The sequence below is a fragment of the Calypte anna genome, chromosome 4B (genome assembly GCF_003957555.1).
Source record: "Calypte anna isolate BGI_N300 chromosome 4B, bCalAnn1_v1.p, whole genome shotgun sequence".
NCBI lineage: Eukaryota > Metazoa > Chordata > Aves > Apodiformes > Trochilidae > Calypte > Calypte anna.
Genome location: NC_044249.1, coordinates 6,633,836 through 6,772,011, shown reverse-complemented (window position 1 = coordinate 6,772,011; position 138,176 = coordinate 6,633,836). Strand labels below are relative to the sequence as shown.

Below are 138,176 nucleotides of genomic sequence, written 5' to 3'. Positions count from 1 at the left end.
GAATGGTAAAGGCAAAGCTGGAAAGTCAGCAGAAGGCTTTACCAGACTGCAAAGCCTCTGCTGGAACCGGGCTGGGCTCTTCTCTGTTGTGGAACTTATTCCTGTGCTCCACTAGGTGGCACGTTTTAGGAGACCTGGGGGCATGGTGCTGTCAATACATCAATAAAATTGTATGCTTTTTTTTTTTTTTCAATCATTGTATAGTCCATCTTGTATGCTTTCCCAAGCCATAAATTTTACTTTGGGAGCCAGTGTTATGAATCCTGCATTTCCTTCTGTGCAATGGAGGTTACATTTTCACAGCAGTGATACATAAAGTGTTTCAAAGCTTCAGACTGTTGTACACAATCCAAATTGAAGTGTCATCTATTTTCATATCTGATCTTTAATGTGAACTCCTTTTCTTTACAATCTCCTGAGGCTCTATATAACTTTATCAGGGCTCCACTTTAGCTTTTCTTCATTTGGAATTCACTTGAAACAAATAGCATGTGCAATGTGGGATAAAGAGATGCAACGCTTGTTATTGGGGTGGTCTTCCCTTAGAATATAAAAAAAAATAAAATCATAGAATCATTGAGATTGGAAAAAACCCCTAAGATCATGAAATTCAACCATTAACCTAACACTACCAAGTCCAACACAAATAGTCCCCTCACTTTCCTTTAGCTTTAGGTAATTCAGTAAATCTTCCATATTTCATAGGAATTTTTAAAATTTAATCATGTTAACTTTTTGAAGTCTGGAAAGGATTTTTTTTATTAGTTCTAAAGTTAAGAAATTTTAAGTTTACAATTGGCAAATTAATCTGAATAGATCTACTTGGTCTTAAGTATCTTGTTGAACCAATTCTCAATGCTAAAGTGTCACACCATCTTGAACTTAAATCAACTATATTGTTTTGAGTATTTATATAAAAAGTCAGATATAATTGTCCATGATATAAGAATGTAATTAAATAATAACCTTAAAGTGCATGCATCTTTTTCTGAAGTTAATACCTCACTGCAATTGTTGATCAGATAACTGGGGAGTAAGCTTTGTTAATCAGGTTGGCTGATGGGTGGTCTTAGAGAATATTAATATTAAAAGATAAAATCAAAGAATAGGAGCAGATAGAATGAATTGGTTAACCTCCCACTCTGCTTAGAGAAGGGTTCTGTTTCATTAGAAGGTTGCTTTTTTTAAGCCAGTGTTAGCTTTTGATATCTCAACAGGCAAATAGTTTGTGGGCATCGGTATGACAAACTTCCACAGATGTTTAGGAAAGCCTTCTGGTTCAAATGAGGTTTCATATTAAACTTATGGTGAAGAGCAGTGAGGAGTGCAAGCATAAATGAATACCTTTTTCCATAAGTTGTGCAGCTGTGCTCTGGGGAACCTGCAGAGTGGAGTGGGACAGGTTTCTGCAGAGAAAACAGATTCTTTTGAGATAAAGAAGGGTTGTCCCACAAAATCTGTCTGTGAGTGGTGGAAGTTCATACAGAACTGAGTGTAAAGTAATGATTAAGATTACACAGAGAAAGAAAAAGTTATTGTTTTGTTTTGTTTTTTTAAAATCCATTTAGCATCATTTTAGTGGGTATTTTTCAGACTTAGAGGTTGTAATTCAGTCTCTATATTCATATTCCAGTAACAGAAGTGGTATCTTCTCAGGGGTTAGAATAGTCAGCACCAAAAACCAGGTTCAAAGTTATTTTCAAAGTTATTTTGCCAGCTTCCTTTCTCGTTCCTTTTCTGTAAGATGTGCCAAATATTTATTAGATATTTAGGGGATAAATTAGCCTTTTGAAGATTAAATGGAAGTACAAATTATGAGTGTGAATATATAATTTTAGAACATAAAAATTGGCCCAGACCTTTTCTGGTATCCAAGTGCAAAGTAGAAATAGAAGAGACACAGACTGGTTATGATGGCCAAACTTTTGAGTAACATTGTTTATTTCTGGTATGAACAGCAGGTTTTATATGCAGTAGGCAATGTTAACTTACTATTAATTTACCTTAATAAAGCATCTGTACAATTGCTGTATTGAGAGGTAATTAGTTAAATCTTAATTTCCATGCGAGGCTGAGATTTGGGTTTGTTGGCCAACTGTAGTGAAAACACTGGAGCCTTGAAAAGATTTTTGGCAGAGCTCCATCAGTCAAATTTACAAGAGAACCTGGAATTCTTATATTTTTGGGCTTTTTCTCTCTGGGATCTGGGTAGCAGTCACTTTTTTTAAGAGATGAAGGGTCTCCAAGACCATCAAGAGTGAATCCCTTTCCCGACTACTGGCATGGATTGTTACAGTAGTCTGTTGTAGGCTGAGTTATTGCCTAGTGCTTTATTTTTAGCTAGTTAATGTTAAATACACAGTTATCAGAATATCATTTTGCTGCAGGAGAACCATAAAGACTGTGGAAATGCATACCTAATACAAGAATACAAGATTTAGATTTCACTCACCATAAATCAGTGAAGTTTTGAGTGCAAGGCCTGGCTCATGACTCCTCTTGCATTACTTCTAATGTGTGTAACTTGGTATTTGGTTAACATCTCAAAACCCACATAAATCTTAATGTTTTAAAAATATTGATCCTGCTCATTGCAAATAAGGCTATAGCCAGTTTCTATAATTTTCTCTCTTATTGACAAGATTTTCAGATTAATATTTTCCTGCTGATAAGTACATATCCTTGAATGTAAGGATTTTTTCCTACCTGTTATTTTATGCTGAATCCAAGTTTCTGCAGAGCTTGGAATTGATTAACTAATTCACTAATGGCTTTGGGTCCACCTTTACCTGATATTATTGACCACCTATATACTGTCATGCTTTGGTCTAATTATTTTTTTCTAAATGAATGTAGCATTAGTATAGAAAAGGGCCTACAAGGTTCAGTAGTTAGATTAAGATTGTTGGCTAGACATTTAAGCAAGTTTAAATTTCCCCCCAAGTCTAGTGTAATAAATCTGGCTAGTGCTACAAAAAAAAAAAAAAAAGATGTCAAAATATGGTGAATATTGTGTCAGTTCTGGAGTACTTTCATTTCACAATTATTGCTTTCTGAAATATTTAGCTAAAAAGAAATGTTTCTTTCTTAGCCAAATGCCTTTTCTCTAATAGAAAACACTCTGGTGAAAGACCAAGATGGCTCTGCATAAAGTACTGTGGTCTAACTGCACATGAAGAGTGAAAAAGCAAGCAAAACTTTGTACCAAATTATATTACAAGGCAGAAACTTGTACAGCATGGATATGTTGACTTAGGGCAAGAATATAATGCTAATCAGGAAGTTTCAACTGTACTTTGACCATTGCTGAGTGAATTTTGAGATATTTTATTATCTGTACATTACCTTTCCATTTCTTTTTGAGTAATTTCAAAGTAATTATCAAGATTTAAGATTTTCTTAAGCTTAGTGGCTGAAGCAGGTTGTTTATTTTTTATGCGTTTAATTCAATTAATGTTAAATAAGAGATATATAGTTAAATTTAATTAACCAACAAATCAGTGCAGTACTTATCTGATACCAAGTTTGAACATAGTTCTGACAGATGACATAGCAGAGAAGACTTGGGAATCCCTGGAGCACCTTCCAGTACCTGAAGGGGACTACAGGAAAGCTGTAGGGTTTTTTTTGCAAGGGTTTGTGGCAATAGCACTTGCTATTCTGTGTTCCAAACCTGCCATTGCTTTGTCCCCTAGTTGAGTCTTCAGTACTTAAAACATTTCCTTTTTTTTCCTGCATAAAAACGTTATCTCCAGCCCATCAAACTATTTCCTTGGGAAGCTGTGGTTCACTACAGTACAACCAAGTACAACCTGGAAAGGAAAGGAAAGCAGAAGCTGAGCTGTATGAGAAGCATTGGCATGGCAAGGGATTACCTTGTCTCATTTTCCCCAAACCACATTCTTCTGCAATGACTCTTCCAGAGCCAGTCCCCACCCAGGCAGTCCTGCTCCCAGATGAGGCAAAGGAAGCCACCAGCACACTGAGCTAGGAACTGTCTTAGGCTGCTCTGAGTTGGAAGCCTCTCTTCATTACATCACACCTGGCTGTATTTCAGAGATTAATGAACAGCCTCTTGTCACTTTTAATATATCGCAGTGCTTTGGTTTACACTGATGATGTAATCATAAATTCCCTGAGCTGTGAACTCCTTAAGGACTCGCATGGAGTTCTAAGAAGGCAAGAAAAAGAAATTACTCCAAAGTGGAGCATGTGCCAGTTTGGAGAGAAACCTGCAGATTTTCTAGGACATTAGGTTTCAAAAGAAGGATTACACACAGACTAAACAGAGTAGAAGTCATAAAAATTTAAAGACATCACAAAAATAAGATCCTTTTTAAGTATGACAGAATACTAAAGGAAATTTACACTGAATTGTACCACCCAAGCAGACCCATCAATTAATGTAATGAGAAAATATGTTCCATTTCCATGGACCTGGGCATGTCAGGAAGCATTTGACACTTTTAAAAGGGGGAGAGGTGAAAGTGTGCACTTCACCACTCCTGAAATTCTTAGATTGGACCTTATCTTTTCATATGCATGTTTGAGCATTTGGATAAATACTAACCAAGAGAGAGAGAGAGAGAGAGAGAAATTACTTTAAGTGACCAGTATGTCTAGAAAAAAATAATGAAAACACCTTTTGTGCTGTGTAACTTTTGAAGTTACCTTTTGCATCTTGAGTATTGGAACAGTTATCATATTAAACCAGGAAATCGTGAGTGACAAGTAGCTTTTTCTTGTTATGATTCTGAAAATTCTATATATGTGAAAATTTAGAATGAATAAGAAGATACTATGAACTCATTCCAACTGCTTATACTTCTAAAGCTGGTGATTTGCAGGGTGAAGAAATAAAAGTCAGACTTTCAAGGTTGTTTAGACATGAATTTTCCATGCAAATGATTTGAAAAATCAGTTTCTAATTCAGTTTTTCACTTCTATTCCATTCCTGTTATTAAAATATTCCCCTGCATATTGCTTGGAAATCCTTAAGGTCATACTTGAAACAAACAACAAATTGGTTTTATCCTAATTTTTTTATGATGGGGAAAAAAAGGATATGTTCTTTAATTTCATATCTGTGATGTAATAGCCATTTGATCTTAGGAATGGGATGTTGTAGGTAGCCTTTTCTGCAGAGTGTCATGTAATTTTGGATAGCACCTCCCAGATGTTTCCATCCTTGTTGATTTGAAGAGTTTAGATAGATGTGACAACCCTCTGCAGCTACAGACTTAACATGTCGTTCATTCCATCTCTTCAGTGTTTTAGATGTGTATAACTGGTGCTGGAGGATTTTCTAGGTTAAAAATCAATACAATTTTTATGCATTCAAAATTGTAAGCTTTGATTACACTTGTGTACACAAGTGTGCACATCTAATGCAGGTCAGTTAATTCTTTGATTTGTTTGAATTACACTTTAATGGTTTTTATTTTTCATTTGTATTCATTTGTTAGGGAGCTGAAGCTCAAAACTCACCATGAGAGCCACAAGCTCCACTGTAGCCCATGACAGTCTGAATGTGCCTTCCTAAAGACACTATTAAATTTCTTCTCTCTGTGGGATGTTGTGCTGGCACCACTGAAATCACAGGCAGAGCTCCAATGGACATCAACAGACCTGGGTTTACTCTGTGATCATTTTTGGCAGATGGATTTTGAAAACCAAAAAACCCCAAACTTCTATCTGTCAAGTGGTAATTTTTATTTTGGGGCTGTTTTCTAAGCAGCTCATGTGATGGCTTTTTGCTTTTTCTGTTTAGTTTGATTTTCTTTGTAAAACTATGCTTGTGATGTGAACTGGGGCTATCAATTATAGAAGAACATGTAAAAAAAATCACTGATCATTCTCTATAAGCTACCACTTGGGACTTGTTCCTAAATTAGCTAAAAAAAAAAAAAATATTGGAGTTTTTGGAGATGTTCTGCCATAGGAAGGGGTAAGTGAAAAAGTGCAGAAGAGGCATTCTGAGTGCTGCCTGTTGAAAACAGAGCAGTAGGAAAAGCAGAGCTTAGATGCAGAAAAGGGAGTTTGATTTTTTCTCAGAGGGAGGATGAACATGGGGTCTTGCTTCCTGAAACGTGAATAAGTAAATTCTTAAGCAGAACTAATTTAGTGGTCCTTTCCATACTCAAATAAGCTTTATTGGCCAGAAGATTCTGACTCCATTCTTCTCTCTCTTCTTTTGACTCACTGATTTTTATCATTTCTGGCTGCATCATAGCTTGGATTCAACCAGGACTGCAGTCAGAACAATGGATGCACCCAGAAGAGTCAGATTCACCTCCTTCTGAATTTAGTAGTGTTCTTATCATTAAACTGGCACCACCACCCATGAAGTTAACTGAGGTGCTGGCTATGACTAACTTTTTAGGATTCTCCAAGGTCTCAAGCAAGCTTTGGCAGTTGTATGTCTCATTCTGGACTGCTTTTAGAAAGAGATAAATCTCTGTCTCCACACTGTTTGGGTACCTCTGAAGAAGTATGCCAGCCAGAAACATTTCTAGCCTGACATGATGAGTCCAGGTGCCAGGAAATTTAAGTAGTGCTGTTAATTGGGTAGATAGCATTGTTATCTGGGACTCAGAAGCATTTAAGTGCCTAGCACACACTTTGGGTAGACATCAACAAGACTTGGTTTGAAACCTCCTGTCTTCTTGGAAGAAAATGTGGTCATAAACAAAACAAAAAAAGCCCAGTCCAATCTGTGTATGACAGACACTTAAGATATTAGGTGTATTCTATCAGGGGTAAGTTTGGCTGAGGTGATTCTGCAGTCTCAGTACTCACTGCCACCTTGACTGTTATGTGATGTATTTTATTTCCAGGCTAATAAAATAAGGGAAGATTTGCAAGACAATAAGATGTTTAGAAAATATTAAAGTGACAGTTTGTCTGCATATTGAAAACTTGATCATTTATGACAGAAGTTCTGCCATAAAGGAAAAGCTCCAATTAAAAATGCAAAGTAAATAGGATTCTGGTAAATCACAGAGGGCCTCTAAGGCACAAATTCATCTCACTACACTGGGCCGGCAATTAAACCGAATAACAGACGCTCTCTATTAATCTCTCTCTCTCCTTGATAGAGAAAGGAGAGAGAATAAGGGAGAGAGACTTATGGGTTGGAAACTAAACTACACAACTTTAATGAAACAGTAGTGATAAATAGGAAAAATTACTAAATATATACAAATATACAGGAAAATGGATACCACATTCCTCCCTCCTTTCCCCCAATAACTCTCACGTCACCACCGAGGCTGTAGGGCAGCCCTGGGAAAGTCCAGGCTGGACTCCTGGAGTCGGCAGCAGTCGGGAACCGGAGGCAGGAACACACAGATATGGGCTGGGATGGATCAGGACCACAGGCAGATGAACAGACAGGATCCTTCCAGGATGCCGGGTGAAGGAAGGGAAGCAGGAAATCAGGAAAAGATCTGGCTCGGCCCTCGTGATGCCTCAAATTTATACTGAGTGTGACGTATATGGGATGGAATACTCTGTTTGGTCAATTCTGGCATCTATCTTGTCTGTTCCTCCCCAAAGGAGGGCTCAGGTGGGGCCTCTGTGTCCTCCTGGACGGTAAAATGTTTTCCTCAGAGCTGAGCAGTGTCCTTGGCTCTGCATACCAGTCTCTAGCAGTAACTATAAACATCAAGTGTTATCAGTCCTAGAAGCACATACACTGCATGAGAAACTTGCTGTTAATTTCAGCAAATGCAACTACTTACAAGGGACTTAGCTAAAAGCAAAAGTACAGAAACAGAAAACCACCTTTATCCTGGCCCAAACCAGGACAACCCAGAAAATGTCAGCAAGCTCTGTCTTTTGGAATAATTTTTAATAAGCTAACATGGTAATCAGTTTTCTGGTTACATGCTATTGCCTCTGTTAAAGTCTCTGCAACTCAGTCACTTCACTACAATTTTTTTCTGGCATAACTATTTTAAAAACTATCCAGTCTTTTGTGTACCCTTTCATTCCATGTTTGCATTGATCTAGAAACAAATAGCTTTGCATAAGCACAGAAGTGATGCATAGGGTATTAAACATCTGTGTGTAGCCACAGGTTTCTGGTACAGATCTAATCAGCAACAGGTATTTGTAGACTGTAGTTATACATCTTGGAAATCTAAGCCTAAACCAAGGTTAGGCTGACCTAAGTGCCTTCTGATGGCTTGCTAGGTAAGATCTAGCACAAGATTCCTCTCTAGGGATTAATTTCTTAAAAAAATAAAAGTGGAATTGACCACATATATTTGATATTACATGTATAGGTGTAAAATAGCAGTTTATAGCTTCACTTGTGCATTTCCTTGCTCTGGATCTGCCTCTCCAGTCAAGAAATTCAATAGCTATTAAAAGCTGCAGCTGTACTAACAGTCTTGGGCTTTATAGGAGGAATTTTGCAGCTATTACTTTAGAACAGGCATTCCTTGCCAGTACAGATGTTGTGTCCACCTTTTTCATAAGCGATTTAGCTGCACCATGGGCATTGCATTTCTAACTTTTGCTTAAAATTGCTAAACACACTCCATAGCTGTAATTTATTTGGGCTGGTGTCGTTTAAAGACCTGAAAGCTAGATCTGCACCTGCTCTATTCATCTGACCAGGAAAACACTAATTCCACTGCATGAGAGTTTGTAGAGTTTGGGTCTCTTCTTTTGAAATCTCCTGAACTAAATGCAGCCCATTGATTCACGTGTACTTTCCCCTTTCCTGAAGTAGAAATAGCTTGCATATATATCACCAAATTTAATTTTTTTCTAATATTCAAAGGAGAACATACCACTTGATTTCATGGGGAACTGACATAAACCTCCAGCATCCCCTCCCTCAGTCAATCCGTCTCTGAGTAATCGAATGTACGTGGTGAAAGCTGCAACCTGTGTAACTGTGTCTAACTGGAACAAACTCTGCTAGTATCATGACACTGGTGTCATTCTGGCACAACATGACAAACACTTCTGAGTGCAATGTATTTAAAGTGGCATAAAATGAGTGAGAAGGAAAAGCAACTACTTCTCATAGCCTGATCCACCCCTTGGCAGCACTGCTATCGGTGACTTTGTTCCAATATAAAATAAACAATAGTTGGAGAACATTGGCAATACCTTAAGTAATAAGGGATGAATTTTAAATATTGAGTGTTGAACCAGTGTAAAAGCCATTAATTTGACTGTTTCAGCCCAGTATTTTGGAATTTAGACAAAATTCAGGAGCAGTCATAGCTTTCAAAAACAAACAAAAAAAAACTCAACACCCCGCCCACCATCAACCTGAGAAACCACCCCAAACCAAGCAAAACAAGAAAGCCACTGTTCAGTGAGGTTTTTCAAAACCAAAGCTATGTCCCACTTTGCCCAATTCTGCCAGACATGGATGTCATCTGTCGACATCTCATCAGATATGACTCAAACTAACCCTTCCCCCAAAAGAAATAAATGTAACCACATAGGCCACATAGACTTTGGCATTTTAAGGATTTAACCCTACTTGCTTGTTGTGCGTTTTTAGTTTAGAGCTAAACAAGGAGCTGATCCCTTCCGTAGTGTTTTTGTTAAAATAAAATAAAAAAAAAGCACTTGTGCCATAATCAGTCTTGTTAAAAACTTATAAATGTGTAGTAAATTTAGTCCAATAGAATGGAGAAGCAGCATCTCTATAAGGAAACAAAGAACAAGTGACAAGACAGAACTGTACACGGAAGCAAAGAGAAGGCAACAAAAGGACAGAAGCTTATTGAAAGTATGTATTTTAGGTATAGGATTAAATACTGAAGCAAAGACATTATTAGTAACCATATTACTGAAGTGCTCCAGAATTTTGCATTTAGGCTTTGAATTCCTTTTGAAAGTTCTGATGACTTTGACAAACCCCACAAATCTGATTCAAGAGACTGAGTTTACCTCCCTTGAGTCCTCTAAAGGCAGAGCAGAATTTGGCCCCTAAGGTTCAGGATGCCCTCAGAAGCTCTAGATAGAATTCCAGGCTTGCTATACACAGCTGAGTGTTTATAATTCTTTAAGTAACATTCATGTCCTATGTGTTGTAAAAGAAATGAAAGGTAGCTGTTAATTCCAAGGCTATAAATATGTCAGTGGGTTTTCATAATGGCTTAATAAATTACTAGAACAAACTCAATGACTCATGACATCACCAGCACAACATTCTGCACTGTATTTATAGTGATTATGTACTATACCTCACAGAATTCTTTTACTTTCTACATTAATATATAGGTCCCACTAAAAAATTGAAACAATCCTCACTGATGTCTTAATACTTTTTTATTTGTTCTCTTTCAGCTGCTTTCTTGTTCTGAGCCCTTTTTCAAATGAAGACAATTTAAAAGAAAATGTGTTTAAAAGAGCATTGCTGCACCTACTGTATCGATTCATTGAAAAACTGAAGTAAAAGACAGCTTTCAAAAATCCTCCAATTTGGTTGACGTTCAGATTTTCTTTGGAACCTTGTTCTCTGGCTGGCCACCAGCCCATATCACTAATGGTATAACTAGCTGAAAAATGGAAAAACAATTCCATGAAAATTTCATGGTTATTTTGGCTTAGATCTGTAATGTACAGATAGCATCAATATTGTAGTGTCAGTAATGCTTCATTCTTTAGTCTTAAAAATAAATGCAGGATGGGCTAAACACTTCAGGTAAGTTAGATGTGTAAGACTAATTTAACAGCATTTCAAAACCACTCAGGTAAACTTTGTGTGTGAAGAAACCCTTGGCTCATTAGTGCTCCCTGTCCAAACTGATTTTTAGTCTCACAGATGTAAGCTGGAAGTGTAGTTTGCATAAAAGTGTCGTGATTAAATGTTCCTTTGTATCCAAAAATATAGTGAGTTGAAATACTGAGTTGGCCCTCCTCCCACATGTATGCTTAGGTGTTAATTTCAATGGAACAGAACCTCTTGCTTCAGATGGGGAGAAATGGAAAGAATTCCACACTGCATCCGTTTTTTATGGCCCTGATTTAAATTACTGGAAATGGTACATCTGAATTTCACATACGTTAATTTGATTACATGCTTCTCTGAAGAAATTAAATAAACAAAACAAAGAAGTGACCCCCAACATTTCTCCCATCATTATTGAACTCATTCTCCTAATTAGCTGTACTTGGAAAGCCTGTACATGAAATCCCTGAGCTCAAGCAATATTCACGTATTGCTTGCAATGAAACAGGCATCTTGCAATATGGAGGTCTTAATTTTCACTCTCATTTATCTACAAGCAATCCCCAACTCAAACTTCTCATTCCAAAAATAATAGCAGTGTTCAGTCATATATTATGAAAGCAACTTAGTTTATAGAAATAATACTAGTGCACATTTCAAAGAATATGTAAAATGCTGGTGTTTTCCTTTTACTGAAAAGATCAAAGAACTGATTAAAATTAAAATGTCATTAATTTTAAATTATGCATTTAGCCATAACAAAAATATTAAACAAAAATAAAATTTAAAGCAGCAGGTGTATCTTATATAGTAAGATAAAGTTTAATATATTTTATTAGCTTAAGGGACAGAGAATAACTATCTATCCAGAACTTCAGGCATGCATTTACATAAATATATTAAATTAAGAAAAGCAATTATACACTTAAACATCCTTTTGTCTAAAAAAATCATTAAATCCACAGATTAACAATAAATCCAACTCTATGCATTTATCACTTCCAGATACAACTGTTCCATTTCTCAGATATTACACAAATACATTTGTTAGAATTTATATGCATTATACATATATTATATATTACATAATAGTGTGTATACATACATGGTGTTCAATAATATAATAATAATTTGCACTTTTTTTAGCACTTTTCATTCGAAGAGCTCAAAGCGCTTTACATGGATTGATTTCACTAATTTTCAGATGGAAGGTGAAGACAACACAAAGATGCAATTATTTCAGGTTATATAGAATTTGTCACAGGCAGCAGGTGAATTCTTTTGTGAACTTCAGCCATGTTGTCTCCCTAAAAGAGGATACACATATAGCACGTGTAGTCTGCCTAGGGCAGTCTTGCACAGACTTGTAGGGTCTCACACCAGGGAAGCACATACTTCCATCAGTCAGCTTAAGCACATGGCTTCAATGAGATTCATATGCTTAAAATTACTTGTGTGCTCCAGTGCTCTGCTAGATTGGTGCCTGGATATGCTTAGTATTATAATACAGTTTATAGAAGATACTTAAACATAGTTTGAATGGTATTTTCTAAGCTATTTTCCCACATCTCAAATGTACATACAGTACCTGACAGCTACTACAAAATAGAATTAGTTGAACAGAGGAATATCACAATAGTAATGTTCTCAAGTGACAGAATGTTGTTATTTCCTTTTCCTTTTCTCCGTGGCTCCCATTACAATCTAATTATTCTCAAAAGGGAATTGATGTTTTCATTCTGCAGTATTTTTTGTGGGAGACAGCTGATAGCATTTCTGGGTAATTCACAGGGTGGGGTCTCTCCCTCTGCTATTAATGGAGAACTCTACAAGATACATCTGGTGGCATCAGACCAGATGGTTTCTGGTCTCAGGATATCCTGGTATGAATTAAGTAAATTCTGCTCACCAGTTTGACTCTGCCAAGAACACTTTCCTTTTAGCAGCTCCTCCGATGAACATTGATGGGGTTTGTTTGTTACTGCCTTGTGATGCAAACCACCCTTTTGTCCTACAGCAAAATGCATCCTATGTTAAAAATCTCCAAAACAGCCACCTGTCTCTGCCTTCTTCCCACCCAAGTATATTCTGAACACAGCCACTGTGTATATTCACGTGCATTAGCTGGCACCTTCTTTGTGAAATTTCCTGGGAATTTAAACTATTTTTCATTTAATTTGTTTTTTCACTCCCGTTCTCATTGCAAAATGAAAATAAATGGGAAAATCTCATAGACTGTAAAATGAACTTAACTACATGATACATGGAACCCTGTTGATCACTTATAACAGAAAGTTGGTTTTTATCAGCAGAAATAAAACTCCTCTCCAATAATGCAGCTTGCTGGTCTTGCACATTCATAGCAATAGTTTCCAACATTTTTGATTGTGGGAGCCAGTGTGTGTGTACAGTAGCCAATAGGTATAGACAAACCTTAAATGATGTACATGACACAGGATATTATCTTTTGTGAACTCCTATAGCATGAAATGGTCCCTAGAATTTTCATTTTCAGTACTGAGAGCTCTGGTAGGCAGGTGTGTATCACATGGCTGGCAAATCCAACTCTATGGTGTAACATGAAACATTTCCTAGGGAAGCCTCTGGGAGTTTTCTTTGGGTTATGGAACAACATGATAATCCTTTGCTAATATGTAGACCAAATTAGTAATAATTAATAACTCATGAGTAAACTGAAGGAAAACAGCTGATGTGGCAGTTGAACCACTTATACAGTGCTATAAAATAGGAATATTTCTCTTTTCCCAGGTAAGTCTTCAGCAGTGCTGTCTGATTGGTCAGCCTGGCCATTGTAAATCTATGCAGAATTAATTGCTGTGCTAAGACTGTTTGGATGTTGTGCATTGTATAGCATGATAAATTTTATATGCAGAGCCCTAGCTGAAATCAGTGAGTGCAAAGGGAAGCCCTTTCTTTGCCCAGCTCATGTCTGCAGAAGAGCTGCTGGTGTCCCAGCCTCCCATTGCTCTCTCATTTCTGTCCTGGGGAGTCTGATCACTTTGACACAACTCTTACTCATCTTATTAGTAAGGAGGGCACTGTTTTGGGTTAGGAGAAAGTCCTGGCTGAAATATTACACCATCTCTTAAATGAAGGAAGAAAGGTAGGAAAATGTGCCCAGTGCTGCTGAGTTCAGTCTTTGTAATACTGGACTCCAGACTCTTCAGCAAATGTCTGTGAGCATCTGTGGGAGCAACTTTGTGCCCTTACTCTGGCTAGTTCATAAAATGAAACAGTATTTTGTTTTGATATTTATGAATATAATACATGCTGGTATTTTAATTACTTCCTGTCTTAGAGGCCCATGCTTACCTATTTGAAATAAGCAGTTATAGGTATGAAAGAGAAAAAATGTGAATTAATTGCTCAACATTTTTGGAAAAGTATCAAGAAGTCTAGCACATTATTAGGCTCCTTATGTAAACTCTAAGGCAACCCAAGAGGATTGGATATGCTCAGCTTTATGCAGGGCTGAATCTACAATCCAGAAAATCTTCCTGTGTCTAATGACTGCAGATGCAGACACAGAGAGGTTGTGTGCACTGATGTCTGAAGTTAAGATCTTCTGCCAGCTAAGTGGATATCTTGTAAAGACTTAATCCTATAACTAATGAAGTCAATAGGAGGTTTTCAGTTGACATCAATGGACACGGAGTCAGACCCTCAAAGATTAAAGTAATCCTGGGCTAAGCTTTCAGGTGGCTTGTGCTGTTTCATACCTATATCCTGAAAAGCACACGTCATATACCACTGAGTCACTCTGTTGCTGAAAAAACAAACATTTTAGTAAAATGGGCTTATTTTTTTCAGTGTTTTTACAACATTTTGTCCTGGAACTACTTATGGAAATGCTGATTGATTTTTTTTTTGTACCAGAGTTATTTTTTACATACTTTGCGAATTTGGATTAGAATAAATTTAAAGGGTTGGTTGCCTTTTGGACAAGTTTTTTTAGTCAAATTTTTAAATGACAGAAAAACCCTGCATATTGGTGAACTTCAAACACTGCAAAATGGAAAAAAATTGTTTGTATTAACTTCATGACTACTTTCTGTTTTTTCTGAGATGAAGATCACCTTTAAGTTGAACAAAGATCAAAATGGTCTAATTCTTCATTAAGAAACATTTAGTTAAGCTAAAGGATAGTAAATTAAAATGCTTGAATGTCTTTTAGAGGGTTTACATAATTGAGAAAAAATAAGCAGAGCAGAATGTCCTCAGAGTTGATATTTCCATGTAGGCCAAATCTTATAAATACCTATTTCATGAATACAAGTAGAATTACATGCACAAATATTTATTCTCACCTTAATGGGATTTTACACCTGTGCAAAATTACTTGTTTGTGTTTTCATAATCTCCATGTTACATATTTGTACATGAAATGGTTCTCATTTCTAGCCCCAGCTTCATGAAAGTGTATGCTGAAAAACAATATGTCATCATCCTGGCAATATTCTTCTGCTTTTTCATTGATGCATCTGATTATTGAACTGAAATTGGAAACTTTCTGCTAAGCTTAGCAACTCAATAGTGACCAAGGGCTTTTTCCAGTCTCCCTGTCACTGAGCCTCACAGCTCGAGGCTGAGCTGCTTGCAGCTGGTACTCCTAAACTGTAAATGTCCAGCATTAGAAACCACTAAGAAATAATACATTTCTGTGGAATGATCAAAAGAGAAAAACCTCAGCCTGCTGGGAAGCCTCTTTGATGCACATGGCTGTGACTCTAGAAGGGAAGGAGATGCAAAGCCAAAATGTGAGAGGAATGAGTGAGAGGAGATAGAGAGAGGTGTCATGTTGGCCATATAGAATTTATATTCTTATCTATACCTAAATTATACTTTGTTTGCATGAAATCGAATAACCTGTGAAAATTTAAAGATGAGAATAGTTTGCATCTGAAGCCCTGAATGTTGACAGAAGAACTTTATTTTCTTGAGGGGGAGGGTTTGAGTTAGCATTTCTTATTGGATGCATTGGGAAAATTAGTTTACTGTTTTTCTGAAATTGAGTTAAACAATTTGGAGCTGGTTTTACATAAAATCTTTTTGTGTCCCTGCTTATCTATGGAGTAAAGACATTTCTCCTTTTATTCCAATAATACACCTTTCTCATGCTCAGTGGCATTTAAAAAGAGAAAGATTAAGGTTTTCTGTTCCAAACTAATAACATGAGAGTTGAAAATTAGCAGACAACAGGAACAGAGATATGTTTCTTGCAACAGGTATGTTTGTTCTCTTTTATCAGTAGAAAGCCTCAAAGAGTGCTTGAAATGTACAACGTGTTTGGAACAGAGAGGCAGCATCTCTGAATAAAGGAAGAAATGAAAGGAATAAAAGATGAGGAGAGTGAGAGACAGAGACAGACAACTTGAACACACACATAAAATCCCATCTGGAGGCCCTTATCTAATTGCCTCATTTATCTAGTTTCATTTATAAGCTCAGTTTTATTCTGGGACACTCTTGGAGGTTGTGTGAGAATGGCTGCAGAATGACCTAACTGGCTACAGGCTTTCTACAGACTCTTTTTTTTTTTTTTGTATGCCAATTCTCAGGGCAATTACTGCAGTTGCCCTTTTTATATTAGCATCTTGGGTGGCTAGGCCTGGGGTTTACTCACTCTTTTAAACAGTGTAATTTCTTTTGATAAATAAGAAGCTAGGACTTTCTGTGTCTTTCTTTTTTCTTTTTTTTCTTTTTTTTTTTTCCTTCCTTTTTTTTTTTTTTTGAGAATAGTTTTTCCACTGGGATTTCCTGTGTACCCATGTGGGCTTAATGCAGATGCTTGCTCCTTCACATGACATAAAAGATTATTTTAAAATGCAGCAAAACTCCCACAAGCAATCTCCCCTCTGCCTCTAATTTTTACTGAGATCACTTCTTAGTTTTGGTGGAATGACTAAAAAACTATTTTTTAAAAATAAAATAAATTCTTTTGTTTAAATTTTGAAAGCACAGCTGATACGAGTTTTTTACCATAGAGTTGAATGAGACCTGTATTCAATTATTCATGCAGCTTTTACTGGAGTTTTATTTTCTGATTTCACTAGTAAACTAAATTGTCTTTATTATAAAGAACAAAACTTTAAGATCATTCCTATCCCTTCTCTACATATCCTTGGCATATACTGGGGATCTTCAGTTTATATACCATCCTTGGTATATTTAAAGTCTTTTTAGTCAGTGAGGAAAAAAAAACTATCACATCTCCCCAGCTGGTTGTTGAAAATAATGCATCACAGTGGAGTTAAAGTTGGTTTTGCTTTAAAATATATATAATTAAAGAAAGTGTTAAAGACGTTATCTCTGTCAGATATTTAAATGCTGCTAAAATACTTCATCGACTTTTCTTGCTTTGCCAGTTATGAAGAGTGTAATAAAACTGTGCTATGTGACAGATTTAGCCAGCTGGCTCATTCATGAGAAGTTCACATTTTTGTCACCCATGTTGAATAAGGGAAGATTAGATGCTAAGGTCAATTTACAAAACTGGTTGTCAGGACATTTTTTTAATTGTAAAACTTTTTGTGATGGAATTCAGGGAAAAGACGAAAGGCAGAAAGCAGCAGAGACAAAGAGCTGCTATTAACCTACAGATGCTACCGTAGGGTTCATTTTCAGATTGGTCACACTGCTGAGCCAATGGAGTGTTCGTGTGACCAGAAGGGACCACCCTTTTCTGGGGTGAGAGGGCAATTTGGTCTTCATGCTCATTTAATCCTGAGACGTCTTTCAATGGACTGGCACTTGAATCTACTTTGTGCAAAATTATGCATGCACTTTTTAATGCAGAGCATTGTTCACCGAGCACTTAACCAAGGCTTCTCAACCAATTTCCATTTGGCGTGAGGTCAGTCAGAAGACAGGCAAACATATATGGAAGGCAAATGTCATTTTCTATCCCCTCTGAGCTGGAATGCGTAAGACAGAGAAATGGAAGTATCAGCCATGTTGTACTTTCAGATTTAATACTTACTAACTCAAGACTGACAACTTTATAGAAAGGAAAATCTGTTGCGTGTCACTGCCCTGGAGAGGTGATTTTGCTACTGGAGAGTAATATAGCCAAAGTCTTTTAGATCTTATTGCCAAAAAGTGTTGTAAAACATTGAAGCATGAGCAGCTGCTTCTAAGAACCATAGGATGTGCACACTGTGGCTGTTCTTCTTTCTTTTCATAGCCAAGATTTTATAAAAGCCAGGTAGTGCAAAGAAAATCCGATAGTCAGTAGGTAGTAAGCAAAGAAACTGCCAGTAACACCCTAGAGATAAGGGGGCATCAGTTCTGAAGATGTATCTAATTAGACTATTAATACTTTAGAGAACCTGACTATAGCATGTACACCATATTTATTGATACATTTACATAAGACTCAATCTTATGTTAGCTCTTCAAGGAACATTGACGTTTAGAACCACCTTTGGTGAGAATCTTTTTATGTTTTGTACAAGTGACATCTTGTACAGCCAACACGTGCTCACGTGAGCTCTCGTCCAGGGAGGTTCTGTTCAGTGTGAAATCAGCAGCAGTCTACTTGTGTCTTATCTGGCCCGCCCTGTTACAGTGAAAATCACTTTATGAACACTTTTAACATACGCTGGAATTTTATTATGATTGGTTGGCAGTTGTGTTTTTTCATCCATTGTAAATTAATACAAGCTGACACAAGGATACATTTCTAGATTAGATCCACAACACATTAAAGAGTGTGTTTGCTCTCTCTTTCTCCGTCTTTCCAATAAAGATGGTGAAAAATGTAACTAGTATTTTACAGGACATGGTAAAGCTGTCTCATCTAGGTGATGTCTATATTATAAAAATAAAATAATATAAATATGTAACATGAACCCAGTGCCCATTGTTAAATAAAATATATGATAAAAAGCAGACCTTCTAGGATGACTGGTTTTGAAATATGTGAATATAATTTAATTATTAAACACTTGAAACAATCTTGATATTAAGCTGCGATAACCAGATTTTTGCATCTATGCTAGATAAAGAAATGCTTAACATTCTGTAATAGAGTTACATTGACAAAGGTGAAGGTTACAGTCTTACAATGAATTGCCTAGATAGGAATGCATTAAGGAGTTGTCAAATATTGTCTCATGATGTAGTTCAATTCACCTTAGGATCTGTTACAACTGGATTTTATAAAGTCCAGCAGTTTATTCAGCCATGTTTAAAATCTGCTCTCTTGTTGCTATGATCAGATAGGTACAGGCAGGAGATTTCTGGGGTGTCAAAGAATCCATTAAGACATCAGAAAAGTCCTTTGACGAAAATGTGTTTTACAGTGGAATTGCTTTGTAAACTATTTCTCATGAAGAAATAAATAGAAAAAAAAAATTCCACTAGCTGTAAAACCATGTTTGTGATAAGTGCGTGCGAGGGTATGTGTGCACGTATGGGGTATCTCTACGTCTGTGGAGACAGACAGAAATATTTACACACATAGAGAGAATTTGTCTGGACATTTATGGATTTTGTACTTAAATTAATAAAGCAAATCAAATCACTGGTATTTGTTGCAGGATAACAGTCTTCTAAAAATGACAGGGTTCAAAACAAATGCCCGTTGAAAGTGTAGCTTCCAAATAGTCCCAGAAACTATACAATATAGCTGGTTAGATCCAGCAAATAGGATGTCATGTCTAGGATCTGATCAAGAATACCTGCCCTTGTCACTCTTCGGATGTTTCTATCCACTTGTTCACACTGGGGGCCAAGATAGCCTTTTTTACATAAGCATTTATTAGGCCTTACACAGACACCTCCATGTCGACAGGCTGGGTCACATTTTGCTGTGGGTAAAAAAAGAGTGATTTTCTAATTTGTTTCAAGCATCACAAACCAAAATGATACAGAACATGTTCATTAAGAGCTTCACTAAACTTATAAAGCACGTGAATCAAAAGCAAAATAGAAAGGCTTAAATATTAGAAGCTTAGAAAGCATATTTTTCAAAGTTCTAGAATATTAGGGAGAGGAAATAATTTTCTGTGTCTGACAGGATGTTACCCAGGACTGACTGAAACTCAAATAGCAAATTCCTGAAAATGTCCCATTCCCATATTCATGCTTGATTTTGGATTGCATAGAACACCCATCTCAAAAGGCTTAGGCTCCAAATGCCTTCTCATTTGAGGACAAGGCATGCAGCACACTTAGATCTTTAAGCAGTGCTGATCTGTCTCATCTCATTTCTTATATTGGCAACCCAAAAAAGTCCTGAAGTTGGAGAGACATTTTAGCACCTGGCCATCCACAAGCTAACAAGTAGTGAACCCCTTTGTGTGTGCAGAGTTCTGCACTACACACTTCCCTTAGCAGAACAGACTACAATTTGCCACAAAGATGCACTCCTTTGGCTCTTGAATTACTTCACTTGGAAAAAAAATTAATTCCCTTTAGAAAAAAACCCCAACCAAACAAAAACAACAACAAACAAACAAAAACCCAGAGTATTTTATTGACAGCTTTTATCAGTTCAGTTTCTCTCACTCTTTAATAAATCTCTGAAAACTTACCTGTAGAGTTCTAGGTTAATCATCTTGCTTAAGTTTTACAAAAAAAAAAGCTATTTTGTGTTAGCAAAATTAATGATCAATAACTTTAGTTGTAGAAGTATTTTTTTTCAGGGCCATATTCATAGCACTGTGATATGTATGTTCTTTCTTTTTGTTGTTTAATGTTCTCTCTTAAAATAAAGCTATACTACTGATTTTCAGATATTTATAGTACACTATATAAGAACATGTTTCTTGATTTTATTCAGGAGTTTCTTAATAGCTCTCGGAGAAAAGTGATGCCTTGTAAGGTAATTTTTCTTATTTAAATTATAACAGTGTGAGGCCCAACCAAGCACATCCCTGTTAAGTGCTCTGTGGGATTGAATCTATCAGATTATCTATCAGAGAGCTGTAATTTTGCCCTACAATTCGTGAGATCAGTATTTCTTTAGTGTTGTCCTAGAACTGATGGTCAATGACATCTATTGAAAATTTCTCTCAGCAAATAACTAAAAGCAGATTATGACATGTCACTGGTTTTTGCAGTTGTTGCTATGAATCTGTATACAAACCAGTTCTGCAGAACTCTCCTTCCCAGCCTTGGTTACAGCAGCATTTTCCTGTGGGAGTGCAGTGCCCATTCCGACAGTGCCTTGAGCATTCAGATGTCAGTATCTGTGCAGGTTGAGCTGTTCTTTTGCATTCTTCAGGGATTAAAGGCCTGAATAAATACATGTGAACCAAGCAGATAGTCAGGGTCAAGGAGAAAAACTTTGGTTTTGTTTTGTTTTTATTATTATTAAAGGCCTGATTCTCTTTCATGGTGTTATCAGTGGGAGAAATCTGTGTTGTAAGGGGATTGGTCTTTTTTTCTCAGAAACAGGTAAACGTAGAAAGGATATATAACAGTGTGATTTGCTATTCTTTTATATAACAGCCTTCAGAGATCTTCTAGAAGATTAAATTATAGCCACTGACAGTTCTTGAAGCTTGAACCTAGCAAAACCAACTTACTAAAGAGCCTATCACTATCTCTAGATAATACCATTATTAGATGGGCTAAATTCTACTGATTGGGTGGCTTATTTCTCTAGAGAGCACAGATAGTCATATAATTCAGTCCAGAACTGGATGGGATCTTTTTGCTTTTGTAGGTGATTTATATTTCCAGTTGTATGATGGGAAGAGTGATCTGAACAGCAAGTTTTGTGTCATGTATCATGACATGCATAATAATTTTTCAAGACTATTACCTCTGTCTATGAACTCAGTTTGAAATTGCAGATCTTTTATTTCTATAGTTTCATGAAATCATATTTGGATTATGCATTCCAGGTGCTTATTTAAGCACCAGGAAAGACTTTTTCACTATGAAGGTGACTAAGCACAGTTTTCCCAGAGAGGGTCTGGAGTCTCCATCTTTGGACATATGGAGAATCTGCCTGGATATGATCCTGGGCAGCAGTCTGTAAGTGCCCACCCTTGAGCAGAGGGCTGGAGCAGGTGCCCTCCAGAGATCCCACCTCAGCCATTCTTTGGGTGATTCTGTGAAATATATGCATGAAGAAAATCCTAGTTCAGCTGACTTAAAATATTTCTGACAGTTTTTTTATTGGAAAACTCGATGCCAAATCTTACATAATGCAATCTTTTTCTGTCAGCCTCTACAAAATATTTTGGTTGTCCAGTAGCTTTTTTTATTTACAAAAGCAAACCATTAACATTGTTAACAAAGAATGTAGTGCTACAAGTTCCCAGTAGAAGTACAATAAGTTGAGGAAATAATACCAGGATCTCCCAAGAGATCTAAACAAGTAATTGAGTGGAAGCATAATGGCAAATTAAGTTAGTGACAGTACAAAATTATTCATTTTCAAGGAATAATTTGAACTACTGCCATACATTCCTAAGCTTGATTTTTTTCAGGACAAAGATTCTAGTAGTTTTGTAGAGAGCTCAGAGAAACTTTGGCTAAATGTCCATCTTAAATCCAAAGAAAGCAAAACAAAATTGTACGAGAAAGAATTAGTAAAAAATAACATTGTTCATTAGACTGATACCGGCACTAAAAAACCAGTTTTATGCAAAGAGCTGGACCAGCAACTTTTACACTGATTACCCTGTCAAATATTAGAATCTTGAATTGATGCTTCCATGTGAAGAAAAGGATAGTCATTGGAGTTTGAGAAAGAAGGGGTATGATGGAGGTACAGGAAACAGTGGCAGAAGAAGAGAGGAGGAACATAAGGCATTCTTGTTGATCTCCCATGTAAATATCAGAATAAATATCAAGGGCAAAATAAGCTAAAGAAAATAAAATTAACTAGTAGAGCTCATGGCTTCTAAGATATCTATGAAGCTCATGTTCTAGCAGGATTTTAAAAAGCTATTTCCATGCACAATGGGACCATTCAGAGTAATATGAAATAGGTGTCCTGGTTCAGGGCAGTGGTGTTCGGGAAGCAGGGGGGTTACAGGGGTGGCTCCTGTGAGAAGCTGCTGAAGCTCCCCCGGTTCCAGTCCCTCAAGGCCGAGCAGATCTGGGAAGCTGGATGTGCCTCTGCCACTGACATGTTCAAGAAAGGGAAAAGGAAATGACAAAAAATATAGAAAAAGAGACCTGGAGAGGAGGAGAAGGAGAAGAAGGAGAGGAGAAGGAGAAGGAGAAGGAGAAGGAGAAGGAGAAGGAGAAGGAGAAGGAGAAGGAGAAGGAGAAGGAGAAGGAGAAGGAGAAGGAGAAGGAGAAGGAGAAGGAGAAGGAGAAGGAGAAGGAGAAGGAGAAGGAGAAGGAGAAGGAGAAGGAGAAGGAGAAGGAGAAGGAGAAGGAGAAGGAGAAGGAGAAGGAGAAGAGAGGAGAGGAGAGGAGAGGAGAGGAGAGGAGAGGAGAGGAGAGGAGAGGAGAGGAGAGGAGAGGAGAGGAGAGGAGAGGAGAGGAGAGGAGAGGAGAGGAGAGGAGAGGAGAGGAGAGGAGAGGAGAGGAGAAGAGAGGAGAGGAGAAGAGAGGAGAAGAGAGGAGAAGGTAATGCCAGAGGCCTGGGGAAAAGGGGGTGGGTGAAGATATTAAGATCTGGCCCTGTTTTCTCTTTCTCCTTGTCCATTAAATTAATTCTTTTCCTTCCCAAGCTGAACCTCTCAGGTTTTTGTAACAGGGGAATGCAAAGCTCCCTGTCCTTGTCTCGATCAAGGAGCCTTTGGGTGGATTTTCATCTCCCTGTCCCACAGTGGGGTGGGGGCTGAGGGAGTGGAGCCCTGGTTGGTACCGGCTGGGCCCAAACCCTGACATAGGGTAAAAATATTTATTAGTACTCATACCTAAGAGTATAGAGGTATACCTAAGTATATATATAGGTATATATATACCTAAGTATATATATTAGGTATACCTAAGAGTATACCTAAGTATAGAAGGCCCTTAGTAGCTGACTGGGCTTACATTTTCCCTCCATTTTGGCATGAAGCTCGTTATGGGTACATTAGAGGGACTCTTGCATTTTCTTTAGAAGCAGAGTAATAGTGTCCAGGCTCACTGGTTTGTTCCACCACAGCACTTTGTCTGCTCAGTCTTAATTGCTACCGTGGCTATTTAAACACTCACACAGAAGAAGCAGTTCCCCAAAGGTGTCTAGGACAGAAAGAATGTGTGTATGCATCTTTATTGTAACACCAAGTTCTAATTTCAAAAGCACTCCGAGAAGCAGACTTCAGGTTCTGTATTATTTAAGGGCTTTGAAACATGTTTTGACACCTTTCGTGCAGCACATTTGAAACCCTTTCTTTCAGGTTTTGTGCTTACTTATTTCCACAGCTGTCTTTTAAATATAATGCATTATTTTTCTGACCTGTAAAGAATTCCAGTTCTGTAGTAATGAGTGCATTACATATGATCTAGTTACGACTATTCCTGCACTTAAAAATTACATGTGACATTCACAGGCAATGCTGCTTTGGAAGGAGTTCTACAAAACTGTATGATTTTTAGTGAATATTTGCTCAGATTTAAAGTAAAAAGATCTGTGTTCTAATCCCTGCCTCTGGAAACAGAACCCTAAATTTGAGTTGCTTACTTTATAGCCAGCTACATATGAGGCAACATTCTTTCTTCATCTGTCTCTGTTAAAGCCCATTTATTTCAAGTTACTTTAAATGGGAGTCTTCTCTTTTTCTTGTTTAAACAGAAGTAGAGTACTCTGTTTAGCAGGAAGCATAACCTCAGGCTTCTGGAGCACCACTTGGAATGAGCTCCAGGGGCATATCTTTAGCAAAGAATGACCTCATAAGTCACAGATATATTTTATTTGTGAAGATAATTATTTATTTTATTAATAGATATAAAATACTAGTCTGTGATAATCCTGGTATAAATGTTGTTTTTTTAAATATTATCTTATTTGTATTTAATTAAAGAGGCAGAAATTGCACTTTTTGGTATCTAGCCAAGCATGGCTGGTCAGTTTTATGATTTAAAGTTTTCTAGTGCTTTTGGTAATTGTGAATCTAACCTTGCCTTCTATTCTACCATCAATCAATAACTTGCACTCATCAGACTCGGATAACATTTATTAATGGTGGGGTGGAGTAGAAACAAAGATGGAAAAAATTCTCTTTGGCAGAGTGCCTTAGGAGAAGAGGAATACAAATGCAGCTGCAGCAGAATCCTTCTTGTGTGTAAGAAGAATTACTGGTTTTCCTTAGCTGTACTGTGGGAAAAGCCATGCTTCTTTCTCAGGATTTGATTGCTGTTATGGTACCGACACGTATCAAGAGAAAGTCTCTGCCCCTCAATACTTACACTTTGCATTCTTAAGGCTCTGGAGGGTGGAAATTTTCAGGCTCTGGATAAGTTGAACTGAATCTCAGAAAGATAACAGAAGTCTTGAAACTGACAGTCAGGACTTGATCTTTCCAGCACTTAGACAGGCCTATGATTTTGTTTACATAACTAATGCTTCACTGTGTCTCTTGACGTGGAAAATAGGGGGGGAATAGATGAATCCACACTGTGGGCTGAAGAGAATTTTTTCCTGCTCTCCCTCAATCTATAAAACTCTAAAGGGTACAGCTTGATTACTCTTACAGTAAGCACTAGTTGGTGTGCAGAAAGTCAGCCAAAAATGTGGCTGATAATGAGTATTTATACGGTCTGTACAATTCTAGTTATCTTAAAGAGCTGTTCATATATACAGTACAGTACACTATATCTTGCTTGTTAAAACATGCTTTCATGAAACTGTGTAACAACTCCAAATGTATGGAACATGGAGGAAAAGCTATACTGGGGGCTGGGGCCCTTGCTGGGTCCCTTCACTGGAGTGTGCAGTGAGCTGGGAATTTTTGACTTTGCAACGTGTAAAATAATTTTTGCTGCATTACTGTAGCTATGATAAGAAAGTAGCCTCTACTGTTATGGAAGTCTAATATGCTTTAACAGATCAAAACTCATCCCTGAAATGCTTAGGATCTCATGGTTTTTTCAATACTTCTCTTCACAGTTTCTCTAAATGCACAAGAGTGATTTAGTTGCTGGCTTTCTAGCCTGTAATTCAGACATAACTAAATCAATGCAAATGGAGGGTCAAATTCAGCAGTAATACAATGGTACTGAACAGAAAAGAATTTGTCCATCATGACTTTGACACAATATCAGAATTCTCTTCTTTCCCATTAAAGTGAAAAAAAAACAAAACCAAAAGAAACTAAACAAAAACCCAAGCAAAAAACAAACCACCAAAACCAAAAAACCAAACAAACACCAGACAAAATTCCTGATGTTTAAATCTGAACAACGTACACAGCCATAGAAATCCTGATTGTGGTACAAAATTAATGGAAAGAATGTTATGCTTCAATTAACTGCACACAAGATATTAGGTATTTGAGTGATACTTAAGTATATCACCAGAATTTGTGCATCAGTTGTTTGTCTTTTTTCCTTTATAAGGGAAAATGTCAAGAAAAAAAAATTTTGTTTTACTACTTGTCATAGACTAAATTTACTACTTGTCATAGAATAAATATAGCATCTCTGCAGGTACAACTTCTAAAATTAAAAAGTATACCTTCAGTCCTGGGAGACATGCCAAAAGCTCATTACTTGTCTCCAGATTTACTACACGGGAATAATGTGGAAAAAACCTCACGGCTTTTAAGATTTAAACTCAGCAGCATATCAAATTTATTCTTATATGGTATACTTGTTCATGACCTCTAGTCTTAAGAAATTCTGGCCTGTTTGAAAACTAGTCCCTGGTGAAGGCTGTATCAATGTTAAGAGCTAAGAGGTCAGTGCAACTGCTAAACAGTTTGTATTACTGTCAGGGTGGTCATGAAAACAACACCTGCTGCATGAGCACTTGGCAGCTGGGTCAACAGGCACTGTGGGAATTTATCAATTTAGGGGGCCACTTGCAGAACACTTTGACTGATGAATTGGGAAAGACTGGCTTACTGGGCTAAAGCTGCTCTATTATGTATGACTTTCATTAGGATGGCTGAGGCTTCCTGCAGGCTCCAGAAAAGAAGCAAAAGATAAACTGAGCTGGTTTTTTTCCTTATAAAGTGATAAAAAGTGAGAACTCCTTAATACCCAATGGTAGAAAGGCTAAAAAAAAAAGGGGGAAAAAAAGCAAACCAATAACAACCCAAAACAAACCAAAAATTTTTACAGTCAGTGAGCTGTGATGTGATTAAAAAAAATCCTTAGGTTTTTCCATCGTGGTTACAAAGGAGTTTTTGTGAAGTACTTCTGTAAAGTGAAACTCTCTGGACTGGTATTCACAAAAAGCTCTAATTTCTCTTTAGTGTCTCTTATGGGAGCAGTAACCACGTGTGGGTTGGTAAATGAGATAAGAATTTTGCATGCTCTGGCTAAACTAAACATAATTACACATTAATTCTGGCTTTCCATTGCCTCAAATGACTTAAGGGATAGTAACTTTCTGAAGAGAAAGAAATCATATGGCCCACCTGGGTTGGTGAGAGCATTCACCAACAAAATAGGTTCATTCTACCCAGAGTTACCAGTAGTAGCTTCAGAGTACATCTATAACCCAACCAAAACTGAGTAGCTTGATGCAGATTTGTCTAACACTCTGTGTTTCCCAGTTTCTGTTTCCATAGTAATGGAAGTCTTCAAGATGGCTGCACTTTCATAAAAGCTGTTCTGCTATCATACCATCAAACACGTTTGACTCACGCTAAAAAAATAAAATCACCAGTGTTTTTGTCAAGAGCCTGAACAATGTCAAAACTAGGTATGACCTCGATATTGTCCTGTAGTGTTTGAAATGAATGTGCTTGGAAATATGCTCCGACAGCGGAAATCCCAGAAGGTGGTGATGGAAAGGATGATAAGTGGAATTATGTATTCTGGAAGGGCATGAAAGACGAGGAAGGTGGTTTGAATCAAGTTCAAGTTTCAATCCAAGGGAAAGCAGCTATTCTGGCTGTTGACACGAAACACATTGAAATCCAGATCTATAAGGTGTTATAAGGAGAGGAAGAGGAAACTTTGTGTGTAAGGGCGCTTACTTAAGCTCTGCTTGCTTTTGTGAACATCATCTGCTGCCTCCAGTGAGCCATCCTGGTCAATATAATTATTCAATAATTATTCATTCCCTATGGAATAATGTTGTCAACAGTGGCAATCACTTAAAAATTTACAGGGGACAGAGCACCAAGTGGCAGCCATCTCAGTTTTTCTGGGTTTTGCTTCAACTTTGAAATAGAAATCTTTTTCATTGTCCATCAGTTTGAGTACGCTTCTCTGAATCTCCATAATGTTATCTGTAATTTACTTAGAGATAAAAGTGTTCATAACAGAAATATCTAAAAGAAGACTCGCAAATCCACATCATGGCTGTCCTGTCACCTGCCATGCCTCATTTTCTTATTTCTTGGTTTGTCCCTCTCTGTCATTTTCAAAGAACATCTAGTAAAGTTTAAACTACAGCTGATATGAGCCTATCAACAGACACTTCTTAAATAAATATGCATTTTAGTATTCCCTTCAGCTGCTTTTCTGCTCTCATTATGCTAGAAAATTATTACGTTTTTTGATGGTTTTTGTCTCCTTTTTTCTCTTTTATTGATTAACAGGGATATTTGTACCTGTACACATGTTCTGTGTCATTGTTTACCAAGTAATTTTTTATACATTCATCCTTTTTTTCCTAATTGATATTGGTATGTATTTGCAGTCATAGAAAGACCAAAAAATTACAAAACAGAATGTAGAAAAAAATGTTTTTTCCTCTTTTGGTCAGAAAGACAGTTTATGAAATTAATTTAGGTTATGAATTTAGTCTATTTGCACTGGCCTTCAGGACATCTGACTAATCCTACCTTTTAGTTAGTTGAGAAGTACCTGCATTTTTTCCCTATGTTTTCTCAATAGGTCCTAACCCTGGAAAGCAGTTTCCTTGTGATAGCAGTTTATAACCATCAAAGAATTGCTGTTTTTCAAAGACAGTCTTAGGAAATTCTTTTTCTGTCTGCTGTTCTATCTAATTCACCTACTGCTGGTTTTACATGTTTGTAATTCTTAGGATTTCCCACATGTACTCCCATCTCAAAACTGAATATGCTATTTTCTATACTCTTAACCCTACAGGTAACAGGTAGTATATGTGTACATTAGGAAGAAATCCTTTAGTGTCAGTGTGGTGAGACTGGCACAGGTTGCCAAGGTAGGCTAAGGATGCCTCATCTCTGGAAGTCTTCAAGGCCAGGTTGGATGGGGCTTTGAGCAGCCTGGTCTAGTTGGAGGTGTCCCTGCTCATGCATCAGGGCTAGAACTGAATGATTATTTAGGTCCCTCCCAACCAGAACTATTCTATGGTATTCTGTGGTATTCTATGATTTTGCAGCAGCTCACATACTTTGTCTTTACACTCATTTGTAACTTTTCTGTTTCTGATTATTGCTTTGTTGTCTTAAGAGCTCCCGAGTGCTACTGTACTGTTGTAAGTACCTTGTTACAAATATAGGGATTATTTAATTCTGTGCTTTTGATGTGAGGCCCTTTAGTTATTGACAAGAAGAATTTGGAGGAACTGAAGTAAAGGTTCCTGTGATACCTTGAATTCTATGCTTTGAACAGTGCCTTGACACTGTGCCTTGAACAGTGCCTTGACACTTGACACATCCTCTAACAGGGATTCAGAACCTCTGTGTTGCAGCATTTATCAGTTTGTTTAACACCTCATTTTTATCCCATGTGATGGACTGTTCTAGGATAGGACTTTTCCATTGCTAATTATTGGAGGCCAATGCAAAAGATACTTTGGATTATCCTTATCCTCTGATCTAATGTTTCAGCCTGCCCACTTTGTTTGAATTTTTTGCTATGGCTAGCAGTATCCAAGAAGTGGATTTCCTCCTTAAACCACATTTTAGACAAGGAAATGAGGGTCATGGTTATGTTTGTGATAACTTTGATCATGCAGTAGTTTTCTACGAAGATCAAAAGAAACGAAATTGCTCATCATCATGTAACATTACTTAAAATAAAAGAATAATTCCACAAGCCTGTAGCAGCATATTAATGACCATTGGCAGAACACTGGGTTTTGCAGGAAGTTATTAATTTCCAGCAAGAGGCTACCACAAGGAATAATGATGATTTTGTTCTTTTGCAGTGCTTTATCTATGGAAGGTGCTTCCTGTTAATTGATGAGTCTTCCAAGTAAGTAATTAATTCCTAAGACATGACAAATCAGTACTGTGATGACTTTGTTTATGCCTGATGCTCATAGCCTACGTGTCACATCTTGATTTTGTGTCCTAGAAAGCTTACTTCACTAGGGTTTACTCCTGTATTTGATGTATTTGTATGGCCTATACCATGGGGAAGACTTGAAAAGGAACAACACAATATTAACAGGAAACAAAAATGAGCATGTGCAAAAAAATCAATATTTTGTTCATAAATCTTTACATGAACATTGCCAAAGCCATGGAAGTTTAAAAATCATTTACATGTGTAATTTGAAATCATCATGAAATGGTAAATAGAGCTGCAATGTTGTTTTGTGGAAGTTAGTCATTATCTTTCAGTTAAAAGCCTGCAATGGTGTGAGACTGAAAAACAACAAAACTCAAGAATTTGCCTGAATGAAAATTATCCTGTTTCCAAAAAGTGTTACCAAAATCTATATCCCTTTGTCACAGTCTGTTTAATTTCAACTGTGTGCCAATTTGCTGAAGTATTTTATATTTTTCTGGTTACTTTCACCAGTAACTAGACACAGTCTTGACCCTTTTCCATACATGAAAACAGCCAACCATGAGTGCAGCAATGGGAGGTCTGGCCTTTCAGGTATGTCAGCTGAAGACCACCCTACTGGAAGAGGTAACAAGAACAAAAAGCTGAGGTCAAACAAGGCAGCCCCGTGTAATTAGATACTAATAGTGGATTTAGGGTGTAAAATTCACTTTAAAAATACACCAACAGACTAAACAATCCCAGTAAGAATGGCAGGTTTTGTTCTAAAAAAATGTTTTTAATACCAGAAAGCATAAATAAAACATATGTAATAACTTCACTGGCAGATTGCACTAACCTGCAGTAACATCTGCTTCCAAATTATTTGGCATAGGTTTGGGATAGTATAATTATAAAAACATTGAAACTCTACTGTAACTTACAGTACAGTGTGGATCCACTTTAATGAATTTATGGTTGAATTAAGTTGTTGTACCAATAACAATTTTCAGAAATTAAATTCTGACAAGAAAGTTAATTCCTCTCTTCAACAGTCAATAGCAAAACCAAAAATGCAAGGCTAACCATGTGTGATGCTAATAGAGAAACATGCTGAAGTAGCTGCTGAGCAAATAGCCAGTTGCTTTTGCAGGGTAGGAGGGAGTCAGAGAAATTAATATGAAAAAATTCATTTCTGATGGCTGCTCATTTTGTGCTCACTGCTTTTGGTTTTGCAGGATGGATTTGGTACCTTGACATGGCACTGCCTTGGTCTATTAGAGCATCAAGATTGGTCATCAAGGAAATGGTATTCCTCAGCTAAAGTGAGTATCTGCTAATCATCTTCTCTTACTGTTCCTGGGGTCCCTGGCTCACACTGGTGTCTGGCTTTTTGCATTCTTCCAGATTCCCTAATATTTTCATAGCTCTAGCTGTTTTCCAAAAAACCTGAAAGTTATCATCTCAAGAAACGAAACTCTGGTTTGATAATTTTCATTTATCCTCATTTTACAACTGGGAAATTAGTCTAACTAATTAAACCAAGTATCTTAGTTCTGTTTCTCAGAAATAATTTGAGTGGAATTTATAAGCCTTTTGGAAATAAGGCTTTAAGGACTGTCCCAGGACAGGTTTCCCTTGGTGTTTCAAACCTCCCCAGGGACAGGCAGGTAAATCCAGGGGCATGGAAGGATATTGAAAACTAGTGGGAAGTGGCAAGTCACACCCACTGAGGATTCAGCCCACTGTACTCTTCTCTGTTTGTGGTATCTCCTGTACAACAAAAGAGATGTTTGGGAAGGACAGAATTTGTTCCCCTGAGATTATGGCTAAACTGAAATTGAGGAAGTGAGGCTGGAACTGACCAGGTATGGCTTGTCTGCTGGCTAGAGCTCACATTATTTTCTGTAGTAGCTTTTCAGTATCCAGAGCAAGTGTTGTAAGGCAGTACCAGCCTTGTGAGCCAACTTCTCTGTGCACTGTCCCACCTCAGTGGCAGGGAAGGGAGCAGTAACACTGGGGAGAATTTCAGCACCTGCCTTCCACTGCTATGTAACCTCTGGTGTATCCACCCACAAGTCATTTGGCTTCAGAACTAGCAGTAGGATGTTTTACCTGTACTGATCCATGGGTTTCCATGTTAAATATGTCTACACTTGTATGAAAACATGCAAAGAATGTGAATCTAGGTGGAAAAGTGGGCAGCATTTAGCATTAGTTAAAGAGTGAAAAATTCCAGAAGTTAGTGTTTACACCTCTGTTGTTCTGACATTCACTTTGCATGAGACAGAGACTACTTTTAGTGAATCTATTCTACTTGCTGCTGCTTGTATATTTGCTCTTAGGAAGTCCCCCACACTGAGAATGTCCTTTCTTTTTGAATGTCAATATTGTGTAATCCAGCTATTTGGAAAGTGCTACATTTACCTTTTGTTGTTAAACTGTTGAAAGAAAGAGTGGTTCTAGTGAGAAATGTGATGCTCACCTTTTTGGGTCAATGATCTTGTAGAGTTTCCCGCTGTGAGGCTGTGTCATAGTTTTGCTGCTTGATAATATGTAAATCTCACCTGTGAAAAATGCAATGCCATAAATTAGTTCTCCTTTCTTGAGATGTCAAATACATGACTTTTGTGATCTAGCTGTATTTGCAAGATGAGATTAAAAAAACACTACAAGAAAAACTCACTGAAATATACAACAGAATCATTGTTATCTGAAAATTAAAATTAGTACTTTCCCCAAATTTGTTGCTACAGTGTGAGAGATTATCATGAACATTTTTTGTTTCATAATATATAGAATTAGTTAAAAAATAAAACTGGAGAGGAAGGGAGAAGAGGGAGATCATTGTGATCATGCAGTATCTTTGCCCCTTAAGTCTGTAATGTTCGGAATAAAAACAAACATAGGACACTTGGTGTCACAGTGGGTGACACAGTTCACTGAATGTGTGAGACAGTAAGGACCTGTGCCCCTTCCAACAACCCATTCTCTCCTCATTTCTTACATGGCTGATAAGGTGTAGTTTATATCAGTGTAGCCACCTTTTGCAAAGGAAAGAGAGCCTTTAGATGTTTTCCTTTCAAACATTTACTATAATTTTGAAGGGTTCACTAGGCATTACTGATACAGGTTATGAATGAATAACATTTTTTTCTACTTACCTAATTCATCTTCACCAAATCCCAAGACAGGGCCTGAAAAGAAACCTCTACATGAACCAGTGTTGCCAAGACAGAGGGGTTTTTCTTGCCACTGTTTGGTTGCAGGATTCTGTTGCAGTGTTAAAAAATTTCTATATTCAAAAACACATAAAGCAAATTGTTACATTACATTTTGAATAGAAAAGTTTTCACTGCCCAGACATACAAGAAAACATTTGCTGCAGGTGGTTCCATAGATAAATCTCTGCATTTCATCATCATATGGTTTCCTGCTTGTTGTTTTCCCATGCTTAAAAAGCACAGCATTTCCCTTCCTGTCATCCAAAGATTTCAAAACTGGGTTCAAGCTCTACTAACAGCCTTTGGAATACTGAGCTGTTGGGCGTGGGCAGACTGCCCATTGATTTTGCTCCATCAGTGGTGTTTGCATAAAACCCCAAAAGTTGTCAATGTTATACTAGTTGGACCTGTTTGGGAAACAGTTCCACGATGAACCCATCATATCAATGAACCCTTCATAATGTAAACAATGCACAGAAACATTTGTGGAACTAAAATCTTAAGAGTGCTCCAATGTGTCTTTTTACTTTTTCCCCAGGATCATATATGTTACGTATGTAGCCATTAATTAGAATGCTGTGCTGTTTTATTTCCAAATGTAGAATTTAATCTGCATTGTTACACTGCTAACTGGGAAAATAGACAAGACTGTCGGTGTTCCTTTATAAAGGAAGCTCAATAACTAAATATACCTTACATGAATTTATAAGTAATAATCAGTTAGAAGAAACGTACCCATTGCGGTCTCCAAAGACATAACTTCCATAGAGCCTTTCAGACTGGCAGCCTCGATAGACAAATCCACCAACCAGGGATCCACTGCTGAATGGTTTAAATTCTAAAAGTGATGGCTCGCTTTCTAAAAAGGAACTACCGTAGCATTAGATCATATGCAGCTTCATATTCTCATTCCCATGTAAGAAAATGTTGCTTCAATAGCAAATGTTGCTTCAATGATTCCATTTAACCATTCATCAAGATTCAAGGTGTTTTGCAGGACATGAAACATGTAAGGCAGAAAATTTTAACAAGGGCTCTTCGTGAAACAATCAGGGATTTAGATAGGAGAGGCTGTAATTGCTTTCTTCCATGTGCACAGGCTGGGAGAATAAAACTATGTAAGGATTAGGTCAGACTTTCATTGAAGTTGATGTGATTACTGCTATTAACTTTAAAGAGTCAATACAGTCTGCAGAATGGATCTCTTGAACTTCAGGAGCACAATTAAAGCCCCTTCACTGTTAAGTCCTCCCAGCATCTAAAAGCAGAAATTCCAGTAACTTTCAGCAGATTTTGTTTTCAAAGCAATTCAATGGTTTGAGAAACTCCTTTAAAAAAACAGGTTTAAACATGGTATGTGTGTTGTGTCCCATAAATGAGTAGTATTGCTGGTTGTAGCTTTTAGTAGTAATTTATTTTATGCTACTGTTGTAGCTGCAGTCCCTAAACATACTCTTTTCTCCTTTTTTACAAAAATGCAGAGTTCAGTCATAACGATCAAATCCTAAATAGGGTAAAAGTAGGCTCAACTTGATATGCTAACTGCATAATTTTAAATTAAAGCCACTGCCAGCAGACCTTTTTGCTATATATGAATTTTTTTTTTAGTCAGAGGGCTATATGCAAGTCTTTGATAAATGAGTTTCCCAGATTATACTACAGGGGCAAGAGCTAAACTTTTATGTGGAAGAAAGAATGATGAGCTCTTTTTGTTGAAGCAAGTGACCAACAGCATAGTATTAATATTGGCAAACTGTTCTGGATAGACACAATATTGCTTAGTTTACTCTCCAGTCAGAATTCCATAGGAGCAGTGGTTTACCAAATATTATTCTTTAGTTTGGCTTTTCTAAAATGAACACAGAACATACAGGCAATAACTGAAGAGAACAATTGCATTTCACTGTTGTGTACTGCTCTGCCAGCCAGCACAGCTTCTTTGCTTTTAAGTAAAGTGCAGGTGGGAGAACAGGGATGTGAGTGAAATCAGAACATGCTGAGTTCCAGGCGATAGACCAGTTCTTGTTGTTTTTAAGCATCTTTGGTATTTGTCACCTTTTGCCACCATCAATTTACAAGCTGTTAAATGGTTGTCCAAGGCAGATGATAGCTCAGAGGAACTGCCACCTGACTTGCCTGAACTAGCAAGCAATCTGAGTGAGTATCAGAGTTAAACATTAAACTAAAACTGGGACTGATGATCATACCAATCCAGAGAGTACAAGAAACACTTCAACATTTAAATCCCTAAGTATGTTTATCTTTTTGTAATCTAATCTAAACTCATTGTTTATTATGAAGTAGTAGTGTAGTACATTTTTCTAAGTTGTTTTTATTTTTAGCAACTTTAAACAGAGTTTAGTCATTCCCCTGTTTGGTTGTGATCTGTTGTTGTCTCTCTCACTTTTTCCTTTATAGGATGCACATTGCATGAGGTTTCCATTCTGAGACTTAAAAGGTATTTCTGAAGGGCTAAGAACACATTTTCATCACTTCCTGATATTCCAAAATCTTTTCTTTATGAGCCACCATAGGCTGTAGCAGTGAAATCTTTGGCAGAGTAGCTACTGGCATATCTCTTAAATCTTATTTACACAATGTTCTACACCAGCAGAAACATAGTTGAGTTGAGTTTTGTTTTTCCTTACATCTTTTATCTGCTTGTACCATGCATTTTTTTAAAGTTCTACCTTTTGTAGGTTACCTAATCTGTCTATGCTGGAAGTCACCTGTTGTACCATGGCTATACAGTCCTTTATCTATTATTTCTCTGCTTTATTTTTCTTATTCCATGGGCACAGAAACCAACTTTTCCCAGTAGCTTTGCCCTGGCTGGAACTTACCATAGTCTTTACCCTTTATTATTTGTAAGATTCTTGCTGAAGATCTGTTCTTTCCATTTGAATCTGAGCAAAGTATAGTTAAATTGATATTTACATCTGTTGGGTGTCGGTCCACAGCACATCTGTAAAAGAAAATATATAGGAAAATCCACAAGATAGGTGAGGTCATACTATATGAATCTCTATCAATAGGATGAAGTATCTCATTTTGAAGGATTGTTTCTTTGTGGTGCCTATTCATTTGAGGGACCTATTTCTCACTGAGTCAAAAGCATCTGCTCATCAGGTTTCTACACAAGAGATAATATACCTTTCCCATCCCTGCACCACTTTTTATATCAAAAGAAGTAAAATTATTTTTTCATAGTGATAAAATCTAGTCTGCTTAACAGCACCTGAAACAAATAGTGCTCCAACCAAATGAAATGAGTTGACTTGTATGGTGAAGGAATTCTGGACTGTTAAATAGTCCAACAATCAACTCCTTATTCTGAACAACTTGATTTACTGATTTTTTTCCAAACCATGACTTTAAATGTCACTTCAGTATTACCACCCACCTAATTTGCTGAATTATGTGTTGTTTAGTTAAAGCCTTGTTCTACTCCTTGTTATTGTTTAGATATCTCCGGATGTTCTCATTTGTTTTCCATCTGCCTTTTTTCCTCCAGATTCTGCAGCTCTAATTTCTCAGATTCCCATCTCAGCTGTTCTTTACCAAGTCTCTGATTTAAGTTCTTTTATTTCATCAAGTAAATCATTTTACTATTCATTAAAAATAAAAATCCTTTACTTTGTTTCTGTCATTCCAGTTTTCACTTGTAAGAGTAGCTCATACTTTTCTTCCCCTCTGCCTATGCACATTTGTTTGTAACTGTGACATAGATGTGGCAGTGGAGGAGTGGATGATTTAAAAAGCTCACAAGTGCCTTTATTGTTAAACTTTTTTTACCCTGATGTATAAAACATTTCTGGTTGAAACCAGGATCTGCTCTGGAGTGATTCAGTTTAACTGCAACTTACTTACCGGCCTGGATTGTGAAGTCCATGTGCAAATATCTCAGGAGGTTGGTTTGTGCTATTAAAATGTGGGTTGCTCCATGGTATGGAGTAAGGGACATTGCACAGGTCAGTATTTACATCAAGGCGCAATACAGAACCTGTAAAATCACTGAGAAAGTTGGAGGATAAAATAATTGTTTTTAAAAAGTATTTTATTGTTAGATCTAATCAATATAATACTATGGTGAACCAGCAAAATAAACCATCTGCTTCACTGAACAATAACACCTGGAGTGGTTTTATGGTACATGCAAATCCAAAGAATTTTAGCAGAACCCATCAAAAATTCAGTTTGGCCAATATGTTGCCTTGATATGTTAACACTTGGAACTACTCTGACCCTGCTGTTGGGGAGCTACTGGGTAATAAGAGCAACTTTCAATACATCATCATTGTGTGATGACTTAAAACTGAAAGCTGTTAACTCTTTTATACTGTATCTCCTCCAAAGTCACTATGGATATAATCACTATAGCATGACATAATGCTTTTTGCTAACACTTTGAATCCTTCTTTTGTATTCAATGATTTCTGATTTCTAGTCACATTGCAACCCGAAGTTTATTTATACACGAATTAAAAGAAAAAAAAAAGAAAAAAAAAAAAGAAAAAAAAAAAGTAATTTTATCACTTGAATGGAGGTGTTGGTTGGTATTCTTGGTAAAGAATCAGAACTTTCTTGTCATGTGAAACAGGACTGAGGTAAATGTTTTGCCTTACAGTCACTGTTGTGACGAAGGAAGGGAGAAGGACAAGAATGCAGATGGCATATTAATGCATCATAAGTCCTACTGCAAACACGAATAGATGTGATATTTAAATTGATTCCTTTCTGTCTTCCTTTACAATGAATTTGTTTCAGTCTCCCCTGGTTTTACAGTAATTTAAAAATCAAGCATTGCAATTGCTCTCTGGCTTTGGTTTTAAGTATATCCTCACTGCAAAGGGCAGGAGCATCTGCTATTCTGCTGAGCCAAACAGGCCTCTGAGAACAGCAACTCCTTTTAGGCCTGTGAAGGCTCAATACCTCACTTGCTCTAAATTAAGGAAAACATTGCAACACTAACAGAGCAAAATGAAACAGAGGGGAAAAGCAAGTTGAGAAAATTGCATAGGTAGAACCAAAGTAGGATTTCTTCATATGTTCTCTAGACATCTTACTGAGTGATGCAGAGTTGTTACTGGCTCTGGTATGTGTTCATAGCCACTTTGTTAGAATGTTTCCTCAATACAGTTGTCCTGTTCAGAGAATAATAGTTTGGAAAAAAGAAATCTAACCTGTGCTTAAATTGCATGGACTGGTGAGTATTTAAACAATATTTACTGGTGGTAAAATATTTACTGGTGGACTGGTGGTATTTAAACAATATTTAAATTGTTTGATAGCACACAGCTACAAGATGTATTTAAGCAGTAAAACCACTCTGCAAATCAACAGTTTGCTAAAACCAGACACTGAAAATTGTGGCATTTAGTAGTAAAGCAAGAGGGAGTAATATTTATCTGGAACTGATGATTGCTTTTGAATCTGACCCTAAATACTGTACAAAATCAGAGGACAATAAGAGAAGTCCATCCATTGATAGCTTTTGTACCTTAAACCATCCATCTCCTCCATATCATCTAGAGTGATCATGCCATCTCCAAGAAAAATGTATAGGAAACCATCTGGGCCAAATAGAAGCTGTCCTCCTAGGTGTTTTCGATGCAGTTCTGCTACTTCTAAAAACACCCTTGCTGTTCTCATATCAACTTGGTGTGGATTTTTCCTGCAACATAAAGATACAAACACAGTTTGCACAGTTCACTATCATTGTTCTTTCTAAAAATATACTTGAGTTATTCAAACTCTGCTTCAAGATGTCGATGTTGTAACTTGGTGGAGAAATGTCCAACAATTAGTTCTTAGAAATTCAAATTTTCCAGCATTCCCAAAAATACATTTTGCTACCTATAAGCAGTAAGTAGGAAAAAGCTGTGATTAAAAGATGACAGAATAACAAACAAATAAACAAAATTCTTTTAATAGAGTAAATCAGTGTTCTTACTGGTGTTCCAAAACTATGGTTTGAAATAAAATCAGCAATAATTTTTCCTCAAGTGCACAAGTATGCCCATTGTAAATCTGATAGTTCATTTTAGAAATGGGAAATAATAAAATGAAAAGGTTGCTGAGATGTACAGCATCTGTGAACTTTAGACTGTGAGTCATACCTGGATACTGTGTATTCTACAACCCTAAGGATGTGGTCATGAGGTCCAATAGCCCACCGTTCTTGGTTGGTGGTATAAGACACATACAGCTTTCCATTTTTCTTGTAATTGGGATGGAATGCAAGGCTTAACAGTCCTCTTTCATCTCCTCCCTGCAGTCAAATGAAAAACACAAAGAATTGTGAAGTTAATTATGTTCTTTATTGTGTTTCAGCTGGAACCAAAAAGAAAAAAAAGAAAAGAAAAAAAAGGAAAAAAAAAAAGTTTCTTTCTTGTGGATAATCTTTGCCCAAACTCTTTTATTTCTTTCCTGACTACTGCATAAAAAGGATTATAAAACATTTCACTTTGGGGAAGTCTGTTAGAGTTAGAACAAGACAATTGTCTTATGTAGTTATCTATGCACAAATCTCTTATGCCACTTTTGTGGAGTGATTTGTGTACGTAATCTTTGGGAAGCCATGAGGACAAGTTTAAGTGTTGTGAAGGATTCTTTGCTGGGTTACTAGGTGCTTGTAATTTGTGGAAGACAAATAAAAAGATCTATAATCAGCAGTCACTTCTAATCCAAGTATCCAAAACCTAAAACACAGTGCTGGCTGCCAACTCCCACTGTCTTGGCAATATGTTTAGAAAACAGTTAAATTGCTTGTGTAATATGTAAACCTTTGTTTTACCCTGGAGGCAGCAACATCAGTTGTCACAACTATGGTGGTCTGTTCATCATAGCCAGTATACTGTAGGTAATAAGCAGTCTTGGTCTCTCTGCAGAGAAACCATAGTTCTACATGTGGTCCTTCCATGGAAAGGTTTCTGTTATTTTTAAAAATAAAAAGAGTCAAATCTCCGAACAACTTTCTTTTGTTACTATGTTTGCCACAAAGATTAGTAGACTTATATGTTAAGCATCAAATCCATGTAATGTACTGTGACAATGCAAACACCCCCTGAACTTAAATAGAAGGCAATTTTCCCTTTGGCTTCTAAAAACATATGGAATATTACCATGCCTAAAATCGTATAAAGGAGAATAAAACTGCAGTTCTTTTGCTGCTCTTGAGGTAATACAGAGAGGGCAAGGCATAGAAATAGGCAGAGGACATAATTAACAATTCAAATTCAATTCACATATCTGATTATTCACAATCTGATAGTTGTTCTGCTGTTTAACTCAGGGTTTCCCAGCCTCTCAAAACCAGTAGCTCTGTTGTAGATCAGAGTGCTCCAGTTCTGCACCCATAAGGAGACAGCATTTTGCAACTCCAACCACACCCATGATAACTAATTATGAAATTTTAAATTATAAGAGAGAATGAAACTTTTTAAGTGTGTTTGTAATTCAGAGTGATGGATGGGCCTGTCTTCCTGTTGAAAGACGTTCCGCAAAAGGCCTAATTGGGAAAGTGCACAGCTTTAATTTATTTTAATTCAACATGATTGCCATACTTCCTTTTTAATCACAACCATCAAAGAGAAACCTGAGTCAGAAATGGAGATGTAAATAGGTGGAGAGATTTCCATACAAAGAGAGCTGTACAATGAAATCTGGATCCTGCTAATTTAGAGGCAGCCAACGTTTGCTAGTTTGTTTGCTAGAAAAATTTAGTTTCAGGGGGTTATCAGAGAGGTTAGTTTTGAAAGTCTACTTACAGCTGCCAAATCAGTTGCAGTCATCATGGATGAAGGGACTGGTAATGTAGCTCTTTCTTCTTTACAAGCCAAAAATAATTCTGCAGCTGACTCTGAACTGATTGTAGATATTATTGTATGAGTTTCTAAGAGTTTTGACCAAGTTTGTCTGATAGAGTCTGAAGCAAAGGGAGGCAAATCTGTTGCTTTGGGAACAGTAAGGCATATTTCTAAGATTCCTGACAAATGATTCTATCTGCTGTGCCCAGACAAAGACAATCTTTTTTTCTTCTCCTGAGAGATGAGTTCATCTCATTTAAGGGCCCAGGAATGAGAGTGAGTCACACTGGGCCTGCCATTCAAGGTGAGTTTTTGGAAGTATTAGTAAGAAAAGATCTTTCTGTTACTAAGCTGAAAAAATTTTATTTCACACTTGATGTCATGGGAACAGTCTCAGTGTGAAAGTGAAGTTGTTGAAAGCATAAACAGGTGAAAATTAAATTAAGAGCTTTTAAAGAAGTACACATGAAGCAACAATTTGACAAATGACTGAAACCTGGGGCCTGCAATGTATGTATGAATGCAATGCAAGGAGTGGTGAGTTGTATTCAAGGGATCAGGCCAGTGTTTCTACTAGTTCCTATCTTGCATGTTTCTATTGGGCTGCAATATATTACCTTGTTTGTAGAATGTAACTGTTGCCCTATGGAAAATCAAGCTGTTTTCTGTTTTTTCAAACTGAGCCAGACACACCATGTTCTAAAAAGTCCATTTACTCTTGCATTTAATAGAAACTCTGGAAATGTCCCTCTAAGATGATTGAATCAGTGCAAGATCAAACCATTAGCTGGCTTATGGTCAGCTAGAAATCCAGCTGAGTTTTTCCATGCTCATTTTTCTGGTTTTGGAAAACAATTGCTCATGTGTACTTTCAGCTTTATCATTAGGAAGCAAACCTGTTGATTCCTTTCAAATCACTGCCACAGCTTCCACACCTTTTGAAATAATCTCTATGGTGCCAGAAAGCAAATAGTTTTCTGTAGTGTTTTGTCTGTTATATTGTGTAGTAAACTGAGAGGTTTCTAGCAGAATCCCTTACACACAGTCATTTTGGTACTGTCAAACTGAGTAATTCTGTACCAAATTTTGAAAGTTCAAATTTTCCCAATAGAATAATCCACACTTCTATTTTTTATCAATGGACTTTTGATGTCTGCAGTGAAACCAGCATCCCAAGCTTTATGACTATGTCTTACAGATACCATGTGTCAAATATCTCTATCTTTCTTTTGGCAGCATAAGAACTTCTTACCATCCATTTCTTTTCAAGTTTCTCCTTAGATGGAGCCATCACCAACAAACTGTACATGACATAGCAGCTTGTATGAGATTCTGCACAACACAATTTAATGGAATAGCCATTAACATTTGTCAGTTATATAAGGAAAGGCAAGAGAATGGAATCTTTGTATTCCATTGGGATGTCTGTTGCAGACAAAGAATGATGGTTGGCTGAAATGAGTGTTAATTACCTAAACATACTATGGACTGGGGCCAGGATGAAATCTCTGTTGTAACAGAGCCTGGAAGCTCATGCTTCCCATCTCTGCCTATGCTGCTCTTCAGCTGGACTGCTCCTATCTTCCACTTGCAGTAGTTGGTGAGTTGCACCAATACTACAACAGTTTCAAAATCAATTTTCCTTGAGCCAGATCAGCTGAGTTCTGTGAAAGGCAAAAACATTCCCTTAAAATCCAGTTTGGTCTAGTTTAGGACTAGAAGCATGAGAGTAATTTAATCTGAATCATATTATCTTAAGTAAGTGCAAAGCCAAGTAAAGATTAATTGTATGCATTAAACTTTAGTAGTTTTTATTTATTTTTATTTTTATTTTTTAAACAGTTGGTTAGGTACATTATGTCAGTTCTAAAAGTTTATTACACCAGTATGTATTCTCAGCTGAAGTGTATTTTTAACATGACTTTTTGCATTGTAATTTCTGTTGTAATATACTGACACTTGTAAAAGTCTGAAACAACACTTTGTATTTTTACTAACACTAAGAGGAGTAATTGTTGCCCATGAATACTGGGTTTTTATAGAAAGGCATCATTTTCACATAAGCAATCTTTAGAATTGGGCTCTACTTTCAATCTATATTTTTCCAAATGTATTCCAGTATATCTCTGTTATTATATTTATGGAAGTATTATTATATTATTAAGGTATTATACTTTTTCTATAACACAGAAACATATGCTGCAATTATTTTTAAGGCTTGCTGCCATTTCACTACATCAATATATGTATTATTTCCTGTAGTAAATATTAATACATGGGAATGCCCTAACTGGTATTGTTAACTATTTCATTAAAAACAGATGATATTGTAAGCATTACCCTTCATTACATAAGTCTAATAGTAATTAATTTTAGTACATGAAACCAGACATGACCACTTATTTCCATGACTCTGTTGGGCTCAACAGTAAATAACCGAGGTAGCAGATTCCAAGTGTTGCCTTTAAAATTGATTTCATAGCTTTTTCATCTGTACAATCCAATCTTATGGTAAAAATGAGTATCAACCTTTTTAAAAATGGGTTGTGCTAAAAATATGTATATTCAATTGTCATTTCATCTATTATTATAGAGCAAATGCTGGGTAACTTGCTGTAGTGTAATCACCCTTAATTTAGTTTACTTCCTATTTAATAAATACCATAACTAATATGGATTAGCATGTGTTGGATCTTAGGGAGGTTTTTTTAATAAAAAAATATAGGTGAGGGGGTCATGGAACATCTAAAATCTCTTATCAGGCAGTACCATATGAATTCCTAGAGATTTCTAATTAGGAGATCCCAAAAGAATCACTGCTTATCTGAACTTTCCTTTACTGGATCTTGCTGTAGGAATGAAGATCAATGCCAGGTATTTTTCTCAGCAGGAACTGTTTTCTTAAGCTACGTGTTTTGGAAATTTGGTCCCAGCACAGGATAGAAACTTGACTATAGCAGCAGCAGAGACCAGCAAAAAGTCTGCTTGCAAGGGCACATCTTGCATTCCAAAGCTGCATTGACTATTTTTGAGAAACACAAGGGGGAAGCATCTCTGACAAGTGGAAGGGGACAACAAATACTGAATGAGAAAAACAAAATTGATTGGGTAGGAGGTACGGAATAGGAATGTAATTCCTATCGACCTCTTGGGTGTTAAGAACTCAAGTGCTTCTCTATCTGAACATCTGTGGGGCCTGAGGCCTCTGGCAAGGGAAGAATTTGTAACATAAGTCATTTACCTTAGGGAAAAATAATTACACTGATGTCATGGCTCAGTATAGCATGAATACTAGACCCTATCTCCAAAGCATTTCCTTTTTGCTGTAGTGCTGCAAAGCTTCTTTTTTTTCCCCACTTATAAAGGACTTTACCATTATCTAATGATTTTTTAAAGGTTTTAAATATTTTTACTGATTTTAACAAATGCCCTATTTTAATACTTTGCTTCAAAATAACTTTGGATACAAGAATGCTTTAGAATTAAATTTATACAGGAAAAACATGTATAGGGTCATACTCTTCCTTGAATTTAAACATGAATCCTCCTGATAGAGGTGGGCTTTTTTCAGCTAGGTGCAGGACAGGAATTGGCAGAAAATCATTAGTGGCCAAAGTGCAGCCAGCACAAAGTCGCTCTATTTAAATTCTCATTTTTTACAGGACAGTGTAATTAACAGTAGAGTAATGACATCCCACTCCTTTAGTACTCAGTGGCTCCACAAGTCAGAGCTATCAAAAGACAGGAAGAAAGTCATTCATAGGACCAGTTCTCTATGGCTGTTGAATGGGCCTTCTCTGCACTTGAGAAAAAGTCAAAGTACCTATTCACACACACATATCTACTATGTATATTTTATGCAGTATATTTTTACAGCAAAAGAATTCTGGAATTGCCATAATTTGAAAGAAAAAAAATACCAGATTGTTTGGGGATCTAAAGATAACACTTGAACTTACAACCTAATTCTTTTTTCTTCTCACTCCTGTTGCAGCAAAGACAAAATTCTGACACGGCCTCGATCATTTGTCTTTTCCTTACCTTCACAGTCCTTTGAAGATACCAGTCACTAAATGCAGGACCTTTCACTTCTAGTCCTAGTCCTCTGTACTTATTTTTTTAATCCTCAACTCCAGATTTTGCTGTTCTGCTGGGCAAGTCTTTAGTTTAATCCAAATGCCAATCCTCGTCCCCTGATAATACAATTCTTTCTTCCCGTCCTCCTAAAGAAAGTATATGAAACTTATAAATGCAGATGCCAACCCAACACAAACTCACAGCTTGCCTCCTTCACACTCTTCTAGTAAGACATGAATCCTGCTTTGACAACTCTCCCAGTTATTGGTTAGAAGCAGCTAAAAGCTTTGAGACTGCCAAGAGCCAGCCAATAATTGAGAGGTTTTGGGCAGAGTGACATACGGCTGTGAGTGTGCTTGCTAGGAGGTGGCCATGAGCCCATGTGAGGTCTGCATCTGGACTGAGAAACTTTATGTACTGCACTACTTTAGGAGAATTGGAATAACAGAAGACAGTGGAAATCAGTCCCAGAAGAGGGAGATTCAAATAAAGACCAGATGATTATTACATTCAGTAAAGCTGGCTCAAGAAGGTGTGAATTACACACTTCCCTGCACCACAGAGGCCTCTTGAGCTGTAAGCAGCATTCATCCTCTGGGAACATAGGTGGTGATTCCACCTCTGTCCCCAGCTGGATTTATTTTCAAGGAAGCTTTACATTCCACCAGAAATTCAGTGAGTAGTTGACCAGCGGAGGCCGCTGAGGGAAGGTAAAAAATAAGCATAGTCCTTCTTATTTCCCTGGCAAGCCTTCACTTTCTGCTCTTTATTTACTTATTTATTTATTGGCCCTATCTGCTCTCCTGTACTTTTCTTCCTCAGTGTTCTGCCACTATAGACTGTCTCCTCCAGACAGCTTTTCAGCTGCATTGGTTTGAGGTCTATTGTGTTGTAGAATTAACCTTCTAGGAAAGCAAGAAAGCTTCCTTCAAGTGAACAGGAATGCAGCAAGTGCAAAGAAATTTACTGACCATGAAAACCCTTCAGTAAGGAAGAGAATAGACTTCATGACCTTTGTATTTTTTTCTCCTTCCTTCTGTTGCTTTTAAGCTTCACTCACCTTTCCATGCTACTTCTGTGGTAAAAGAAAATTTTGCAACTCTCTTTCAGTGAGCAGTCCAATAACATTGGCTCAGATGGTAGCCCAAAGAGAATAAACTACATTAAATTAACACTCAGAAATACATGACAAGATGACAGGTTACTAGTGATCCCTTTTTCATTCACCAAAACCATGGCTTTACCTCTTCCAATTTTTTTATTTTTTGTTTAAACTTAGAACCTATTTAAAAGCTATCTAACATTATTCTTCTCTAAAGACACAAGCAATATAAAATAATCTTATTAGTGATTTACTGTTCTACCAATGCTCTGATTTGACAGTGGCCCTCACAGACAGCTTCTCTGGTTTTCTCCTGCTTTGATTCCTTGGCTACATATATAAAACTTACATTTATTTTTCAGTAGCATGTTTCATAAAATTTTCCTTTTTCTTTAAAATATAGATCTAGTGACAGAGAGTTGTCAAAAGAGTTAAAGAGTTATAATTCAGTCTGTAAGTTAATTTTATATGGCATGATATTTAAGCCAATCACTGCTGCTTTTGTCATTGTTAAAAATAACAATATGCCATGGATAAACAAAAACCTTACTATGCTGCAGAGATCTTCTTGGGCTGCTAAATTAAGACTATTCATAAATGTCCACCAAAAAAAAAGTCTGCAGCACTTTAAAATGAGCTGTAAGATTTTTCTTTTTGTGCTGAGAGAGGGAAAAAAAAAAGAGGATGTATGGTGACACATAGCAAATTTGACAGGGCTTATGTAAAATGAACCAACCTACAACAAATTCTATACTCCGATAATTGAAAACAAATTCATGCTGTTTTACCGTGACCACTTTATATGGAAATTTAGGGATATAATTCAGAACACAATAACAGTAATTATCATACTCTCTGCATTAAATTAAAACCAGAAATGTTGATCTGTCTAATTGCAGGCATTAAAAAATAACTACTTTCAAAAAAGAAAGATGCAAATGGAAAGATGCCCTGATGACATTACTCTGTCTCACCCACAATTCTGCCTTTCTCCTTTGGCTCTCAGTCTTGAGCTGCTGCCTATAAAACAAATGCTTGCTGCTTTCTAGCTTCAGTCATTAATGCTCTGAAGGTCCTTGGCCAAGTTTGTGAGTGTTTTCTGCAAGGTATTTCAGATTGACTTTTCTTATTATTTTAAAAACTGGAAAATCATATATCTGAATGGTTTTGGTAGGGGAGTAGGAGACAATATGAAGGATAGAAGTTCAGGTGGCATAAAAACAGAGGACAGAGACAGGAAGCATATGAAGAGTTAACTCTAATTGATCCTTATGTTCCCTCTATTATCTTGCCTGGGATTCTCTCCTGAAGGCAGAGCCCCCATGTAGAATGTGGGGCTTGCCTCCACACACCAAAAAACAGGAATATGTCAGCATTTTTCAGTTGTCAAAGAATGTGTGTGCAAATTCTAGGGAGAGAGCAAATGCTGTTCTGTTCCCTAATATCTGGAGAACCTTTGGACTCTGAAATCTGGAGGCATGAGGAGGCATATTTCAGCCTATATTTAGCATCAGCATAGTTTTGATAGTGATGTATCCTATCTTCAAAGCAAGTGCTGGTTCCATATGTTGCTGGTTTTCTCAGTAGTTGATTATGCAAAATGTAATAGTCAAAATTGAAATTTGTATCCTTAGAAGTTCTGCAACGTTTTACCAGTAGACATACAACAGGTCTGTTGGATGAAGGCTAGACAATTATGTTATGTCTGTTTATACAAGTTTTAAAATTGTTTAGACCTATGTTCCTTGTCCTGTCAATTGTTCCAAGTAGTAAACCATCTTCTTGCACTGGCACAAATGCAAATAGAAAATCAATTTAGAGGTCCAGCATCTGCCACTGAGTTTTAAGCTTCCACATGAGCATTGGAAGTGAATTTCTTATCCAAAATCAAACTGTTTGAAATATAAGGGCTGCACTTGTTGGCGTCCTGATGCAATGGCAGCTGGAAAAATAGAAAATGCTATTATTGCATTTTTTTCAACAAAGCTGCACATGTGAGTCAAGTTTTGTACCTGGGTCAGAAAGATACTTTAGGCACCAGCACCCTCTCATTACTGAGAAACCTCTGAATAAGAGCTGGGATTAAAAAACTTTTGAATCCTCGGGTAGTTTTTCTCACTGATACTTTGCCAAATCCTTCAGCCCCACAGTGCCCCAGGAGCTGTGCAGCCCCAGGGCAGGAGGGCAGGCGTGCATCTTACCTGCACTGCTGCTGTTAAGCAACAGCTTGGATTTCAAACACCAACTCAAGTGATCAAATAATTTGAGCTCTTTCAGTAAGTCTTAAAAAAAAAAAGTATGTAATTCACCAGCTACCTGAAAACAAGGAGTAAACAAATCCAGAAAAATCCAGATTTTTCCGTAGACATTTTTCAAACGCCAGAGGAAGGTAAAATAACGAAGCATTTTTGTGCTTGATCTCGTCTTTACCTCTCAACTAAAACAGTGAAAAAATATTAATAATTTGAAGAGAGACGTGAACATTTTTATGGAATGTGCCAAGTGGAAAAACCAGGGTGGTGGAGGATATACGGTTTGCTCTTCATGACTAGAATCTGTATATGAGAGGAGAATGATGGCAATCCACAGCCGTGTTGACAATTCAGACATACAGGAAATACCCTTGTAGGAAACTAATACCATCTGGGTTTGGCCCAAGATGTGTGAATGAGAAATATGTTTCTTGTTGAGAATGCAAAGATAGTTTTGGACATTGCATAGAAGGAATGTGTTAAGCATGCACAGTTATAAAAATGAAATAGGGTGAGACATTGCATGCATATGGAATCATTAGAGGAATATGTTTGTGTGCGTCAATAGCTGATGTAGACTTAGAACTTCAGGATTCATTTGTCCTGAAACAACCACTAAATTACTATGAAAAATGTCTTCAGTATATATAGCCAGGAACATTACGAATAAAGGTAGTATTTAAAAATGCTGATTTGTCTAATCCACTGTGTTACCTGATAGAACGGGAGGTTTGCTTGTGTCACATGTCACACTTTGGGGAAAAAAAGTAAAATAGTTTTGAGATTTTTAAAACCTGACATTGTAATATTTGTAAAATTGGGAATTTGGACTATTTCAGTGAGTTGTTTTCCATTTAGAAATTTAGTTTTAGTTAAAAAAATGTCAACACTGAAATGGAATATTTCATTTGGCCCTTCCTGAGAACCTTTCAGTCCACACTTGGTTAAGAGTATGTTTTCAAAATCTCAGAATATTCTCACTCCTCTCTATCCTGTTCTTGCATTAACTGTCTGAGATTTTAGTGTCTGTTGTTGGCATAGGAAGGCTCCCTGGTTTCTAATGAAGCCATTGCCAGCATTCTGAGGTTCCTGAGACTCGCTGCCTGCGGGATGGATTTTTGCCTCTCCCTTGACACCCTCATCTGCTTGTGAAAGCCCCAGCAGTGCTGATTTTTCTGTTATTTGTGAGGCTAATGAATGCCTTGCATGGACAGAAAACAGTTCCAGGCTCTCTCTGTGCTGCACATTTGACTTATTCTCCAGACTAGCCCTTAGTATTACCATTCTTTCTCTAAATTCAGGTTGTAAATTGTCTTTTTAAAAAAAATTATTGACAAGATAAAAGGATTGCTAGTCTTTCATGTCTGTCAGGATCCTGGATTAACCTCGTTCCAGGTTCAAAGACACTCATTATACAAACAACCTGTTCCTTAACTGAGCAAATCTCACACCATGACAATAAACTGTCTTGTTTTAGATTGGCTTAATTTGTTTTTCAGCATATTTTTGACATACCTGAACAGGATTATTCCTCTCATTGCTTAACACTGCTACAGACATTTATTTAATATGCATCAATTGTTTTAGTGCTTACCCAGGAGGAACAATGCAAAAAAAAAAGAAGAAGATGGAAAATTGAGGAGGCTATTGTGATTTTGTTTTCCATTCTGTTCTGTTGTTTTGGTTTTTTTAAAGTGTGCATTGAACATGCATAACACCTGAGGTCTTTCTGCAAGTCTCATGAATCAAGTGTTGTTAATGCACTAGCTGCACACCATCACATACTTTTGATTGATGGGTTGCAATCAGGTTGACTCGGGCTATCTGAAGAAGCAAGCAGGCTGGAGGTGTGACCAGCAGGACAGCATTGCAGCTGCCATGGGGATTGAGTTCTGTGCTTGCTCACCAAGAGTCTATTTTATGATTCTACAATACATGACATGGTAAATCCACTCCCTGTTCTTTGAAAACTAATTAATAGTAGCTCCTTCAGCTTCATTATCAGTGTGCTATATTAGTCCCTCGTTTGCTAGGCAGTACACAAAGCATGGCTTTCATTTGTATTTACTGTGGTATGTGCACATCTGCCTTTCAGGTGAGAACTTAGGACTGTGCAAGGCTTGAATTTTTCCAGCTGTTTATTCTTATGTGTAATACACACACTCACTGTATATAAATCTAAACATACACAGGCATCCAGATTTCCTTGTCCCTGTGTTTTAAATTCTCAACTCATTCTGGTTCTCAGCCCCCAGAGCAGAACACAGGTGGACATAAACAATGTACATATTTGATTTGCTCATCTTAATGCTTAAATGGTGTTTGAACGACCTACAAGAATTCATTTTATATTGTACACTGAGGTAATATTGTTGTGCCTACAATGTTCACTTCCAATGTGGGCAAAAAGGTTTTGAAAAATGTACATTTCTGTGTTTTTTAAAGATCTCATTAAATTATGGTTGTACTACGTATTTTAAATATTGACATTTCTGAGTGGGATTTTATTTTTACTCTGCCAAGTGTTGTAAATTCCTGTTTTGGATCCTGAGGATTTTGGTGGAGGTGGAAAACCACTAATAATTTCTTCTTGTTCATGCAACTTGTTTTCCCTTTGCAGATTTTGAAGCAGACCTTTTCTGCTGATGCTGATAACCCTGTTCTGAGATAAACCAAACTCCTCCAGAATGGGAAAGAGTAAGATTTCCTCTAATGGCAATGATAATTACCTTAATATAAAGTTTTCTTTTATAAGGCTCTAATTCGGCGAGTATTTTGGCATGTGCCCAAACTCCACTGATTTTTTTCTCTAGTGCAAAAAGGGGATACCATGAGGCAGTTGATTCTCTCCACTTCATAGTTTACTTGATTTGGTGTCAGTAAATTATATCTGATACAGTGGTGATGAGGGAATTTAGCAATCCAAAATGCTGCTGATGGGGGGGGAGGAATAACAGGGAAAAATGGAGACTTTTCTCATAATGAATCTGACCCTGAGATTTCATAAAGATTTTTTTATGGTCTGCAGCTAATGTGGTGGTTATGCAGCTAAAGGCATTATCTTCACATCATTAGAATGAAACGTAACACCAGTACCCTTGACTTTATTATCCAGGCCTCATTCGTATCTGATGTTATATATTTCCTATTATAAATCTAAATAAGAACTTACATTGACCTGCATTAGACCAAACATTAAACAATTTACTAAGATTACGACTTTGAAAGGGAACTTTAAAAAAAAAAAAAAAAGTCTTTTAGACCACCAAGAAACAACCATAAATTTAAGGAAATATGAGGTTTCCACCATGTGACTTCCCCTGCAGAGTTATGCAACAGACTCCTGTTACTTAAAGGTCATACATGAAAAATTTATGGTACATTTTTAGGAGATTTATAGTGTTTCTATTTATACTACTTATATATCAACAATTTAAAGATATAGTATGCTAAAATAACAAATTTAAATCTAATTCCTCTAGATCCTTGATAAAATATAAAGCTCTAATATGTCATATATAAAGGAGGTTTAATACATATCTGTACCAATTGATTTGCTAACTAATCAATGATTAGCTGTTTATTATCTATTACAGATCATTTGTTCATTTTTATCCTGAAAATCATTTGCAAATGGGGTTGATTAAAGAAGCATCTTTGTCATGTAGGGCCATTACCTGGTGGTGTTACTCTCTTTAGATGAGCTCTGCAAATCAGTCTCAGAACTAACATTGAGATGAACGATGCCATTCATGCTATCTTAGTTTGGAGTATCTATGACCTGAAGTACTCATCATTTACCCAAGATGTTGGATTCTGTGGAAGTAAAAATTTGTAGTGCTATGGGAAGGTACCACCCCTTAATTATTTGCTGAATTTTATTTGCTTTCCTCTGTAATGAAGTGTCAGAAGTTACAGAGTTAGATGGTCTTAGCTGAGGCAAGACAATGACAAAGGCAGCTTGAGGGGGTAATTTCTCAAATCACTAGAGAAAGTAGAAGAGTTTGAATTCAGCCATAGGAATCCCATTTTCAACCTTGCCTTTGCACAGTTAACCTGTATATTTATGTATATTTACGTGGGATTTGATACCCCAAATGCATTATTTTACACCAGGAGTTGGAGCTGTATGTGCAGGTCTAGCAATGGTTATTGGTGCTAAATCCACCCCTGAATTCTGCAAATTAAAATAATGCAATTTAAAAATTAAAATAAGTCTCCATTAAGACATAGTATTTAAGTGCCCTAGTGTGAATAAGCACTTTGACATCATAAATTTCCATTTCTCATGAAAACAGAGTCTTTGCAGATAAACACAAGTCCCTGTACATGAAACACCTATAAGCATGCTCACCCATAAACACTTTGCTGATCTCATTGACTTTGAGGTCACAACACTGAACAGGACAATAGCATTAAAAGAAAGATACAGATATGGTCATGGAGATTTGTTTCTGCCTGGTGTTGTGGCCTCATCTTGTCCTCAGTGAAGAACCTCAGAATGCAGTCTGCTGTTGGTAGTTTCCTAAAAACAGGGAGGGGAGTTCTCCACAAGAGAGGTTGCTGTGCCACCCACCAGGTTTTAGCTACAGAGTCTCTGCTGATTTGAATCATCATACCCAGTCCCTTGATGACTCTCACAGTAGTTCTGTTGGGATGCCTTTTGTCTGGGCTCGAAAAATGTGTCTTGCTTTGCTGTGGGAGATTGTTTTGTTGGTCTCCTTGGCTACTGCTATCTGCAGCTTTGAGGATAATATACAGTGCCTGAGTGACCCTTCAGAGCTGGAGCTGATACAGTACTTCTTGGTAAGACATCCTCAGAAAAATTACCTAATAAGCCTTTTCAAGAGGTATTTGTGCAATCCTAGATTACTGTGGGTTTTTTTTTTTTTGCTGTAAATAGAGTTCTACTGCTTCTGCAGATCTTAGATATTTCTAAAGTTGTGGCACCCTGAGATTTGCCTTTGCTGACTCTAGAAACATATCACAATTCCTAAGCTGGTCATCACCCCTTCCTGAACATAATTCATTTCCATAGTAAGAAGCTGCAAAGAAATTTGGCTACAAATGTTCCAGCAGAGTTTATAGGTTCATAGCCCAGCCCAAGCAGCAATTAATTTAAAAGAAGATGTGATCATTTCCTATATTTTATGAGGTTTAAATAATAGTGTTGGGCTGGTTTTTTCTTTTGGACAAAAAATATTTGACATGTTAAATGACTGCAATCAGAGCTGATAGTATCTGTGGTGTTTTTAAATATAAATACTTTTTACAAATAAGAAAGCTGCAAAACATTAGAAAAGAATAACAGGTATGGCACTTTAAAAGCTGTTTTTTGATGGTTTTTTTTTGCTTTTCGTGGGTTTGTTGTTGGATTTTTTTTTTATAGCTAAGTCTGGAGTTTCAGAGAGAAAACACTAATAAAAATTAGTCAGTCATCATTATGATGTAATTCTCATAATTTCCCTTGAAGTAAACTAGAAAGTACAAATAATATTTGTAATGTCTGACATAATCTATGTAGCTTTCCATTGCTTAGACTTTGAGTTAAATTTGATGATGTTTCCCATTTGTTAGAGAGAACAACTTCTGGGTGGAATGGATTAAGAAAATCTCTATGAAGTTAAGCTATCTTTGTCTTTTATTTGGAAAAAACAAAACAAAGCACAAAAAACCCAAAAAAACAAACCAAAAACCTGAACAGGCCAGGAGTGGTAGTAGTACAGCAATAGCAATTTGTAAATAATGTGGTCATCTCAAAGAACCAACTTTTCAGTCCTTAGTCTGAGTGCTCACATGAAAAAAGGAACCATGCTTTTCATTGATGCTGTTAGAAAAGAAAAGAGCTTTGAGCTGGTAAGCATTAAAGGACATTTCTACAAGTGGTTCCTTGGTTTTAAGGTTTAAATTTAAACAGCTAAGAAGAATATTGAAATCCCAGAAAGAGTGATCACTGTTTCCTCAAAACTAGTCCCAGGTTGTCCTGGGACAAGCAATAACTCCCATTTAGTTAGTGACTCACAATTAAACTTATGTTTACAATAATTCATAGAATCATAGAATCAGCCAGGTTGTAAAGGACCTCTGAGATCATCAAATCCAACCCTTGATCTACCCCCACCGTGGAATGAGAATTCTGTCTATTAGGGGATAATTTATGTATGTAGAATGGTGAGCCACTGCCTCTCACCTTCCTTTTTCTTCTCATCCTGAAGTTTTCTACAGTGGTTTAAGTGGTAATTTCTTTTTATTATTGCTCTCTACTAGTGACAGGAGGTATGCCAGTACCAGAATATTTTTGCACTTCTATTCAATAGCATATGCTAATAGCATCCATAGCAAATAAGAAAGGTGCATTTCACATCCAACAAGTCTTGTTCCACTTGTGGAATTCACAGTCTTGTTTTTTCTGTCTCTTGCCCACTGTGCCCTTTCCCAGGTGTAGGTTAATGATGTCTGAGCCACCTCTGCTCCCAGAAAGGAGCAAAGGTGCAGGAGAGATGGGGGAGAGATGTGATCCCCACTGCCTTCCCCAAACCATCCGTCCTGTTCTGCTCCACACCATGGCTGGTTTATCAGTATCTTTGCCCTTAATATACTTTCTTGAGAAATGTGCACCATTTGAGTTAATTTTTAATAAAATTATCAGCTGGAATGGTATCGTTCAAAGATACAGAGTACAGGGATGATTTGGACCAATTTAATCCTAAAACCACTGATAACTTTTTCAGATAATAGATTACTTAATATATACTCGAAATATAAGTAAATATTGTTCATTATTTCTGAATTTTTTGCTTGGTTTTGGAAGACTTGAGCATCTGTTTTAAATTCTGTCATTATTTACACATGGTGACTTCTACATTTGAATGGACATGAGCTAAATGTGACAGTTACTTTTAGCTCAAAGTAGAAAAAAAAATCACTAGAGTTGGCAGAATCTTGTTATACACTGATTCATTATTCTTTGATAAATGACAAAATTTTCTCTTTACAATATATACTTAAGTACTGAATGGAACATTTCCTGAGAGAAAAATAGCTAACATAAACACAGTCTCTTCTTTAGAAATATGAGGTATGTAATAATTAGCAGAGCCTCACTGAGCTACGAAAACCACATTCCCTTAAGAGAAAAAGAACAATAACTACTGAAAAAAGTGACAGCCTATACACAACTCACTGTATCTGAATAATACAAATGTATTAATAAATATGCTTAAACATGTTTTAAAAGTGGTAATTTTACTTCCTGTGCAAATTATAAACTCACAACTGTTTCCTTGCAATTGTTCTTGGAACTGATAGAGGAAAATCTCCCAGGGACACACGGAATGTAATAAATGTAATAGGAAAACTGCCTTTTCTCAGATGAAGATTAAAACAAAACAGATACTCTCCAAAAAACCAGCAGGTTCTCCTGTTTTCTGCTCAGATGGGCTCTTCCCACAGTCTCACTGTATGAAGGACTTAGGAACTTGGTCAGAGCTGACTGTATGGAAGGAATGTAGACTGAAACATGGGAAGGCATGCCACAGAACCTCAGCAATCCAGTCTCTTGTTAATTACAATGGATATTTCATTATGTCGTGGAATTCTCAGCTACACAGATGTGTGTACACATCTCAGTGTGTAGTGTAGCCAGTGCTTGTGATTATATTACAAGCCTTGCAAAGAGATGTATTGAAAGCTGAAATTAGTAAAATAAAACATTGCAGTAGGTTTTCAGCTTTTTAATTTGAAACATTTAGACTTCATGATTGCAGGAAGAAGTTTGAGAACACAAATCAAGCTAAAGAGCAAGGCAGCAGTGAATTTCCACTCCCCCTGTTTCCAACTGGATTTTTTAAGCACATGGCTTTTTAAGCTAATTTCATGATTTTGGAGTCTGCCTCACGAGTGTCTGAATGGACAGGATTGAAGGTACTTTATATGGCTTATTTTAAAATAACATCCTAACCCAAGCTATAAATCACAATAAGTATTTAATGCCTTATGTATGTAATAAATATTCAAGTCTAAGTATCTGGTTACAGCAGTGATTAAGAGCCCTGAAAATCAACCCCTTAAAAGATGCTCTTGAGTGGAAATGCTGTTAGTTGTGAGGCTTCTTTCATGCCCTTCTGTGCACACATACAGTTCACAGCCACCAAGGCAGTGGTGTAACAGCATGTGTTTTCTCTGAGGTGTTGTGTATGTCAAAACACTTGCAAATCTCAAATCAGATTTGAATACTTTTTTGCAAAATTAAAAAAAAAAAAAATTGTTAAGAAATAGAGGAAGGAGCCAGCATGATACGAAGCTCTAAACCTTACACTGGTTAAAGCAACTGAATGGGTTTTATGGCTGGGAGAGGGACAGAAGTATAGGAATGACATCTCAGGGAAGGCTTTAGATTTTGGTTTTGATGAGAAAACTTCATCTTCATTGAGCTAGGGAAAAGCTATGTCTGGCTGGATAGCCACACTCAGAAAGAATGAATTGGAACTACAGCTATAGAATACTGCAGACTTTTTCCATCTTAAGTCCCATTACATTTGCCACAATCCATGCAGGGGACTGGCAAGCTGGGATAGCTCTGCTGGAAGCGGCTTTGGGCTGAAGATAAGGCAGCAGTGTGCCCAGCTGCAGAGAAAACCAACAGCATCCTGGGCTGAGTTAATAAGAGCAAAGGCAGCAGAGGAAGGGGTTGTTCTCCCTGTGCTCTGCACTTACCAGGCTGCATATAGAATACAGAATATTGTGCCTGGTTTTATAGTAGGAGGATGGGACTGATACAGCCAAGTGAGCTTAGTGAAGGGTGGTTGGGGACTGGAGCATGTTCTCTGCCCACAGTTTTATTGCCATCTGACCTGATTCTCTATCAGGAAAGTTACATGACTGCTGTAATCTTTGTAGAAAAATAGATAGTAAATTATTCATTAATTGGTGTTGAGTCAAACTACCAAAGCAGAAGCATGTAACAGACAAGTGATTATGTTTCTCAAATGTCAGTCCTTTTATATGATGATTCAATTAGTGAAACTTCTTCATTAAAGAAAAAAGCAAATGAAAAGGCAAATTGCCTTCCCTGAAAATTAATACTTTACCTATTTCTGCTAGTAATTTGTTTGCTTGGTTGGTTGTTTTTTCCCCAGTTTAAATATATATTTATATCACACCAAGTAAAACCCCTGTTCAACACTATTTGCTCAAGTTGTGTCTTGCTGGACTCCTGAGGGTGCTGCTGGGTTATATAGTGACAGTGCTGGTTCACTGAAGTACTTCAAAATCTCTTTTAATATTGATTATTACCTATTTTGTTTTGGTTTGTTTTGTTGTATTTGGATAGCTACTTGGAGTTGTTATAGATGCTCCTTTAATATCTTTCAGGGCAGAACAGAGTAAGTCGAGAGCTCTGTGTTTAAAGATTCTTCCAGAGGTCCCTTATATTGAATTTAGTGTTCCATTTCATTATCTAGATTTAGAAAATAGATTTTTAAATTTTTTTTCTATAGATTTCTAACCAATGAACTCTAATCTTGTACCACCAGCTAATTCTGCTCCTTAGTTATCATGAATTCTTCAAATAACCATTGATTTTTTAGAAGCAATACAGGATTTTACATTTAAAAATTCCTTTAAAGATACTTAAAGAAGTTCTTCCCTGAGTGTAGTTTAACCACAATGGGATTTTTTTATCTTATGACTGGCCAGCTCCCATGCTACTTTTTTCAGAGGCACTGCATAAAAACCTCTAGAAATTTATCTATTTTTTTCTTCCTTATCTTACCAATTCTTGGACAGAATTCTGTTTGTGGCAGCAAATTAACACTTACACAAGATACTTTTTTGACCTAGTGTTACAATTCTCTTGATTTTTCTCACTTAGGATTTTTCTAGGTTCTTACTTCTGTGTAAACTTGCAAAATGACCTTCAGAGTCCTTTCCTAAACAGCCTCACAGATAAACGTTACATTTTGCAAAATAAATAGCACAACTTCAACTGCTCCAATTTTCAGTTCCTCTAGAGCACTTATTTGTAGGACAATTTATGCTGGTGCTTTCCATCATTTCTTTTCTCCCTCTCTTTTTTTTTTTTTTCTCAGCATAAAAGTAGAGAAGCAGGAAAGAAATTAAACACCAACTCTAGGGTGTGCCTTTCCCAGTCTCTCTTTTAAAAAAGAAGCAAGCTCCATCTTTTGCTTTTATACTCCAGCAGTCCAGCTGATTGGGTCTGCTTACAACCATCACCTAGCTTGAGGAAGTTCTTTATCACAATGTATTAAAATTTTTGCTGCATTTTTCCCTGTTTGTTCTTTAAATTTCCTCTCAAAGCTCAGAATCATCATAGAATCATAGAATCGACTGGGTTGGAAGGGACCTCAGAGATCATCAAGTCCAACCCTTGATCCACTCCCGCTGCAGTTCCCAGCCCATGGCACTGAGTGCCACATCCAGGCTCTTTTGAAATATCTCCAGACACGGAGAATCCACTACTTCCCTGGGCAGCCCATTCCAATGCCTGATCACCCTCTCCATAAAGAAATTCCTTCTAATCTCCAACCTAAACCTCCCCTGGCACAACTTGAGACCCTGCCCTCTTGTCTTGCTGAGAGTTGCCTGGGAAAAGAGCCCAACCCCCCCCTGGCTCCAACCTCCTTTCAGGGAGTTGTAGAGAGTGATGAGGTCTCCCCTGAGCCTCCTCTTCTCCAGCCTGAACACCCCCAGCTCCCTCAGCCTCTCCTCATGGGGTCTGTGCTCGAGTCCCTTCACCAGCCCAGTTGCCCTATGTTGGTCTACCATTAAATGTTTATGGGAACCTCCTATTCTGCCAGTGAAGTACTTGCAGGATATAACCCTTACTCTGTTGTTCTGAATTTGTATTCTTCTGTATTAGTGTCACTTGGATTTCCTATTTGGTTATAGGATTATTATATTTGGGAGCCGGAACATTCCTTTGTTCCTTGCTGCATTTCTCACCTTCTTGATTCCTAATTGTTCCAATATATTTATCATTTCTCTGAGTCTCATAAGGTACTTTTAAAGAACCTCCATACTGCTTCTGTAGATTTTAATTTCCTAAGTTTCCCCTTCAGGTTACTTCTAACCTCCTCAACATAAAAATCTTCTTTTTTTTTGAAAAGTGCTGTAATATTATTAAGTCATGGTAGGATCCCATGAGAGGATGTTGAACTTAATTATATTATGGCCACTTTTATTTAGTGGCTTAGCCACTTTAACTTCCTGAATCAACTCATGTATGTCACTCAGGACCTGCATCAAGTTTAGATTCACCCTGTCACTATTCCAGAATTCTTATAACAAATTATTATCTTTGGTGTCTACACACCAGTATTATGTTGAGGGCTTAAAAATACAAGCCCCTGACATCCATGAAAAAGTCACCAGGAATTACTTGCTTTTCAATGCACTTTTAGGTGCCTGCAGTCTAAGAGGCTTAATTGTCACTGAAACCACATGGAGTTTTCTAAATTCAAATATTACTTCTGTGTCCATGAATCAAGCTGTACATTTGGGAGGTCAGTTACACATCTAATTCTGCATGTGTTGAAATCCACGTTTGTGTGGCATGAATTCTTGCAGGTTAAAGGTTAGTTAAAAATCAGCAAATGAAACTACTGGTTCTACCATGGCTTCAAAGCCCAAGCCCATCGAAACAGTAGTTGGTTCCTTACATTATAAAAAACTCCTGAAACCCAAACTGTAAGTTAATGGTTTTGTAGCCTCCAGCAAATAGAAATTGTGACACCTTTCAAGTGAAAGCACATTATGACCTTCAGGAATGTATCTCAAGTAATCAGTTGTTGTTAGGCTGAGATTCAGCTGAAAACAAACTTTATTAGTGTAACTGTATGGTAGTTTTGAAAAGCAGATTGGAATATGTTTTTCTGTGAACTAGATCCACTGCTTCTTTGAACTTACAAACATGACTTTGAAAGAATGTACACTGTTTTTCTGATTAGAACTTTCTTTCCTTTTCTTTTTTTCTTTTTTTCCATTACTCACTTATTTCAATCCCAATTTTTAAAATGTAGCTCATTAGAAAAGCATTCTCAGTAACAGAATTTTAAACAAATGTAGGCATTTGTATCCTCATACAGCACAGTGCAAGACAACTACTGCTATTACTATTACAGCTATAAGAACACTAATACTTGTCTGTACTAGACTAAATTTCTTCATTATTTTAAAACCCAAAGTGATTTATCTTAAACCTAACTTTTTCTTAAATTTCTCTTTATTAAGAAATGTTTGCCTTAGTAATGTTATAAATTGTGGTTCACATTTCAAAAGAAAGCTAAAATTAATCTCTAAAATGTGGTCTCTTGCTGACATAAACACAGTTAACTTAAATTTTTTCAGCTTCCAGGATTTTTTCACTTATATAAAGTATTAAATATATTCTCTCTTTCCATTTTTCTTGTGCTATAAGAACCAAGAGTGCAGGAATTTGTTTAGCAGATTGGCTCCATTTATCCTGAACCAAGACCATGATCTTGGAAACCCTTTAACTTGGCTGAATAAAGTACCAAGTTCTTTTCCAAAAGCCAGTGCAACCAGAACAACACAGTGTATGTTTAGTCTGAAAATGAAGATGATGAAGTTTCAGACAACTAGAACTGAAACACAAAGCATCACAGGCTCAGACCTTTAATCAGTTAAACTCAAATCCTAATTCCACCAGTTTTTTAATCAAATGAAGGGTGTGTAGTTAAGGGCAGCATTAAGAAAAGACTTTAATTAAGAAAAGACTATTCTACTTTTTTGCAAATGGGTAGAACAATTAACACAGAAAACAAGGAAACATCATGGAAGAAGTGTAAGTTTTATGCAGTCCACCCTCAGGAGCTTCTCTAAATACTCCAAACAGAATGATAATGTAACACAAGCAGTACAATACAATTGCCTTTTGCACTCTTATCACTGGTGACTGCTAAGTGATAATACACATTTTCTAATGAAATTGGCACATTGTGGAGTCTATTTTGAAATTTGGTGTTTCTTTTTTGGAGCTGTTTTTTTCCAAAAACCTCTCCTTTGCTGCATATCCACATTAATAAGATACTCTAGATTTTCCATGAAAAAATCTGTAATTGTTTTTTTTTAATGAATTACAACACTTGAGACAAATCAAAGAAAACTTATTCAGTAGTAAGGATTCTAGTTCCTTACATTTCAATTTTCACCTTCTGAATTGCTCACTGGTTATTGAAGTTAGTTTTGTGTTCTATGGAAAATAAAAGACAGGAATTCTCAGGCCTTATTTAAAGATACTCTTAGCAATACTAAGAGTGAGAGTACAGTAGAAGTTCCTTTCATACATTTTCTTTGGCACTATTTTTGAGCATTCATCTAAAGTGATTTCAGAAATTACTAGTTATTAAGTAACTAATTCAGTTCATTTCCCTGTCTTTGGCCACTGTTTTTTTCCTTAGAGTTCTTACTCCTGGAAGTTGAAATATTTATGCAGATAGTCAAATATAATAAAATTTATAACACGTTGACAAAATGTATATAAATTTTATAAAACAAGGAGGATTACATTAATTGTATTGAGCTGTGTTCTTTCTGTGCATGTACATATTTAATGTACTGTTGCCATATTAAAATTATTAAATGGCCATGTTATTGGTAAGGAGAACGTGTCTCTAAGAGAAGTACAAAATGTTTCTAGTTGCAAAATACTGACTCATAAAACTACAGCAAAACCACATTTTTGAATGTTTCTGCTTCAAGAGCTAAAATCACTTTTAAATCAAGTAATTGATTACAAGTTTTTTAAAATTAACAAAATTAAATTGAGGGTTTAATACAATTTTATTTCCCAGCCTCATAGACCTCTGGAGAAACATGGGTACTGGTTGTGAAAAAGTTCTGATTTGTCCTGGTGAGGGGCAACCTACAGAGGGGACAAACCCTGACAGAGGCTGATTTCTATTAGGCTATTACCTAATATTCTCTACTTTTGGCTTTGTCTGTGGCTTCAAACATTCTACATGAGATGTGGAATATCACTGTATTTGGCAGGGTTGTGATCTGTAAGTAACTGTAGGGGTAAATTTGAGTAATGTCATGGGTGGCAGGTAAAATTTTATTTAATATTACTGATTTATTTACACATGCTCACACGTGCTTGTCACATGAGACCACTGACTTCTTCCTCTTTCTCTCAAAAAATGGCAATAGCATCCTGATAATATTGTCCTGTCATATGCTGCAAGGCAGGTATGGGGGAGGAAAATAGCAGCCAACATTTTGCACTGCCCTTCTTCTAATCTGAAATTCTGGTTTTTGACTGGATCTTCAAAGTGTGGAAGGCTTTGTGGGTGCATTAATACACCTAAACATTGTCTGATACTTGGTTGAGGAGAGTCTGTAGTGCTTAGTCACATCTTCAAGTAGACTCCTGTGAGATGGATATCATTATTTATATTAATTAGTTACAATTAAGCTTTCAATTTGTAATGTGAAGGTATGTGTTTTCTTTAAGGAAGAGATGGAAATGATGTCCTGAGAGGATTAACTTCCTTCTAGTGTGATTCCTCAGGAAAACTGACCACAGTTCCCCGAAAATGGTACAGATACTTCAAGTTCAAGTAAGTAATTTTCTTATATTAATAAAAATTTCTCTTCTCCTTCACACTACAGTCTGGTTCTGATCCATTAATCTACTAGCACTTACGGTGTGTTGTCTCCAGGGTGTTCCAGTGACTGAGAATCTGGCTGACTGATACTCACAGAATTTTTTTCAATGTTAAAAATATAAAAGTTTTGGTGATTTACTAACTCATTTATTCTCAAGACATTCGGTTAGTGAAAAAATGATTATTACATAAATTCGAGTTGTTGCAATTCAGCTGTAGGGATTGCAATTCAATGCCAGTGAAGATAGATCAAGGTTTTAAAAAGTATCTGCTGTAAATTAAAAACAAATGCTCAGAAGTATTTTGCAGACCTCTCTCCCACAGATTGTATATTCCATTTTCCAAATTAAATCTAAGAGAGAATATTACTTTATTGAGATTTATGGAATAATTTCTTTAAAAATTCCAGCAATATGAGAATGCAGAAACACACTGGCAGTGAAAAAAATAAGTGTCAGCTACTAAGTGGTTTCATCTTTTGGAAGAGGATTTTTTTTTTCAGTAATGGGAAAAATTAGTTCTGACTGTTTTTTAAAACCAAAATTATATATAAACCATAAAATTACAGACAGATCATTTGTCCAAATTTACTGCAAAGGGGATAAAATGGGTGGAAAACATTATAATATACCAGTGCTCCATTAGAGGAAGTGTTCCTCCCTCAACTCGCTAATCCTAAGGAACAGGAGTTAAAGAGCTTGTGAGAAAATGTGTGTAAGAGGATATAAAGGGAAATAGTTCTGTGGCATCTGTATGAAGTATACGTAGGAATAACACATGGGCTATATTAACTAGGAAAGTATACATGTTTTCAGTTTTTAATCTCTTTTAAGACAATGACATGGCCCATTTCCTGTATGGCATAGAACAAGGGATGTAACAGCAGTGGAAATCATATAGCTTGGATGGACAGGAATGTACACAGAAGAAGTGTCAGGGACACAGTACCATGTTTGAGAGCTACAGTACTTCCTGGGCTCCCTGAAGTATTCTAGGACCTCATTAAAAATTTTGGGGTGTCCAAAAGCTTGAAGGGATGATGAATCTTGGAGCCTTAGTAGACTGTTAAACCTCCTCCCATTAAAGAAAAACATGTGGTTGAAACTGTGTTGGCTAAAAATCATGGAATTTTCTGCGTAACTTTATTCCTTCTTTGCCATTTTGTGTTGGATATCATGATCTGCCTGTTATATTTCAGCAAACGCAATAATTTCCTTTTAATTAGATAATTACCATGTTATTCATTGGCTTTGATCGCTTCTAAATTCAGCTTTTTGGTTTTCACAAATGCAGTTTCAGAGGATGATGGATTTTTACATTTCTAAACCAGCTAAATGTTCAAAAAGGATTTGTACACGTTACAAAATTAAAGTAGGGATTATCTAGCACTGTGTGTGGGATATAGCTATAATCTATAGAGTGCATGGAAAAGAAACTGGCATTCTCAATTGCACTGCACACATCTCAGTAATAACAGGGTATGAGGCATACAATTTCATGGAACACCCACAATGAAAATTATTCTTTCCAAACAGAGAATTGTTTTGGAATAAGTTAGGTTAATTGGCACCATGGGATTCCTCTCAAGGAAACACAGAACATTAAAATCTACACATGTGCATGTAAAATGATAAAGTATTATCTTCTTTCCCCTCTCAGCTCCTCAAATCTAAGACAGGCTACCCAAAATCAACAGAAACCATTCTGTTTTGTTGATTTAAATTTCCTTAGAATAAACTGGCAATTCTTCATCTGGTCAGCTTACAACCTGAGAGTCACTGCACTGCTCCACAATTGCCTGGGCATGGTTATCTACTGCAGTCTCTCACACAAAAATAGAGGTCTCCAGAGCTTTTGGCACATGCTTTTCAGAATTGGAAGAGTCATTATTTTCTGTGCATGCAACAGAGCCATATGATGGTAAGAAACAGCCTCTTTCAAAGGGCTGTTGTGCTCCTTTTAGGATTAGAACCAAAATCTGAAAATTGTTAATGGGAAATCCAGGCCCATTTAACTGTCGTTATATAGTCCTCTGTTAAAACACTGTATTTTACAGTTTCTGAATACAGTTCAAGTGTACTAAGTCTTCACAAAAGCATCATCACCTCTCAAAAGAGGTGACAAATAGAGAAAAAAATCGCTATTACTAATAAAGAAAAAATCTTCCTTTCACAAAGAAGGCAGAATTCTCATGCAGGATGCTGTGCTGTGTGCATAATGTTGATTTCATTAATGTTTAAGGTCATTATAAATAAGGACATTCAATGGTTTATCTTTAAAATGTCCTGCACTTTCCCATTTGGCCATTTGCATAGTTTAACCATAATTTCTTCCCTATTTCTCTGCCCCAGTTATATCAAGACATTTAAAACCAATTGGGATTTCAAGTGGTGACACCACAGGTGAGGTGTGGCCTCAGAAATGACATCAGTTGTTCTACAAGCCTGACTGAAGCTCTTCTGACCTCTTGAATGAGTGAGAAACCTCCATATGACCTCACATGACTTCAGCTCTGAGTCCTCTGCTGAAGGGAAGTCTCCATCACTTCCCTCTCAGCAGTCTCCAGTGGGCAGCTGAGGTGTACACCAATTGCCTTGTCCTTTTTGCAACAGCACAGACAACATAGCATTTCAGCTCTCACCAATTCATCCTAGAATGTCCTCTTTTACACTCTGAAAGAGGAGTTCCAGGACACCAAAGAATATTCCAAAATACATCACTGTTTACACCAGTAATTTTATTTCCCTTGCCTCTCTGCCTGGCCCTAAGCACATATCTTAAATGAACTTACCATTTGATTAGTCTTAGTTAGAAGTACAGGAGCAAGACAGCAAATAGAATTTGCACTCAGCATCAGTGGAATTAATTGTAGAATGACATTAAAATACTGTTCATATTAGGATATATGTCATATTTATATTCTAACACTGAAAATATTTTAAGGGTCAGAAATGACAAGGAGCTGAACATGAAGCCCAACTGCAATTTCATACCTAAAGAGATAATATAGTCAGTGGATTTACAAGTAGAAAACTACCACATAGGTACAGGGACTTGATTTTACCTCATGTAGCTCTGAGGTCCTTCATTTTTGAAGGATGTTGGGAAGCCAAATGAGTGTAGGGAAGGACATAAAAATGCTTATGGACTAATAGTTCTAGCTTTTCAGAAAGCATTTTGAAAAGTAGTTATAGCATTTAACCCCCAAGAGAACTGGTAGGCTCTTCATTTTTCCTTGTTGACAAATCATACCTTGATGCCTTTCCTTCTGAACAATACATTTTAGACCAATATATATAGTATTGGTATATTTTAGACCAATAGCTTTTAAACCAATACATGTTATTATCCTCAGGAGACAGGAGAGCAACTGAAAAGTGATGTAAGAGGCTGTGCTACATTTTATGGTGGCTGCTATTAATCTAAAGGTTTCAAATATTAGAAATAATCCAATTAATAAGGTAAAATAGAGCCACAGGAGTAAGTAAACTGCTAAAGCAGTCATCTTGAGCAGTCAGGTGACTGATCTTGTATTAATAACATATTTGGCAAAACCACATCTCAAGAAATCATTAGATTCAATTCTTGAGAATATGTGATCCTCTTTCTGTGGCGTGCATTATGGCATAAAAATATTTGTCTCATACTTTTAAAGCATTTAATTCTTTTGTCTAAATTTTTGACACTAGATTCAGATAGATCGGGACTATTTTTTCTTGAGAATTAATTAAGGTCTACTTAAATACCAGTTACACCAAAATATTACCAGTATTAGTACAATAGCTTCTTATTCAGACTTTCAGCCTTCCTTCTACTTGGGAATGGCTCTGAAGAAGCAACTGTAAAATGTTGCTCTGTAACTCTCTTCACAACATCATAATGGAGCAGTAAATCACCAGAACAGGGAGTCAAACTTCTAGGGTTTTTTTCTGGTAAATGCTTATTATTTCATCCTAAATACATGCCACATACTCTGGACACTTGGTAATATTAAAGGGCACAGGTGATGGAAGCAGGATTTTCTTCCCTACACTGAGCTGTATATTCCTAAATAGCTGAGCCTAGAAGCATGTCCTAGACTGGGCATACAGGTGTTTTCCTCACTTGTGTCCTTAGACAACTTTGGAGCAAAACTGAGGTGCATAGTTTCCTTCTTTTCACCACATTCTTGAAATAAGGAAGAAAAAGCTACACGTGACAGGAGGGACATGGCCCACAGCCCAGTCCATCCACACATACTGAGAGTCAGAGAACCATAGAATGTCAGGTTGGAAGGGACCTCCAGGATCATCTGGTCCAACACTGATGTTATTATTTATGTCAGATGTCTCAGCACCACATAGAGCCAAGACTTAAAACTTTCCAAAGTGGGGGAATCTTCCCCTGGGAGACCATTCCAGTGTCTGCCTGTCCTCACAGTGAAAAATTTTCCTCTTGTGTTCAATTGGAAACTCTCCAGGAACAAATTCTGCCCATTGCCCCTTGGCTTGTCCATGGGACTCCTTGTAAACAGGGAGTCTCCATCTGCCTTGTAGCTGCCCTGTAAGTGCTGGAACATCATAATAAGGTCTCCCCTAAGCCTTCTCTTCTCAAGGCTGACCAAACTCAGATTTCTCAGCTTCTCCTTGTATGACAGGTGCTCCAGTCCTCTGATCATCCTCGTGGCTCTTCTCTAGACCCTCTCCAGCCTGTCCACATCCTTTTGGTAGAGGGGACCAAAACTGAGCACAATACTTCAGGTATGGCCTGACAAGTGCTGAGTAGAGGATGCTGACTTCTTTATCTCTGCTGGTGATGCTCTTGTTGATGCAGCCCAGCATCCTGTTGGCTTTCTTTGCTGCTGCAGCACACTACAATACTTATGTGGCCAATGTGACATAAAATACATTGGAGAGAGCCACAGATGTTGAATTTGTAACTTCTTAATGAAGGTCCAGTTGTGGCTTCCAACATCAAAGTTGAAAAACAGAAGATCAGAAAAGTATTCCTCCTAACCCTGCTGTCAAAGAGGATTAGAAACTGGGAGATGTGCAAAGAAAAATTGTTTCTTAACTCTTCAGAGTTTGTTTGTTTGTTTGTTTTTTAAATCTTCAGGAATCCTGCATCTGGTTTTTCCTTGAGTAGGGCCTTGAGAAAGCCTAAGCTACCATCACCCATTCATGGCATCTCTCTTTGTTAGTAAACACTTCCACAACCTTGTACTGATTTCTGAGATACTAGCAGCATATAACATTACCATTTCTTCTCTTTCATTTGCACTCCTTAAAATTAAATTACATAACTGTCACTAGATTTTACTGCAGCAACAATTTTCAAGCGAGACCTCAGTTACTTCAATGGATATTAAAAGCCATTGGACCAGTAACACATATGCATCAGGTTGTGCCACTCTTCTTACTTAATTATCATTTATATCCACAGACCTCCACAGAAGTGACTGCAAAGTAGTGACTCCAGATAATCCTATTTATGTGCTTCAGTTAGCAGGACCAATGAAGAAACCCTACAAGCTCACTCACAGCAATGTTAAGGGCTACAAATGAATTTCATCAGCATAGAGACCATTAATTCCATTAGAGGAACAAAGCAGCATCTTTTTAGGAGGTTATCATGGCTGATTGCTATACAATGCAGTCACCTCTCTTCCTAGATCTTTGTGTATTGTTTTCCTCTTTATCTGAGTGCCAGTGCTTTGATGAGCAAAATGATAGTGAGATCAGAACTGAAGGCCAGGATTATTTTTATGAAGAAAATATGTAATTTCTGTTTCTTAGCTGTATCAGCCTCAAGTATATTCTTTGGTAGTTTTAAGTATATTCTTTGGAAAACCAGCATGCAACAGATTTGCTGCTTTGTGACAATATAGTGAATTTACCACTCCTACATTTCCTCTTCACATTAGAAAAATAAGATAAAATCAACCACCACCATTTTACTCCATCTGTCAACATAAAAAATACCTTACTGGGAAAGCTGTCCAAAGTGCTTTTCAGAGGAATCTGTTTAAATCAATTTTCATTGAACCACAGCTGCATAATAATCATTATTATTTACTGGATACAATATATATCTATAAAAGTTTGAAAAAACAATTCTACCATTGTAACTAGAGTTAATTATTTGTTTGCATTTGAGATACAGACCAAAAATTAACAGAAACTTTTTCCAGAAACTTGGGTATAGGTGAGAAAATGTTCACACTTATTTCTAGGAAAAAAGGATCATTTCCCTTTTCCTATTACAATTGCTCCAAGGTTGGAAGAGAGGTGAACAGTTTTTGTTTACTAGAATGAAGAGTACCTATGTTAGTTCCAGATAACATTGTATGGATGTTTACAGGAGCTGACTAGACATTTGGGGTTACATCTATGAATCTGTGTAAATGAAATCAAAAAAGGAAACACGTTCCTTGGAAAAACACTTCACTGGGATGTATGGACCTAAGTTTGATCAGGGACAACTTAAAAGTCATTAATTTCATTTACATGTTCACTTACACTACTATATGAGCAGAGTTAGGCACGTGGAGCAAAGTGTACCTATGCAAATCCATCTTCTTTACAATAAGCACTTCCTGGGTAGGCACAGAGGACACGTTCTCTGGATCTCCCACTTTCAAGGTGAATGCAGTGTTTTATTTAGTTGGGTTTTTTAAACTGATGATTGTACACTCTCTGCACTGCCTGCTGGGAAACTGCCTAGCCATGTAGTAATGCCCAGTACTGACTTCTAGTTTCAAAGTGTATACCAGGTAAGTAAAATCAAACACCCTTCAAGTAGTATTTTGATAGAAAAGGTGATACTGTTGTCACAGGGATCTTGCATCCTTGTAGGAAAAGGACTGTGGACGTCATGGAATGGTTTTGATTGGAAGGGACCTTAAAGATCATCTAGTTCCAACCCCCATGATTATAAGAGTCATCAGAGAATAAACATAAAAACGTTTAAGAACCCTTGTTTTAAAACAACCATTTGGATTATGTGTGTTTTGTTTTCTTCTATTTATTATTTTATATAATGTACTCATTCCTTGAATTCTTGTACTTTTCCCTTGCCATTTAAGAGCTGGAAAATTGCTTCTAGGCACATTCCCTTTCTTCTTACCTGTGAAGTACATAAAGCCTCTGTTCTTGCCAGCTTGCATTGAACACTAATACAAATATCCTCAGTCACTGAACTGTTATCTCAGGAAATTGAATTAGGCTTTCTATCTTAGAGAGCATCAAATTATTTACATGAAATGTTATAGTTGAAACAGAGTTGAGCATCAGATGATGGTTAGGGTAGTAAAGACTACAAAGATCAAGTCATTGATTTAAAACAGAACTAAAAGCTGGATCTGAAGCTGAGAGTAGCTGTTGAGAGTTGTGTCAGGCTGTTGCTTATTCAGAAGCAACAGAAAATCAGTTTTCCATTTAGCCATGCCTCTAAGTTGCAGCTCTGGCACCTTCCTTGGGGAAGGTTTGTCTGTGATCAACAGCAGTTCTGAGAAACTATCTGTTCTGCACAAGTACATACTATCACAGTCTTTGGTTAAGAAATATGAAATAGCATTATATGGAAAAACCTATTCAATAAATATATTATTGTTGTTATTTAGTATTAGTATTATAATATTTTTTAAATACCCCTGATAAGTCTCTTATTTCTTGGTATCTTGAATATAATGGTTACATACAGAGACAGAAAGAGAAGTGCTCAGGAAGCCACAGAATCATCTAAGTTGGTTCTTTTCCTGAAAAATGTGTCATATATTTAACTTTTCTCTCTCTTTCAACACAAGGCAAAACCGTCTGAGATATCATTTGAGAAACAAATTAAAAAAGCTTTTAAAAAAAATCTTAAATTGGCTTGTTGCCCTTATAGCTGAAACAAAATGATCAGTAGGAATGTGCTATGCATTTTAAATCAATAGTTTGTTGCAATTATTATTTAAGAGTACTCTGTCAAGAGTATGTCAATGAACCTTCCATCCATGAAGGCTTTATGAGATACTGTTCTAGGCAAGACCTGATTACAATTGAAATTTGCTTTATATACCTGGATTTTACTTGTATTACCACTCTAAAATGTGACAAGGAACACTTATATTTCCAAAGTAAAATATCCCCTTACAAGTTACTTACAAGTTTCCCAGTATTACTTATCCCATACCTAGATGCAGTTTCCATCCTCCACCCTCCTGTAATCCCATCACTGCCCACCCAACACTCACTGCCCTGACTATGAAAACCTGCCCATTAAACACCATGAAAACTCTTTCCCTAAACCACCCACATGTCTGAATTTAGAGGGTCAGTCACCCTTCAGGTGCATCTCAAATACACTCTGGTTTAAAGCATCCTCCCCCCCAGGGCAGCTTGTGCCACCTTTGAGGGTGATCCAGGCAGGAGATGAGCACCCCAGCACCTGGGGCATTGCTGAGCACCCATGGGTCCCTGAGACAGTGTGGCTTCCACCAGAATAACTGCAAAACTCAGCTGAATTCAGTGAGATGGAAATGAACCCATGGGATGAAAATACAAAGATAATAATGTGGGGTGCTGCTGTTGAATAATTTCTTCTGAATTTCAAGTGTGGAATAAATGAAGGGAAACAGAAAAATATGGGGACCATTACAAGATGTTGTGTTTTCTCTTCCTGACACAAGGAATTTTTCAGTTCCCTGCCAGACAGAACTGTAATGTCTGTTGTCATTCCTTTTCTTTTTTATTATTTAAATTCAAATAATTTCTGAAAAACATTTATCCCCTTTTTTCCCCATATGCAGGCTGAGCTATAAACAGAAAGAGATAAGTAAAAAAAAAAAACCAACCTTTATTCCACTTTGAACAAGCTTGTGTATATCCAAAAAAGGTTCCTTGAGTATGTCTCCTTCAGGGCTGAAAATCTTCACATATCCTTCTTTCTCAAGGATAAAGAGGCGATGGGATCCATCCCCACAATGTACAGCTCCCACAGGCTGCCTTAGGCCACTCACAACCTCTTGAATACAGAAGCAGCTGTGCTTGTGTTTTCTAAAAAATTTTAAAAAATAGTGAGAAATTTCTCATAACCATCACAGAACAATGTCCCTAAAATATAAAATTATCATTCCACAGTGATATTAAAAGCAATTATACAATCTAGAATAAATAATTCCCTTGAATGTCTGTAAGCAGGTAATGGTGATCATCAGTTTGAAATTAATTTGAGCAATGTTAGGTTTTTATAAAAGCAAGAGAAAACTAATTTATCTTAGATCTGAAATATAAAGGAACAGGAGATTAAAAAGTTGGTAATAAAAGAGAAATTCATTTATAAATACAAAACTTGGGCTGTACAATAAACAATGCAAATTCCAGCAATTTGACAAAATCTAGCTTCAAAAACCCACTTAAAAATAATGGCTTATGATGGGACAACCCAAATTTAATTATTTTCACAATGAAAAATAACAGGAATGCAATAATTTTATAATCATGAAATAATTATTTTGCTCAAAAAGTTATTGTAATTGTTTAGTAATACTAAATTCTGGTAGAACTGACCTCCTAGGACTAAGTATGATACACAGGGTGGATCAGACCAGGATTCTAACACCTTTCCTGCAATGCAAATATCAAATGGTACTGAAATATTGAAGAAAATGTAACTTTCTCTTTTGACATACTCCAGCAGCAGCAAAAAGAAAGTAACATCTGGAAACCACAGCTGCTGAGCATAAGCACACAGGGAGCTGTTTCACTGTGAAAACCACAGACTTTGCTAGGCTTTGGCTTTGGGTTTTTTGGGGGCTTTGGGAGGTGGGTTTTTTTTGTTTGTTTTTTTGGTTTTTCTTTGGTTTCTTTGTCAGATTAAACAGCATTTATCTTTATGAACCTGCTGATCTCTTCCTCTTTGTCATATTCTTCCACGTGATCCAGGGAGTTAGAAGCTGGCCCTCGCACTTGTTTCCTTGGAAAATCTGGAAAGCATACACCACCATCTTTTCTTGCATAGTAAAAGCAAAACTCATCAGCTGTAGTTTGGAGAAAACCTTAAAAAATGCAAAAGAGCATACAAACATTTAGTGTGTTGTCATGTCTGCAGTTTAGTGTCAACAAAATAATTTTTAAATAGATGATTAACTAGTGAGTGGAAAAAGAAATCACTTTAAATGAAGTGCTATCTGCAAAAGAAGACCCACTCTGAATAAATATAAATTGGGTATTACCTTTTCATAGGCTATTCATCTGTGTTTTTATTAAACCATATGCTTAAATAAAAATACTAATTAATTAAAAACGACATTACAGTTCACTCAGTAAAAAATGAAGAGACAAAGCTCAGAGTTGATGCATTGACACACTTTTCCCTGATTGTAACCCTATTAATCAAGTGTAGCATCTGCTGTAAAATAAGTTAAGTGGCTTTCCTTTTACTTTTTTCTTTTATTTCTTTTTTTAAAGTGGCTTGTTGGAAGAACTTCAGGAAGGACCAATAAAGACTTCGTGGAATGCTGGCAGCAAAGGAGATCAGGTGGAGAGGTGAATAAGTGTCTCACACAGTGAGCAGCACTGCTGAAACCCACTGTGCTGACAGGCAGTGCCTCTGGGTGACTCCTGGTCCTGAGTGGGGGACCTCAGTGTCCCATTCTGAGCTCTCCTTCCCCATCCCCATCCCCTGGGAAGGGAGACACATCCCATGCTTCCCAGGAGCTGGCTTTAGGTTGTTGTGGATGCCTTAAGGTTTTAGGTTAAAATGAGAAGGTATCCAAGACTCAGGGAAACAAGAAGTTGGCAAAAGGAGAGCCTTTGAGGAAAAACCCTCTTACTACTGGTATTACACTATGTTTAATGACAGCAGGAGTATCTATTTCTGTTCACATACCTATTTCTAGTAATTTTTATCCAGTTTGTAATCACTAGTATTAAATCTAAGCAGATAGAGTTTGGCTAGTTATACATGTATTTTAGTATTTTACTAAAGCAGATAGTAAGATAATATATCTTAACTCATCTTCTTTCCTCTTTGCATTGGTTGCATACTGTGTTAGGAGGTACTATGGTTCAGGACATAACTCACAGGATAAGCACTTAATTGGAATTAGAGACCTAATTTATGCATGGCTTTACCACTTGTGAATAATGCAGTAATGCATAGATCTTGGCCATGAAACCTCTCTTTGGCTTACAACATACAGAAAGAGCTGATGAGGGACAGCTGTGTCTCATTGGGAAATGCCAATTTCTTAAGAGTGAAGCTTTTTCTGAAACATTATCAGTTTTGACAATCCTGGTGCAAACTCAGCCTTCTGGTCTAAATGAAAAAGAGAGAAATTGACAGCAAACCTCACCTCACTGTAGGATTTCAACGTCTTCTAATTAGGATATTTCATTATGAAGAGGAATATTCAGGTCAGTGCCCCTCATCTCTCAGGAAGAGTTTGACCCTCAGTCTTCCATTCCCCAAGTAAATGTCCTAACAACGACTTTATTAGCTATCCTGGGGTGGTCTCTCTGTGGCTTTCTTCATGGAAAATTTCGAAAGAGTTCAATTTCTTCCTTATGTGGAATAGGAAAATTTTTTAGATCCCAGAGTTTTTGTGGAGTGGAAAGCTTTTCCCACCCAACTATACTTCTTTTCATATGCATCTTCCTTTAAAAATATTGGGAAAATAACAAAGGCTGCCTTTGGTTTCTAGGAAATAATATCTGGAAACACATGGTAGTGTGTTGTGGTATAAAAGTTTAATTACCATGATTTGGAGCTTCAGTAAATATCAACTCTGAGAAGCTGGTTTTAATTTATAGTAGTTATTTGGAGAAAATGGGAGATATAATTTCAAGTGGAACAACTGAAGAGAAGCTCTGATATAATCATGGAGTAGAATTCCAAGACATGTAACTATAACGCCAAAATCAAAAGTAATCTAAAATCTTGCTGTTGAATTATTTAAGATCACTGTTTTATCTTTAATAATTTATTTCTCTAGGCACATTGGGTCATTCATGAAAATGCAATACCAAATCAGAGGTGTATTTTTGAAGAATTTCTAGAATTTTTGAAATATACCATCTAGTATTTACCAAAGATAAACTACTCTTGGCTTAAATGTTAACTTTCATTGGAAAAAAAATGAGAGCATATTATGATCATACTGTTTACTTGTTAATTTCAAATAACAATCAGATGCAAATTCACTTGACTTCTGCAGTGCCTTTTCTAATATGTAAAACTTATCCCTTTTCCTTATGGAATATTTTATCATGCACTTAGGTACATGTTGCACTGCAATAGCCTTTTGCTATGTAGCAAACTCATCAGCAGGTTCCAACTAAAGAAAGGCTTCTGTTCCACTTTCCTTAGAAATGCTCATAAAAAATGGGGTTTGAAATAAACTACGAAAATCAGTCAGTAAATTGCTCAGATGTTGCATTACTGAAAGGAATGTAACCTCTGTAAATACCTGTGTATTACTAGGGATGGAATCCTGTTCTATAAAATATGCAGTAATTTAAAAAGTAAAAAATATGTTTGTGTTTCATGTGCTAGATTGAACGTACTAATAGGTTCACTAGAGACAGAAAAACATTTGTTTCCACTCTCCTATCTACTTATAGACTTTTAATGTTTTCTTTATCATGCTTAGATTGTGAGGTCTTAGTGTAGAGTTTGCCATTTTGTTCAGTGTTTGTACAATGTCCAGAGGAATGGTCCCTGACAAGTCCCCCTAGGCACTAAAATTGTTTGGAGAGAAAAAAAAAAAAAAGAAAAAAGAAGATAATTTTGCTCAGCCTGAGTTTATTCAAATGTAGCTCTGTCACTGTGTCCTCTGTGAGAACGATGCCTAATAAGGAGTGTAACACTTGGTCCTGTGTAAATTCCTGTCCTTATTACCTTATTTTAAAAGACTCATACATCGTGTTACAGATTTCCCACCAGCTGTGTATATGTTGACAGAGCAATGACTGTCTTAGCAAAGGAAACTGAAATCACAAAGGAAGATTTAAACATAATGTTTGAATGTTGTACATGCCAGCTTTTGCACATGCTTGAATTTCTAGGCTTTTAAAACTTTCTCTCTTGCAAACTGCAGATGTCATTAAGGCAGCTACAGTGAAGGCTTTCTGTGTTTGCCTTTATAAAAAACTGTGGGAATAGCTGCATGATTTCAAGCCTTCTCAAAAACTTCTGCTCTCAGCTGATCTCACCTCCTCTCTCCACTGGTATTTACAGTCAGTTATGCCTCAACCTGTATCATCCTTCTTATCCTACCCTCACCAAATTCCACTTCACTGGATTCCCTGCTTACCCATCCCCTGCCACGTCTCTTTGATACACAGCTCTGTGGTAGCATTTGTCCAGGTCTTTTCAGCAAGTCCAGTTCCTATTCACTTCCTTCCTTATTTGCACTACACACAGGACTGATTATGATCCTCTCATCTGAGCAGACTGCTTTACAGAGCACCTGCTTTATTCCTACTTCTGTTGACTTTAAACATACAGTTCTGTATTGCATACAAGAAGCATTTTCCTGTGTTTTTTTCTTTCTGGTTTGTACCTTTGACAGCTAGATGTGAATTTGTCATAAAAACCACATTTCCCTCTCTCTTCTCAACTTTCAGTAAAAACTAAATCAAAGAGAGGGTTCCACATTGATTCTTTCCAACTGTAATAAGTGGTAGCTCACATCACTTCAAGTGACCAGTGACCCCTTCTCATACTCACACACTGCATACACCTGCACACCAGCAGTGCCATGGTCACTGCCTTGGATGCTCTTGATAGCAGTAGCAACAGTATGAGCCACTACTGTTTTTCTGTAGATTGACAGTGTTGAATGTGATTAGCTGACTTTAATCTGGAATTGATTGAATGATTTCTTAGATTTCCAGCATTTTGAGCTGGGGTGCCTTTTTTGGAGTTAAAAAATTGATTTAAAGGATCCCTTTTGGTAATGCCTGCATTGCGATTTGGGCCTGGATCTGAATTCACCTACAGTCATCTGGAAACTATTTCTTCAAATGAAAAGAATGGAGAGCGTGTAGTTCAAAATCCATCTGATGTCCTTGGCTGGAAGAATGTACCATGGCTGTGGCACAGGTGTGTTCTTTAGGTGTGTCACTTTGACTGGCATGGATCAAGTTTCTGCTTATGCCTAAAGGGAGCCTCAGCTTTTCTTTACTAGCTGTATTAACAATTAATATTAGACAGTCTTCTCTACCACCCCTGGGACAGGCCTAACAGGCAGACAGGACACATGATACAGAGGATTCCCTACCCTCTCTCCACCTGGCTGAACTCACTGATTTGAGGGATAGGGGAATGGTGACAAGTTCCTGCCTGTCACAGCAGGCATCTCTCCTCTGTGACTCCCCCAGCTTCCCAGGTGCCCTGCTATAACGGGTATCAAGCTCTACAGGTGGCACTGAAAAATAAGGAGGATGAGGGTTCATCAGCTTGGAGGTGTTGCTGAGGTTAGATTGCCCTATGCCCTGCATCAAAATCGCTTCCATAAAGACAAAAAGCTGTGCCATTGTCACAGGTGACTGCCTTCTGAATGAAGGGAACAGAAGGCACAATATGCAGGCTGGACCCCCTTAGGGTAGGAAGATTGCTGTCTCCCTGGGGCCTGGGTTAAAGATGTGAAGAGAAAGCTTCCTACCCTGGTACAGCCCTCTGGTTATTATCCCTTGTTGATTTTTCAGGCAGGCAGCAATGAAGTTTTTACAAGTCCAAGGGCAAATGAGAGATTTCAGGGCTGTAGGACAACTGGTTAAGGGATCAGAAGCACAACTGGTGTTCTTCTCTATCCTTCCAGTTGAAGGGATGATGAGGGAATGGGAACAGACAGCAGCTCAATACCTGGCTCTAACCTTAGTGTCACTGGTAGGATTTTGAGATTTTTTGATGGTTAGTTCACACATCAGGCCTCCTGGTGACAGACAGGGTACATCTGACTCAAAAAGAGGAAAAGGGTCTTGGCACAGAAGTTAGCAGGGCTCACTCAAACAACTTTAAACTCTATTTGAAGGGGGAAAGGGATAAAATCAAACTTGCTAGAGTTAAGCCTGAGGGTGGCATGCCAATGTCTGAGGGATGGTATGCTAGTGAGATCCTTCAGTCTGCTGTCCCTATGGAAGCAGGGGATGGAGAGCAGGGAAAGAATGTGAGGAGGAAGGAGAGGCAAAATCAGTGTGGGGTGCACTGATCCTAAACCCCCATTCCTCAGCCCCCTGTGCTGCTGAGAGGGTGGTAGGAGTGAAATAATCTGTGCCCGAGAAGAAGGGAGGGGTGGGGGTAAAGTATTTAAGATCTGGTTGTGTTTTGTCTTTCTCCTGTTTTGATAGATGAATTTTTAATTTGGGTTGGTTATTTTTTTTTGCCCAAGTAAAAAAAAGAAGTTTGTTCTTTTCCAGTCTAAACTATCATAGAAATGACCTTGTAAAACTTAAAATTCATATTATAAGGGACACTTCAAGTCCCTTAACTTGAATGTTGCCATTACTAATTACTTCAACTGAGGCTCATAGTAAAGATCAGATAATGAGAACAATCACCTGGGATGAAGTAGCTCATATACTCTGTGAAACATTACAGCATCCTGTGGTGACATATCCATACAAAGCCAACACTTTATTGTTGCATACTGTTATTAAACTGCTTGAATAAAGAACCAGTTCCACTCTTTCTGTGGATACACATAAAGGAAGTCAATGGAAGTTCTGACACAGCCATAACTGGTGGGCAAACTGGTGTCTTCAAAAGAGTTAACAAACAATCTGCTAGAATGTTTGCTAGAATCTTTGCACAGAGAGACAGAAAAACAAAAATAGATGTATAATTTCTGTGACTTCTTGGTTAATATGTGCCACTAAAATTTCAATTCCAGAATAGATGATTGCTACCTTAAATAGCTAATAATAATTTTTATTCATGAAGGGCTTAAGGGATAAATTATTTTTGTAGTTAGCAATATCCTTAAACTCCTTTGTATTGGTGTTCAGAAACAATTAGCACTCTCTAATGGAGGACGAGTAATTATTTGACTTTTTAACAAATGTGCAGTGAATCACTGCCAGAGACCTTGGGTTTGGGGGCCTGTAATTTCCAACTCTTTGTTTAATTCTCCAGGCTAAACTGAAAACGTATCTTACATGTTTTCTATTTTTTTCCCTTCTGTTGCAAGAATTATGATTATGGATATACAAGTTTCACAAGTAAAATAGAAACCTCAAATAAGTTCTTATTTTAATTAGTTATATTTTAGAATGTATAGACTATTAAATTATATTAAAATGCTATAGGTCATCTTCTCAAAAGAGGGACCTGAGTATACTTTTCAACAACTGTATGTACAGTAAAATCACCAAATTAACCCTGTTGGTGGATAGAAGTATGCAACAACTTCTTCGTAAGTACAGCTCACTTCCAGAACAAGTATTTTGAATAATTATTAGCATATGATTGATGCAGGAAAAATCTTATTTTAACTGATGCTAAAGTCTCTGTTCCTGCAAAGCACAGTGCTCTGTCCAATGCTAAAGTTATGCTTTCATCTGGTTATCTTTCAAGGCAACCTGGGTGGCCACAAAAAGCACTTGACATCTTGATGCACTTCAGCAGTTTTACATATACACAAACTTTGTAGAAAAATAAATTTGTCATTCGTCACCACATATGTTGATCTGAGGAGTGAGGCTCCTGTGACTATTGCTCCTGTGCTGCTCAGCTCTTTCTCTTTCCTTCCCTCCCTCTACCTTCTCTTTCTTTCCCCTCTTTTTTCTCTTTCACTTTTTTCAATTAAATAAACTGTTTCCTCAGAAACATAGAATTCACAGAACAACTGTGAGGGACTTGCTTTGTAGAATGTGCTAATTATTTGCACCAGCTACAAACTCATGTTAAAAAAAAAAAAAAAAAAAAAAGACATTGTGCTGACTTCTTATATGGGTCAGACATTTAGAGTATCTAATCTGTTATCACTGTTCAGCAGGCAGTCTTGGCAACTGTGATCCATTCTGCTTTGCTTTGGGGAATGTGATAAAGAGCAAGAAACAGCTGGTTTAACAAAGTCCTAGAAACATCTCTTAGTTTATAAAGACAGTAATAATATTTTCATATTTGAATGGGTTGAGCTACATGTTAAACCACAGCAAAGGGACAAAGTAAGTAAATTCAAACTGTTTTCTCAAGTCAATAAGTGAACACTGCAAAAAAACCCCACACTCTTGGGATTTCAGAGAAAACACATGAGATTTAAAAACCCTCCCCCAAATATCACCCACTTAAACTATACCCTCTACTCAAATCTGTATATATTATATTACAAAGCTGTGTTCATATGTCAAAAATGACTATACACAAACTAATTTTTCATATCATTATCAACTCTTTTTTCCAGCCTGTGTTTCTAGTAAAAAAAAAAAAAAATTGTAACCAATTTAATTATTTCCTCCTGTGTGGCATTATTTGTAAGTAGTGTTTGGACAAGGAAAAAAGCATAGTTTAAAAATAATAGTCTTAAACATATAAATAATGTACTATTGAGAATAGCAAAGAAGTTATTTAATATAATAGTGTATTAAGACAGTATTTCTAGAGTAACAATCTTCTGTAGTTATTTTCTTGATATAGTTACAAGTAATGGCACACATTTGGTGGCTGCCTAGACAACACAGGTCAAATTCTGATTTTGGCTATGCCCAGCTAGCTCTAATGACTGTCCTAAGAAAGTGTAAGATTGTTAAGAATATGGTCAGAAGGGATTTAAAGTTCACAGAAATCTGTCGAAAGCTCCCTTTGACTTCAGTGGGCTTTAGATACTGTGGAAAAAAATTCAGTTTCAAGGGTATCAGCACAAGAAAACACACTTTACTCATCACCTTTTAGAGTCTACAGCAAACAGCCAACATCCTTTAATACTTGCATTTTAACACTATCTTTATGCCTTTTGGATAGCAAACCTCTTGTTTACTTGATTTGAATGAACACACTAATGTTTCAGCAAAGGTAGTAGTTTCACAACAAAGAATCCCTTGTTTCACAGAGAGTTTCATAGGAACCTGGCAAGAAGGACTCAAAATATTTACTTCACTACGTAAGATCTGCTGTGAAGACTCTGAGGTATTCTGTCTTTGCTTTGGCAAAATCCCCTGGATATTGATGGGAATTTCACCTAGCAAAGAGCTGGGTCTCTGACCACTCAGGCAATATCAACATTTCAAAACAGACATCCTTTAAGCCCATGTTTTGTTATATGTTTTACCTGGTATGTGACTTCTGCAAGTATAATAGAATTCTTTACAATAGTCTTTGCACAGGTAGGGAAGAGTTAGTTCTCTTTCAGGTGTTTCCCCTTTCTCAGTTGAGTGGAATAGATGCTGAGCATGAGGTGAGCAGTGTGCACATTTGATTTCCTCCAGTAGCTTCGCACATTCTGTGTTGTTGGTAACAGAAAGTATCTGCAAGCCACAAACCAGAGACAAATAAACACATGACCTGCTTCCCCATCTTACACAAAGATCTAATGGAATAAATAATGTGAATGGAACCAATACAATTAATATAAATGCATCGTGGTTTGTGTCGCCACTTCGGAAATGCAAAAATGATTAGGATGAAACGTGCAACATGTCATCAGAGGTGAGATTTTAAACACTTGCTTCTCTTTCTCAGCTAAGAGTAATAGTTCTCAAGTTATTTTACATACTTAGCCCACAACCTCTTAATCACATGGGCAATCTGGAGGGATCATTGGTATAATGAGGAGGAATAGCAGCAGGCCTTCTATGTACTTCTCTTACAAGAAATACTTAACAACCCAACTTGTAAGGTGGTCATTTCAAGTGTTTAGATACTAAAAATTAAAACTCTACCATCGAAACACATGAGGAAACTCACACCTAGGTGTTTGTTAAATAGGTGTGTCTTGAATGATACTGCAGTCTGGCTACTGAAATGTCTGCTGTGGAGTTCAGCAGGTGCCCTGGACTTTTTTATACTTTAAATGCTGCTCTTTTTGCTGTCTCCAGTGTAAACTGCTTGGAGGTGGGACAAGCTGAATCCTTTCAGGTACTTCTTTCTATAAGTGAAAAAGTAGAATTTGTTCATAGCATCTTGTTTGTCTCAATATTGAAACTGTAACTTTGTCCTGAAAAAAAACCCCAACCATACATAATATATAGTACTTGAAGAAGCAGGAAACCAAGACTGATGATGTGTTTAAGTAAACACAGGAGCCTAAGGAGCAGAATGTCATCAAATTATGAAAATAATAGAAAATAGCATAGCCATCTTTATGAGTTGTTGAATGCAGTGCACTTTGCTAATCTGTTGTTAACCACATGGATTGTTTTTTGATCATCCATCTCAATGGTGGGCAGTGGGAAATGTGTTCTCAGCTGAGAGGGACTGAATCTGATCCAACACAAAAGCAAAGCTCAGGTTCTTCCTGCTATTCATTTAATGCAGTTATAAACAAACACTGTAACACATTTATATTAAGACATATCAAGCCAGCAGCTACTTGCATTCTGTAAAATTTGTAACTATTTGTAAATAGTATATTTGACAATACTGACACAGTTTTGCTATAGTTTACCTCTCTGCATTGATTTGTAGGACTGTCCAATACCTTGCAACATAATATTAATGGGTATTATCTAAATTACTTTTGATAAAATAAGCTATTCAGTGTGTAAAGACTCTTGGTACGTTTAAGTATGTGGTCTCATAGGTCAGTTCTCTTCTAGAATGCAGTGCTTCTATAACACTGTTAGAAACTCAGCATTTTACTTACAGGTCATAGTTGAAAAAACCCCAAACACTTCAGAGAAATGCAGCCTCCATTGTTTTAAGCTTATGTGTTAAAAATGTTAAAAATTTTACATAATATATGGTCTGTTCAGTTACACAAAATCCTATTTAAAGGAACCTTAATTTAGAAGACAGATTCTTCCCAGAAACACAGAATTACCATACATTTATTGTCAAAAGACCATCTGAAATGTGTACTTAGGTCTAGTGGCAGGAGCTGGATCACTGATTGGAAGAACATACTTTGGCATCTACCCTTATTCTGGAAGAGCTCTCACTGGCTTCATAAAGAATTAAAGACCATCAAAAGGCATTCAATGTTCTCTTCTTAAGAGTATCTGTTCTCAGACTACCCTCAGCTTCATAGCACCTGCAATTAAATCATGGGATTAACATCTGCTACGTATGGTTTATCATCTCTCTTCAGACCCTTCTTGGAAATATAATTGTCTTACATCTTGTATTGGAAAGAGTTTGGGGTTTCAGTTGGGATTTTTTGGGGGAGGCAGGGGGTTCGTGGAGTTTTTGTTTTGTTTTGTTTTACGGGGTTTTAAATCTTGAATATGGTAATAAATTAACTGCATGTTGCATGCATGGCAAAAGGTTTGCATTGGTCCTGAATTCTTTGGAAAATTCTTTCCATAGCCCACTCCCCTTTTCTTCTGAAAATGTCTAGATTGTTTTTGCTAGCTTGCTCATTTTGGACATAGCAGCAAGACTGTTAACCTTATTCTTCTTTCTTGAGTTTCAGATGCTGTTCCAGGTATGATAGATCTGGGGGAAAATGCCTTGAAGACAAGAACTAAAGATATATTGATAACTACAAAAACCTGTAACAAAAAATATGGTAACTAAAAATATGAACTTGACTTGATACTGGCTAGGATCATGATACAGATAGAGAGCAGACTTTACATCCTTGCCATAATCCACACTGCTGGGGGAATCTTCTGCATTAGCTGGACCTAAGGGATGAAGGCATCCTGACCTTGGTACCTTGAGCTGCTCTGGGTCTGATGGGAAGTGGCCTGTATGGTTCAGCCAAGTAATTGTCTCCCAAATAGACCAAAATCAGAAGCCAATAGGAGGTGATTGAAAGCACTGTCCATAAATGCCATTTTTAAAGAACGTTATGCCACCAAGAAGCTGGGAGCTTCTCCTAAAGTAAGGAAGAAATCACTATTTTGGTGTTTCCAATGAAAGGAAGTGCACCATGGCTACAGACTCTTCAAAATACCTGCCTACATCCAGTAGGATCACCTGCTTTGTGGAAGTCTCAGATGTTTTCATCAGGGAGTTGATCTCAGGCAGTAAGCTTTCTTGTGGTGGCTGTGTGATGGTGTGTTTACAAGTATAAGCAAACATGAGGTATTACTAGGTAAATATTCAGCATGTATATTAACTGTGCAGTGATGCAGATAGAAAACAGTGCTTCTGCTGGAAGTCTCCAGAACTCATTGTAAAGAGGGGAAAAAATTAAAAATTACAGCATAGCAAAGCTAATTTACTGTTTCTTGTGGAAAACGTAATTGACGTTGCCTGGTGATGCAGGAGAAGTAATGCTTGGCAACATTTCAGTCCTCAAAGTTAAGACAAAAGGATCCTAATCCCCCTGAGCAGCTGCTATCCAGGAATTAACCACAGGAATTCACCCCCTCTTGTAATTTCTGGAATGAATCTTGGTCATATAATAGCTAATCAGAAGATTAAGGAATGAGAGTCAATCAATTATCTGAAAATCAAGTAAAATGTTATTTAACTTTATGAACGCTCGAGAAAAAATAGGGTGGTAACATTTGCTCTGTGTGAGGTCTGATATTAAACTCTGTCCTGGTTCTGAGATAGGACAACTGTTCTGTTCTGAGGTTCAGTAAATTGATAATGTATTTATCCTGGAGTATATTGAAAGAGTTTTAAGTGAAAGCTAAAATACTTATTTGAATGAAGTTCTTTTTTTTTTCTCTTGGATCTCTGCTTTGAAAATGACCTTAAAGTTGACGGTGGCTTTGGTCTTTTGAAGAAATGTAAACTAATTTCCTGCCTCAATTTTTAAAGTCCTATATGAAACCATCAAACTGCAGTGGTTTAAGCCAACTGTGCTCTGGAAAATATGCAGAACTTTCAAACATTTATTGCAACATGCCTAATAACAAGTATGCCTGCTGCTGCCTAATTTACAGCATCTGTAAGATCATCATTGAATCTCTAACCACGTGAAGTAAAACGATTAAACCAAAGGTAAGAGAAATCCTGGAATGCACAGGAAAGCACAGCATACTAAATTGGTTTATCAACAAAAAGAATAGCACAGAGAAGAAGAAACAGAAGATGACACAATAGACAGAGAATCTTTATGGTGAATATTGTTATCTATTTTGTGTACTCCATCATATGTACTTGGAGAAAGGCAGTAGAATTTTGGTCATAACAGAAAAACCCCCACAGTGAGATAAGTCATTGCATTAAGCCTTATTTGATATACAAGCATTTATGTCTAAAAATCATATGCTTAGGAGATTGTTCAGCTGTTGGGTTGAACATATGCTTCTTCTGTATTATAGTGCTGGATTATGTCATTAAAGAGTTCGGTTTCAATTTTAGGGTAATATGTAAATAGATCATTGTACTAAGGCAGCTGTTAAAGGGACCCCAAGATGAGTTATTTGTTTAGTTGGATGTGTTCAACAATAGCCTTTGTTCGTGAAAGAGCCAGAGCAAACAAATGATTGTAAAAGGGCACACTTGAAAACAATTACTTTTCACCCATTCCTTGACAGCCTTGGCTCTGAAACCATCCAAGGTAGAGAGGACTTCTTTGCCTGTTGGACTGTAAGCAAACTTTTAGGAAAACTGATATTACAGTGCTTGACTGGGATGTAGGAGGCCTTCATAAACAAAGGGATATTGCAGAAAACTAGAAGACACTTAAATGTCAACAAGAGGATGCAAAAGTCTTAGTTGAGCCAGTGCAGTGTTTTATCTGCTCATTATGGTAGCTCCATTTTTGTTCCCAAAACTGCAGGCAATCATAGTGTTTTCATTAGAAACACAGATCAATAATTTGGTCAAAAATTCTCACAGGCCCAGCATCTTAACCAAGAAGCTCATCTTAACCAAGAAGCTTTTATGAAAATGTCTACTGAGCATGCTCTTTATTTGTTTATTTATTTATTTCCAATATATTTATATTTCTGTTAATGTCATTGCCACTCCATCATGTAGATGTATGATGGAGTTTAAAAATCTGGGTTTGGAACTGTAGTAGAACACAGCTTAAAAATGTGCTTTTAAAAAACCATGACACCCATTCAAATGTATCCCATAATAGTTTGCCAGGTCTTTAATGGAATGACCACCTCCTTCTGTCAAGTAGAAATGACATTTTTTGCCTTTTTTTTTCTATGCATATATTGATGTACTGAAGCAGATTTGTAAGTTTCTTTAGTTTTTGGTGAAACGTCTGATTTTAAGCTTGTGTAAAATAATATTCCTTTAGAAATGTAATTTATATTACTTTAAAAGGTGCAATAGCACAGGAATAGCTGCTGTGGCATATATGGTCAATTCCTCACATTTATATCAGGATTTTAGTACCACTATTAAAAAATAAAAAACAACCAAATAACCAAAAAAACACCAAACAACTTTAAAAAAAATTAAAACGTATTTTCAAAGAACAGCAAGAAGAGAATAAACCCTTCAGCTGCCTGGAGACTGAAAACTAACCAAGATTCAACTTAGAATTTACTGCATTCAGCCAATTAATAGAAGGGTCTCCAAGCACTGAATAACCTCAGCAGCATATACACCACTGAGACATTGAAAACAGGGTGAATTAAGGACATATTTTCCAGTCCTTATTCCTTTTTCTTTTTCCCAGCTAGATCTTTCAGGTTATCTGTGTGTGGTTAGTTTATAGTTTAATTCAATTATCACACAGGAGCTTAATGACACTGTCTCTAGACAACATGAAGAAATATATCTGCCTTGAATCTCAAACTGCGGCTGCATATGGTATGAATAAAGAGAGATCTGCAGCTGAAAACCTGCAGCAAGACAGTTCTCACTCATCTGGGAATAGAGGGGGTAGGACAAATGCTCCCTCAAAAGGCATGAACATTTGGACAGAGCTGGGGACTGAAGGAGAATGATGTTCTCCAGTTTCACCCATTAGTGAACCAACTAACAAACACAATGGTGTTGTTGTTATTCTTTTGCCATAAGCAACAGGACTCTGTGTGTGGGCAGCAGTTTAGTGGGGAGGAGGATAAGTCGACCCCTTTTTGTCCTATTGATTTTTTCCTATTTGCATGACTTGAGCAAATTAAATGATGCAATATGGCTTTTTGTTACAAAACAAAGTGAGAGATACCACCCAGACACATATGTTGATTCGTAGAAGCTGTTTACATGAGAATGGAGTGAAATCTACCGTGAACTGAGCATAAAAATTCGATTCAGGCTGGGTATTTTTTTTTTTATTATGCTTGGGCCAGCAAAACTGAAACACAAGTTTTCCAAGAGTCTCTCAGACCTTGACAACTACAGAGTTGTAACTGAAGAATTCTTAATTAAACCTAAACCAGGATGAAAAAAAAAAAAAAAAAAAAAAAAGGAGAAAGAAAAAGAAGTAAAAGGAAAGAAAGGCAAAAAGAAAAGAAAAACTAAAAAGACACCTGACTGTTTATTTCACGTGCAGTGATTCTTAATGACATTATTCAGCAGCTTCCCCCCCCGTGTGCACCCTTGGGTGCAACCCTTGGGTCATCCCAGCAGAGCTTATCAAACACGGTTCTGCAGGGCTAGGTACCAACCCACGCGTTGGAGAATCTAAGCAACAGACTGATAAACAACATTTAATCTGCTAAAGGATGCAGACAAGTGACAATTTTAAGAAATGGGTGAGCAGAGGAGGTGCTTCCCTTCACATGACCGCAGCTTGAAATTGGGCAGAGAGGCTGCCAGGTAAATGTGCAGGGGAAGGGCTGTTCCACGGCACCTTGTGTGAGGGAGGGAGGTAAGGAGGGAGGGCGTGAGGAACCGGTCCTGAGCCCGAGCTGTTGGAGCTGGGTCCTGAAGCGGGAACTTCGAGGGTCTTTTGCCACTGCTACATGTAATCGTGAGCGGTACATGGGCCGCCGGAGATCACAAAGTTCTGGTACAGAGGCTACTATCCAAAACCTTTCCCAGGTAAACATGTGGAGAAGATTTTTCACCTCAGAAGAATAAAACATAAACCACCGCCAAGTGATCGCACAGCCCCGCTGTTGCCGGTGCCCGGGCTGCAGCCAGAGCCCGTCCAGCTCCCTCCACCTTGCCCCGGAGCGGCTCCCGAGCAGCAGTACCTGCGGGTGGCCCGGCCTCGCTGCACCGGCCTGTCGCGGCGCCCTCGGGACGGGGCCGAGACCGAGACCGAGACCGGGACCGGGACCGGCGCCACCGCCAGAAACCGGCTCTGCGGACAAAAAAGTAACTTCCCAGCGCACCCGTCGGCTCTCAAAGCCCTCTCCCCGCGGAGCGCCCGGCCCCTCCAGGGCAGCGGAGCTGCACCCGGGCTCCCCGCCACTCCCGGGGAAATAAATCAGCACCAGTGTCATGTTTCTGCTTCGCCCTCACCTCCCAGGCAGAAACGCTCGCCCCCCGCCGCTGCATCCATCTCCCTGGGCAGGCAGCAGGTTAGCGGCTGGTGCGCGGGCTCCACGCAAAACGGCGAGAAGCCCAAATCCTCCCCCCCACACACACACACCCAAAAGCAGCCCTAGGTAGTGCCTACCTTCGTCTCGGCGTGCAGCAGCCCCGCTGCCTCCGTGCGGGAGCAGCAGGACAGGCGGGGGTAGAGGCCGCGGCACATCGCCTCCCCGCCGGCCGGGGCCTCCGGGGACAGCACCCGCCGGTCGCGCTTCTTCAGCCGCCTCGGCGGGGTCCCGTTAAGGCACCTTCTCCTCCGGGCGCCGCTCTCCCCAAACTTGGCATCCCCCTCGAAGAAGCACAGAACCACGGCCACCAGCAGCAGCTTAAACGGCAGCATCTTGAGCATCATGCCTGAGGGAGCGTGTGAATGCACCCAAAAAAGGGGGGGCTTGGGAGGGGGGTGGGGGGGGAGAAGGAGGGGAATCCCACTGACTTTTCTTTACACTTCAGATCAGGAAACCACCTCCCTCCCGCAGAAGGGCAAAGTCTTGTAGGAGAATAATAACGGTAGCAATTAAAGGAGGAAAAAAAAAAAAAAAAAAAAAAAAAAAGCAAAGCACTTCGGTCACCCCCGCTTCCAAAAAGGCGGAGACGAAAAGGCAGAAAACGGAGGAACGAGCCCCCGGAGCCCCGGGCGGGGAGGATGGATGCTCGGAGGAGCCGGCGAAGTTGTGCAAGTGGCACGCACAGGTTTCAGCAGCTGCCGCTGCCGCGCCGAGGCGCCGAGGCTCGGGGCGGGCCGGGCAGCGGGCGGCGGCAGCCCTTCACTTGTCGTCCCATAGGAAGGGTGTCCCCGAGGTGGGACGACGGCGGCGGCGGCCGTGCCGGGCGATGCCCCCTCCGCTGCTGCCGGCGGCTGCGTCTCTCTCTCTCCGGGGCTCTCATGTTTCGCTCCCTCTTTTCTTCTTCTTTTTAAGCCGCGCGCGGGGAGGTGCTGCCACCGCGCGCCCTGCACGTCACCCGCCGGCACCGGCCGCGCGCACCCGCCCGCGGGGGCCCGGAGGGAAGCGGCGCGCGCGCCCCGCGGACTCGCGCCCACTCCGCTTGTCTGCCCCCCCCCCCCCCCCCCCCCTCCCTCAGCCACCTCCCCCGGTGACCGCGCAGGGGCGCGGGGCGGGAGGTCGCGGTCTCCCTGAGGCGGCACACGGGGGTCGCCGCGCCCCGCCGCGCATCGGCCTTACCCCAGTCCCCCTCCCTACCCCCCATCTCCTTCCCTTCTACCCCGGGGAAACGGGAGCTGGGGGGGTACCCGGCACAGAGGGCGGGCGCCTGCCCTCTTCTCCCGGCCGGCCCAGTCTCGGCGGGAACCGGTGGAGCAGCGTCCATGCCCGGCGGAAGGCGAGCGCCTTAGGTGGGTCCCGCTCCCCTGAGGGCTGAGGTACCCTCGGCCAGGCTCAGACTCAGTTGGGCCGGGCTAGCCCAAGGGCTGCCGGGCTCTACCGGGTTCTGCCTGGTTCTACCGGGCTCTACAGGGTTCTGCCGGGCTCTGCCTGGCCGCGCCCGCCTGTTGCCCTCTGCACGCATCCCCCAGAGCCAGGGAAGGTTCCAGAGGGGTGGGAGGCGCCGGCAGAGCCCGGTGCGTGAGGTCGGGCATGGCGCTTGCCTCAGGTGCACTCGCACCTTCCCTCCCGCCATGCACACTGAGTTCAGGGTGCGAAGAGTCCGCGCTTGGAGCGTTGGAGTTTGGTGAGGGCAGGAGGGAGCAGGGTGCAGAGGGAGTGTGTGCTGGAAACGGGAGACCTGTATGTGTGAGGTGAACCGAGGGTCTGGCAGCTGTTGGCTAGAAAGCTCCTGGGAGACTGGGAGCCAGGCAGAAAGAGAAAGGACAGCCCAGCGTGAGCAAGGGCGAGGTGAGTTTGAAAATGAGAAAGATGTGAGCTCAGAGAACTGCAGCCCAGGGTGGAAGCTGAGGTCCCCAGGGAGGAGGTGATCCAGAGCCTCGCTGGTGGAAAAAGGAAGCTGGAGCACAGCTGTAGGTGTGAGCTTCTTCCCTTGGAGGAGAGGCAGGAGTGGAAGTCACCAGAGGCAGAGGTAGCACCGCTGCAGCTACAGCCACTGGTTTGGGAGTAAAGGGCAGCTGGATAAACAGTGCCCCCAGGTCTGTTTGCCAGGGACTTTGCTCACCCCTGAAACAGAGGAAAAAAATGGCTTGCACCCAAAGACATCCCCCCCCCCCCCCTTAGGAGAGAGAAAGAAGTATTGCATAGAGTTCCTGATACTCAATAGCTTTGTTTCTAAAGCAACTAGAGCTTCTTACTGTTCTCATCATGTTTATTTTTAACCAAAGACAATTACTCTCTTCAGATTTACATTTGAACTCATCCTTAAAGAGTCCACAGTGAACTTAATGGGAATTTGGCATGGACAAGTAGTATATCAGATAAACCACTGACTATATAAGACTGTTTCCTCTCCCTTTAATTGCATTTCTTGACGGGTAGTGGTTCCTAAACTCATGACCTCCACTTGTCTTACTACTGACCCTCATGTGGCTGAAAATGTCCCTAACCAAGGCGTGAGCTGCATCAGCATGAATGGAAGAGGCCTCAGGTACAGCACAGGGCCCAGCACTCATGCTGGTGAGTGAAGTAAGGATATACCCTAAGGGTATCAACAGCACTGGTGACACAGAATCGTTGCTTTATAGATTTAGAAAAAAATACTGCTTTGCAATACATGTATTTAGAAAAAAACACTGCTTTGCAATACATGGGCTTGTTCCCTAAGCAGTGCCAGTCATACCATGGCTGGCAGAGCTGTAGCAATGGAAGTTACAGTACAACAGCTACTCAGCTTTTAGTATTATTGCATAGATTAGCCTGAAATAAAAGTTATTCTGGTATAAAAAGGCATAATGGTAGCAGAATAAAGTAATCTTTATTCCCAAGCTTACTCCTTATGGAATTCCTGCAGAATTGCAGTGGCAAAAGGCCAGACTGTGTGTCTCTTTCCCTGTGCAGGCAGGTGCTTGTACTTTTCAAGCAGATTGAATGCTTCTTCTCTGCATCTCCTGTACTGGAGTGGGAAACTGGAACTTGGTGGGGAAAAAAAGTGGCTGTGGGGCAGATAACCCTCTTGAAAAAACAAATGTTCAGTGAAAGTTTCTGTTGAGCAGTTGTAGCCCAGTCCTCTCAGTTCTTGTCCCAATGAGGAGGAAAGTGAGGAATGTAAATCTGTATGATCAGAGTAATACATCTATTAGTAAATAACCTTTCTTCTTCCTTTAACTGCTGCCTGCACAAATACCTATTTCTATGTATGCCTGTTCCATTTCTCAGAGGAGGTGAATTTTAGGTGTATTAGTTAAATAGAGAATGGTTTCCTGAAATGGGATTTAGATGAAGTTGGTGAACTGAAGAAGAGTTGACAGTTTGTGAAGGTCAATTTCTACATAGAAATTTTACACAGATCTATGGTGGAGACATTTCCCTGAAATTCTGGGCAATGTACTGTTGAGCTTGTAAAATATAAAGTACTCAGAACTTCAAGCTCTGTAGTGATAGATAGAAAAACGTATAAACAAGATTTGGAGAGGGCTGAATGTTCTTTAAAACCTCTGAATAGAAATTACTGATCCTTGGGGTTTTGTTCAAGGAGACCTGATTTAATCCTATGTTCCTTTTCACACTTTCTTTCCACACTTCTTTCCACATACTTTGAAAAGTATGTGATGGCTTCTTTAACAAAATATTATTTAATATTTTTTAAGCTGTTTGATACAGTATTTTATTTATAAAGCTTTTTAATAATGCAAAGGTAAGGTCAGTATTGGATAATGCTTATTCATGTGTCAAATTCATCTGACTTCCAGCATCTGATAAACAGAGATAAAAGAATATTTATGAAGACATATACATAGAAACTATAGTTGATAAACACATAATTTTTATAAGGCAACTTGGATTCTGTCATGTAAAGCTCCTTACTAGAAATTATTAAGCATGGTAATGCCGTAAGTGGGCTGAATAAGTTCTGTAACTTGTTCGGAGTATGTGAGGTGTAGATGAGAATCTTTGGGTTACAATGCAATTATGTGTGAAATGGTGACAAAGTTTCAAAAAAAGGAAAGTATTGCTGCTACAGTGTTTGCAGGTAGTCGGATTTTCTTGTAGTTTTGTCTAGAAGTAGACTGTGCTTATTTAGGCCATTGCCTTCATTATCTTATTATCTACATCATGGTATGTCATAGTACCTGTATTGTGTGAATTAAATGTGTCAGAATGCCCTTCAAAGAGCTGATTGTGGCAACATCTTATTTCTCAGATTATTTTATGTCTGTTCTCAGACAGTCATATATACATTTTGCAAGGGAATTTAACTGCACCACAAAACCTGCCGTAGAAAGTTAGTGAATTACTCAGTAGCTTGAACAGAAAAGGAAACATGTAGATATGTGTAGCACTAATATCAGTTTTGGGAATATATTTTTAGTATAATTTTGCAAATAGGAGCAGAAGCTGAGCACGGTGATCTAATGGCATCAGGGTTCATGGAAGCAGGTAATAGCATTGAAATATTCCTAAACTCCCAGCAGATGTTGTCTGATGGCACCCTTAAATATTCTTGTGATTCCCAGAAGAACTTCACATGCAGTCACCTCACTTTTACACCTAGGCCCATGCAGTTTGTGTCTTCTCAACAGTGACATCAGGGCTAAACTCCATCCTTCCATACTGGTGGCAAATACCTGGCATGCCACATGGAGAATTCTTGCAGTCTTGGAGCAGGCTCGGAGACAAACCAACCCTCACCTTGGTCTGCATCTGAGAAATGATGCTATTTGAGATACTAGTACAGGAAAGTCCCCTCCACAGCACCCCCTTGTCGTGGGGGAGGAGCTTGTGTGCCCTTGTGAGGTTGTGAGCTCTGCTGGCAGTGGCCTGTGCCTCCCCTGGGTCTCCCCTGCCAGACAGGTGGCAACTGAAGGGTCAGACATTATTTCCTCAGACGCCAAGATCAGAAAGATAGACAACAGATAAGCAAAGGCAACCAGAAGACTTCATAAAAGAGTCTGGAGCAATAAACACCTGAAGAAAAGTACAAAGATTGCTGTCCACAGAGCCATTGTTCTGTCTACTCTTTTATATGGGTCTGAATCATGGCTCATCCACTGCCACCACCTGCCACTCCTCCAATGCTTCCATCAGTGCTGCTTCTGTGCAATCCTAAACATCCACAGGACTGACTGTGTGACCAATGTCCTTGCCCTTGAACAGGCAGGAGTCACCAGTACTGAGGCCATGATACTGAGGACACAGCTGTGCTGAGCAGGACACATCTCCAGGATCACCTCCTCCCTAAGATTGTGCTCTGTGGTGAACTTCCCACCAGCTGCCACAACAGAGGAGCCCCAGAGAGGAGATACAAGAACTCCCTGAACCATCCCTCAGCTTTGGCCATACTGACTGCCATCAGTGGCCCACTCTGGCCTCCAGTCAGGAGACATGGAGACACCATCCCTAACGCTGCTGCCTCCTTTGGGAACACACAGAGAATCAGTCTGGAGGAGAAAAGATAGCACAGCCTTGGCTGTCCCTTCAGAGGACACTTTCTGCTGTGCCTTTTGCAACCCCACTGCCTGTCCCACATTGGCCTCATCACCCATCAGCAAGTGTGGGGAGAGACCTTCTGAAATCTTCCTTCATGAAGCCAAGACATGACAGGAAGGTCACCCCCCTGTATTGAGAACACTTCGCTAAGGTGAAGCAGGGGGATGTCAGCTCCTGGAGAGTGGCTCTGCTTGTGTCTTAGCTGGCATTTGAGGGGAACTGCCAAAACACACTTTTCTCTTGCCATTTGTTTTGTTTAGAGGTAAAGGCTTTTCTTTTCTTGCAGAACCACTTCCTTGTCAGATGAAACAAGGGTGGAATACCTCATCTCATCATTTTCACTGAGTCCATTGTAACATTAATACTTGTTATTTCAAGCACTCTCCCTAGACCCTGGGATGTGCTGTGAAGCCAGTGCTTCTACTTTTATTTCTTAGTTTTAGGTAGTTGTCTAAGGAGCAGAAAGTTGCACTCCATGATCATTATGGGTCCCTTCCAACTTGAGACATTCTGTGATTCTATGATTCTTTGTTCTTGTTGTGGTCACTCTGTCATGGATCAGTAAGAAACAATCATGGATTCTCCACTATAGATGCTCAAAATTAGAGTTCCATTTCCAAATTCAATTCTGAAAAAGACCCTGTAATTTACAATTTTTAAATCTTTCACTTAGGAAGGAAAGTATAAAGGATCTGCTCCCCTGGTAATGAATAAGGAAACTGGTTTCATGAAAGCATCTTGTGGTTAGTCAGAAGTTTATAAAACCATTATGTTTTTGCTTATATTTCTCTTTGTGATGTAACAGAAATTTTCAGTTTGGTCAGAACACTTCTTGTTGGTTCTATCCACCATATAATATAGTCCACACCATTTCATGGATTTGAGAATAACATGTTGCTTGTCTTTGCATACCACAAATACGAGGTGTGAAAGTTGGTGTAACTTGAATGAACGGGGCTTGTTAGGGTATTTTTTATGGGAAAATAGGTACCTAGGCAGTCACAGACAGGTTTTTAGGGTATGCCATTACCACAGAGCTCCCCATGGCTCTTAGAAATCCTCTAAACCAGCTAAAGCCACCTGGACCATTTGGGACTATAAACTAATGCATCTACTCTCTAAACATGACTTCAAAAAAACCTGAGTCCCATCTGGGTACAAAAGCAATATTGGACTGACATTAACTCCACTTGATTGCCCCATCAGGGAATAAGAACCAGGGATTATTTTAACACATCACGTCAGCTGCTGACACAAACCTTCAGTTACATGTGTTTCATTTTGTAACATAGTCTGGGATAGCTAGAAGGCAGAGAAAGCAAAACCTTCTGTGAGGGAAGGAGGATTCAAGAGGCCCTCTTGCCTATGGTCTATGTCCTTTCTCTGCCTGCTGTAATTCACCTCAAAAGCTCATCCCTGTTTATGAGTGTTACAAAGAGACAAAAGAAGATACTGTGGGGAAATCTTTCTTTCCTAACCAGGGACAGGAGTAACCCCACTGCCTACTGTGGGGTACCAGCCATATGTATGATGCCTCTTGCTCTAGTGTTTGAAGTATTCTTAACTTACCATAGGAGGAATTTCTGCAAGCTGCCATCAAGAAAATCCTGAAATGTTTGTTGTAGTTGTCCAAGGAATAAAGAGCTTTCTGAATAAGTGAAATTGTGCATGTCAGAACTAAGCAGTGGGCCTAAATATTTGAGTCCAGTATTTGCTACCTGTTAAGTGTGGGGGTGGAGATTACAGCCTGGCAGTATCAACAGTAAGCAGCCATGGAGCTCTGCTCTGGGCTGCTTAATGACTGGGATGTCAGAGAGGATTCCACAGATTTTCTCTGTGCTGGTGCAGTGCATTTCACTCTGTTACATGAATCAGTCAATTCATATTTGATATGGAACCTTCAGGAAGTTCTTCACAGTAGCTTTCATGTAAGATTTGCTAAGGAGCCATGTGTAGCATTGCTGAACATAGAGCATTTATGCTGCATGAACTGTGCTACTTGATGCTACTTTTCAAACAGCAAAAAAACTTTCCCCATAGGTGGAAAATAACAATGGAGTCAGCAACCATGGTTGTGTATTTTCCTACAACACCATGTGTCTAATTCATGTGTGTAATGCAGCTTTCAGAAAGTTCTATCTAATTCAGTAGCATAATTTATTGCTCAGAAAGTAGTGAGTTCATCTCAAATATATAAACTCAACATATCGTTCTCAGAGCTACCCTGGCATATGGAGGAAAGTGCCAGTGTACCCAACAATCATCCTCAGACCTGCTAACAGCTCAAATTCAGTCATTTTGGCTTGTGTTAAATGATTTCAGGATGGTGCAGAAAGCCTCACATTTCTGGCATCACACATGCTTCTGCAACCTCATGTGTGCTTCTAGGCTGTTTTCTCTGTGCCAGTGTAATGTAAACACAGTGGTCTCCTTTTGAAGTGTTTGTTTAGCCTGCACTGACCTGCAATTGCAAATTTTACCCTTCATAACTTTTTCTGTCTTGCTTCCCTCAAGGGGCATTGGAAGCAGTGTGTTAGCTGAATCCTGACCAAATGAGATCAGTCTGGAGGGGACTGAAGCTAGTGTCTGAGTCCCAGTCATGCAAAGAAAAAGTTGGAAGAAACAGGTGATTTTGTAAACAACCAGTTCTTGCAGAGGCTGTTTTTTGGGAACCTGTCAATGAAGTGACTGAGCTTGGCCTGCGTGCCTTCCCTCACACTCCCGTGATGCAGAGCAAATTTCAAGCATGTGGATCTTAGATTATTTACAATAGTGAACCTCAAACTAAAAAGCAGTGCTCAGCCTCCCTGTAATTAAAATGGAATGTCGACACCAGTTTGGCTAGGACATGGTCATAAAGCTACTTTATCTGCACTGTCAAACTGTCAGGTTTTGGGTCTCCCTGGTTCTGCAGACTGGTACTATATTACCAGAAATGTGGTCTTCAAAGACATGTTGGACCCTGTGTGTTCTTCTAAACCTGGAGATGAAGAATCCATTAATTTTGGTGAGAAATAAATCTAAGTAGGTGGCAGGCTCACATGCAGGTGGCAATGTGTGAATCATTTCTTTCATTTGACTGCAAGATGAATTAACAAAGAAAGATCCTTTACACCTTTATCTTTGGATAAAGATGTAAACTGATGTGGATGCCAGATGAACTTTGACTGAACTTAGAGCCAAACCATATTTTTTTAAAATAAATAAATAATACAGGATAAGGAGACACAATAGCAGATGCTGGAACCATCTGTTCCTGGACAGCTCTAATAGAAAACTTCTTGTGGTCTATTGTATGTTTCCCTGCTTGATAATTGTATTCTCTGGATGAATGTGGTCTGCCTGTGGTGAAACATGAACAGTAATGGCCCTGCTCTCCAGGTGAGTTGTGCTCACACCCAGCACTTTTTAAATGCAGCCTGGTTTCTACAGCATTTGAAATTCTGTGTATAATCAAGTGATTGAGGTAAGAACTCCATCCTAATCTGAAGTCATCTGTTACAATCACTATCAAATGGACTTTAAGGATGAGCTGTATTGCTCCACATGATTTGTTGCAGATGTGAGGGAATCCCTAATTTCCCAAGGAATGGTGACTGCAGACTAGATGTTGTTTGAATGAGATAAACAGACTGCACTTAACCCTTACGACAGAAGTTCAGTTCTGATTCGGGCAAAACCATGATATAAAGTGGCCACAACTCCAGCATTTTAGCCTTTCCTGCTCCCCAAATAGTTTTTAAATGATTGTTTAAACAAGAATTTTCGAGTTGCAGGGATGTTACAAAGTTACAGACTCCTTTCTGTTTGGAACAAGATGAGTAGGTACAGGTCACCACTCAGATGTGATACATCAATCTATGTATTAAATATTGACTTCCATAAAGGATGATGATCAGGATCAATTCTTCAGGCCCATCCACTAGAATAATTATATTTAGTGATTTGTAATACAGAAATACACTGTTTGCAAGACAGTGTGTATATCATGGAGTAATTGTTGAATTTCATCAGCAAATCAGTCAAGTGTGCATGGGAGTCAAATGAGTCCCACTGCCATTCAACATTTTTTGGAGGCTCAAGGGTCAATGGTTGATCACAAGGGAATTCTTTGTTCCAGCAGTCTTTTTTTTTCCTAATATATACTCTAAGATCTCTGTACTTTCAGTGGAACTTTGTATGATAAATTTATCTGAATATATGTAGTGGAGGAAGGCCCTGAAGACATTTGAGTCTCTGGCAGCTTGAAGGAGCAGAGGGACTGTGTGGGCTCTTCTCTCTGGACCTCTGGTGTTTTTATACAACCTCACACCACATACTCAGTTCTTCTGGGACACTTGTGTATCGCTCCACCAAGCGTTGATTTCCAGAGGGTTTGAACCTGAACACCAAGGGCACTTCTGTGTCTCAGGAGTAGGTAATATTTACAGACAAACTTTGGGAAACACTTTTAAGTGACAGCTGTATGGTCCCTAAGGGTGCTGTGGTATCAAGAAATTGATGAACTAGTCTGGAAGTCTGCAGGATTAAATTGTTCTGCTAGAGCTGAGTGGACAGGTGATGTGTCTAAAGTGTCCACTATGAGGAGACAGGGTTTTAAAAAATTGTACTAATAATTTTTTACATGATGTTAAGAATTTAATTTTAAGTGACAACATAGAAATTGTGGGTTATTTATCTCTCCAGTTTCTTGCAGGGAGAGAGTCACACAGAACACAAATAGGACATGTCTAGAAAGAGAACTTGATGGGAAAGAGACCTGTAATTCTCTTTTGTCTTACTGATCTGTAGAGATTTCTCAAACAGGACTCTACCCTGTATCTCCAGATCCACCTGCCTGCAGCCATTGGGATGATGTGGAATTCTGAAAAGATGTAACTTTTAAATGGGTTAACTATGGCTTTTTACATCCTTTCTCATAATAGGCAGGAATTCACCCACTGATGGGTAGAGCTAAGTAAAGATCCTTGCATCTGAAGACAATAAAGATTTATGAATAAAAGGAAAACAAGGCTAGCTCTGAAAAATAGAAAAAAAAATGGGTAATAATAGAGAAGGAAAAGTGATTAATGAAATCAAGGCTCTTCCTTTATGCTTTATCCTCTCTGTTGTGGCTTAATTTAGAGGCCATTGAACAGGTTCTGCTAAACTTACCAGTTCTCCCTTGATTGTCCCCTTATTAAGTACACCCTGGGCCTGGGCCTGAACCTTACAAAAGCCTGATACTTCATTTCTGAAGACTCCAAAAATGTTAGGTAGCTATGCATGCAGTATTTGCTTACTTATATACCCAAATTTATTTTTATGCTTGTGTTATTAATATTACACTCACATGGAATATTTTCTGTCATGTATTGATAGAAGAATAAAATTCATTCATGTACCCCTTAACTTATGAATAATCAAGGCAGCCATGGTTTCTGGTTAGGCCTGAAACAAAACCACTGAAAGTATTCTGATTCTTATTTTGGAGAACACTCATTTTTAAATCTTTCTTAGAGAGAGGTGTCAATTTCAGTGACCATACTTGTATAATATGCACAATACTTAAATGTTTTTTTGAGGAGTATTGTGAATATGCAAAGCATTTTGTAAGTGCCAAGTACTGTTTGTAAAAGGAAATTTTTCTCACATTTCCAAACTACCTAAAATCTGCTCAGTATATTATTTAACCAGGCTGTGCTGGAGCTTTCTACAGTGTTTAAAAGAGAATAATGTTTTATTGCTTCATATGGCATGTAAGATATAGTAATTATGTATAGCGACCTACAAACTAAAAAAAACCTGTAGCACTGCAGTTTATATAATTAATTATTATATGTGATAAACAGGCAGATTTCATTGGTATCAAGTGCTCTGAATAATGCTGTTTTAATGTAAAGCAACAGAAATCAAGACATATTATGCTTTTTCATATAGATTTAATGTTTTATGAATCTGCATATTTATAAACGTACACATGATTTTTTTTTTTACCTGCTGGGAAAGAACTGAAGTTGTGTTGGATCATTATGTGTCAGAAGTGCAGGAATACTCAAATATTCCTGTCCAAGAATGATCCAAATGCCTTCTTTTTCATAGTTCTTGTTTTACAGATTCAAAACCTGTAAAATATTCTAGTCGCAGTTTTGCAATTTCATTGATTTGCTTTGCTCATGGAAATATAGCTTTGCAAAGAGCTGCATTGGTTGATAGTATGATTTTGTTTCCATAGCTCTAGAAAAGAGACAACTGGAAATGATGATATCACTGTTTTATAGGTAGCCAACAGCCTTGGCTGCATGAATTTTGGCTGAGATGGTGAGGAGTGCTGCAACCCAAGTATGATTCCCCCGCCAACTCCATCCATGTCTCATACTGAGAATAGGTAATTAGTTTTCATTACAAAAACTTTACTTGACAATAGAAAATATGGGTATTGCTACGGAACACTATTTTCAAGATCAATATTGACCTTCTCCTAGATTTTCCATCAAAATTAGTTTTATTTTCATATGGTGGAGTGGGTAAAACTGAATCACCTAGCTTTTGGAAATTCACTGACTACAGTGATGATACTAGAATGAGACAGATGAATGAAATAGAAAGCCAAATTCTATTATCTTAAGAACCTTTATTATTTGTTTTGTTTTCATATATCTTTAGCGTTTTGATTTAGACCACTTGGAATTTAATTTTCCATGTGTCTTTTATATGTATTTATTTGTTGCCCTGCACAGTAGCAATTGACATTTGATTTTGTCATCTAATTCATCTACAGTTATATTAGAATACATTTTTAAGAAACTATAGAAGTATAGAGATTGTAGAAGGACCATTTATTAGGTTGTGTGTTAGGGAGAAAATGCATGTTCTTTCTATAATTAAATTAAATATCTGTAGGTAGCAATTGAGACTTGTTGACCTCTGGTGTGAATTATGAGCTATAGATAACATTCTGAATGGTGATTTCCTGGTTTTGCCCTGTGAATAATGCTAATTAAATGAGAAAAGATTGCATGTTATGGAAGAAACCCCCAGGGAAATGTTAAATCAAGAGCTTGATTAATTTATTGTTTCTTTTGTAGGTCTTCATGTAGATCTTAAATTTGAGAAAGGAAAATATTGCCCAGTACTTCACTAAGACACTGAAAATTTCTAAATTACAGAAAAATTCTAAGCTTTTGAAGTATCCATGATCTAACAATTAAAAAAGTAAAAATAGCTGAGCTTCATTAAACCCAGTAGCATGTTTGCTAAAACCTGTAGCAGAGGCAGATTTTTATCCTTGATGTCTGGGGCCTGGATATTCAGTGTTTGGACTTCTTTTGATTCTTATCTGACTTCATTCAAGACCCACACATAAAAGAGAAGAGTAGGCTCATCAGCTGTTTGAAACAGTCATGTCTGTTGATTTTTGCTATGATATTTTCTACTACCTAAGAATCTGCCCCACAGTCTTTCTGTGGAGACCCTTTTGTGCTATTTTCTTTGAAGGGCAAAAAAAACCCACAAAACCACAAAGCCTTGTACTCTATCATCTAAATTATAATTTTAGAAGATTAAAGTGTGGTGGCACTTTAGTAGCCAAGGGCAGGAAGGTGACCAGCCATCTAAAGCAGGATGCCTTTTCTTCCCACCATGTCCTTTTTGCTAACCAGCTTCTCTCTTGCATTTACTTACTGTGTTCTCCTTGTTATTTTGAATTCCAAGCATAGAATATTGTTTCTACTTGTAAAGCAGATAAACCAGAAGATCATAGTATCATTTTCAAATTAACTTTGAATCACTGGGATGAAAAAAAATTGCTGATTTGTCTGCAAAATTAAGGACTTTGGTGCACAAGCACAGTCACTGAGAGATCATTTTTTTCTGGTGCCATTTCAGAGAAAGTGGCCTAAAAAATAAGTGCTGATTTAGGGATGCCATGGTGATATCTAAGATTCTAAATATGTTGTTGACCTTAACTTCAGGGAATGTTCATCAAATCCAAAGAACTCTGAAGTGGTACTTCTGCAGTTTGCTGTCTTCGATACCTTGCATTTCATATGTCAGGCAGGAAAGGAACAAATATTTCCTGTTTTGTTGTTGTTGTTTCCCTCCCTCCCCAGAATCATTTGTTATTCAGTGAAACTCACCCTGCAGAACAGGAAGACTTTTTAAGTCCCCTATGTGCTGCATATGTTGTTTTGGTTAGCAGTTCAAGTACTCTAGCAAGTCCTACTTAATAATCTATCTGATAAGGCTTGATTGTGCTTCACTGTGTTTAAATTTTGGGGGGAACTGTTTGGATAACAGAAGTGCTCCAGTGTCCACATCTGTGTAAAACACCAAAGTTAGAGAATACAGCCTTTTGTGACTCAAGATCTCTCAGAGGAGTGAGATTCCAAAAGGAATTGCATATTGCAATATTTTATTCAGTATCTCAACATTAGCCTACACAATAAGTTGTGTAAATAATGTGTTTATACTTTATTTTCTGTGTGAGGTTTTTTGCTGTGAGTGTTAAATGGAATGGTTTTGTGTCTCTTTGCAGTAACACAGCCTGCAGAAGGAAAAGCTCATGTATAGATTGCCTAGGTTTTATCTTGGCGATAGAGGATTGCTCCTATATTTTTTGAGTGATTTTTCTGGCTTTTCCAGCTTTAAACAGTACTATCAAATGTTAGGTGGTGCTATTTGTCTTTGGCATTATGTTTCTACTAAATACCATATTTTGAAAATAATGTGTTTTCACAGACTGACAGCATCTTATATCCACCTGGAAAAAAAACCTGCATTAAATCAGAAGAACTGATTCTTGATACTAGTAAAGTATTGCTGTTGATATTATGCAGTAACTTTCACCTAACTGCTCGTGCTTATATATTTACATATATATATATGTATATACAGTATGAGTGATTTAACACAAACTCCCATTATGTACTTGGTCTAAGTCATAAGATCTCAAGGCCATTACTTAAAAGAAAACAAAAATTCAAGCTACAGACCATAGCTGCTGTGACACATGAGGTTACAGGGACCTTGTTAAAATTAACATGTCTCAGACTTTCCAAATCCCTTACTTCTGGACGCATTCCTGTACCTCACATGGAAGATATCCATGTGTGGTTCTAGTGATAGCATTGTTGTAGTTGTGGTTGTTTAGGTTTTTTTGTTTAAACATCACTCTTCCTTTTCCTACTACCCTGGCACGATTTTCACTATTCCCAGTGTTTTTAACTGAATTCATAATTTTAATAATTTTAAGTGGACAATTCTAGTTCATGTACTTATGGCATTTCATGTGAAACATTTCTGCTTTCATTTCCTGTTTATTTTTAGTTGCTAATTTTCAGACTTTTTTCCATCTCCTCGGGTTTTTTAAAATCCTGTTTGGTACAAACCAGGGTGGTCCAACTGGCAGCCCAAGGAACAGTTCCATCTGGCCTGCTGCATTTGCCAAGGAGAAGCTAGGAAAGCCTGTAAGGGCATGCACTGCCCTCACAAGCAAATGTTACCTATTACTCAGATACACAACCATGCTTCAAGCCCAACTGTTGTGCCATGTCCACCCAGAAAAAGAGATTAGCACTGGACATCCCTTGTCCTGAGCACAGCCAGGTGTCTAGAAGGGATAGCTCTCCTTTCAAAACAGTCTTCAAAGAGGATGCTACAAGTGGAAGCTAACACCTGTCCCTAAAAAAGCTAGGCCAGGGTTGTTGTTCCTGGCTAGCTGGATAAGTGAGGAGGCAGGAAAATTGTGTGTGAGTCCCAGCACAATAGGAGATAATTAGAATTTTAATATCAGCTTCAAAAAGGTGATTTTATTAATACATGGTATCATTGCTGGCTTTGTTTCTGAGTTCCATCAGTGCCCTCTGTGCATTTACTGTATCTTTTTCCCTTACACAAGATAAGTGTAATAATAACCAAGCACCGTGCATTGAAAGCACTGCAAGAACCAAGGATATTTCTGAGGATTTAATTTGGGTACTTTGCTCCTTTCTGTTTGTTGGAGACAAATCTTCAGATGCACATGGGCACCTCACTTGAAATCAGTGCATCTGCCAGCATGCAATTCCTCAGAAGAGATTATCTCAAAGGCTGAATTTATCCCATGTACTCTATTACATTTTATAATAGTAGCCTTTCTGTGGCAAAATGAGCCCAACTAAGCATGAGGTCTAACCAGTGCCTCATAAAAGAATAATATAACATCTTTTGATGTGTATTCCATTTCCATTAAAAATACTTATAACGTTAGCAGGAATGGGGCAGCTTGGCAAAAGGCTGAACTAAGCAATCAGGAGCAATGTGCCCAAGAGTACATTTGCTCTTACCATCTATCAGTGTGTGATGACAGCAAAGCTCTCTGAGTTTTAGTATCCTTGCTCAATACACTGCAGTACATGGAGTTATCAAGGAGCATAGAGTTAGAAAAGAAATCACCACGATACAACATCTTAGTTTAATACCTTTTATTATCCTGCCTACCTTTTAAACTGTGAAGAAACATCACATTTATGTTCATTACTTATAACCACCTCCCTGTTTTAGAGTGTACAGCAGCATAACTGCTGGATTCACTCTGCTCATTTATTTTAAAATATTTCTTCTGTTTATTAGCATAGGCCCTCTATACTGGTAGGGTGTAGGGTTCCCCATTATACTGTGCATCTCCAATTTTGGTTAAAAAAAACCCCTTGTTTCTGATACAGATAATTTTCCCAGAGCTTTATTTTGGCCTTGATTAATCTCCTTTGTTTTCTGTCTCCTCTTTGTCTCTTCTTTCTTATTGTTTGCTCTTTATGCTATATATAGCTATGGTGTTTTCCCTACTTTACTTTTCCTTCTTTCCCCCCCCCTCAGCTTTTATTCACACTGATTTACCCCTGTCTTCCTTTGGTGTTTCTTCCTCCCCAGTCCCTCTCCCCTTCTTCCCCACCCTCAATTTTCTTCCCATATTCTGCAGTCTTCTCCCTTTTATTTCTCCTCTCTGTACTGCACTGTCCTGCACCCCTCTTTTTCCTTTCTCTACACTGATGTTGTCTGATAATCTGGGAGATAACTGATGATGTCAGAAAAGAGGAAGAGAAGACAACAGCTGAAGGAATTAAGACATAAGTTAATTTTCAAAGAAAACATTTGTTCAGGAATAAATAATTTAATGGAAGCATGAAATAGGAACAGCGATGAAAAGCCTGATTATGGCTAATTATTCATTAGTGACACTGACCTTTGGAAATTATTTGAGAATTGCTAGAAAATTACTGTCAGCAATGGTGTAGAAGGACTGTGTGACAACATACTTAAAAATAGATCAAGCTTCAGTAGAGGCAAAACATAGTTACAGTTATTAAATACACTTAAAGAGTTGTAAGGTATGTGTCTCTGGAAATGTTAATGGAGAAAGAAGTGACACAGGAGGACAAGGGGAGGCTAGTGAAAGAAATAAGTACAGAAATAAAATGAGGAAACTATGCAGTCATACATGAAGTGTGAAAAGATGGTGAATCAGAGGTAATAAAGACCAGTCTCTAGTATTTGGAGCAGGTTGGAAAACAGAAAAAGTAGCACAGAACTGAAAACAAGCAGTGATTATTCTGGGTGGAAAAAACAGGAGCAGTGAAATGGCAGCAGAACCAGCTTACCCAGGGGGCCAGACACACACTAGTGATTAAAGAAAGTTCAAGCAGGATGCAAAACTATCCGGATCAGACAATGATGTGCTAGGAAGCCAGTGTATCAGAAAGAGGGTATGGTTCATACTGATTAAATTATTCCCTTTTTGGTTGGCACAAAGTGTTCAACTAAAAGAATTTTTCTCATAGTTACTCATTGGATGGTGGTTTGTCAAAATTTTTGCATTTTATTGGTGAGAGTATCCAAAGTTTTTGGCTAGATTTTGCTGCTTGTATTCATGTTTCCCAGCAGAAATTTATTCTGAGTTGCTGCTCTGATTTAGTGAAATCAGAACCACAGGCAAAATCTAGCCAGTCACTGGCATGACCAGAGTAACAGTCCTATAAAAATGTCACAAGCTTTTCAAATGCACTATGTGCAAGAAGTCAATTTCCAAAATAAAAGAGCATGTTAATAACTTTGTCAGCATTTCTAAAATGCTGGTCACGCTTCATTGACTATCAAAGATTATGAGTAGGTGAAGTGTATTAAGACTGTGTAGTGCTTGCTGAAAACCTGACAGTAATACCAATGAATCCTCTGTAGTTTCCCAGCACAGTGACTAAGTGGATAGCTTAACCTTTATAGCCAGAACATTTTTCTGCTTGAAAGTCATGTATTCCCCAAGTGTTATGGTAGGAAATGGTATCACACGCCTGAGCACCATGAGTTGTGTTAAATTAAGATAAAGGAAGCATATCCTTAACTAAAATATCAGCAAGGTATGCAACATTTTACAAAAATTAGAGCATGGCTTCACCAAGGGCAAACTGTGCATGACTAATCTGGTGGCAATGGAGTAAGTGCTTCAGTAGACAAGGAAGGAGCTATCAGTGTTATCTCTCTGTACTCGTGTAAGGCCTTAGGCATGGTCTCCCACAATGTTCTTGCCTCTAAATTAGAGAGATATAGAGGTGTTGGATGGACTATTAGATATATAACCAGTGCTGTTTAACAGGGGCATTGAGTGTGCCCTTAGCAAGTTTGTGGATGAGACCAAGGTGAGTGATGCCATCAATATGCTAGGGATACACTTCCTTCCCTTCAGAGGCACCTTCCCATCGTAGTTGGTTGGGTCCATAGGAACCTCAGGAAGTTCAACTAGACCAAGTACAAGGTCCTGCCCTGGGTAGGTGACTCTCCCTCTACTCCACTTGTGTGATACCTGACATGGTTACTGCACCCAGTTCTTGGGGTCCCCCATACAAGAAGGACATGGACCTGTTAGAGCAAGTTAGAGGAGAGCCACGAAAATGGTCAGAGAACTGGAGCACCTCCCCTGTGAAGACAGGCTGAGAGAGTTGGGGTTGTTGAGCCTGGAGAAGAGAAAGCTCTGGGGAGATCTTACAGCAGCCTTTCAAAACTGTAAAGGGCTTCATAGGAAAGACAGAGATAGACATTTTACCAAGGCCCATAGTGACAGGATGAGGGGTAGCAGTTTTAAACTGAAAGCAAGTAGATTAAGATTGGACATAAAGAAATTACTCACAGTAAGGGTGGTGAGACACAAAAAGGTTGCTAAAAGAACTTATGGATACCCCATCAATGGGCACGTTCAAGGTTAGGTTGGTCAGGACTTTGAACTACTTGGCCTGGTGAAAGATGTCCCTGCTCATGGCAAGGGGGATGGAGCTGATGGAACAAGAACTTGATGTTCTTCAGAATGTCCTTTTGAACCCAAACCATTTTATGATTCTATGAACATTCAACATACAGGAGAGATAGAAAGGAAGACAACACAAAATACCGTAGCCTATGTCCTTTGTCCTCTTTAAGCATAAAGAATTAAGAGTAAGAAATGTTCTATATGCTAATTGTTTCCAACTGTTGTCTCAAGGAAAAGAAAAATAGAGAAAATATTTTCTTTCTTAAAAAAAAAAAAAGGAACATTTTATCTGGGAAAAATTGCATCTTACAGGTTTATTAAGTACCATTATTTTAACATGTGAATGATTAATTGTTATAGCAATTTAGAAAAGACAGCACTGTACTTTCAATGGTTGTGGACACTCAGTCTCCAGTCTCTTCTGTTGCAGAAGGCATAAATTTTCTCAGTATCTGATTGAAACATGCATGTTATGTCCTTTATTATGATAATGGATATACCTGAACAATTTTCATGGTAAGTTAATTTGCTCAAGCCAGTAGTCACTTGGCAGAAAAGGAAGAAGCCTGCCTTAACTTCCAGGTCATAAAGTGACTGGAGTGAGTGGGACAGAGAATGGCTACACCAGCACAGCCCTCTGATTCCCATGCTATGGATTTCCTTACTGTGAGGTTATATCAGAAATGAAAATTACTCCAGCATGGCATTGTCATCCTTTTTACAGATAGAAATGAAGACAGAAGAGATGAACAAAATACAGACTCATCCTTTAGATTTGTGTTTTTTCAAATATTACTTCTTTTACATAGTCATAGTTGTAGGAAAGAAATGAAGGGGATTTTCTCCCCCAAGTGAAGCAGATGTTTTACTGAGCCAAGTCTGAGATTTATTTTTTTGTAAGGAAGCAGAGGGAATGTCTATTTATGGTATTTTGCAGATGCACTAAAGGAAATATTCTCTTCAGATTATGTTGAGTGGATCCATAGTACACAGTGTTTGTGGTCCCTTAGTTGAGCCAAGAGCCCTGTAATCAACTTTTACACAGACTGGACCTTAAATATCTGATCCTCAGACCTGAAGACAGTCCTTCCTAAGTTTAACATTCCATGAACTCAGGACTCATTGTAACAGAGTTTACTCCTACCTGAGTAACACGGGTTACTAAACCAGTTGTTGGTTGGGCTTTTCAAGTGTAACTTCTATGAGGAAATTACATGTACTTGCAGCTTTCCAAAAGAGGCAGAATTGTAATCCATATTGTAGCTATGAAGTTATCCAAGGAGTAAGCAAAACATGTTGTAGCTTTATGTTCTGGTGCAGCAAATTATAGTGGGGGGCAAAGAGTTAAGGGGTTCAACTCCTTCCCAACAAAATGTGCAGAAAAGCAGTAGTATTTGACACCATTCTCTTGGCTGCTTCTGAACTGACAGTCCCAATAAGAGACCTGGGAGCTGGGGGTGTTTTAGTCCTTTTGGGTTCCTGTAGCCCTAGATCCTGGTTCCTAGCACACACCTGTTATTTACAGGAATATCAATAAATTCTAGAAAGTATGTTAATTTCCATTAATTCAGGAATCTGTTATCTTCATAGCCCTATTAAGTAGGGTGCTTTGGCCCAGAGGGAGCAGTGTCTGTCATTCAGAGCAAGTCTGTCTATCCGTATATGGTACTGTGTTTCTCCAGTTAAATATACCTCACTTGAGTTGACAACACAGCATAGCTTTGTGGTTGCATAATCAGTGTTTTTCCCTTTGCTTTGTTTGTGACCAAAATCCTGCTTTGAGTAACTGATTTCTATGTGGGACTTTCAATGCAATTATCTCTGTATTAGATGAATTCCCTGCAAGCAAGCAATAATTTCTTTTGTAAAATGAGCAGCTTTTTGTGCCCCCACAGAATATCTGTGTACTTGAAATACTGAGAGAGCAAATGCTATTTTGTCAAAAATGTTTAATCCTCAGAATGTAAGAGACTTTAAGCCTGATTGCTCAAATGGTTAGGAGCTGCTTATAGAGCCTGAAGTGTGAAAGAGAGCTCTTGTTTACTTCTGATGCTGCTGTCAGAATCCAGGTCTTCTGGCAGCCTTCAGAGGCAGAAAACACAGTGCTGAGAAAGCAGCTTCCATTGCATTAGTGAGACCTCACTTTCTCTTCCCTCACTTTTCTCTTGACACAGTCTACTCCCTCAGTGGATACAGTGCTGATCCTTCCCTCTGGATGTCCTCCTGTTCAACTCAATGCAGGTTGTTAAATTTACATTCAGAAGAGAACACCAGTCTTTTAATTTACTTGGTCCTTCCAGGACACTATGCACCTTCTGGAGAAAATGGGACAGAAGTCTAATGACAGCATCCTTATTCAAAGCCTAAAACTTAATCATTCCCTAAAGACAAAGACTGGACTTCCTGACATTCACTGAATGAAATAGGGATCCAGGACAGAATATATTCATATATTTAAAAAAAAGTGAAATACGATCATTATGCTTGCAGAAAGTAATTAATGATGTATGCTCTGAAGTTTGAATAAGACTTTGCAGCATGCAACATTTTGCATACAAATTGAAAAGTACCATCCTATCTTACAAGGTAGGGTACAGTAAACAAAATATGAGCTCCTGAAGAACAGTATTTTTGTTAGGTAGAACTACACAAACTACTATGTTGATATTTGTCCTGGTTTGAGAGGACCAGGATAGAAGACACCTGCCTGGGACCCCACCAGCAGGTGCCAGGCTGTGGATGTGGCAGTGAGAATGGGGAGCAGCTGAGCCCATGGGAGGAGAGGATGGGTCAGGAGACCCAAATGGATCAATCACAGTGTTCCTGCCCATGGTGCTCAGTATAAAATGGCTCCCAAGAGAGTCCCCTGGGGGCTTCTCTAGCTGATGTGCTAGCTGGGGTAGGGGGCCTCCTGTTTCCTCGGTGGAGAAGGACATAATTCATCAAGACAGGCAGCCTTCTGGCAATTGATGGTGTGGTCAGCTTCAGTGTCTGCAGACAGTGTATTGGATCTGCAGTATAAAGCCTCTCTTTCTGCAAGAGAGACATGGAACACTTACGATGTGTTAATCCCTTCCATGGCTGATGGAAGCAATCTTTGATAGCTTTATTGAAGAATGATATGAAAGACTTCCAGGCAGAACAGAAGAGCAAGTTCCTGCTTATCTGATTAAGAGCTGAGGATTAACAGTCCAGCATTTTCTGCTCACCATTTTTAAACCACACTGTGGCTGAAGAAGACAACAAACAGGAGCGCTGCCTAATGCAGGCTGGAATGGCAAGTCCTCTACTTCATCTTCTGTTTCTTTTGGGAGCACTACAGTGTTACAGCAGCCCTAAAATGAGTGAAGGGTGAATGAAGATTACAGAACTCTACCACAGTATGACCCTGATTTTTTATCTCACAACTGTGTAAATTGCACCAAAATGTTTATTATTGCCTACTTTCATTTGGATTTTTTCCTTTTACCTCTAGTGCCATGTTTGCTCTCTGGACTCCAGGTTCAGTCAGCTCAGTGTGCAAATGGTTCAGAAAGTTGTATGAAAGCCATGTGTTCATTACAGCCATGTGAATCCACAGTTCACTGTCCAGTTAATTGGGATAAGCAGGCAGCTCCCTTACTCAGGTCCTAAAGGAAAGCTATCATTTTAGATAGTCTATCATTATAAGATTGTTCACCCTCTGTTTGATTTTGAGTTGTTTTGTTGAGTGAGTTAAATGCTCTTGATTTGAAGAGAAATTTTAACTGGCTGGCATCAGAGCCATATTCTGATAAGCAACAGCAGCAGCAATCTGAATTACTGATGCATATGTTTAATATCTCTCTCAAGAGTAGGAAAGTTATTCAAATGTTGAAACTGGCTTAAATAATTAAAATTCACATGAGTGATGAAAATTCTGTGGCTAATAATGTTAGCCTGTTTTTTTTTGCTTTCAGTTTAATCTAGAATATTTGGAATAGCTGTCAATAGGATGTTAATTTATTGAATATATTCATCAACAGAGTAGTTTGCATCCATATACTCACACCTTGGAACTGATTATACTAATATATTCCCAAAGTTCTTAAAACATTTTTAGCAAGAAAATTATTATGTTTCTTGATATACCTGGTTTTGCTTGGTGCAGTAAGAACAAGTAAATTGTGTAGCTATTTTTCCTGTTTCCATAAAATCTGTAGGGAGTGATAATTTATTTTTTTTTTTACCTGGAAATGCTGACTCACAAATACTTTTACTTGGAATGAAGAAAAAAGAGAAAAATGAATGAAAAAAATGAAAAATTAAGGGGGCTCTGTGGCTGGGTTGCAGAAGGCTAAGTTTCAAATGCTTGGTCTGACCATGCTCTGAGGACACTGACAGTGATGCTATTTTGCTCTTCCAAAGTCTCTTCTGCTTTTATGTAGAAAAGCTTTGACATTTCTATGGTTAATTCTGATGTGTGCAATTTCTGATTGCAAGGTTTCACAAGAAAAGAATTATTTACCATCCAGCTCCAGTGTGAAGTGAATAGCATGAAGCAAAGCAATTTTCAGCAGCAATCATTCTAAGTCATTTCTTGTCCAGGTTTGAAATTCTAAGTTCCTACCCACAAAATACTCAGGTTATTAATAGAAGGGTGCTTCTGATTGCTTACAGAAAGGGAACTATTAAGTGTAATGGTAATGGAGTCTTTAGGAATAAGAGATGGAATTTAACATGAAAACTGTGAGATAGCACAGATAATACATCATAAGCTTTCATATCTTTCTTTCTTGAATACCTAGGATCTCTGTACTTCAGTATCTGTCATTCTTTGCTTTCTAATCTCCTTGTAGAGAGAAATAAGCAGCATTGTATCTCACAGGCATTTGATCTGGTGGTTTATATTAATTTCAAATTCTGCAACATCTTGTTTTAGAACTTTACTTGAACCTCTGTACTGCCCCTTTCTTGGTTTTTTTCATATCCTTCTCCTTTAGCCAAGTGGATATCAGGTCTTTCTGCTTTTTAATACAATCAAGCCACATGGCTGGAAGTTTGCTTTACTGTGAATGTTGTAAGGAGGACTTCTACAGAGCTACTTCTTTTCCTGTTGTTTTCTTATGGACCCAAAAACAACTTTTCTTTTCTTTACAAAGCAATTGCTCACCTTTCTTGTGAGTACAATGATGTTTGATATTTAGCCTCATAAAATATTCTGAATTACACTTTTAAAGTGACATGACAAAATAGAAGAGATGGCCTTGTATGTTACTACTTAAAGAACAGATGTGAGAAACCTATGCCAGTTTTACTGGTGATAATCCAGTATTGCACCACTGTTAGGTACAGTAGGGGTAAAATAATGCTTAGTGTGTTGGCTAATCTTAATTTTGCATGTCATCCAGGTATCTTGAGGGCATGCTAGCTATCTCCAAGGGAAAAAGCAATCCACTTCCCCAGTTTATGGAAGCAGGAGCATGGCAAGTGCTGCCAAATCAAGAAGTCTTCTTAAATTCAGGCAGAGCTGGATATGTGTAAATGTAAACTGCACATTCACTGCAACATAGAGATACCTGAATTCCTGTATAAATAAGAAAGTTAAATCATTGGAAGAAATCTTGTTGGGGAATCATGGAAGTTTTCCAAAGAAAATAAGTTGATTTGTTCCTCCACGGCCAGTGCAGCAGGATGGATCCTTGTAGCTGGTTTAAACTGAGCTTGGACATCTCTGCACTTCAGTCTTTTGTACTTTTCTGTGATATAATTAGTGGTGGCATCCAAGTTTTAAATTTTAATTTATTGCTGTGTAAAAACAATGCATTGGATGATCCAGGAAAGGTGTAGTAAATAAATACTTCTAAACCAAAGCATAATTTATTTTATCTTAAAAGGAGCACTTTAAAAAGTGAGTTAATCAGATGCAGAAGCTGTTAGATAAAACAGTTCTCATGAGTCCCTCAAAATTCATAGTCAGCTGCAAGCTTCTAGCTTGCAAGATTCTACACCTTTTCAGTTATCATGGAGAGGTAAAATCAAATTCTACTCCTGGCAGGGATAGCTTTGGCATTCAAAAGTTTTGAAGTTCCTGCCCTGTGCTGTGAGTCAATATTTTTCTGGTCATTTTTTGTCACTACAAGTACTGCATGGTAAAGTCACTGGTTGGTGACTAATTTGAGACCTGTTTTTCATGTCTCACAGTGTCATACATGATTTATGGCATAGCCTTTGGTTAGCTAATTAAGGCTGCTTAGTACCAAAATGGCTTTTAATAAATATGACAGAGACTATCACCTTCTGACAGGCAGCATGTGTCATTGAAATAAAGGCAGTCATACAATAGCTTTAAAAGAGGAGTACCACAGCTGAACAAGCAGCTTTTATCTTCTTTTTTTTGTTGGGCCCCCTCTGGGAATAAGGGGTAAGTTTAGTTTATTGCCTTAGTTTAGCTCTCTGTTTAGTACTAAACTGGAATTTTCTGGCAGCAAGCTTGAGCAGGGTCTTAGCAGGGTAGTCGGCAGACCAGAACAAATGAACTCAAACATGGCAATCCCCAAAACATAGTTGGCATAAATTGCTTTGTACACTCTCTTTGTTACACTGTCTTGCCTATTACTGAAGTTCTGGAGTTTAACCTATGGCAAAATCAAGTCTGCAGTCATATTCTTCTTTAGATACAATAACCTTGAACTGAACTCTTGCTTTGTACACACACATTCCTGCACTAGCTTCAACTGGATTGGGTCTAGGTCCAGTCACTGGAACACATCAGGGAGTCTGTTTTGCTCATGCTGTTTGTTACCCCGATAGAAACACAGATCAAGAGTTGCCTTTGTGGAATGTAGAGGGGAAAAAGGCAAACATATATAAAGAAAAGGAATGTATTGGGACAAGAACAAGAGAGGGATGAACAGTGAGGATAAGAGAGCTGTGATAGTAGATAGGGAGAAGGAAGGAGAAAAAGCCTGGGAGGTTTTGATGGAGTAAACTTGGTCCCTCATGTGTTTACATTTAATTATGTGATTACACTATTTTTCCACGGAATTCCTACCTCACGCAGGATGCACTTAATGGGCAGCTATTAAATATATTGCTTTGCCCTTATCATGCATGGCCCCAAGCCCTGCTTATTGCAGACATTTCAAATCCTTGTCTAAAGGCAGAATTTTTTCAGAGATTTTTGTAAGGCCTCTGTAACTCTTAATATTTTAAGTAGGGCTGCACCAACACTAAGTCCACTGTTTCCTTACTTTTCAGTGGTTAAAGTTGTAATCTTAGTATTCTTTTAAATTTGTGTGTGTGCTTCTACACAAGCATTCATATATTTACAATATCTGAGCAAATGATGTGTGAGCTTTAAGTTATGAAGGACATAAAGCCACCTAAAATTGTATAATATAAGGAGGGAAAGTTATGTGAGGGCATGAAGAATTCTAGAAATGACAGGCAATGAAAGAAAGCAAAGATATACTCCTTACTATTTTTAACCATTGTGTTACATCATGTAGTTCCACAGCAGGTTAGTCAGCACATCAAAAGGTTGATGGAAATAATAGTGAAAAGGACTTGGCGGACTTTGAACATATATGAGGTAATTCAGTAAGTGTGACAAATGACTTTTGGCATTTTAAGGTGAAATGGAAAAATTACAGCCTGACTCTTCTGGTTTCGTGTTTTTTTTTTCCTTGGCTTTTTGTTTAATTGCTGATTGCAATGTGCTGGTATCGGGTTTGTGGGGCTGTACAGCAATTAGGTGGAAATAGAAGGATGTCAGTTACATTAAGTAGTTTTGTGATTTTATGTAATTTAGGTAATGTGGTCTAGCAGTTCCATGAGAGTAATAAACAATACAAAGTTCCTGCTGGAATAGCTAGGAGTGTGATATTTGAGAGAAAGAAGGTAGTGATTACTTAATCCCATTGGGATATTGGGACAAACTTCTCCCCAGCAGTACATAATAGCTGACAATGCCCTTCAGTATTCCTTGGGAAAACTCATTTTGATTTTTCAACTCAGATCTGCAATATTTTGCAGTGCTTACTTAAAATTGCTGACTAAAAATGATAGTCCAGAGCTGAGGTCTCTGTTGAGCATCGTACAGTTAAGATAAAAGAGAAAAAAAAAGGAGTATGAACCTATTTTTTTCTTTTAGAAGCAAAATAGTTTCAACATCCACGGATGTTTACCTGTTAGGATCATATGGGGCTAAAAATTATGCAAACAAAAGGAGCAAAGCATATGAACAGTGGATGCACAGGTAGATGAAACTTGTTCATGAATATACAGATAATTACTGGACCATTTAAAAAAAAAATAGATGTAGATGGTATGTGTATAGTAACAGAAACAAATATTTGTAAGGGTGTTGACTTGATATAAGACAAGGATAAAATTTATTTAACATTTTCATTGTGTGATGACAGGGCAATCATGGCATTTTTGTTAGGTAAGTCTAGATAATAAGGTATAAATATGTTTGCAAAGCAGGAAAAAACCTAGAAGGAACAAAAGTTTATCTAAAAGATCCCTTTTTCAGTAAGATCATAAAGTAAAAGTGAGTAAAAAATAGTATATATTTTAAGAGGCAAGTGATATAATGCTTCATAAAGTCATATGTTAATATCTAGTTTGTACAGATTTGCCCCATCACATTAGCAGCTGTTTAATAAACCATCTAGTACTTCAGTTGTTCTTTTGTTTGGATCTGTGTTTGCTCCCATTTCATTTACTCTCTCCTTTTTTGAAGAAGATGGTGATCAGTAGTTCAGGTGAGTTCCATGTAGTTTTAAGCCTGCAGTTTCTCAATTGGTGTAAACCCATCTTAAATCTATTCTGCTACTGACCCACTACTTTCCTGCTCCAGGCAATAGATTATAAAGTCTTTCTTCTGCTGGCACCAACATTTATGCAGTTATGTAGTTCTTGGATCAAAGGGTTGATCTGCCTGAGAACTAATTAATTAATTTTGGTAGTTTTCAGCTGAATAGAGTCAATATATCTGATCCTAGCAATCCAGTGCTGGCACAAAGGAAGGGCCAAGAGCTTAAGGAAGTAGGGAGAACTTTTGCTTTTGGTGGCAATGTAGACGTGGATTGTGAAATAAACTAGTTGTGAAACTTTGCCTGAATTGTAGTGAACAGCATGCTCTAGAGAGGATGGAGAAATAAAAAATGAACTAACAAGTTATAAATGGGCACTGCCTAATCAGTGGAAGTGCTTGTAGGAAACAGAAAAATTAAGGTTTTAAGTTTATGAACTGAATCATGATTTCTTTGCTGTGGACCTAATCCAGTTCTCTTAAGAGCCCACATTAAAACTACCATGTTTGCAGTGTAAGACGGATCAGTTCCTGTTAGATGCTAACAAATTGAATGTTTAGAACAAAAAAGATAATGAGAAGTTGGCTAAGAAAAAAAATCTTCACTGAATATCAACCAGTAACATTATCTCAAATATAGTTATTTGAAACTGAAACTATTAACAAAACATTTCATAAATATGGAGTATAATATGGCTTGCACTTTGAAAAAAATATTCTAAAAGTTTTTTGTATTTGGCAACTAGTGGTCAGAAAACTTATACAGTATATCACTAATGTGTCCTTGTCAAATACATGCTGTGATTCTAATTTCTAATGAAAATTCTTAATTTTGCTTTCCACTGATATTTAATATTCAATATATATTTAGTATATATATCTAATATCAGTGAAGGTTGAATATTTGTTCCTTGGTCATAATGGAAGTACTTGCTGAGTGAATGCAATATGAATGTGATGACAAATAGTTAATGATTACATTGGATGTATCTTCATGAAGGAAGGGGAATTGAAGTATTTATTTATCCTGGAAAACTAAAGTTTATTTCTAAGCACCAAATCTCCAGAAGCCTTGGAGAATGCGGTAAAGAGACTGGGGTACAGAAATGTTTTAAAAGATAAGATTATACATTTGCTATATAGCTGGGTGAGCAATTTCTTTTCCTGGCAAAGATTCTTGAAATCAAGACTAGGAGGATTTTCTTCTTCATTTAGCTAAGTTAGGTGAAGATCAGTAGCTAAGTCTTGCCATCCATACTATCTGCCTTCTTTTCTCCTCTTTTCCTTAACCCTACTTACCAAGGGTGCCCTATTTATCTAAGTCACATAGCCATCCAGAATTAGATTTATAAAGTTCCCTGACCTTCTAAGTTGCTTTTCTCACATTCATGTGATTCTGTCCTGCCAACTTAGCCTTCTGTCCTCCACCCATCCCTGTTTTGATTCATTTCTCTCATTCCGCGTGCCTAAATATTGCCCAACACATGTGGAAAGTCCTGAATTCTTGTCAAGACAGGGTCATGACTAGCCCACCCAGGAAGATCAGAACCAAGGCTCCCAAACTGGGAACAGGGCTAGCCCCCCAGTATAAAAGCCATTTTTCCCTCATGCTCATCCAGGCTTTTGAGTTAGCAGACAGTCTGAACAGAGGCACAGAAGGTATGTGTTAGGAGAGATGGAATAGACTGGGAAATAGCAACAGATTTGCCAGAGATGTGAGGGAAACCATGCAAGGGACAAGTGGGGGTGGTAGGACTGCCTGTGAGACTGGATGCTAGAGCTGCTAACCTGAGGTTAAAGGTGTGGGACTGGGAAGGGTCAGTGGGCAAACAGAGTAGGGGAAAGCATACACTGTAAGTTAGCCAGTGTGTTTTTCCTTAGCCATGTCTGAAGATTTGAAGGAGCTGGGGAAACAAGCTTGGCAGAGGACCAGCAGGCCACCTACTCCAGCTTTCTCAGCTCCATGGGAGAGGCTTGAACCAAAAAGAATTCCTGAGCAGACTGAGGCTATGCAGTGCTTAACTGTGGAACAGGCAGACCCTCAGTTCTGTGATGCCTTTGGACACTTCCATCCAAGGCTTTGATAAAGGTTGCTATTGGTCCACTGGCTCCTTTAGCTGCTCAACCATTGACTAATCCATGGTCTGTAGGATACTTGGAGAATTAAAAAAGATAGTAGGTAATAAGAGGAAAAATTGAAGTTCCTAAGAGATTTGGAAAAACTAATACAGACCATACAAGAAAGGCAGTATTTTGAGGATGGTATGGACATGCAGCAGGACCTGAACAAACAGTAGAAAAAACATCAGATGAGAGTGGATATCCAGTATAAATACAGTTACCATCTTTGGCACCAACCTCCATTTTACATACCTGCATGAAGTTTCTGTGTACAATCTGATTCCAGCCCAGCCTTGAGATATGCTCGAGCCAAGGATGGTTCTTTAGTACCTGACATACTTATTCCTGCTCTGCAGGCAGCAGATATTCCCAGATATTCTGCTACCCTATTTATCTGCTCTCAAGTAGCAAAAATGTTTTAGTAGGTGGTGGCTTCTGTGGCTTATGCTGAACATAGTCTGAACATGCCATCCACCAGAACTATTCTTAATGATAAGCTGCTAAACACCTACTTTTCTGGAAATGAATGTGAGAAGGCAATGGTCATACTGGGGAAGGTATCATTATTTGTTAACTTGAATCTTTGTGGGCTACAGAAAAGAGGCTAAACTTTGTGGCTGCCTACACCCATGTTGTTTTGCAGGTGTTCCTGTTGTTACTTGAAACAGAATACATAGAATATGGGAATATGTGATAGTCTCAGTCTTTATCTTATGCCATCTTCAGTCCTGTGGTATGAAAAATCACATTTCTGTCTAATCATCACAGTGGACTTTACACAGAGCTGCAAGCTTATGGTTCAAATGCAGTTAGTTCTTTCCAGTCAGGTTATGCTGTTCACTCCATTCTAGTGTTCTATGGCACCTGGCCAAGTAGTGCAAGTTCTGTGACACCTTTTGAAGTGCTTGAACTTTCTGATGCTTGCCATACAGTGTGTATTTAACTGGACCTGCTAGCCCTAAATATTTGGCTCTCCTACATGACTTGTGGCCTGGAATAATCATCGAAGTAGCTTATTAAGCTATGAAGTGACTGATCTCCTTTAGCTATCATTGTTATTGGGCAGATTCCTATACAGACTTTCGTTTTGGTCACCTTATCAGTGGTGTTTGTTGAGGATGTTTGTAGGATTTTGTTTATTAGTAAGTTTATTGCAAGAAATCTCTTAGGAAGATGGCTCCATGTACACCAGAAATCTGTTCATTTCCTCTCAGAGCTCACTGCCTGATCTCTCAGTTCATATGGAGTTACTACAGGGAATGGACAGCAGAAATTAGAGCAGGACAGGGCTGTATGTAAGAAGTGTGCATTGAACAGATGTCAGGAAGGGATTAGAAAGACTGTCCATGGATGGGGAAGTAGTGGTGGGCTATGACTTTCAAAACAGAGAGGTGAAACAGTGGAAAGCAGACTCTGGTGGTGATTCCTCTGGGAATTGGAAGAGTGGGAAATGGGGGGTGGAGAAAACAGGGCAGTTAAGAAAAGGCCTAGTGTCATAGCTTGAAAGGCTAAGTACATATGTTAGTATTCTCCAAGTCACTGATTTCTCAATCTTCATACCCTAGCTCTACATTAGAATGCAGCAAACTTTCAGTTATGTTATTTTAGACAGAGTGACCCAAGACACAGGACACTCCATTACCTCTCCTATATAACAAGCAATTCGTAGAACTGTAGAGTCACAGAATAGTTTGGGTTGGAAGAGACCATGGATCATTTAGTTCCAATCCCTCTGCATGGGCAGGACACTTGCCACAGTTGTAACTGGTTCCAGTTGTAACTGGTTTGATGCAGTCTGGATTATTGATGAGGCAGCTACTCGGTAGAGTTCATAAAGTCAACACTCTTAACACTCCTGTGCTAATCTATACACACAACATGTAGTGAGGGTGTTGTGCCTTCCTTAACACCCTGATCATCAAGAGGGAGAATCCTAATTTGGGTGCATTCAGTAGAATTTGTGTGCTGTGCAAAGTAATGACCTTGAAGCAAAGACACATATTTAGAGAAAATGTTCTGCAGCACGTTCAAAAGATATAGCATAGAAGTTAATTGTAACACTCAGTGCTGTAGTGATGAGCAGAATCTGAAGAAGAATTAACAGAAAGTTAATGTCACAATGTCTGGTGGAACCAAATATGTGAAAGGTGAAAATATCAAGGAGAAAATAAAATGCTTCCAAGGAGCATATAGGATACATTTCTGTAGGAATTAGGAGAAATCCTATTGCTTCAGTCTACTCATGACAGTGTAAGTGAAAGGGAAAAAACCATTCTGAACAGACAAGGGCTGAAATAGGTGACCTTGTAACTCTGCCAGCTGTTAATATCTCACAGCACACAGTGCAGGAACAGTCCTGGTAGTGACTGAAGAAAGAAGGCTCACTCCAGCCATTTGGGACTGCCTCCCTCTTACATGTTGGAAAAGAAACACTTGTAGAGTAAAAGCTGCTGTGCTCAACCTGTGTTTCTGATGCATTCACTGAAACTACCAAAATAATGTTGCTCTCATTCATTGCAGTTACCTGCTGTAGGCTTTGGGCTTTTTCTGCTTCAGATTTACTTATCCTGGAATGAATCATTTTATGGAGAGATCCCACAGGGCATGAAAAATATTTCAAGTGAAATTTTAGGCATGATACATGTCTGAGTTAAGCTGATGACTAGTGAAGTTGACTTTAGTCTTTGGTCCAAACAGAAGCATTTGTACCCAGGTATTCCCATTATGAAAAATGATGCTTATTTCAACAAATTTAATATAATAGCATCAGGAAAAAATATATTTTGACCACCTTCACTTTGATTATGTGATCAAGCCTCTTACTGAAGCCTATACAATTGTTCAGAGGAAAGAGAACATTAAAGCTATAGAATTAAATTGCTTTATCACTAAGAATGGAGGGATGTCCTCACAGGAACAAAAATTACCACTTTGTTTTATTATGTTCTGTGACCTACATGGGAATCACTGCTACTGTACCTTACAACATCTAGTTGCCTCTAGATGTATGCAGATGTAGTTATGCAGAAGACTGAAAAATGCTGTAATTGTGCCAGTAAGTGCAGCATTACACTGAATTGTTATGTCCAAACCAGGTATGTCCATACACAATACATGCCCATGGATATCTTCAAACATATTTCTTCAGCTCTGCTGAGTATTTTCTATGAACCAGCTCTATAAGGCCATAGGGATGACTCTGTGTAAATCAGAATTTTGTATGCTATTGTCTTAGCCTTTTTGTATCTGCTAAAATTTTGGAGTTGTCTGTGAGGGAGCTAGGAGTAGTTTTCTGAAGGTGCTTAGCATCTTTAGCTCACATTAGAACAGTTGGCCCTAAACAATATACAACCTCTGACCTCAAGTAGAAGTATACATACAACTTCATACATGCTTCATATATGTAGATGTGTCATAGTAGATGAAGGGTCAGCATCAGCAACATGTTACATGTATCAAGACATGGAAAAAATGCAGTGGCAATTTAATGTTCATTTTAGGAAAGAAGTGACTCGACTTAAAGAAGGACAGATTTTTATTTTAAGATGATTTCCTGCACCTAATTATTGCAGGAAACTACTGAAATTAATTTGCAAATTTAATGGCTGAGATTATCCAATATGTCTACTTGGCATACAAAGAGGTATCAATACATCTCAGCTGTTATCAAAACACTTGCAATGCAGTTGTAAATGGAGAGGCCAACCAAATGAGATTTTTATTGTATTGATGTATCCCACTGAGAGGAAAACATTCTACAAATTTGCAAAGATTGTACTGGAAGGAGGTGGGGAGGGTAACTTCTGGTATCCACCACTATAATAAACATGAAGCCAATAGGGTACTTAAGAACATCACAACCCATGAAATCCTTCACATGCTCAAAAACCATTTTCATACAATGTAATGTTGCATTGTAAGAGAAACAGGAAAGATCTTGTGATTTTCATCTGCATTTAAACACTAAACTATGTTTCCTATATTTTGTTGTCTTGAACTTTCTAGTTTGATTCCTTATGCTTGTTATTTTCCCAGTGATGCTTGACTAAAAAGAAATTTCTGATTGTGTATTTTTGATGTATTTACACTAGTGATTTGAATGATTTAGAATATTAGAAGTATCTTTGAAAGAATTTGTTAGAGGAAAAATTAGAGGGTATCTCAGTACACTACTTATAGCCATATTTAAAGATTTTTATAGATTGTTGAACACACAGTACTAAAACCCATAAACAATTAATAAAATGGGGAACATACCATGAATGGACATCAGCAAAACTCTGGGAAACGTTAGAATCAATTATTTTTGTGCAGCTTGGTGTGGTTTTTGCTTTGGAAATCAAGCATTAAATTTCTAGTTTTGACTGAAATAAGGACCACCCTGAAGCCAGGCTTAATTAAAATAAATCCCTTAGGAGGCTCTATTTATCACTTCGTTATAAATTTGGCAGCTATAAAGATATAACATGCAAATTAGAGATGAAATAAGTTTTATATTAAAACACACTTAATTTTGGGTATTGAATTCATCATCACTGACAACCTATTCTTTGGGGAGACAGAAAATGGAAAATAGTTGTGAAAAATTGTCAGTCTTAACCAGGATACATGGTACTAGGAGATGCAGGCCTTTTCTACACCAGATTTTAGCCATTTTTTCATAATGAAATTATTCTGGAAAAACATATTTAGAAGCCGAAACCCAATAATATTTACCAACAAGCATAACCTCTCATCTGTTTCCCTTTGCTGATAAAGGAGTTATTATTATTATTCTATGAATAAAAAGCTTGTAGGGAAAAGAAATCATGACCTCAGTGTGTTTAGTATCCTCTTCTAAGAAGAGTTTTGAAATACTGAGCCAGTCACTATCAGGCAGTCTTTAGATGAAGTGCTGATAGAGAGTGTGATGGTAATCTCTGTTGGAATGCCTTTGTAATGAATATTTGGAGTTCTGAACTAAAGGAAAATCTTATTAAAAGTATGATGTCATGCTGAATAAATATCAAGGCAATGTTTGTAATAAGTTGTGCCAGCTTTTGTATGAGTTTACGTAACTGGTGACCACTGTAGGAAAAGGGTTCTTGCTGTGGCTGATACATACTCTTGTTTTAGAAGCAAGTTGTGAAAGCATTGAATGTTAGTAGCAAAGTGCTTTTAAAAATGAAATTTTATATTTTATTTGTGTCAGCACAGTTTCTTAGAGTTCTTTTACTGGTCACATATGTGGTTTTTGTCTGGCTTTTTTTTTTTTTTTTTTTTTTTTTGTCACGTCAAGGAGATGAAACAGGGTTTTCCCCTCACATTGCTACTGAAAAAGTAGTAATACAACAGGTAACATGAAAGGATGCACAGAAATGTAGAAAAGCTGACAGCTCAGGTGCTGTGATCTTGTTGTCCTTATCCTCAGAAAGGTCTGGAAGATGCTGAAAATGTTGCTCTCCATTTTCCAGTAGAAAGAGAAACTTATATATCCATGCTGCTTTCCCTTTGCAGTGTGGACACTGTAGTTTCTTCTTCCTTTCCACTCTCATCCTTCAACAGTGTATGACAGTTCAGGGCAACGTTCTTGCCTGTTACCTGACAGCTAATAGATTATTTTCCCTTTGATTCTCCACCAGAATTTTTTAAGTCTTATTACTTAAGGTAGGTATTTCCAGTGTTCCTTGACTCTGGCTCTTTTTCTAGTATCTGTTTTGTTATATATTTCCATGTTTTGCACAAAGCTATTTTTAGTAGCAATATGTACCTGCACATTTGCCTACCTGCAAAACACAAGTTTTCTTTATAGCTTTGATCTACTGACCACCTAGTTACCAAGTTAAAAAAATCCTCTGTATGACTACTCCTTTATACTATTAAAGTCATTTAGTATGTCAAGAAGTAAGAACTAAAGTTGTAAGAAACAAAGAAAATTGTTTGTGTTTACGTGGTTGCTACATAACATATCTGATGTATGTGCACTGTAAGTGTCACTTGATGAAGTACCTGCTGTAGTGCCAGACACACCAAGAATAGTTATAAGAACATGCAGATAAAGTCATGGTCAGTATGGTAGTGGTCCTGGGTGTGAAAAATGATAACAAATAAGCATCCAGGCCTATGAAGTAGCAGGTCCCTGCTTGCTTGTCAGAGAGAGACAGAAAAGAGTGGCCAGCTTTACAGTGTCCCTAAGAGACAGACACGGCACAGTTCAGGAGTTTGATTTATAAAACTCCCTTGAATTCTGTGATTAATACATTCAGTACATGAACCTTTTGATGCAAACACTCCTATTTACTCTGGTGGCTTCACATTAAGTACAGGACTGCCTAATCCTGAATCAGCTCACAGAAAGAAGTAGCAACTGCACTTGATCAGATATTGCTCTGGAGGGAGATGTGATAGAAGGAGGTTTTATTGTTAAGGAGAGGTTATCATGAGCATACTGCATCTCCTGAGATGTGTGGTAAATAATATGGTGAGACAACAGGCATTTTACAGCCTGCAGCAGCTTGCAGCTGTAATTTTTGTGCTATTTCAATGGCATTAATAAAATGCCTGGATTAAGCTCAGATAGATTTCTCATTTATTTCTCTAGTTTAAAAGCAAAATGTTGCACATAGTGTTATGTTCTGGAATTACTCACCTGAACAACATCAGCCCTGTCAGTTAAAATTCTGTGCAATGAACCATTAGTAACCATAACCCTTTTATTAAATAACTCTCTTTTTTTAATGTGTAAGAGCATGAGAAATGATGTTTGTTTGTTCATATCTATAAACTTATGCGTGGGGAAAAAAAAGTTAGAATTATACTGCAGTGATCTGAAATTTTTTCCAATATTTATGTTCACTGAAAGTACAGGAGCATTTTAAAAGAACTTGTTAGTTTTTAAAATTTACAGTCAGTTCACTCCTGGAGTGCACTGCGTGTATCACTTTTTATTCTAGTCACAAAAATTTTTTTTGTAGTTTATATCAGCACTAAGTTAGGTTCCTATATAGCTGTACTGCACTGACTGGCAGCCACTGTCCAGATTAGCCAAGCACTGGTGTGAGGTTGGAGTCTGTTCCTTAGCCCAGTTAAAGCAGGAGGTTGGTTTGTATTGCTAAACCTTGGTCATTATTTTCCATTCCTACAATTCAACTACAATTTTTATTTATTAAAGTGCAGCTTAGAAATAAAGCAGTTTAATGAATCCATTTCTTACAAGCTTCTTAAGGATGATCCTTGTTCATTGTCAGCAGCAAGACAGTGAAATTAGTCAGATTAAACAAATCCTAAATTACCATCTTGCCTGTAGTCCAGTTGAGTGAAAACCACATTTAGGTAGACAGTGATTCTTAGGGGGAAAGTGCAACCCAAAAAATAATGATGAAGCCTGAAGTGTTTTACACCATGCAGCATACATTACTCTGCAACTCCAGGTTTCTGGTTTAGCTGAGCTCACAGCTAAGCTTAAATGATCATACAACTTAATGATCATAAACTTAAATGATCATTCAACTTAAGTGATCATACCATCTGTATTTTACAGAGGTAGAACATCAAAGTGAGTGCTTTATATTAATATATAATGAGAATCAGTTGAAAAAGTGCTGTGTCCATGCTTGCTACCTGTACTTACTAGTCTGTGAAGCAGGAAGTTCCACAGTATACAATTCCTTTTATTTTGTTTTAAAACTTGACCTTGAAAACCATTTTCTTATTTTGCTGGGTTTGATGAAGTAAATAGAATCACAGACTTAGAAATACTGATTTAGAAAGGTGTAAAATCATAGAGTCATTAAGTTTGGAAAACACCTCTAAGATCATCAAGTTCAAAATGTTGGATCCATGTCACTTCAAAAACGTGGGAGGTGATTGCACAAACAATCCCATTATTTATTATTTTTGTATCTTTAAATTTCTGACTAGCCTGCAAGCTGCCTTCTTGGAAATCCTGATTACACAGTAATTTAGTCTGTTTATAACATATTTTCAGTTTTCATTACACATTCTACTGTCAGGAAATCCTCTGACATTTGGTTTTATGGAAATATTTTAATCCTAACACAACCTACAGCAGTGGAACTCTGGCTTTTGGATTCAAGGATGGGTTAGTAAATTGTTCTCTTGTGAGACATTCAGATGAATTCCCAGTTGAGTTCTGTAACAGATGAGCTAAGTCAATGTGAAGAGCATCTGAAATGCCATTGTATTTCAGCAACATTTGTAAAGTGGAAGAACATATAAAAATGCCAATGAGCAGTGTTCATATACAGATCTAAATTGATGGGGTTTTTATTTATTCAGAAGTTAAATACATCTTTATGACCCAGAATTTATTAAACTCTTCTTGACACTTTAGCATAGCTGTTTTTCAATCCTTGATTGTATTTTTAATATATATATTTAGAAAGCTAATTTTTGATCACAGTAATTTTCCAAGGAAACACCTACAGAAATCCTTTTGTCTCAAAAAATCTCACTGCTACTTCATAGGGTATTTTGGAATAGGTTTTTTTTTTGCTCTGGAGCATTTACATGATTTGGGGCTTAAATCTATGAACTTTCAGCTCCTGAAACACATCCTTTTGTTGCAAAAGCATCACACACCATTTTTTTCCATCTTAAAGAAAATACTCATATAGAAAAAGATCCGGACAGTGCTAAAGTGAAGTTGCAAAGCAAAACAAGTGTTCACAGCACTGTATGAAAATATTTTCAGAAATTTTGCCTTCTTTTAAGAGGTGTTTTAAGACTTTCCTCCAGTTTCTAATTTTTCAAGTAGTAAAGAGGAATTACATCAACTGAAAAGAGACCTTGACTGTCAGTTTAATGTAACGGGTTATAGATTGTTTCTTGTCATACTTTTTAGGACCTTGTCCATTCCATTCTCAGATGTTCTTTCTTTATGGAACATCTAATAAATCTGGGAATCAAGTAACCAATTCACATGCTTCTGTGTGATCTCAGAAGAGTGTAACTCTTCAATGTCATAATTCTGGTATTCAGAATTTTTTCAGTCTCAGGATTTAACCAATTTTTAAAAATATTGTAGGAAGTTCCTCAACAAAAGTTAGTAAGGGGGTTATTCTTTAAAAATAAGTAATGCATTGGTTTGTTTAGAGTTTCAATTAACAAAAATCGTAGTATTAAACCAAGGCTGTTTCTAAGGTGGCATAAGATGAAATAATACCAGGCTAGGGATGTCAGTTCAGCTCTTTTGAGTGCATAAAATGAATGTGCTGGGCTGGCTTATTGCTTGCTCTTTAAGTTACCTACTTTCTGTTCTAAGAGTAAGTACTGTTAAAGTGCTGCCATTTGGGGAGGGAGGATAAAGCTATTGCTTTCCCTTACAACAGAAGAATTTGAAGCCTGGCTGGATCATGGACATGGCTGGACCTTAATGCAACTCAAATTCAGTTTCTAGTGATGCCTCAGTAGGGAATATGTAGCCAGAAGAGTAGAGGAAGAGCACTTCCCACTAGACCCACGCTTATCCCAAGAGATCAGAATCCATGCTTGTGATATCCAACCAGAAGCTTTTTGCTGCTAATGCCACTGTCTTCCCAAGGCAATGAAGAAGCAGTATGTAATCTTCTCATACAGAATCTGTGTTTATAGTGGAGATCTCCACAGGCTGCCCTCATGGGCAGCACTGATAATTTCAGTTCTCTCATCTGACTCAGTAGCAAAGTCCCTTAATGCAGTGCTTGTGCAGTTAGAAGGCCATAGTCAGTTTCCCCCTGAAAACAGCTGGAACTGGATGCCTTTAGATAACAGCTGATTTGGACTTCATCAGAACTATAAACTGGTGTTGTTCAATCATATGCAATTAAACTGTATCTACAAAAGCAGGGGAATTAATTTTGGCCAAGCTCCAGGGTTGCTTTGCCTGTCTGCATCTTTTTAATTGCAGTTAAGTTTGGTTCTTTACTTTTTCTTCTTGTCTAAACTTTAAAAGTGTTTCTGAAGCTAAGCACTGATTAACAGTTCCCACATTTCCTCCCACAAGCAGTTATGTTTCACTTGTGGTTTAAGTAATCCATAAGATGTTATTGGTTACTATGAGTTTATCAAAGCTTTAGTATTTCTTTGAGTTACTAATATCATTGAGAGGCAAAGACAATATAATTCATTTATTCATTATATTCATTATATGATTTATAAATCATATAATTAACTCACAAAACTGAGTACTGCTGGCAGAGGAACTCACTAAATGGTAGTACTGTCTGTGGCAAGGGAATATTAAAAGAGAAGGATGAAGAGAAATACTGTTCTGGAATGAGATCCTGTGCTGCATCACTGCTCTGGTGTACCATGAGGAAGAAACACAGCTAAAATACAGACAGGGCTTTTTTTGAGAACTTCTGTCCACAATAAATTTGGGTTTGGAACTGAAAACAAGAGGTGGAAGGAGAAGACATGAACACCTAATACTGAAGGAGAAGTGGTTTGTATCTAAAATCCTGGAGGAATTGTTTTAGCACAGTTCAGTCTAGTGAAAGTATTACTTCAGCAATGGTGCCAAGATCAGTGTTTTCTCATTCATGAATCAGAGTCCTTTTCTCATTTGTGGTTGCTTTCTTCTCATCTTCTTTCTTTTCCTACTGTCTTTTTTTCAGCAGAAAGGCATCAGCAGTTGCCTAGCTAAGCACTTGCTCACGTACCAGTTGTGAGAGGTCTATGGAACCAGTTAGCTGGCCTCATCCATTAACACAAAAGCACTGATGTGCTCTTCTTATTTGTGCAGTCCACACAACTCCTGGATTTTGTGGGGGCACAGTAGGATTCTTCTGCAGCTATTTAGCTCTACTGCAGAAGAACTTAAATGTCTTCTGGTAAGAATAGTGAAAAGGTGTTGAAAGGTTGTCCTTACTGCAGATGTTGGGGATCCAACAGCTTTTGCACAAGCAAAAGCACAGTGTGGGCTCTAATTCCTGCCACCAACTGCAGACTAAGTCCAAATAAATACATAGTGTAAGATCTGGAGGAACTGGGCAAAAATATGTAGGACTATATAGGTACCAGTTATAGGTGTCTCTCTTTTAGAAGCAGCTATGCAATGACTGAATGTCAGTACAGGTTTGGAACTGCAGGTACCCAGGGCTTCCTCATCTGGGATGGATTTGCTGGTTCTGTTTTAAGCCTGCTCTTAAGAAAACTGAAGACTCCTGACAGGTACATAGCTGTGGATGTTCTGTGCAGAAGAATAGTGGCCATTTCATTATAGCAAATCCAACTAAAAAAAAATGATAGTTGGGGAAGGAAGGAAGAAGGGGTAGAGTTGGGAAGGGTGGGACAGGAAGAGCAGGTAAAGGAAGGCATTATTCCTTACCACAAAATGTTCCTAATTTTCTCTTCATCCCCTAAGCAAATCAACAGAGTAGATGCTTTATGCAAGCAGGAACGTTGCTGAAGCTCTGACACAAAAGGAAATCATACAAGAAACTGTACCTGGCTCCAGTAAAATTTGAGTGTGTAGGTGTCAAGAAGCCTAGTTCCATGGGCCTTCTGCCCCACAGGCAGCTCCACAACTTCCTATTGTGAAGGTTACTCCTCTTTCCTAGGTGGCCTTGTGAAGGAGCCTTGCCTTTCCCTTGGCTGATGTTTTTGCAGCCTCTGCACACTAAGTAGCCTTGTCCAGTTTGATCATCCAAAAAGGCTGCAGATAAATTTGACTTATGAACTCTGTGGATTTGTGTTATGAAGAATTATCTCAACTAGGAATAATTTTTCACTAGTTAAACAGGAGATGACATAGCACATTATGGTTTTCCCCAGACTTTTCAATACATCTCATTCAGGAGTCATGACCAAAGACAGTGTTTTTTTAGTTCTTTTTGGAATATATATTGATTTACTCCCAATGTGTTCTGTGCTCCTTAAAGTGACAGATGTTTACACAAAAAGGAGAAGGAGTAATACCAATCACTAAAATTGTATATTTTTTTGCTTTAGTATGAAGTGGCTTCTGGCAACCTGCAAGAAAATTCCAAGACTAAAATCTGAGCTCATAGTCAAAGTAACAGGTCCAGGCTTTAATGATTTACAAGTAGAATTATATACCTGCTCCCTTTGCTCTGGATAGGAGGGTGTTTTGGGGTTGAATGGCTGTCAAGGAGTAGGTAGGGTGATCGAGTAGCTTGATGTAATGCCCATGTTAAGTAATTATTTAATGACTGGAAGTCAAAGTTGACTGGAAGTCAAAGTGTTTTGGCCACTAAAATGAAGAGATAGAGAAACCTGTTTGATCTCATAGAGTATGGATAAAGAGGATGAGGCTCTTACAACATTTTAGATTGAAAATATTTTATCTATCAGTCATCATCAACAGGCATTCAGATTCTGCTGACACAGCATTATTAAAGTTGTTTCAGCTTCAGTAATGTAAGTTTGTTTTACTTTTCAAGAGATTTAGCTAAAAATTGGTAATGAAACCATAATACATATTTCCTTTTGCCATTTTGGTTTGACTGGTGCAGGTCAAGAGAGCTTTCTGTTTTATTGCCCTGAATGTGTAGGGTAGAGTTTGGGTGGGATATTTCACGATTAAGACAAGCTAAAGTTTTACAAAGTGAAGGAAATCACATTAAATTTTTATGATGAAAGTAGCATCAATAAAGCTTGAATAGGCACAGCTGTCAGTTGCTTCATATTCCAAATAGTTTATCCAGGGTACTCAAGTTAAATAACAGTTTGGCTAACTTTGAGCTGACTATTATGTAGGTTTGCTGGACAAACTACAGATATGATTTGAACATGTAAACAATATAGATTATATACCCTTTTACCATTTATTTTACTATCAGAGTTTTCACTGATCTAACTGGAATAATATACAATTAAAACAGAATATAAAAAATATCAACCTCTGGTTTTATAGTGACGCTGTCTGCTACACAGTATATTTTTTTAGCTCATTAAACCTTTCTATAATTCAAACAGGCCTTAAACTAAATAATTTGGAAAGAATGAAAAAATTTACAGATTTTGATGCTCTGTGCAAATGTTAGAACATTTTGTTTAGTCACAAAATACAGTGTATGTGGTGGGTCCAAGCATCAGCCACGAATCCCAACTGGCAGATTTGTGTGGGATTGTATCTGTACACCTCATTCCAGGCCACTATTTTTTCCCTTTAATCAATCCTCAATAAACAGCTGCATGCACATGAATTACCTTGATGCTTGGAGAGCAAGTAGTCTTTTCTGTCTCTACCATAAATGCCACTCAATGAACCAGCCACTAGGTCATGCTCAAGTGCAATGGAATCTTTTTTTTGCCTCCCAAACATCCAGCATCACCTCCACCCTGACTTCAGCATCAGTCAGGCCAATGAAGTTGTTTCACAAATGCACTTACTGTGGTTGATACAAATTAAAATTTTAGAGATGTAAATATATTAGATTTATATACATTTGCCAGTGCAGGTAATTGTGGAATTAATCTTTTTCCCCCTGAAATGTCTCTCACCTTTGAAAAATTACTTGTTTTGTCATTGTGGAATTAAACAGTAAAAAGCCTCCTAAGATTCATCTTCTCCAAATCCACCTAAGGGACTGCATCACCAATATTTTCTCCTTCATGAGAACAACAGCAATTGAAAAATAGAATACTTAGTCTTTCCTTGTGCATTTCCATCAACAGGTACTATTAGTTATATTCAAATTTCATTTAACTAGATCTTTTTTCAAGAGTATATTTCAGAGAAAAATAGAACAGCATCTTATGAAGATGGTCGCTTTTGAGAACAAACAAAAATATTCATAAATTGTAACTGAAACAACAAAAATTGAGACAATAAATTATAAAAATGCTGCAAAATGTATAGCAGAAGCTTCTGGGAGATCTCCATGCAGAAGAAATTGTGAATTGTTTTTGGAAGCCGTTCACCAGGATGAAAAGAGTCTTTTGTGGGGAGAAGATCAACAGACATATCAGACTGAAACATAAATCCATTAACTTCATATGTGTTTTTGTAGCTTTTCCTACAGCCTTTCTGGTAATTAGAGAAGACATTTGCTTTTAAATAAAAATCTTTCTAATGGAAGAATATTAAGTCAGGAAAATGATGCATTAGCATTTTCGGCTTATTTGAAGTATGTTGCACATCTAAAATGACTGAGAACCATGGGTTTGAACAGACATTACCTAACCCTGAGATGTCTGTGTTTGTGGAATTTGATGAATATATGGAGAAATACGTTTAGTGCAGCACTCTTTCCACTGGTTTAATCGGTCCTGTGCAATTACCTCACCTTGATGGTTCTTCCTCTAGCAGCTTCCTGTTAAAATATGTCCTTGCTGTCAGGCAGGAGATGGATTCTGACAGTACAAATCTCTTCCAATGACTGCTGCTTCATCTTGTACGTTGTACCACCCATTTGTGACCACTGGTTTGGGGATTTTTGGTGCAATCTTGGTAAAAAAGTTGACAAGCCAGTTAAAGCAGTGATCTCTGTGGTACAGAACTTATGCTTTGGACAGATTTTAGGGGAAGCCAAGAATATAAGGCCGTTGGGCAAATCAGGTGTAAAAGGTTAGAATGTAAAATTGCTGAATCATCATTTTAGATTCTTTTCACTATCTTGTACTTCTTCCAACTTCTGACTAATCTTTACCAAACCTTGTTGCTGACCTGCAGCTACTTAACCAGTACATTGCTGAGTGTCTGGCAACTGAACAGCTGTGTACTGGAAAGCAAGGTGAGCAAACTGTTGTGAAGATGTGAGATAATGATATTTTTGTATGTAGGATTTTGGAAAATGAAACTTGTGGTTGGTGTTCATCATCAAAAGCCTCTATGAAGGCCCAGCTGGTTGCTAGGAATTACCATGGAGTTAGTATTTGTCTGACTGCCAGCATTTGGTTGAGGACTGGCAGAACAGAGCTGCTACCCCCAGGAAGATTTTACTGATCTGTGTTGGAGGCTGCAGGAAAGGACTTTAGGAACACTTAAAGGACACTTGAGGCCCAACCATAAGGGTGCTGGGCATAGGACTACAGGAATGATGTTGCTGAGCATAAGACCTGGTAGCTTCTGAGAAAGAGGATTAAACTGAGGTCTGCAATAAAACTCTTCTGTGCCTGAGAGGTTTATTTCTTACCCAGGAATGATGAGTAAAAGTTTATTAAGTCACTCTGAAGGGAATCCTCGGTGTCAGACTGACTGTAGGCTGTGGCTGTAATTGGGTACAGAATAACTTAAAGTTTTTTAATACAGCAAATATTCTATAGACATTCTTTCTAGTCTCAGTTCCACTGATTTCATTCTCCTTAAGCTGGGGTCAGACCTTTGTGGACTGAAGCAAAATTCTGCCTGTGTTTTAAGTTTAATCATAGCCTTATCTAGGATCTCAAATTGAGGTAGAGTAAATCATCCTGTGTAAGTGCCTGTCCCTCTGAATCTACTAGAAATGGAATTTAGCTTGTGAATTTAGTCTAGAGGCAGTTATTTGAGTTAGGTGAGATGAATGCCACTCATAATGCAGTAACACATTTTTAATTTGTATCAAAGGCTTATTGCTATCACTTAACACTGCTTACAGCAGACCAGATCATATTCTGGTGATCTGAGACTTTAGAAACAGAGCTTCTTGTATTTTGCTGTACAGTCAGTACTGAATGTATATGTGGTATTTAACCAATGATGTCTAACACTTCACACTTGGTAATATCTTAGGTGTTTTTCTTATATTTACACAAATTACCCATAAGCAAAGTAAGGGAAATAAATACAATAGTTGATAGAATAGTTTGAGAAGTGAAAGTCACATGAAGTTAGTTGAAAATTACTGACATCGATTTGTGACACAGGAGCACTGCACACCCCATGATTTGTTTCACAATAAAACAAAGCTGGCTTGTGTACTCTACCTTCAAAGCTTTTTCATATCCTGATAACTTAGCATGCAATGATCCTTTCAGTGAGAAACTATGACATTGTTAACTGTGCTTAAACTTAAGCCCACTGATGCCATGCCATGGTTGGGTTATATTTTATTCCTGTTAATTTACGGGAGCTGTGGAGTAAGCTGGTATTGTGTTACTAGAGACCTTCAGATTTTAGCCCAAACAGATTTATTTTTAAAAATAGCACACATTTTATTTGCTCTTTTACAACATTTCCTTGAGCCAGTTACTGTACATTTCAAAGAGTATTTTATTACTAATACTTTTATTTTAAGTGTTATGCTTAATGTGCTCTTTTGCATTATAGCACCATCTATATTAATTATGTTAATTTTTGTATTCAGTGCTCTAAAGCAACATGTAATAAGTTTTTTAGAAAGAGCAGATATGTAGAATGTAACTCTTTTGACACCCACATTATGAGTACAACAGGGTGCTCTAAATGCTTCAGCGATGAACATGAATTAAAAAATAAAATAAAAAAACCACCTCATCCTGAAAATACCCTTAACATTATTTATTTTGAAATCGACCCTGCTCAGTTTTCAGGCTAACACCCAGATTTATCTGTGTATCTCAGATAATCCAACACATACACAAATCAGTGTAAAATGTCTTTTCCTTCACCTCTGCTCTATCCATTTAATTTTTGGTAAAGGTGAAGAAAACATAGATTGAGAAAAAGAAATCAACTGAGGAATTTTGTTTATTATGATTGGACAGCTGCAGTTGGTCCACTAAGGATCACTTTATGTTTTATTTTGATTGGGGAGATACCAGTCTGCCAACCATAATTTGTACAATGCTGCTATTGCAGTTGAGAATAGGTGACCTTTTGCAGCTGACAGTGGTACAAATTAAGGTGTCATTGCTTGGCAGAATTTTCCATCAGTGACATAGTGGTGGTTTTTGTTTTTTAATTCTCCATATTGATAAGTTCCCATTTTAATCACTTAGCTTTTGTCAGGAATCACTCGTGTGAGATTTAATTGTAATCTTCTCATATTAATCACCTATTTTTAAATGCTGCTGAATGACTTGCACATTTTCAAAGTTAACAATTTTCTAGCATCGGGATTATAGTTTAATTTTTCACAACCAGGCTTAGTTGGAGAATGAGCATTTCTGCAAACAATATTTTTTAGAATTTCTTAGGAAAATAAAGGTACTGTTTTCCAATTTCCATTTTCATATTCTTGGACCTGCAGTCTTTGCCCACGTGACTTTGCATCTTTTAGCCTGAGTACTAACTCTTCATCCTGTAGGAAGACGAAGCCATCCTATTAGTGTTCAGTTATCTTCTCATTTCATGCCTGTTTTTCTGTCTCAGAAGACAGGTGTGGAACAAAATTGTATTGTCTAAATCATCACTATTGGTCCAGTGATAAACTGGAAAAAAAGAAAAAAAAGAGGAAAAGAAAGAGAAGCTCAATGCTGTTCTACAGCCATCATGTAGATTATGTCATGTGTCTGGATTATGCAAATTTATATTGTGCTTGGTAATGACTTTACTCAAACTAATGCCCACACATCTATTTAATTTGAGAAAATCTAAGAAAAAAGCAAGCAATACATCACTTATATATCACCAGTAATATACTGGTTTCAATTTATAAAGGCGTCTTTGCCACTCCAACACTTATCCTTTGCTTCTCCAAATAACAAGTGCACGTGAGATAGAAGTATTTCCATATCCATTTGTTTTTGATCAAACAAGTCTCTGAGCTGTAAAAAACTCAAGATCTTGCCTTTCCTGAAGGAGAAACAGTTAACAGCTTGAAGGATTCTGGTCCTCAAATTTGCCCAGACGGATTTCAGGTTTATTAATTTCTCAGTCATGTTCCCAAAACGATTTAAATCTATGCTGTGCCTATGAGAAGTAGTTGTTTTGGGGGAAAAAACACACAACAAGTGTGTTATAAGATACTCTCTAGTGGGCTTTATTAATTGTCAGCTCCAGGGTAATATTCTGTTGCTTTAAAACAATTCTTTGGAGAAGGGCATCAACATTTGCAGAACAGAAGTATAGCACTGTTGCAATTCTTTATCCAGGTCAGTTGTGAAGTAAAACAAAATTATTCTCAGAAATCAGAAGCTCCTGGATCCCTGTGCTTCCCTATAGCATTTGTCTAGGAAAATATGTTTTAGCAATCTAAAAGAATTATTTCCCATCAGCGAATTCAGTCTTCAGCACTCAGATGTGCAATAATGACAGGTTTGGGCAAGAACTCTGAATTCTACCTGCATAGTTGTCTGCACTCATGAAGAATGCAAGTTAGCTGCAATTGAGAGAGCAATGCAAATGAAATTAAATATCCATAAGATATTTTTTACAGAAAAAATATTATATACTGCACTACTTCAATGTGGGCAAAAAAGGAGTCATGACATTGACCACAACAGTGTCTCATAACTTTGACTGGAGACAAAGGGCTGGATTATCCATTAGTGAGAAATTGATGTGTTGGTTTTGCTTTCGAGCAGTGCCATACTTTTCTTTTTCTTTTCCTCTTTGATTCTACTGGTGTACCTCTTAAATGTTGATTCTCTGCTGGCTGGATGCTGACACAGGTTCTGTAGTTGAGGAGCCAAGGCACATCATGGCACAGCATTCTGTTCTACAAGTATTTTTCATCACCTCTCTGGCTATCCACCCTCACAGCACTGTGCACGTCCCTTTTGGGGACCACATGTCTCAGCAAGAAGAGCACTGAGAACAGTAGTTGCTGGTCAGGCAAAACCAGAAGTTTTTTAATGGATCCCTGAACACTGAAAATATCTGCACTTCTAAAACCTCAACTGTGAAGAAAAACCTAGGAATGAAGAGAGTGCTCTAGCATGTTCCCAGTTGCCATTAGATCTGTTATCACTCATTGGTGCCCACCCAGTTCTCACTGTCCACTTGGCAATCTCTTATTAGTATCCACAGAACTACATGCAGGAGTCAAACCCACAGATCACTAGGATATTTACTAGGAAATGAGACTCTTTAATCAGATGTGATTAAAACAATCTTCTTGCAATATATTATCTTGACCTCTGCCTATGCTTTTGCCAATTTTATGACAGAGAAACGTTAAATTGAGTGGGTGGTGTAAGATAGGATTATAGGGGCCAGAAGGAATAGATCCTGTTACTGTTGCATTCCAGATATTTCAAATTTCAGGGTTTTCATAGGACAATAGTTTTGGAATAGTACACACAGTACTTGTTTACAGGAGTTACTGGATTTCACTGAAACATATGCTCAACTTTCCCTATTTTAACAAAGATTTTTGTTTCTTCATCCCAGTTCCTGTAAAGTGGCCTTAGATATGTATGAGTTATGTGCAGGGAATGTAGGAAGACCCACATAGGATGTGTGGGAAGTCCTCCATCTGAGGCCTTTCAAAGCAGGTTCTTCCACAGGAGAAGTGTGTTGGTTTGTGGGAAGAGAGGATGGTGAAAGGGGGCTGGCAGACATATATTCACATGGAATATATTAAACACATTCCAGTCACTCCTCTGGGTTTCCCCAATGGCTTGAACCTCTGCATCTGACTCACTTGGTTTTATAAACTCTTACTGCCCCTCCTTTTTTTTCCTCTCGATGGTCCTTTTCCTTCATCATGTCTTTACTCACACAATTTCTGCTTCTGTAATATGCTTCATCTTTCTAGTACTCCTTTCTCCTTACTCTCTATTGTTTCCTCAGCAGAATTTCAGCATATTTATATGTTAATGGATAGCTATGCAGTTCTTCTATATTAAATGCCTTACCACATGTGTGCCAGCTGATTCTTGAACTATCTTAGAGTCTGATTGTAAATATTACTAGCTGTAATGGGCTTCCCTTTCACATTCTGGGTTGAACTCAGATGGTCCCAGATTCCTTCCCTGTGTTTCTATTGCTAAGCTTTTCTAAAAGTATTGAATAATCTGGTAATCCTGCTCCACATCAAAACTCTGAGATGCATTTCAGAATACCATTTGTAATTACATTTGTCATTCCACAACACTTGGCATGCTGGCAGGCTGGTGGCCTACTTGTTGACAAGTAACAGATTTTCTGACAGGCCACAC

The 138,176-nt window shown here is 37.9% G+C and overlaps 1 protein-coding gene across 1 annotated transcript; it reads right to left on the bottom strand.

Annotated features, from left to right (window-relative positions):
- Positions 1–16,686: 16,686 nt before the first annotated feature.
- On the bottom strand, positions 16,687–89,402 carry HHIP (hedgehog interacting protein). The gene is made up of 13 exons (XM_030450781.1): positions 88,611–89,402; positions 81,288–81,483; positions 72,917–73,073; positions 71,871–72,072; positions 39,288–39,439; positions 38,669–38,842; positions 37,039–37,182; positions 36,012–36,133; positions 33,904–34,027; positions 33,109–33,239; positions 32,430–32,511; positions 20,817–20,965; positions 16,687–19,536 (listed from the first exon to the last, which is right to left on the bottom strand). Exons 1-13 carry the CDS (start codon positions 88,875–88,877, stop codon positions 19,343–19,345), a joined length of 2,094 nt encoding a protein of 697 aa, XP_030306641.1. The 5' UTR covers positions 88,878–89,402; the 3' UTR covers positions 16,687–19,342.
- Between the last annotated feature and the right edge of the window lie 48,774 nt (positions 89,403–138,176).

Bases quoted from the DNA above. Each gene is read 5' to 3' on its own strand.
- HHIP (XM_030450781.1), bottom strand. From the start codon at position 88,877: ATGATGCTCAAGATGCTGCCGTTTAAGCTGCTGCTGGTGGCCGTGGTT. The intron at 37,183-38,668 runs GTACAAAAGCTA...CAACTTTCTCAG, and splicing joins GAGGAGATGGATGGTTTAAG to TGATTTTACAGGTTCTGTAT. The intron at 34,028-36,011 runs GTAAGTTCCAGC...GTTCCTTTTTAG, and splicing joins AATAAAGGGTAAAGACTATG to AAAGCGAGCCATCACTTTTA.